At 31.9% G+C, this 144,179-nt stretch overlaps 6 protein-coding genes and 1 long non-coding RNA gene across 9 annotated transcripts in view; 5 read left to right on the top strand and 2 right to left on the bottom strand.

The window, feature by feature from the left end:
• Nucleotides 1-641, top strand: part of LOC141044334 (uncharacterized) — a 2,778-nt gene extending 2,137 nt beyond the window's left edge. The window contains exon 1 of the mRNA XM_073540679.2: nt 1-641. This exon is cut by the window's left edge and continues 2,137 nt beyond it. The gene's annotated coding sequence lies outside the window, so the exon portion shown is untranslated.
• A 10,582-nt stretch (nt 642-11,223) lies between these two features.
• On the bottom strand, nt 11,224-13,214 carry LOC112295517 (uncharacterized). Its single transcript, XR_002973663.3, has 3 exons — nt 12,887-13,214; nt 11,926-12,286; nt 11,224-11,682 (listed from the first exon to the last, which is right to left on the bottom strand). It is a non-coding gene; the product is annotated as an uncharacterized LOC112295517 (long non-coding RNA).
• Nucleotides 13,215-92,810: 79,596 nt separating this feature from the next.
• Nucleotides 92,811-95,363, top strand: LOC149987469 (uncharacterized). Its single transcript, XM_090244269.1, has 3 exons — nt 92,811-92,814; nt 93,509-93,790; nt 94,630-95,363. The coding sequence occupies exons 1-3, from the start codon at nt 92,811-92,813 to the stop codon at nt 94,923-94,925; spliced, it is 582 nt and encodes a 193-aa protein (XP_090100395.1). The 3' UTR covers nt 94,926-95,363.
• Nucleotides 95,364-97,228: 1,865 nt separating this feature from the next.
• LOC112295528 (uncharacterized) lies at nt 97,229-98,651 on the bottom strand. Its single transcript, XM_090244285.1, has 2 exons — nt 97,540-98,651; nt 97,229-97,368 (listed from the first exon to the last, which is right to left on the bottom strand). The coding sequence occupies exons 1-2, from the start codon at nt 97,938-97,940 to the stop codon at nt 97,281-97,283; spliced, it is 489 nt and encodes a 162-aa protein (XP_090100411.1). The 5' UTR covers nt 97,941-98,651; the 3' UTR covers nt 97,229-97,280.
• An 8,040-nt stretch (nt 98,652-106,691) lies between these two features.
• On the top strand, nt 106,692-110,835 carry LOC112295191 (uncharacterized). 2 transcript variants are annotated; one of them, XM_024546458.3, is made up of 5 exons: nt 106,692-107,458; nt 108,496-108,592; nt 108,735-108,901; nt 109,205-109,478; nt 110,063-110,835. In XM_024546458.3, the coding sequence occupies exons 1-4, from the start codon at nt 107,252-107,254 to the stop codon at nt 109,460-109,462; spliced, it is 729 nt and encodes a 242-aa protein (XP_024402226.1). In that variant the 5' UTR covers nt 106,692-107,251; the 3' UTR covers nt 109,463-109,478; nt 110,063-110,835. The 2 variants fall into 2 exon arrangements, with proteins under 2 accessions (XP_024402226.1, XP_024402225.1); XM_024546457.3 differs by lacking the exon at nt 110,063-110,835 and having other exon boundaries at nt 109,205-109,836.
• Nucleotides 110,836-113,017: 2,182 nt separating this feature from the next.
• Nucleotides 113,018-116,670, top strand: LOC112295190 (tryptophan aminotransferase-related protein 1). 2 transcript variants are annotated; one of them, XM_090244201.1, is made up of 7 exons: nt 113,018-113,270; nt 113,510-113,709; nt 114,068-114,681; nt 114,792-115,092; nt 115,194-115,483; nt 115,604-115,959; nt 116,057-116,670. In XM_090244201.1, the coding sequence occupies exons 3-7, from the start codon at nt 114,266-114,268 to the stop codon at nt 116,251-116,253; spliced, it is 1,560 nt and encodes a 519-aa protein (XP_090100327.1). In that variant the 5' UTR covers nt 113,018-113,270; nt 113,510-113,709; nt 114,068-114,265; the 3' UTR covers nt 116,254-116,670. The 2 variants fall into 2 exon arrangements, with proteins under 2 accessions (XP_090100327.1, XP_024402218.1); XM_024546450.3 differs by lacking the exon at nt 113,018-113,270 and having other exon boundaries at nt 114,057-114,681.
• A 20,683-nt stretch (nt 116,671-137,353) lies between these two features.
• LOC112295060 (polyphenol oxidase latent form, chloroplastic) lies at nt 137,354-139,748 on the top strand. The gene is made up of 2 exons (XM_024546196.2): nt 137,354-138,741; nt 138,885-139,748. The coding sequence occupies exons 1-2, from the start codon at nt 137,660-137,662 to the stop codon at nt 139,528-139,530; spliced, it is 1,728 nt and encodes a 575-aa protein (XP_024401964.1). The 5' UTR covers nt 137,354-137,659; the 3' UTR covers nt 139,531-139,748.
• The last annotated feature ends 4,431 nt before the right edge of the window (nt 139,749-144,179 follow it).

The following is a 144,179-nucleotide window of genomic DNA, read 5'->3' as shown; positions in this document are numbered from 1 at the left end:
TTAATGTAAGCAGAAGGTTTTGACCTTGGAAGCTAGTCCCAAGATTCGGTGTCGGAGTCCTCCACCAAATCGGAAGATTGAAAGTAGATTTTCACGAGGTCACCGTATTATTTTTAATTCTTTTTATTTTGAATAATCGCATTCGTTACTTCTATTCTCCAATGCTACTGCATCCAACACCTGGATTCGTATATTGGCGGCGTCGTGGCGGCGCTTGCGACGCAACGGGGCAGCAAAGCTGAGCCCCGAAAGACGAAGACGAAGGCTTGCGCCGGTTTGTGATGAAAATAATGTGGTCTGCGCCCAGAGTCACTCCCATCACGTTTATTGTATTATATTTATTGTATATATATGTATTGCAGTTGATAATCTTTGCCAAGGGATGGAGGTACACTTTCGTTGGTGCTTTGGATAGATGCTGAGTGGGTGAAACGCATCCGCTCTGCTTCACAGTGGCCGTTGACATCTTTTTGCTTGGATGTTGGAAGGCATTGTGGTTTGGGAAGTTTTTATAGCCTTGGATTGTTGCTCAGCACTCTATGAGCTCAATCGGAAAGCTGTACGCAGGTTGATTTGGATTGAATTTAAAAGGTATTCAGAATGTAGTGTAAAATGAAAACGAGTAAAACACACTTGTACGAGATGAGTAGAGTTTACCCAGAAACACTTGATGTTGGAGTTGAACGATTTCTATCAAGCACAACACCTCAACTGAGATTAGTATGTGAGGCAGTGATAAGAGACATCTAGAAGGCTGGACTGAAAGTATGTGCCCCCTCTTAGAGTCATCTGTGTGCTTCGATACTTTCGTCGTTTTGCCGTATTGCTTCACCTTGTGACCTTCCCTACCATCTTTTGGTGCAGGTTGCACCTTGCTATTTGTCCCAGAACGTGATCGCAAGGTCCTCCTACTTACCATCAGTTTCTTCTTCTCCTGTCTGAGCACTCGTAACATTCCGGGAGCCTGTACAGCTTCAGGATATGGGGCATCAGAATCTTGATGAACAGTTCGAGAGGGTAGGCCTTGTGAAGATCGCAGGAGATTCTCTTAAGATATCCTACCTGTCCGCGAAACTCTTCCTCGTCATAGGCGGAAGTCTGACCACAACCTCTATCGCACCCATAAAGCACGCAAAATTTTGCTGTACCCACAAAGCTCCGAATGCGTTTGTCATTCAATTTAAAGCATCAATTTCTCGAGCCACCCCTTTTCTGTTGCTGTTTCCAACACTCTCTTCCAACCAACTCATTGAAACGTGAGATGAAAGGAGCTAGAAGCACGCGATCTGAATGTCTAAGCCTTTGTGAAGATCCATAACACCGTCAAAGCATTGGTAAACGCACTTAACTTGTTCAAGCCAAAGATCATACAGCGTCAGACCCGAACATGAACAACACCACGAGCTGCACGTGAGTCTACAACCAAACCATGCATAAGATTGTGCAGAAAACAGAACATGACGAAGGCATCGTAAAGTAACCACACTATATCACTCATTGCGTGCGAAACACTCACCAACTCACCGCACCGCCTAGCCTAATCTGCGATCAACTTAAATCTCCACGGCCCAGATGGGATGCACATCATTCGCAAGAACGCAACTCCCCAGCGCAATTGCCACCCTGAGAAACGGTGACGAGTTAGATCCTTGGACATGCTGACAAGCCAGACCAACTACGTCGACGACTACTTCTTCAGCTCGTCTGGGAAAAGGTCAACAGGGTCAAACTTGTCGGCAGCTAAAAACAAATGTGGGCGTTGCTGCGAGGCGGGTAAAGTGAAGGACGCGTGCTGCTGTAGGAGCTCCATGTCCGGGGCTCAGCCATCGCCCCCTTTCCGCCATGGAATCCATCCCCATTCCGGGTTATTCACCCGTTCCTCTTGTCTGCATCCTCAGCTATGCGGAGGCATTTGTGTTATGAAAACAGGATGAAAGCATGAAAACAGGATGGACAGAATTCGTTGCTAACGAAAGGTGCCAGAAGCCAAGGAAAGGGCACTTCTGATGTCTTAGTTAGATAAGTCACAGCTTTCTGTTCATATAATATGAGGTATTCAACACTCCTCATCCAAAAGTGGGACTTAATTCTTTATTGAAATAAGACCTAACATATCCCTAAAAGCTAGAAACTTATTTCTAGGGAGAGGTTTTGTGAAGATATTTGCTGTCATTTGCTCCATAGGATAATATTCCAAACCACTGTGTCTTTTTTCAATATATTGCCTAATGAAATGATGTTCTATGTCGCAATGCTTTGTACGACCATGGTGTGTTGGATTCTTGGCAATAGCAATGGCATTCTAATTATCCTTATAAATGAAAATCTTTTTTGATTCTAAAATGTCATAATTCTTACGTACTTTGCAAAGCCACAAAGTCTCCCTAGCTGTAGCAGCCAAGGCTCCTTAGTCTGCTTTTGTTGATTTAATAGAGATTTATCTAAACTCTCATTCCATCTACGTCTAGATTATTTCAAACCATATAAAGTCTTTAGTAATTGGAACATCTTGCCTTTGGATTTTGATGGAACTTCTAAACCTTCTAGAATTTTCATATAAATGTCCACTTCATAAAGTTTACGATTTAGATAAGCTGAAACAATATTAAGTTGTAATATATTCCAATTAAAGGTAGCAGTAATTCCAAAAAATATACAAATTATTGCAAGGCAAGCAATTGGTGCAAAAGTTTCTTGGTAAAGAAGACCTTTCATTTGTATTAAATCTTTTACAACCAATCATGCTTTAAAATGTTCAATAGAGCCATTGCTAGGAAGTATTTTCTTAAAAATCTATTTTAAATCCACAGTCTTCGTATCATTGGATAAAAATAAAAATTTCCATGTACCATGATCTTCCAAAGAATCAAGTTCTTCTATCATGTCATAACTCCATTCTTTGCAAAAAAGTGGATTCATGGCTTGTTCAACAATCTTTGGTTTTGCATATTCATCAACATGATCCACATCTATTATTTCAATTAGTAAGTCATAATCTTCTCAAATAAAATTGTTGTCTTTTTTTTCAAGGAGTGCATCGCATCCTATTATGGTTTATAATATTTTTTGAGTCAATGCCACCTACATAAGGACGTCTTGATGGTAGAACTTGAGTGATTGCTTCTACTACTAGTTGATAGAATTCTACTACTTTTATTGATATGAGATTTTTTTTTTCTTCAATCATTTCTCCATTCAATCTATTGTGTACATATAATCTTGAGGCTTGAAGTTGGGATATTTTTAATTCATTTAGACATTGAAAATCTAGTATATGAAGATTATTTCTATCATCCATATCTTCTCCAATTTTTTCTTGAGGGATTAGTGGCTCACCAAGTAATTCACCCTTATTATCAAGAAAAATCACATCTCGACTAAAAATCACCTACTTCTCCTCAAGTATAGAAATTTCATATCCTTTTTTTTCTTTTGAATATCCAACAAAAATATCCTTTCTTGTCTTTGTATCATATTTTTGATGTTTTTTCTTTGATATTGACAGAAAAATCAAAGCAATGAGCATTTTGAAGAGAAGGTTTTTTACCATAAAAAACTTTATGTGGTATCTTACTATCGAGTCTTGTAAGTAGAAGGTAATTATAAATTCAAATAAATTTTTTTGCTACAAATGTCAAATACTAATGATCCAACTTAGAATTGTCCAAAAGTGTTCATACTCCTTCAAAAATAATCCTCATTATATAATCTATCTTGCTGACAATTTTACGTATATATGCAAATGTCATCATGTGTTGAATGCCTTCAATTTTGAAATAAGAACCAAATATACTCTTCAAGAATTCAATGCATAGATCAATGAAAATTTTTTTCACTTTTCTTTCAATTCGCTTTTGTACCTCTACTTTACAAGTCTTATTAGCAATATGTACTTGGTCTTTAGTTTGAAGAAATGTAAGGCTACAATAGTTAGAATATTCATCAATCCATAAAGTTAACTATTTGGTGCTACTAAAGCTAGCCATATCAAAATAACTAAGATCAGACACTATTACATCTAAAATATTATTGGTATGTTTATGCTTGTATAAAAAAAGTTACTTATGTACCTTTCCAATAATATATGACTTACATATAGATATTTTATTCTTTTCTTCCATGATCTTTAATCATTCAATATAATTTATGTGCTCTATCTCTCTTATTATATGCATTGAAGCATGTGCTAATATTTGATGCCATTCAATAAGTGTATGATTTGAAATAGATGAGCTAAAAATTGTAGCAATGTCTTTAATTTCATAAGACATGAGATAAGTTTTACTTGCTAGCATGCTTCATGTGAGTAACTTATCTAAAAGTATAATCCAATCAACTCCATTCACATCTAAGTTAAATTTACAAACTTTCTTATATAAAGTTGCAGCTGATAATAAAGTATCACGTGTTCTAAGAATCCAATGGACATCCTTCACAACCATAGGAATACATTTTTTTATAGGATCTAAAATTATGAGTTGCATTTTACCTAAGCCTTGTGATTTAGTAATGCCACCATTATAGCCTTGAAATTAAATAATCATATTTTCATTAAAATTGAGAAACTTACTCTTGTCTTCTTGGATGTCTACATCTGTTGCATTATCAATGTGTATATAATGTCGTAATTGAGACACTAAAGAAATTATTGTTTTTGAATCAAATGATGTCTCTTGAGTTGAAAGAACAACAATAATGAGAACATTTACTACACCATTGCCATTTATTTTAAGACATTCTACATGATCTTGCCAATGCCTTTTTTATCCACAAGTCCTAGAAGTATTTCTAAACTTATTAATCTTAGGCTTTTGTTTTTATTGTAGATGATACTTCTTTAAGACTTACTTTCTTCTTGCATGCACTATTAAAGCAGAAAATAAAGAACTAGACTTTTCTTTCTTTTTCATTTCTTACTCAAGATTTAAAGATCACATTTCCTCTTCTATGATCTGTTTTTTTTTTTTCAATGCAATGGATTGAATAAATAGATCTTAAGATTTTGATAATGGAGTAAGTATAAGAAATGTCATGCTTTATTTTTCTATTTCACCATCGGCTTCAATACATTGATCCCTAAGATCAAAAATCTCTCTAAGAAAAATCTCCATAGATTTTTTATCCACATATAAAAAATTATATAATTTCTTCGTTAAAAATATCTCAGTAATAATTCTTGAAGGCTTTTGGATCTTAGCCAATACATCCCACATCTCTTTTGTAATATTACAATTGTGTATATTATTTAATTGAGAAGGTTTAATTTTAAGTGCAATCAATGCTTGTATTTCTATTTTGATTGATTTTCATTTTAATTTTTCATTAGTATCTCTAGGATATTTTAATGTCCCATAAACATGCATGTAGAGCTTGCAAATGCATATCAAGTATTTTATAACAAATGTCCATGTGCCATAGTTTTTTTATTTAATTGATCAATGCAATAGTCTATTAAGGATGCCATTGCCAAATACAATAAATGCAATAACAACAAATAACTATAAGAGAACAATTAAAAAATAATCTACAAAATGTAATATATAGAGAATAGAAGTACTAAGCAATATTGGAGCAAAAAGACTTGTCCTCACCACTAGCAACAAATGATATTTAATTAAGTAAAAAATAACATCAATAGAGTTTAAATTCTAACTTTAATAGCTTCAAAAACTCCTTGGCTTTGATAGTAGTCCAATAGGAAGAAAACTTCAATAAGTAGTTCAATTAAAAATAAATAAATAAATAAATAAATAAATAAATAAATAATCTATAAAAAAAATCAAATTTCATCTAAATTAACATTCATCCATAGTATTGTTCATCCAATAAAATGTTCATTTGTGGTACTATTCATTATGACTAATATTCATCCATGATACTGTTCATCTAGACTAATATTCATCCATAATACTGTTCATCTAAACTAATATTCATCCATGGTACTATTTATTTAGACTATATTCATTCAACTCTGATATCATGTTATGAAAATAAGAAAAAAGCTTGAAACCATGATGGACAAAATTTGTTGCTAACAAAAAGTGTCGGAAACTAAAAAAAATAGGCACTTTTGATGTCTTAGTTAAGAGCTAGATAAATTATAACTTTTGGTTCATACAATATGAGATATTCAATAATTTGTCCATCAATCCAATGCATGTATTGTCCAAGTGGGATGTACCTAAATCATGGATATACATACATATTCTAGTAAATATCTATATGATTAGATAGAAGTATGTAAATAAAGATAAAAATAAAATAATTTTATAATACCTTCTAGAGAAGCTTTCTAAAAGTTTCATAGACATTATTTTGACTTTACATGTATTTTTAATTGATTGGTAGGTTAGAAACTTGGTTAATAAGTTAACCATGTATTAATAGCTTTTGGAACAAGCTAACTATATTGCGTCTATATAAAAAACTTGCCTTGTAAGTTAAGATATGTGTCTTACAAAGTCAATACATTTTGGAGGTCTCATAGGACATTGCCACGTAGCTCTTAGTTAAGAGTATATATAGAAGCAAAAATGAAGCCTTCTTCACTCTTATTAACCGCTTTGTAGTCTTTAGTCGTCTTTCAAGCCTTTCTAGTCTTCTTGTTTTTGAGAATATCCATTCTAGTTCAATATTATATGATCTTTGAGTAACTTTTTATTTCTTTTCAATGACACAAAAGTGTATTGATGGATTATCTTTCTATGTAGAAATTTTTATTTGATATTAGAGGTTATAGATTATTTTCTTCTAATTTAACTTTTTAAATTTATTTCAATTGTCTATAGAAGAAAAGATTATAGATGCTACTCTTAACAAAAGTCAAAATGGATTTACAACTATTGCAGATCTTCATGAGCTTGTCAATGTTCTAAGAGTAGAAATCTCATGTATTTCTAATATGAATGAGGGATATACTATTCCTATACCTATAAAAGAAGTTCAAAGTCTATAGCAAAAAATTATACAATTGAAGGAAGCAAGTAGATGAACCTCACAACCAAATCCAAGGAATTTTGCTTTTACAAATATGACAAGAACAAGGATTAGTATGCCCCAGAAGTTTCATGGAACAAGATCAAAATTTTGAGGATTTTGGCAACAAATCAAGCTCTATCTAAAGTTGCATTCCTTCCAATATCTTGATGGATTTACTCAAGTTGCATTCATAGGCGCACTTCTATTAGAAAGTGTTTTTATTTGGTTTGCATCTTAAATGGAAAAAGATTCATGACTCCTTTATGATTTAAATTCATTCTTAGAAGTGTTTATAGCCACATTGGAGATAGTGATAAAAAAAAGAGTAGAAAAGACCAAACTCTTATCTTTATAGCAAAGATCAAGGTCTGCCACCATATATGCTATTGAATTCTAAAACCTTGTTTGCGACATAGATTGAAATGAAAAAGCTCTTATCAATCAATTTTGATATGAATTGAAGGATGATATTAAAGATTTATTACTAACAATATCAAAGGTAAAATTTTTAGAAAAAATTATTGTTCAAGCCAATACATGTGACAATTGGTTATTTGAAAGTTGTCAAGAACAAAGACTTGGTTTAAGAAGAAGAAATCAAATAATGATGACAGCTCTCAAATTTTTAAAAACTCATTCATTAAGGCTAAAACCAATGCAAATTGATACAATACATTTTAAAGCCCTTACAAAGTAGAAAAAGACTCGACAATATTAAGAAGGCCTATACTTATATTATAGGTAAATTAAATGAACTACTCAACATTGTCAAAAAAAACAACGCGACTACAAAATGAAAAGCATAGTTGCCAAAGATAAGGATGTGTGAGTAAATGAATTTCTTCAGCTATAATAGTGACCGTGCAGCTAGAATCTTACATAATTCCTAATAAAGGTCATATTCTCTCCTCAAACCCCTCATCTTGTTTTACAATAGAAGTTTATTTAGGACCAAAAATTTACAAAGTCGTAGCTTTATTAGATTCAAGAATCTTAGCTTATTTTATAAATGAAGATTTTGTCAAAAAATGAGAGGTATTGTTAGTGAAAAAAAATAAACTTGTAAATGTAGAAGTTATAGATAATTGTTTGTTATCTTCTAGAGATATTATGCATAAAACTATTCCTTTAGATGTAGTAATTAAAAATCATAATAGCATAGTAATATTTAATGTAGTAAGATCTTTGTCAAATCTAATTATTTTAAAATTATTTTGATTAGAAAAGTATAATCTTCGTATAGATTGGATTTTTTATAACCTTAATTATTTTGATATTTTAATCCAAAATCCTACTAGTCAAGTAAAAATACATACTTAAGTCTAGTACATCCAAATCCTTATTGGTAGGTGCAAGAGTTTTTATGTCTACCGCAAAAGAAGGATTATCTTCTATTTTATATGCTATGCCCATTTTTAATGGTGAAAAGATATCAAATGGTATTTCTAGTTGATATTAAGATTTTTGAGACATTTTTAAAAAGAAGAATGCAAATATTCTTCTAGAACATTGTTCTTATGATTGTTCTATTGATATTCACAGAAGAGCTCAACCACCATTTAGGCCAATCTATAGCCTATTACAAAACGAATTGCTTGCATTCAATGAGTACATTGATGATAACTTAGCTAAAAATTTTATATGCCATTCTAAATCTCCAAGCAAGGCTCCTATCTTATTATGAAGAAAAAAGATGGATCTTTACAAATGTATGTAGACTATCAAGAATTCAAGAAGATCAATATAAAAAATAGGTATTCTTTATCTTTGATTTTAAGATTTTTAATCAACTAAATGAAGCAAAGATCTATACAAAAATAGATCTATAAAAAGCATCTAATCTAGTATACATTAAAGAAAGAGATGAATGGAAAATTACATTTTGAACCAAGTTTTTATATTTGAAATATAATATCATACCTTTTGGATTCATGAATGTACCAACTACTTTTTAACATCTAATGAATGATGTCTTTTGCAAGTTTCTTGATGATTTTATTATCTATTATTTAGATGACATCTTAATCTGTTCTAAAAACTTAGAAGAGCATGAAGTTGATGTTTGTTGTGTGTTATAAAAACTTAAAGATGTAGAATATAGATATAAATATAGATATATAAATCCATATTTATTCTACTCTACTCAAGTTGACTTCTTAGGATACATCATTTCTAATGAAGGGCTAATAATGGATCCAAAGAAGGTCTAGACTAAGATGGATTGAAATATTTTAAGAATAATAAGAGACATGCAATGTTTTTGGAACTTTGCCAATTACTATTGGATCTTCATCAAGATTTTTTTTCAAGTTGTAGCTTTATTTATACATTTGACTTGTAAAGACAAACTTAAGTGAAATAAAGAAGCTGAAATATTATTTGATGCTTTAAAAAAAAAATTTAATTCTGTGCCAATCTCATATTATGTTGATTTTTCAAAGGCATCTTTTATGGAAATAAATGCATCAAACTTTGTTTAGGTGAAGTATTATCACAAATTGGAGCAGATGACAAACTCCATTAAGTAGCTTTTTATTTTAGAATTTTTTTTGCAAATAAGATTAATTATAAAATCCACGATAAAAACCTTCTTGGAATTGGGGATTCATTTCAAGAATGACATCATTATTTAGAAGGCATCTTGAATCTAATTACCATATATACAAATCACAAGAACTTTGAATATTTCATTTCTACATGTATTTTTAATTGTTGCCAAATTCATTGGAATATGTCTTTATCAAGATTTGATTTCAAGCTTACTTATTGATCCAAAAAATAAGTTTTTTTGTACACCATATTTAAAACATTCATTTTTTATATCAAAAGAAAAAAAATATATCTTTTGATTAACAAAGAATAACTCTCTTAAAGTCAAAGCATTTCTATATTTGAGCAATATAATCAATATTGACTATTGATTCAATCTTTATCAAACAAATTCAATCAAGTATGTTTTTTGATCCTCTTGTTTATGATATCAAGAATAATTCTTTTGAATCTTTTGATATTTTCAAGTTCGAGTTCAAGAATAACCTACTTTATTTTGAAAGATGATTATACATTCAAAAAGGTGGAGCATAATTATATATTCTTCAAACTTATCATGACTTTTTAGCAGATGGATATTTTAGATACAATATGACTTAGGAGCTAATATTGAGAGATTTTTGGTTGCCTCAAATGTAGAAGGCAGTCAAAGACTTTGTACAATCATGTGATATTTGTTCAAGATCCAAAACTCCTTGCCATCAATCTTATGGACTTCTTTAGCCATTACCTACTCTAAAACAACTATGGTCTTTTGTTTCTATAGATTTTATCACAAATCTTTTACTCTCAGATTTATATGATTCTATATTCGTGATAGTAGATTATTTTACTAAGATAGCATTTTAAATAAGCTCACATGTTGAATTCTTATAAAGAGTAAATATTTTATATTGTCTTGCAACCTTTGTTAGACTAAAAAGATTTCTTCCAAAACTTAGAATATAAACAATTTGTTGTAGAAGATGGATTTCATTTAAATATGGTAATTGACTTAAAATCTTGATATCACCTATTTCCATCACAAAACATTTATGTCTTGTAGGTATTTTAATTGGCCATATTGCATTTGCTGATAGAGATTTATAATTGATGAATCAATGAAGCTTGTCAATCATATGTTCTATTGTGCAACTATCAACTTTCCATGCTTCTATAATTTTTAAGTATTATAATCTTGAGTAATATTAGAATTATAATTCTCAAGTATTATAAGCTCATATAATATTAAAATTGTAATTTAATCCATTTCGATCTGGTTTATAATATTGTTCTTGATATAAATCATTTGAATGATAATTTTTAGATTTTGAATAAGAAGCTTCTGAATATTTGAGAAGTGCTAGAATCTGAAGATTTTGCAGATGGAGCTTGTGTATTTTATCTTGATTGTAATCCAAATCGTTTGGGCATTCATTTCTAAGAAGTTTGAGTGATGTACCCTTTTGCTTGGAATAGATTCTTGATCTGCCACTTCCATATGTGAAATTTGGAACCATTGAAATGCTGAATTTTAATTAGATCTTTATTGATGGACATTGTGATAAAATTTCAATGTGGGATCAAATTGTAAGAAACTGAAAATGAGTGGAAAGTTGAAAAATGTAATGCGTGTAAAACAAGAAGTTCAAGAAAATGATCGAAAGAACAAGAATTTTTGAGTGGAAAAATAAGCACTGCGAATTTTCCAAAAACTGCAATTGAAAAACTTAAAAAATATATTGGTGCAGCCGCTCAATTGCTCTAATCGCTTGATCAATTGCTCTTAAAGAAGTCAATCACTCTGATATTATTTCTGAGGCAGTCAATTGCTCGAAAACAAAACAAAATAACTAAATCGGTTGTAAACCGCCGAATTAATCAAGATCTAGCACTCTGATCTAGCACTCTAAATAAAAAAAATAAAAAATAAAAATAAAAAAATTTACAGAACGACGAATCGTGGGCCATAACCTATTGGTTTCACAGAATACGCCAAGAATATCGGGAAAACAATGACACTTAATTACAAGTAAAATCTTATATATCAATAAGAAGTTCTTATTTCTTACTAGTAACACACTAGTTACTAAATTTTTCTTGTTTTAGAGCTAGAACCAGAATGCGCTTTCATTTTAATAATCCCAACGTCCTCCATAATCTCACACTCTCGATCTGCAAGGAAATTTGATCCATTAAGTTGCGAATGAAAAGTAATCACCTAAGCTACTGATGGGAACTTCACATGGAATTTCACATCCCCGAAAAGAAGGATAATCAGGACTGTTGACAGGTACGCACACAATTGAAACTGCATGAATCAAACTTTTTTGAATTATCCCCAACTGAAAAACATTTAGCATCTTGAACTTGCACAAGGATAAGAGACATGTAGAAGGCTGGATTGTAACCGAGTACCCATTCTTGGAGCCACCCGTTTGAATCGTTACTTTCTTTACTTTGCGGTATTGGTATTGCTCCACCTGCTGACCTTGCTTAACATCGTTTCGTGTAGATTGCACCTTGCTAGGTGTCGCCGGACCTGCCGGCTGATGGATGACCACATGAAGCCCTCAGGAAGAATGCTTCCTGGGAGCAGTCCCAGAAGTTGACCGCGGGGTCCCCTTACTTGACATGAGGCTCTCCTTCTGCGGTCTGAGCAGGCGTAACACTCCGGGAGCCTGTACAGCTTCAGGGCATGGAGCACCACAATCCTGACGAACAGTTTGAGAGGGCAGGCCTTGTGAAGATGGCAGCGGATTCTCCAAAATCATCCTACCTGTCAGCAAAACACACCCTTGTCATAGTCGGAAGTCTGATCATAACCTCTATTGTTGTTTCCCCCTCTCATCGTGGAAACCACTCTGCTTTACTTAATGCTAAACAGTAGCATGTTCTTAATGTAACGTTTCTTATTTTAACGATCTGACTGTTGACCTTTCAGAAGTATAGGAAGTGTCTAACACCTCTCCCGCTATTCTAGCTCTAAGCATACTGTTGAGAATTCTGAACGTCAACATCTGTCGCACCCAAAAAGCACGCAAAGTTTTGCTGTACCCACAAAGCTCCGAATGCGTTTATCATTCAACTTAAAGCATCAATTTCTCGTGCCACCCCTTTTCTGTTGCTGTTTCCAGCACTCTCCTCCAACCAACTCATTGAAACGTGAGATGAAGAACGCGATCTGAATGTCTAAGCCTTTGTGAAGATCCATGACACCGTCAAAACATTGGTAAACGCACTTAACTTGTTCAAGCCAAAGATCATACAGCGTCAGACCCGAACATGAACAACACCACGAGCTGCACGTGAGTCTACAACCAAACCATGCATGAGATTGTGCAGAAAACAGAACATGACTAAGGCATCGTAAAGTTACCTGTAAGGTTTCTTTAACATAAGAGGGTCACTTTTTTCGCATAGCAGAATTCAATATATACACTTCGAACAAGAGTTGTTCGATCAGTTCACCTTAAGTTTCAATTGTGAAAATCTGTTCGAACTACAGTATCGGCCTGGTAGTAGCCATGTATGAAGATGGAAACTCTCGGCGCACTTTTCGCAACATAACCACACTGTATCACCCATTGCGTGCGAAAATCAGCAACTTACTTTACGACCAGGTCTAGTCTGCGATCAACCCGAAGCTCTATTGACACAGATGGGTTGCACATCTCTCGCATGCACGTAACTTCCTGAGCTATTGCCAACCTGAGAAACGGTGTTGAGTCAGATCCTTGGCCATACTGATAAGCCAGAGCAACAACGTCGATGGTCACTGTTGCAGCTGCTACCGGAAAGCTAGACGCGGTCACACCTGTCGGCAGCTGGAACGAAGAAGGGTGTTGACAAATTGTTGATACAGTTCTAAGTGTTTGACCAGGTTCTAAAGTTTCAAACTTGCTCACCTGTTTTGGTTCTCTGACTGGAGAGCCACTAAAGCAACCAACTTCAAGGGTGGGACGAACATGTGTCTGAACAGTGTGAAATGGGAAAGTAACGGGAGGTTTACTTTCCCCACATTGTACCTGCTTCTTTTGAGCACATGACCTAGACGTTGGTAAAAACCCCCAACAATTACTCACATTCTTCTATATGTCCAGTTCTTTCTTAGAATGAGCATCCTTTATGAAATAAAAAATTCTATTCTTTAACCATTGCCTTCTTGACAGTTCACAATCAAGCAGACAACATTCTAAACACATAGCCATGTAGTTAGGAACTCAGCTTATAGAAGAAAGTCTATTAGGCAACAATCATCTTCAAGCCAAGTGGAGAGGTTTGTTTTGGAAAGCGCCAACAAATTGCATAAGGAGTGACAACCTTCTCTACTTTGTATCATCTTTTATCTATTCATAGGATATTTTGTCTTAGTTTTTAGACAACTATTATTTTTTTCAACTTTATTCAAGTTAAAGTTGTCTCTTTTAGATTTTTAAAAGCATACAACTAATATTTTGGAAGTATCTAAGATATATTTTTTTTGAATTGATTGTCAAAAAATCTTTTCTAGTAAAATGTTGATTAAGGTTTATTACTTAGTAACACACTTTGGTTATATGCAATATGTCCACGTATTCTTAAAGTTATGCCAATTGTAAGATAAAAGTTTTAACTACTTCTAACTATATTTTGGACATAACTTAATTACCATGTATTAAAACTTTTAAGCATTATATATATACGAAAAGGAGCCCATTTAGCAAGCTAAATGAAACAATTATTCATTTGATTATTTTTTGGTTCTATTATTTGTAATTTTATTTAATTATAAATTTATATTAATATATTTTTCTTTATATTTTTTATTGTATATATAGTATATATACTATATATAAAATTTATTGTTCCTTGAATATGAACATAGACTATGTTAAGTATGACGTTGTGGTGTGAAAGCAGTCCTTATGTGATCAGAGAAACTATATGAAGGGAGTTGTTTTGTCTAGCATGGAATTGTAGTGTAAATGGAGCCTAATAAAACCAATAAGTTCTAATAGAATTCCTTGTAGAAAATTTTATCAATCTAGCATGATGTTGTAGTATAAATAAAGGAATAGAGGAACAAAGGGAATAAGGAGGTTGGAAAATAGGAGGAATAGAGAAGTTGGAAGCTACGAATGAGGATGGGAGATGATAAGGTTGGAACATGGAACAAGGCTAGAAATGTGTTGGATGGCATATTGAAAAGCGGCAACCGCGTGACAAAGTCGTAGCAAGAGACTTCTTTTCTTGTATGTAGATATATTCTTCTCCATATAACTTACTTTATAACTAATTTTACACATCATTAAAATCAATTATTTTTTATAGATAAATAAATAGACAAATATATTTTGTATATATATATATATATATATATATATATAAAATTTTTATATGTTAAAATAAAAAATTTAAAATAATTAATTTATTTTATTTTATTTTATCAAAATTTAATCAATTAGATCAAGCAAAAAAAGAATAGAAATTAATTATATACATGAATAATACTATGGTAGAATAAATATCATTATTTAGAATTAGATTTGAAAGTATTTGAAAATAAATAGAGACAATATATAGAAAGAATATCAACAAAAGTATTTAAACAAAACAAAGTTGTAATTCAAAAAAAGAGTAGATAATCAAATAGATTTTAGCAAAATATACAATAACTATATATTGATATAAAGATGTATTATATTGTAATGATAAAAGAAAGATTAAAAATAATGGAATATATATAATAACTTAAAAGTCATCTTAATTTTTAATAGTTTTATAATTTAGTTCAAATAATTATATCATGAATACATTTTTATAAATTTTTATCATCAATTAAATATTCAAACCTAATATTAAATAGTAAAAATATATTTATTATTTTTTAAAAAATTAAAAATATATTATAAAATTATCAAAGATATAAATGAAATTAAAAATTTGATAAGAAAATATACTCTTATAACATAAAAAGAGATAAAATAAATAAATATAGAATAAATATAGAATAAAAAGAAACTAGTTTTTTTATAACTAATCAAATAAAAATTAGAAAGTTTTAAATCTAGATTAGAATAAAAAAAGAATATTATTAAGATTGAAGATGGTCTTAGTTTTATCTTTATATATGTTAGCTACCAAGAAGGTCTTATGGATGCTTTTAATAGACAAAAAAGCTTGTAGTATAAATATCAATTTATAGATTACTTCCAATGTAATTTTCTAAAAGTAAAAATTTATAGGATAAGATTTAGTAGCGACATGGCATATCTATAAAAGTTTGAATATATAAACTACACCTATTAAAATTTCTTGAAGCTTTTTAAAGAAGATATTATATGTTAAATATTGTTTCTACTTACTACTATTTACTTGTATTGACTTAAGTAATATAGGCATTTGTTGCAAGAAGAACAAGACTTTAAAAAAGTTAAAAAAGGTAAGAACTAACTTCAAAAGTATTAGTGTATAAGAAGATTAAAAATTACATATCATAAAATAAAGTTTTGAAAGTCTTATTATTTTCCAAGAAAATATGCAACATTAAATATAAATTGAAACATTTACATGTTCTAATAGATTTGATCATAATTTAAGACAATTTTCGATATAAAATACCTGAATTTTATATAAATAGTATTAATTCTAAGTAGAATAAAAGCACTATTTGTATAATATCATCATTATAAAAATAGTTTAATAAAAAATTATTTATTTTTTTAAGTCTAGTAATGAAGTTTAAATTTTAAAAAATATTCCTGAATAAAAAGTAAAATAAAGTCTAATATTTATAAAACATTTTAATGTATTATATCTTATGCAAAAATTTATATATATGCTTCTATAAAAAAGTAACTCAAAATTATTTAAATAAAATGAAATAAAATATAATATTTTATAAATAAATCTAAATATTAATAAATAAATAAATTTAAATAATAATTTAAAATTATTTCTATAATTCTAAAAAAATTAGAATATATATATATATTATAAATATAAATATAATTTAAAAATATATAAAAATAATATTTAACTATTTTAGGAAAAATTTCTTATATATAGATATATTTATATATATATATATACATAGTTTTCTTATATAATGAAAATATAAAATTTAAGACTACATGATTTCTATAAAATAATATTAATACAACATTCTTCGATTGTTGAATTGGCATCTATCAATAATCCTTCAACATCTTCTTCCCTCTTTTCTTTCTCCTCCATCTTAAAATTTGTGATGATGTTATAAATCTCTTCTATTTTTTGGGCCTCTACAAGTTGCATTTAAAATCTCACTTTTCTTCTTGTTTTTCTCTTATAATAAGTATAAACTTCTATCTTACATCATCGCTTCTTAAAACATATATATATGGTACTTGCAATAAACCTTTTTTTTAAGAAAATAATAGTAGGATCTTTGCAAATGCAGTAGATGGCAAGTTTTAACAAGGTATGAAGTCGAATGAAATTTTGTTTTTTCAAGAGTGATGAGTGGGATTTTTTGCAAGTACAACATGAGTGCATTCTTATGTTGTAATATGGCTATTGGATAAAAAAAATTAAAAATTAAAAAATATAATATTATAGAGATGCTTATTTAAAAATAGATAATAAAAAATTATTTTAAAACACTTTGATAAAATTTATGAAGGTAGTAAAGAATAATCATCATGGAGATAGTAAAAAATACATTATTATTTTGTGCATTGAAGTTTGGTTTTTAGCCTTGATTTAAAAATAGTCTTCTATAAGTATTAAACAAGTTTATTGCAAGTACCACACATATATGTATGAATAAAGTTTATGAATAAAGTACCACACATATATGTTGATATGAAAGCTATTCTTTCATATTTTAATTGATAGTTTTAGGTGATTGGAATATTTAAAAACTTTGCAAGAGTTTTGCAATGTCAAGGTTGTTTTGAATGACTCTAAGTTTGTGAAAAAAAATGATTTATATTTTAGAGAGTTTTATAAGTTTTAAAGCAAACTAATATGTGCAAATTTTTGGATTTTTAAAAAATATTATGTTGAATTTGTAGTATAAAAATAAACTAAATTAAATATTTAAGTCATAATTAAATAAAATTTAAGTAGTTTAGAATTTTAAAAATTGGATTTTAAAGATTAGTGATGATTTGTTTAATTTTAAGCAACCTATTAGTTTAATTATTTTATTTTATTTTATTTTATTTTTTGTATTTTTAAGTTTTTAGAGAAAAGGAAAAATACAAGAAAGAACTATCAATTCTAAAAAATTGACATTAATATTAGAAAAAGAAGATAGATAACTCATGCGTAGATTATGAGATTTTTCTTTCAATTTGTATATTGAATTTTCTTCAAGTCTTATGATCTAAGTTTTTAATTATAAGAATGAGATACATATAAATTTAATATTTAGATTATTAATTAAATTAATAAGTATTCGAGTTTTAAACTGATTAAAAGAACAGATTATGATTGATTAGGATTAATTTGAGAATTTTATTAGAGTTTCATTAAACCTTAATGAATCCTAATAAAACCTTAAAGAATGTCTTTAAAACTTAAATTAAGTAGTAAAATCATACGAAATTTTAAAATTTTAATATGTATGCCTAAAAAAGGTTTAAGTAAAAATAAATCATGTTTAAATAATTAGAAGTATTTAAAAAAGATTAAAAAAATAAATATATTTAAAAATTAAGAAGAGATTTTATAAAGATTGAAGTTGTGAAGAAAAATTAAAATTATAAAGTCACTACCAAAAAAAATAACCGTAAAGATTAAGAAAAATTAAAAAATATCTAAATACATATATTTATAATATAAAAAAATTAAAATTATTAAGACAATTTTTTAAAAAATCAGTAAAGAGAAATTAAATATTAAATAAATATAAAAAATAGAAGATAAATTAAAATAAGAAATTAAAGAAATCATTTCAAGGCACAAAAATTTAATTGCAGTATTAGATAAAGCATCTTTAACAATTGAAAAAAGATTCTAATAAATCTTTTATTAAATAAAATAATTTATTAGATCTGGTGTGTAAAAATAATAAATAAAAATTAAAAACATGAAAAAACCAAATTAAAATATTTAAGTGTATCTATATATATATATATATATATAGTTTTAAATGTGGTTCTTATATTTTTATTTTAACCAAACCTTATTTATTGTATAATATTTTTAAATTTTAAATTTTCCATTTTTTCTTGTTTCTAAAAAGTTTTATATTGAAATTTTTGTTAACTTGAATTTAGGTTCTACAATACCTACAAAAATCTTTGTATCAACGTTATTTCTTTTCTTGTAATATAAAAAAACTTATATTTTACAACGTTAATATACATAATTTCTAATTTAAATTATATATTTATATCTTTTATTTTTTATTTACAAAATTATAATTTTTTAAAAATAGTTTCATTTTTTTTTTTTTTTAAAAAAAACTTTAAAAATCAATATTAATACTTAAAAAAACAGAAGTATGTTTATTTAATATTATAGACAGAGATGAAGGAGATTTAATAGAAATTCATTCCCATTAGATTCTAATTTATTTATAAAAAATATTTACTATTAACAAAAAAATATTGAAATTTGATATTTAAAATAAGGGTTTTTATAAAATTTTAAGATTATAATTATAAAAGAATTATAAAAAAATACAATATATACATGTAAAAATTTAAATATTTATTTTTAAAAATAAAATATCAGAAGTATAATACCAAAAAAAAATTGTATGGAAACAAAAAGAAAATAGAATAGATATTGGTAAATACAAAGATACTACAATGTCTCAAACAAAGAATAAGATATACTTAAAGATGCCTTAATTTTATGTCTTTATTTACTTTTTACTAATAATATTATGTAGGATTAATATGATTGTTTTTAAAATAATTAAATATTATTAAATAATTTAAAGAAAATCCATTATAATATGAAAGACTTTGAAAGGATCTAAAAATATATGTTTGTAGTAATATTTAATTATGATTTTAAAATTTTGATTTTAAAATTTTAAAAAAATATATAAAAACTTATATCATATTTTAAGCAAATTATTATTATTTTTTTTATCATAAATAAATATATTTATTTCAATAATTACCTAGATATTATGAATAAATTAAAGTAGATTAATTTGATAATATCTTATAGAGAAACTTTTTAGAAGCTTCATACATGCAACATTACCTTTATACATGTGTGTAGATGATCAGTAGGTTAGAAACTTGGCCAATAAGTTAGCCACGTGTTGCACATATTGGTAGCTTGTAGAATAAGCTAATAATGTAGTGCATGTATAGAAAATTTGCCTTTCAAGTTAAAACATGTGACTTGCAAATTAAACATGTATTGGAGGTCCTATTGAACCTTGCCATTTAACTTCTAGTTAGTTAGTATATATCAAGGCAAAAGTGAAACCTTCTTCACTCTTATTAATGCCTTTCTAGTCCTTAGTCTTATTTCAAGATTTTCTAATCTTCTTATCTTTAACAATAGCTATTTTTAATTAATATCATACCATCTTTGAATAATTTTTTAGCCTTTTTAAATAATAATAGAGTGTAATAATCAATTAATTTTTTAAGATTCATGTCCTTGATAGTTTGATAAGAATTCTAATTCATTGTTCTTGTCTTGTTTTAAGAAGTGAGTAGACTACTCCACTTGTATTGTTACATTTTTAGGGTTGTAGACTACCAACCTTTTATTTAATATTTTAATTCCCTAATAATAATTTTTTATTTAAAAAAATTAAGTATCTCTCTTTGTAGAAATTTTCATTTGGTATTAGAAATTGTGGATTAACATCCTCTAATTTGACTTATAGATTTTTTTTTGAGTTGTCTATGGAAGGAAAAATTATGGATGCTACTCTCAATCAAAGTAAGAATAAATTTGCAACCATTGTAGATCTTCACAAGCTTATCAACACTCTTAAGATAGAAATTTCATATATCTCTAATGACAATTATAGAGGTATTATTCTATGCCTACAAAAAAAATCACCAGTAAAGTTTAAAGTCTAATCTAAGAAGTTATGCAATTGAGAAAAGCAAGTAGATCAAGTTCACATCTAAATTCAAAAAGACTTCTGACTACAAGTATAAAAGAAAGAATGTTAAGTATGCTGGAGAAATTTGATGGAGCAAGATCAAAGTTTTGATGATTTTTGATACAAATGAAGCTCTTTTTAAGATTAAATCCTTTTTCATACTCTGCTGGATTTACTCAAGTTGGATTCATAGGTGTACTTTTTTTTTGGATGTGCTTTCTCTTAATTTATATCTTTGATGAAAAAAGATCCATTACTATTCTATAATTTAAATTTATTCTTTGAATCTTTTATGGCTACATTTGAAAAAAGTGATGAAAAAAAGGTAATAGAATCTAAACTTATATCTTTATGATAAGAATCAAGTTCAACCATTATATATGCTATTAAATTTCAAAACCTCTCTTCCAATATAGATTGGAATGATAAGGCCCTTATTAATTAATTTTGGTATGGATTAAAGAATAAAATTAAAAATTTATTGTTAAAAATATCAAAAATAGGTTCATTGGAATAATTTATTCTTTAAGCCATTGCATGTGACAATTGATTCTTTAAAAGATGCCAAGAATAATGATTTGGTTGAAGAAGTACAAATCAAATCATGGCAACAACTTCTAAGTTCATAGGATCTTATTCATTCAGACTTGAATCTAAGCAAATTGAAACAATATGTTTCATACCTCTTATTAAGCAAAAAAAGACTCTATGTTGTCAAGAAAGGTTGTGCTTATATTGTCAAGAATCTAAGCATACTACTCAATGTTGTTCAAAGAAGCAATATAACTACAAAATGAGAAGCATGGTTGCCAAAGAAGATGATATATTGGAAATTAGTTTGTCTAGTTATAATAGGAACTTTGCAACCAAAATCTTATGTAATATCTAATAATGGTCTTATTTTCTCCTCAAATCCTTCACCTTGTTTTACAGTAGAAATTTGTTCAAGATCAAAAAATCACAAAGTCTTAGCCTTACTAGATTTAAGAACCTCAGCTTGTTTTATAAATAAAGACTTTGCTAAAAAATAAGAAATATCTTTAATTAAAATATTGAATTTAGGCATATAAAAGTAATAGATGGTCATTTTTTGTCTTTCTAAGATGTCATCTATAAAAATATTCTTTTAAATTTAGAAACTAATTGTCATAATAGCTTAATGATATTTAACGTAATTAGATCTCTTTTTAATTTAATTATTTTTAGAATTATTATTGCTAAAAAAATATAACCTCTAAATAGATTGGATTTTTTATAACCTAGATTTTTCTTTGAATTTAACATAGGATTTTTCTAGTTAAGTAGAAATTTATAAGTATAATACATCCAAACACTCATTAGTAGGTGCAAGAGCTTTTATGCTTGTTGCAAAAGAAAGGTCAGCTTTTGTTATATACGTCATTCTTATTTTTTTTAGAAAAAAGATTTCAAGTAGCATTCTAAGTTAATACTAAGATTATCAAGATGCTTTTGAAAAAAAAAATATAGATGTTCTTTTAGATTATCATCTCTATAATTTTTCCATCAATTTTGAAGAAAGAATTCAATCACTATTTAGACTAATCTATAGCTTATTATAGAATAAGTTGGCTGCATTCAAAAAATATATTGACAAGAACTTGATTAAGAACTTCATATGCTATTCTAAATCTCTAATGGAGGCTTCTATCTTATTTGTGAAAAAAAAGATGGATCTTTGCAGATGTATGTAAACTATTAAAGATTCAACAAGATCACCATCACAAATAAGTATCCTCTATCTTTGATTTTAAGACTTTTTGATCAATTCAATCAAGCAAAGATCCATATCAAAATAGATCTATAAAGAGTATGTAATCTAATACACATTAAAGAAAGAGATGAATATAAAACTATATTTTAAATCAAATATGGATATTATGAATATAATTTCATGCTATTTGGACTTATAAATACATCAATTGTTTTTCAACTTCTAATAAATAATGATTTTTATAAGTTTTTTTATGAATTTTTTATTTATTATTTAGAAAATATCTTAATCTATTTCAAGAATATTAAATAATATGATATTCATATTCATCATGTATTATAAAAATTAAAGAATATAATATTATACTTTAAGATAAAAAATAAATATTTTATATTACTTAAGTTAATTTGTTAAGATACATTATTTCAAATAGTAGTCTTGTGATGGATCTTAAAAAGATTTAGACTATCATAGATTAGAAGATCTCAAAAACAATCAAAGATGTGCAATGTTTATTATAATTTCTAAATTATTACTGGATCTTCATCAAGAATTTTTTTCAAGTTACAACTCTTTTTATATGTTTGATATATAAAAATAAACTTGAGTAAATCAAAAAAGCCATAGCATCTTTTGAAGCCTTAAAGAAATCATTTATTTTTGCACCAATCTTGTATCACATTGATTTTTTTAAGACATTATTTATAGAAACATATGCATCAATATTAATTATGGATGTGATTTTGCCACATATCAAAGTAGATGACAAACTCCATCTTATAGCTTTTTGTTCTAGAAAATTTTCAATACTCAAGATTAATTATGAGATTCATAATAAAGACATTCTTGTAATTATGGATTCATTTAAAAAATGGCAACATTATTTAGAACGTTGTCGGGAGACAGAGAACTTGTCTTGAGAAAGCGTTGGGCTTTTGGCTGACACTAAAACCTCAATTAATTATAAGATAAAAAATAATCCAAGATTATTTATAATTTTGTTTTTGATCCTTTCCATAATATTAAACATAGTAGCAATAAACATCAAATGCCAAGCCTCTATTAATAATAAAATTTGGAGCAATAAATAATAATTATCAGACTTCCAATAATAATAAAAATTATAGCAATAAATAATAATTACTAGACCTTCAATAATAGTAAAAGTTGTAGCAATAAATAATAATTATCAGAGCTTTGATAATAGTAAAAGTTATAGCAATAAATAATAATTATCGGACCTCCAATAATAATAAAAGTTGTTGTAGTAAATAATAATTATTGGACCTCCAATAATAGTAAAATCAATCATTAATTTCAAATCTCTTGTAATTTCCAAAACCCTTTTTGTAGTAGTAAAATCCTTGTAATACCAAAATTCCTTCAATATCGAATCCCTTTGATGCATTGAATTTTAAAATTTAGTAATTCTCAATTCAATTGTTAGATTGAGCTAAAATTATCTAAGAAGTAAGGCAGTACCCTTACCTCTTTTATATCTAAATTTCAACCATCGATTCTTTACAAAACTCTAGATAACACAATTTCAATAGCACAGCCTTTATATGTTGACTTACAAACACCTATGTACTGATTTTGCGATTTCTTACAAATCCAATGCTCAAATGATATGATTTTTTTTTGTGTGTAGCTTTTCAATATCATAACTACATCTTTGATAAGTTTGAGCCAAAATTCATTCAAAAATGCTCAAAAAAAATGGCTCAAAACATAACCATCAATAATTCGATTCACTTACTACCTTAATTTGCAAGCTCTGACTTCGACTAGCCATTTCTTCTTCATTCTAGTCTGATTTTATCAAATCTTGTACATTAGTTAAAGCCCTTTAAGTCAGCTTTCCAACTCCACCTTTCAATTGTTAAATGCCTTTCTACAACTCTTTGTATGCTTGAAAGAGTGATAGTAGGTACAAATTTCACATCTAGACTTTAAATAGCCATAACTCTCTCATTGCAGACTCAAAGTTAACAACCCTTGCATGAAAATTGTATTCTTTCAAACCAGCTTTGCAATGACACCTTTCATTTTCCAAAAAACCTTCTACAACTTTCTGTATGCTTAAAAGAGTGACAGTCGGTAAACAATTCACACCCTAACTTCAAACAACCTTAACTTCTTCATACAAAACTCAAATAACAAACTTTATACACCAAAATTATAGCCCAAAACACAAGCTTTCTGAATTTCCCCTCTAAACCCTCGAATGCCTCCGAAAAAGTGGCCTCCCCTTCGGTTTTCTCTCAGACAGCCCCTTGAAGTTCATTGGTCATGACCTATAGCCAATGAAAGTGAAGATTCTCTTATCCTTGCCTTATCTATCCACGTAGATGGCCTAAGGCCACAATACTATAATATCAATATCCATATCTTTCTACATCTTTCATATTAAATATCCTAATACTTTTATTTTTATTTATAAAACTTTCACAAGTTATTTAAGATTTCTATAAACCATGAAATTCTATAGAAAATAACTCATTATTTTCTAAAGTCATTACTAAATAACATCAATATAATAACCATTATTTTTACACTATGAATAAATTACAATATAACAATGTACTTTTAATCCAATCATAATGGATATAAATTATAGGAACCTCAAATATTTTATGTCAATATGTGTTTGGAATTGTTGCCAAGTTTGTTGGAGCATGTCTTTATAAAGATTTGATTTCAAGATCTCTTATCAATCTCAAAAACATCAAGGTTTTTTAGATGTTCTTTTTAGACATTCTTATCTTGTATCAAAAGAAGGAGATGTGGCTTTCAATTAATAAAATATAATTCTCTTGAAGTCAAAGCATTTCCATCTTCAAGTAATAAAATCAACATTAATTTTTGATTCAATCTTTTTCAAACAATTTTAATCACATATGTCTTCTAATCCTCTTATTCATGATATTAAGAATAATTCTCTTAAATCTCAAAATACTTCTAAGTTTTAATTCAAAATAGAAAATTTTTATAATCTATTCTATTTTAAAGGACAATTATATGTTTAAAAAGAAGAAGCACAATTATGCATTCTTTAAGCTTGTTTTGACTCCAACAACTAGACATTTAAGATACAATAAAACTTTGAAATTGATATCTAGAGATTTTTAGTAGCTTCTAATATGAAATGTAATTAAAGACTTTATATAATCACGTGAAGTTTATTGAAGATCAAAAAATCTTGGTCATCAATTTTATAGACGTTTTTAATTATTACTTATTTTAGAATAACTATGGTCTTTTGTTTCTATGGACTTTATTACCAATCTTTCAATTTTAAGTTTTTTTGACTCTATATTTATAATAGTAGATTAATTTTCCAAGATAGAATATTTTGTATTATATAAAAAATATATTTTAGCTAAAGTAACAATTAACCTTTTTTTTGATAATATCCATTACTATTATGGATTACCAAAGAATATTATATTAGATAGAGAGATACATTTTGTATCAAGATTTTTGAGAATTCTTTTCAAGATTTTAAAAGTAGACATAAAACTATCTTTGGTCTTCCATCCTTAAACTAATAATCAAATAGAACAAATAAATCAAGTCCTAGAATAATATTTGAGGTGTACCATGAATTTTCAATAAGATGATTAGATAATTCTTTTATTATTAATAAAATTTACTAATAATAATATAATATATATTTTTTTGCTAATTATGATTATCATCCATGATTTGATATTTTTGACTTTTTAAAAGTTGATAATACTATGATTAAAGATTTAGAAAATTATTTGTCATAGCTATATGTAATAATTTAGGTAGGATTAAAAGACACTCTAGAACAAAAAAAAATCAGTATAGATGCTTATTACAAGAAAAAATTTCAATTCCATATTAGCAATAAAGTATGATTACTTTGTTGTAATATTAAGACTATTTACCTTTGTGATAAGTTGGATTATTGTAGAATTTGATCATTTTCTATATGTGAATAAATTAATCTAATTGCTTATAGATTATATCTATTAGAGTCTATAAAAATCCATCTTATATTCCATGTATCTCTTTTTTAATCATATAAGATAATAAATATACCAAAAAGATAATAAATGATATCTTCTGTCATAGAAGTGAATAATAACTAAGAATTTTAGGTCAAAGAAGTCTTTCACATAAGGTGGTGTAGAAATAGGTTAAAATATTTTATTCATTAGTACAAATATGATATTAGTGAATATACATGGAATCCAATAAAGAATCTTATAAATGTAGCAAAGAAGGATGATATTTTGTATTGACAATATCTATTAAAACCAAGATAAAGAATAGCATATCTTTGCTATAAAAGAACTGCAATTCAAGAAAGTTTGCATTTGATCTTCCATCCTTATTTGTAATTTCTAAGTATTTGTGGCACCTAAGAGATGAAGAACCAATAGCCAAAAAATTCAAGTCAAGAGCCATTATTTATTGACTTATCAGATGAAACATTGTAATTATTACACCCTTCCAGATAACATAATTGAGTTGAAGACCTTCAAGAATGACATATTTTACTTTGAATAAATGGTAAGTTACAATGCATTTGATATTACAACCTTAAAAGAGATTGTTGATATTTGGTGATTTTATTGAAGATAGGAATGAGTCTTAATGGTGTTCCAAATTTGTTTCATTTGAATGAAGTTACAAAGCCCTCAAAAATGGTCAAATAACAAGGTAATTTTTCTATCTTAGAATAAGACATTATTAGTGGTTGAAAGGACCTATCAACTATCTTCAAAGGAAAAAAAGTTCAAAATATGTAGCAAATATAATTTGTTGGATCTTAAACTTCTTCAACATATAATTATCATTCTTTGTGGAACTTGTTTTCAAAAAAGTAGGTAATATCACAAAGATATATATTTACTTCAATAATTATCTAAATATCATGAATAAATAAAAGTAGATTAATTTGATAATATCTTATAGAAAAGCTTTTTAGAAGCTTCATAGACATAATTTTATCTTTAAACTTGATTATAGGTGATTAATAGATTAAAGTTTAGCCAACAAATTAGTCATGTGTTGTACATATTGGTAGCTTATGGTACAAGATAACAATGTGGCACACACGTAAGAAACTTATCTTGCAAGTTAAGACATGTGTCTTGGAAATTAAACATGTATTAGAGGTCTTATAAAATGTTGCTACATAGCTTTTAATTAGATAGTATAGTATCACGGACTTAGATATTTATATAGATAAAAAAATATTAAATAAAAGATAAATATATGTAGATTTAATGATATTTTATAGCAAGACTTTTTAGAAGTTTTATAGATACATATTTGACTTTAAACATGATTGTAGGTGATTGATAGGTTAAAAACTTGGCCAAGAAATTAGCGACATGACGAATATATTAATAGCTTGTCAAAAAAGTTAACTAGGTGGCACACACATAAGAAACTTGTCTTATAAGTTAGATATGTATCTTATAAATTGGACACATGTTGGAGGATTTATAAAATGTCACCACATAGCTTTTAGTTAGATAGTATATATGGAGGCAAGAGTGAAGCCTTTTTTATTCTTATCAATGTCTTTTTTGTTCTTAGTGTAGTTTCAAGTTTCTATATTCTTCTTATCTTTGGTTATAGTCATTTTAATCTTAATACTATAATATTTTTGAAGTCAATACTTATTCTTCTTTAATCATATAATAGTGTTTTAAGTTTCTTCTTATTTTGATTCATATACTTAATAGTTAAATAAGAGTGAAGAATGTATTCTTTTTGTTTTGTATTTTAGAAGTAAGTTGATTATCTCACTTTTATTGTTGTGTTTAAAGATTGTAGACTATCTAGCTTTAATCTATTTTTTTTTTAAACCTTTTTTTTTTCTTAAATAGATCATATCACTTTTTTTTGTAGAAATTTTTATTTAACATTAGAAATTATAGATTATCCTCCCCTAATTTGACTTATGGATTTATTAAGTTATTTGAAATAGAAGAAAAAATCATAGATGCTACACTTGGTGGAAGTGATAATAGATTTGTAATTATTATAGATCTTCACAAACTTGCCAATATTCTTAGGATAGAAATTTCATACATGACCAATGTCAACCATAGAAATACTATTCCTACACCTATGAAAGAAATCTAAAGTCTATACTACAAAGTTGTATAGTTGAAGGAAGCAAGTACATCAACCTTACAACCAAATCCAAAAAGTCTTGCTTCTAGAGGCAAAAGGGAGACAAAGATTAGTATATCCGAGAAGTTTGATGAAAGAAGATAAAAAATTTGAAGATTTTTACAACAAGTCAAGTTCTATTTAAGATTACATCTATTTCAATACTATAATGGAGTATAAATAAGATATTTTTATTGTTGACATATAAAGATAGATAATTGGAGTCATATTTGAGAAGCTTATAGAAGTTTCTAGAATTGGAGGTAGGTTAATGGTTTATGTAGGATCTACTATGGAACATTCTAAAAAAGCTTTGAGCAATTAGCTTGATAAGATCCACCATAGAACATTCTAAAAGAGTTTAAGGTGGTTATTTAGATAGGGCCTACAATAGAACATTCTAAAAAAGACTTAAGATAGTTATTTATATAAGATGTATCATTAAAAATATTCTAAAAAGTTTCAAGATGATTGGACAAAGTATAAATAGGATTGACTAAGGCTATTTGGACATTTGGTCAGATATGGATTTAATTCCTTTATTTTAGTAAATTTTGATTTTAATTTTTTGTTCTCTTTTATTTTATTTTCTTTAGCTTTATTTTATCTTTCATGTTCTATTTTTTTTATTTTTCCTTAATTTTATTCTAGTTCATTTTTTTCTACTTTGTGATGGAATTTATGTTGCTATAGACTAAAAGAATTTTAGATCTTTAAGAGAATTCAATCTCATTTCATTAATATTAGAATAAGTATTAGACTATTCTTTCATAGCATATTGATAGCCATCATCTAGTTTAAGATCAGTTGTTAAGATTACATTGATATTGTATTGAGGCTAATACAAGTTACTCTTAAGAAGTCCATTGGAAGGAGAGAAGGTATTACAATAATAGAGTCCAGCAAAGAATTTCAACTTGAGACATATGATAGAGAAATTTTGGATCAAGACTCAGATGTAATACTTCTTAGGCCAAATATCTATTATACAAGGACAAAAAGAAGCCTCTAGGATAAGGGAGTTGTTATCTGCTAGGGTAAAATTGAATAAGCTTAATACATACTTTAAAACTTTAAGGCAAGAAGATGTATGCAAATGGCTCTTTAGTATCCAACAATAACTCCAATCATTTGAAGTAAATACTATCAAAGGAATTATATATACAACCAACTATTTGAGAGATGTGGCAGTCATTTAGTAGCAACATTAAATTCAAAGCTATAAAACTCAAGGTAGATTTTGTAATTGGAAAGAGTTTAAGACTAAATATAAGAATCAATTTTGGCCCATCAATGTAGAGAAGATAGTACACAATCAGTTATCAAATCTTACACAATCTAGGTTAGTGCAAGATTATGTCTCTCGATTCAAGTTCTTATGCCTCTAAATTTGCAATATTTTTGAAGCAAAGATGATGGATTGGTTTCTATAAGGGTTGAAACCTGAGATCCAATGAGAAGTTGAAGTAATGGATCCACAAACATTTAAAGACCAAATATCAAGGATATACACTAGGAACTTGTAGAAGATTCTAGAGAAGCTTTGTAGTTTGTGAAAGCTACTTGAGAAGCTTCCTAATTCATAGAAGCGGCTTGAGAAGCTTCCTAGCTGGTAGTATATATAAGAGCTGAGATTGAGGGGATCCTCAGTCTCAACAATACACCTCTAAGAGCTCTAGCTCACCTCTCTAGTGTTGTTCTTGTATTCATTTGATTAATCTAGTTCTTATCGATTCTTCTTGAGCTTCTTGTTTTTAGTCAATATTCTAAATTCATGAAAATTTGTCAAGACTATACTCATCTTTCATATCAGAGCTAATTCCTTCTTATTAGAGTGGGAATTATTCCTCTGCTTGAAGGTATTGGCATTTTAAAGGTTGCGGATTATCCTCCTCTAAATTGATATTTCTTCTATTATATTATTAGAGTCTTATCTTTCTTGGAGAGAGTGGATTACCTCTCTTCTTGAAGGTTTTAAGATGTTTTAGAGGTTGCAAAGTACCCTCCTCTAAACCAATACTGCCTCTTTGTAGAGTCATTTCTTTCCATCTCTTAGAATGGCTGGATGTCAAGATATTAGTATGATTGAAAGTTCGAAGTCCAAGTTAGACGCCATTATGAATGCTCTTGCTATGTTATCACAGAGAACTACAGAGATTAAAGGAATCATTGTAAGACTTCATGATGATCGAGCATTTGAGATGGCACAATTGAAGATTCACCAGCCTCAAGCTTCAGCACTAAGAGAATCAGCTTTGCCTCTAGTTCAACAAGGACCGTTGGTCTTACAACGAAAGGAGCCCCAAATTAGCCTTCCAAACAAGTTCGATGGTACACGTTCCAAGTTTTGAGGTTTTGTCAATCAAATTAGATTGATAACAACTTTATAGCCACAATACTATCTAATGAAGGAGTCACATTCTCGTATAACATGTTGTTTTGCTTAGGAATGCACTGGGCACTTAGTTGTGGAAGGTGAGATTATGTTTCACAAGTAGCCAAAAAATTCTAATAGATTTCATCCATGCAAGAAGAATATAATCTGAATTTTAATTCAAAAATTTCTTAAAACACTCTTCTTAGTAGTCTTAACCATACATAAATCCCAATTACCTTGTTACTTTCATATTTGAGCGATTTAGATTTTTCTTGTAAATCCCAATTCTAATCAGTGAGCTTTAACAAGCTATAACATCCAATCTGACCATCCACTTGATGTAGAATTTTGCATGCAATTTTCAATGCAAGTCTTCTAAATGCTCAAGAAGTATATTGTGAAAAAGTCTTACATATTGTGAAAAAATCTCCAAACATTGCACCAATGTCACTCAGCCGCCAACTTGAAAAGTGAAGTAGAAATGCTAGCAATGATTTCTCCTTCTCCAACCGTTAATTTTGTCTCAAAATTGGTGTGTAGCTTGATCTTTAAGTCTTCCAACACCATGCCAATTTTCACCTTAATCTGACTGATAGATCTTTAGATATCATAGAAATCCTATCCAACCTCAAACTACCACCTTCTCAAATCTTCTTGTACTAAAAACTAGATATCTCTAAACCGTACAGTTAGATTATCACAAAATTTTTCATACACTTAGCACACCCAATAATACAAAAAGTATCAAATTTTCAACTGTAGATGTCATGCTAATTGTACGAACTAGCCAAAATTGCTAGCCCTAGTTATATTGTATAAAACCCAAATCACTGATACAAACCCTAACTTTGAACAAAAATTGCTAAGTCTTCAAAAACTCCCTCCAAAAAACTCTTATGTCTCTAGAAAGAACTTCAAGCTAGATCTCAAATCCTAATCTCCGATCTTTGAATGAAATCCTATTTTGCCCTAGGCCGTCGTTTTAGTGGCCAAAGGTTTGATTTCAACCCTGTCTCACAAACGGTCAATCCCCAGGTATCAATCTATCTTATCCTAAGGATTTTTTAGCCCAACCCTACTCTCAACTTAACCCTAGTACCAACTATACTAATTTTTTACCTCTTCTAACCTGATTTCATCAATTTATGGTCTTTCTAAGGTAGTAGAAGAGTCTCTACAACCTAGAAGGTAAAATTACTAAGTAACCTTCAACCTACTAATTATTAAGATAAGAAAATAACCTAAGAGGCTTTTATAAAAACCATGTTTAGATACCTCAAAGTATAATTAAACTAAGATAATTAGATATTAATTAGAAATTCAATTTTGATTATAATTTCACTATATAGTCGTATTAAATCACGACAACGTGTTGGACTGGTTGGAACTTTGCTCTTGGGGCAAGCTCTATCATAGTTTGCTCCTTTGTTTGAGAAAAGATCATCAATTTTGGACAACTTTGAAAAAATTTTGGAGGCGTTTTCGTGTTGTGGTTCGGCTACTATATGAAAATAATGTAATTATGTACTTAATATATAATTTATTAAGTAATTTGGTGAGAGCCATGTTAGTAGATTTTAGTTGGTTGTAGGATATAATTTGATTATTACTTTGAGAAGAGGTTGTTTAAAAAGATTACTATAAAATTTGTATAACTTTAATTTCCTTTTGATAGTGGCTTTTAAGATTGGTTTTGGTTGATAGTAACTTCTAAATATTTAGAGTCACCTTTGTTAGACATTGGTGACATTTGAAAACTTATTTTGATTCTTTTATTTGGTGTTTAGAGCATACATTATGTAAATCTTATAAGAAAAAAGATTGAAGAAGGATTTTGGTAGCAAAGGGAGTAATTAGGGCACCAATATAGATGAATGGAGATGAAAAATAAAAATCTCCATTCCTATTGGTCAAAAATCATGACCAATGGGCTTTGAGTAGGCTGCCCGAGGCCATAATAGGGATTAGGGTTAGTTTTTCGAGCCCATTCGAACTTTGAAGGCTAAGGTCAGAAGGTTTAGGTTTTTGGTTAAGGTTTTGGTGCAAGTTTTGTGTCATTTGGGGTTTTTATGAAGAAGTTATAGGCGCTCAAAGTTAAGGTGTTAGTTTTGGACCTACTGTCACTCTTTTAGGCATAACGCATGCGTACGGATGGCAATTGAGGATCGGCAACCGCGATTGAAGAGAGCACTTTTGCGGCAATACTTTTCACATACTGCTTACTGGATTCTAAGTTGGGATGAAGGAGTTATTGGATTTTGAAGTCAGCACATGCAATCTAAGGGTAGTAAGTAAACCGATTTACTAGTGTTTGTTTCTTGAGCTATATCTTGAGCAATTTGATAAAGTTTTGGCTCAAAATTTCAATGGATGTGTAATTTCATGTTAGTAAACTTTGTGCATAAGTTTTATGACATTTGGAGTTCGGATTTTTGAGATATAAGGAAAATAGTTTTTCAGATGCTTGTAAATTAGGGTTTGGAGTGTCTGCTAGGGTTTCTTAGATGCCAAAAGTTCGGGAGTAAATTTACAGTTGGTTTTTTTTGTGGTAAAAGTTAAGGGTAAATTCTACCTATCTTGTAAATTTGAAACAAACTGAACGGATAGATCAATAGTTATGATTTTTTAAAGTTCAAGGCGAGAAAACCTCTTCGCGGGAAAAATATGTTTTGAAGGGATTTTGTTATATTTGGAGTTTTATACATAAATAAAGGAGTTTTGGAAGCCAAGAAAAGAATCATATAAAGGTTTAAGGTACACTCTCTACAGCTAGATACCCAGTATATTTCCAGATAGCAAATCTTGCCATACGACAGTGTTTGCGGAAGCATTTGGCAAACATGACAAGGCGTGATGGGCTACAACAAAGATCTAATCACTATGACAAGGAGCACGCTCCGCATCAGTCTATGCATCAGATTTCAGATAATTAGCATGTGACATCAATTGGGACGAGGAAGCATTGATGAGTCAATATTATTGTGACTTGAGGAACAACGTGAAGGATTTGTTATTATCTCTTTCCGATCCGCGAACGCTCAACAAAGCCATTAGCGAAGCTAAGAAGTGCGATAATTGCATATTTCAATGTTATCAAGACTAATGCTCAAGACAACATACGGCTCACCATGCTCCAACTATGTCAGCAAGCATCCTGAGTTCACATTCAAAGGTGGAAGACATGAAAATTGACGCGATATGAATCAAATTCTTAACTCTAGAAGAAAAAAAATGGCGTATCGAGGAAGGACTATGCTTGTATTGCGGTGAAGAAGGCCACAGAGCTAGAAACTGCCCAAGAAGCAAAATCAATGCATTGTTAAGACTAGAGGTATATTTATTCAGGAAAATGAGGATACCCAGCCACAATAGAGACCATGCGGCTAGACAATTCAATACCACAACAATAATCAGGTTCCTCTCTTTCCACTTAGCCTGCCCATTGCTTTATCATTCTTCTATCTTTTGGCCCTCATAAACAAAAAATCTTAGTGTTATTAGATTTAAGAGCATCTGCTTGCTTTTTAGACGAAGAATTTGTTAAGCATCACAAGATTCTTCTAGTACAAAAATCTAAACCCGTTCACGTAGAAGTAATAGATGGATGACCTTTATTATCTAGTAGTGTCATCTATGAATCAGTACCTATAAAGGTGACGTTTAAAGATCATAATAGTTATATTATTTTCAATATTATTAGAACCCCATCAAATCCTATTATTCTTGGTCTTTCTTGGTTAGAAATGCATAACTCATCCATAGATTGTACGTTACAAAAGATGAAATTTCTTATAGAACAACCCGAGAATAAGCATGTTAGAAGATTCCAAATCAAAAAACCCTTATTTATTGAAGCAAGAGCGTTTGTAACATCATCCAAGGAAGGCACACTATTTGTCATTTATGTGACTCTAACTAGCGGAGAGAAGATTTTGACAGCAAGTATACCAGAGCAATATAAGGATTTTGAAGACGTGTATCAAAAAAAAAATGCCAACATGCTACTGGAGCATCAATCATACGATTGTGCCATAGACTTACAAGAAGGAGCACAACCACTTTTTGGCCCAATCTACAATTTTCTACAGATGGAGTTAGCGGAGTTGCAAAAATACATTGATGAGAATATAGCCAAGAACTTCATTCGTCATTCAAAGTTGCCAGTAGGGGCACCAATCTTATTTGTGAAGAAAAAAGATGGCTTGTTGTGGATGTGCGTAGATTATCGAGGTCTCAAGAAGGTGACAAAGAAGAATTGTTATCCATTAGACTTGATATTAGATCTTCTAAAACAACTTGGGCGTACAAAGATCTTTACAAAGATCTTTACAAAGATTGAACTAAGGGGAGCTTACAACCTCGTGTTAATCAAAGAAGGAGACGAATAGAAGATAGCTTTCCGTACAAGGTATGGCCATTTTGAATATAATGTCATGCCTTTTGATCTTACCAATGCTCTTGCGGTCTTTCAACACATGATGAATGAAATCTTTTGGGAGCACCTTGACGATTTTGTTATCATCTATCTAGATGATATTTTGATATTTTCCAAAAATATAGAAGAGAATGAGAAACATGTTCGTCTAGTCCTTGAAAAACTCCACAAGCGAGGACTTAATGCCAAATTGGAGAAGTGCTTGTTTAATCAAAATGAGATGGAATTTTTGGGATTCATTGCAACTACGAAAGGTTTGAAGATAGATCCTAAGAAGGTGGAAGCAATTGTATCATGGGAAGTCCCAAAGATGATTAGAGTTGTACAATACTTTCTTGGCTTTGCTAACTTCTATAGGATCTTCATCTAGAATTACTCTCAAATTACTACTCCACTATCAAGGACAAGAACTCGATGAAAAAATAATTCAAACAAGTGAACCTTCACTCAAAGAGAGGTAACAAAATATATATAAATAAGTATATATATTGAAAGAGAAATTGGAATGGCTATTGTCAAAAGACAAGAAAACTAGAGATCCTTGAAACTAGACTAGAAGTAAGAAAGGAGTTGACAAGAGTGAAGAAGCCTTCATTCTTGTCTCTATATATATTATCTAACTAGGGGCTACGTGGTGACATTCTATAGGACCTCCAATATGTATTGACTTTGTAGGACACATGCCTTGACTTATAAGGCAAGTTCTTCTACGTGTGGGCTACATAATTAGCTTGATCTTCAAGGTAACAATATGTGTGGCACATGGCCAACTTGTTGACCACGTTTCTAATCCAAAAGATCAATTAAAGATACCTATAAAGTCAAAGCTGCGTCTATAAAGCTTCTAAGAAGCTTCCATATTAAATACTATAGAATTAACTTACTTTTACCTACTTTTACTTATTTCTACCTACTTTTACTTACTTCTACCTATTTGTATATGTAATTATTAGCTTACATGATTATGTCCGTGACATTACCCCCTCTTCTAGGGATGAGTTTGACAAGGAGCGGTCATCATATGTTGAGGAAATCTATGATGTGACGAATTGTATTCACCACATACTTTGATCTTTGTTCTCTTTAAAGATGATTGATAAGGCCTCTCAACCATCGGTAGTGTCCTATACCAGGGCGGGAAGACCACCCAGTTATTTGATCATTATTGAGGCCTTCGTAACTTCCTTTGAATAGAATATTTGGAACACCATCAGGAGTTGTTCCTACCTCTAGCACAATTACCAAACATCGGGAGTCCCTTCCCAAATCGTGATACCAAACGCATTGTATCTCGCCATCTATTCGAGGAAGAACATGTCATTCTTGAAGATCTTCATCTCGATTGCATCATCTTGAAGGTTGTGACAATCGTAATGTCTCGTCCGGCAGGTTAGCAAATGAAGGCTCTTGAGTCGAATCCGCTAGTTGTTGGTTCTCCATCTCCTGAGCGTGACTACTACAAAGAAGCTACGAACAAGAATTGAAAGTAGAATGTTATCTTGCCTAGATGTTTCTTTTATAAAGAAGATTTTCATCTTGATTTTGATGGATGTCGTCGATGAAAAGCCTCCACCGCCTTTGTTGCATTTACAAGATTCTTTATTGGCTCCCATGTGCGTTCACTAATACCATATCCGTGCCAATGGACAAGATATTCTAATTTATTTCGGCGCTGTCGTATTGTAACACGAGTATACTGTGAAAATATAAAGGAAGAGGATTTTTATTAATGTTCAGTTACCTCGAATATTGGGAGCAACGATCAATTCCAGTGCAAATACTGAGAGGCTAGGTTCAGTCATCCCGTTACAGTCAGCCGAGGCATACTGAAATGTTCCATTCGATTCCAATAACGGGAGTCAACAGGAAGGAAAAGGACCAATTCACACGACGGATGAGCCTGGTTCGAAGAGCCAATTGGATCCAATTTCAAGAAGCCAATCCGGGTCCTCTTATCCAATATGAGACCTGAATTAGTCGGGCAACCCAATGTAGTCTAATTATGGGAAAATCTAGGTCTTACTACGTGCCTCAACCAATCTGACACGAAGGACCAAATTGATCCAATTTTGGGAACATCCGGGTCTTACTATTGGACTCTTATCCAATATGAGACCTGAATTGGTCGGGCGACTCAATGTAGTCCCGATTGCGGGGTTTCGATTCTGTTTCAGGCTGTCCTGTTCTCTATGTCGTTTCAAGAAACGTTGTTTTCGGTAAAAGGATCTCTTAAAGGTAAAACGGAGGAGAAAGCTCTGATGGCGAGAGCCAATTCTAGATCCAAGACGAAGGAGCCAATTCCGGATTAAAGACAGGGAGAGCCAATTCCGTATCCAAGACGAAAGATTAAAGAAATTCAGAGGGTAGGATTTGAAAGAGGGGAGAATTAGGGTTAAAGGGTAGGAAGGTTAAGAAATGAGGAGGGGGTTTTTTTCAGTGGGGTTTTTTTTTCAGATCGGGTTTTTGGATCGAAGAGCTAGCTTCAAGCTCTTTTCAAGGTCACTAGGTTGGTTTCATTAGAGGTTTTTTGGATCGAAGAGCTAACTTCAAGCTCTTTTCAAGGTCACTACGTTGGTTTCATTAGGATTTGTGAGGGGAGAGCAATCGCTGCTCAAAGTCAGTGTTTATTTTGGTGTTTCGGATTTTATATAAAACATTGATGGTTCGCATTCTCAATCGGTTTGTGCAATTCGTGTAGCATCTATGGATCAAAATTTGGTATTTTTTGGATAGTTGGGTGTGCTAAGTGTATACAAAAATTTGTGTTAATCTAACAATGCAATCAAGAGATATCTGGGTTTTAGTACAAAGGGTTGTCGAAAGTTGGCAGTCTAGGGTTGAATAGGATTTCTGTGATATCTGAAGATCTACTGGTTGGATCGACGTAAATTTTGGCTTGGTAATAGAAGATTTGGAGATCAAGCGGCTATTCAATTTTGAGCTGGAGTTAACGGTTGACAAAGGAGAAATCACTTCTGGAGTTTCTACATCAAAATTCAAGGTTGCGGCCGAGTGTCATCAGTGCGGTTTTTGGGCGTTTTCTTGCAATCTGTAAGTTGGATTGGACTGAAATTTTTTGAGCATATAGAAGGCTTATACTGGTATTTGGATGCAAAATTTCACACTAAGTGGACGGTTGGATCAAAAGTTACAGCTTGTCAAAGCTCACTGGCTAGTATTAGGGCTTGTTAAGAAAAACAAAAACAACTTAATTATAAAAGAAATAAAGCAATTGGAATATTGTATAGTTAAAATGACTATGAGGAGTGTTTTTAAATACTTGGAAATTGATATTTCAATTATATACTTCATACATGGATAAAATCTATTAAGGTTTCTTTGTTATTTGCAAAAAATAACTATACCTTCCACAGCCAGATATCCAATGTATTCCCGAACAAGACAACACGTAATACGACATAAGTGGTGAACCCGACGTGAAAGTTTGGGGTGGAAAGTATTGGATTTTGTATGTGGTTATTTGGATTGATGGTGCAAGATGACAAGGTTGATTTTAGAGTTTTTGGAAGACTTGGAGCTTTGGAGGATATTTTGAAAAGGAATGGTGATATTTGGATTATTATGGAGTATATTATGGCTTATAGACATCTTGGGGCATTTTGAGGTATCATAAGTTATTTATTGGAGCATTTCCAGGGATATTTTTTTAACATTGTGGAAGAAAATGGAAGATATTTCAATGAAGTCTTTGGATAGGTTGAATACTTTGGATGGACCAAATGTTAAAGAGTTTTTTGAGGCTTTTTGTATATTTATGGAAGAACAACAAAAGATACAAGCAATTGAAAGGGATATCACAAAGGCATTACAAGGAATTTTCAACAAATTTTGGAGGTTTAACGGATGCAACATCACTAAGTTTTTACAAGTTTATACATGTGAGATGGAGACATGCCAAATCATTGAGGCAAAGATGATTTCAAGCTTTTATTTGGCTACTGAACCTGGGATTCATAGAAAGGTGAAGAGATTACTTGAAAGGGGTGTGGAGACATGGTCAAAATTTCAAGAACTTTTGAAGAAAGAATTTATTGATGCAAATGAGGATAAGATTACTAAGCGACAGTTTTTGGATTGGATAGAATTACAATCAGGCATGCATATGGATCTTTATGAATTCTTGAATAATTTGAAAAGAGGTTTTATCAACTGTCATCCTCAGAGAGACAGTCATTGGGTGCTATAAAAATAGAATTATTTTTAAATGGTCTTGATGATGCCATGGGAGACAAACTTTTTATACTTCTTGCAGATGAGTCTACGGAGAGTGGTTGTACTAATAATTGGGAAGAGTTGAAAGAAGCAACGATTCTTTTAGCAAAGCAACAAAGAGCACAAGCTAAAGGAGTTGGAGTATGGTCTAAGAAATCTTCTACTTTGGCTTCTATATCATCTTTATCAATACAAGGGATTAATCTTGAAAAAAGAGAAATGGAACAGCAACTGGAGGACTTCGAAGGAGGAGCCAATTTTTTGCAAATGAAAGAAAGTGGATCTTTTATCAAGGATGGTGAAGGAAAGAACAAAGACTTTGATCAAATTATTACTATGGAAGGTCAGAATATCAAAAAAATTGAAAGCAATATGGAACTCAAGGATTTAGAAATTAATGACAATAAGGATGAAAATTATAGCTATTCTACATTGAATATGTTTATGCAAGTGGATGATGGCAATTTGGATGGAACATCTCATGGTGGTAAAAAAGATTATGGTGAAAGTTGCAAGATTTTTCAAGAACATGAGGTTTCACAAGGCTATGAAATTTTTCAATATTATGAAGTAATACAACATATTGAGATAACACAAGGTTATGATGTTTCACAAGGATGCATTCAAGAAGAAATGAATGATGTTTTATAAGGATACATTCAAGAAGAAATGATAGATATTTCACAAGATAATGTGGCAAAAGAAGATTATGGAATCAAAGGTAAAGGTACTAAATCAATGGCTTTAATCAAATCAATTGTGAGTACTAATCTTTTGGACCAAGATCAAGGTTATATGGATAATGCACATGTATTGGGGGCACAATTGGATTTTGATAAGAAAAAGATTCATCTTGAAGTGTGGAATTCAAAGGTTGAAAATCTAAAAATCTTCAAATATAAAGACATGGGCAATGGATTTAAAGATTATATGGACGTCTTAAATCAAGCATGGAATCAAAGGAACAAGAAAAAAAATGCAAGCAAGATGTATGTGGCCATATAGAAGAAGTTTCAATTAAATCTTTCCATTTCAAAATTTGTACCTCGCCAATGGTTTGGTCATGTACAAAGTTGGATGTTTCCAATTTACTTGTACAAGATCGATACATGGATTTTTGGTATTGGATAAAGAATAATGGTGTACTGAATTTGGCACATACCGGAGGATGTGCAGGTTCAGAGGGGATCGATGTCGTATTGTAACACGAGTATACTATGAAAATATAAAGGAAGAGGATTTTTATTAATGTTCAGTTATCTCGAATATTGGGAGCAACGACCAATTCCAGTGCAAATACTGAGAGACTAGGTTCAGTCACCCCGTTACAATCAGCCGAGGCATACTGAAATATTCTATTCGATTCCAATAATGGGAGTCAACAGGAAGGAAAAGGACCAATTCACACGACGGGTGAGCCTGGTTCGAAGAGCCAATTGGATCCAATTTCAAGAATCCAATCCGGGTCCTCTTACCCAATATGAGACCTGAATTAGTCGGGCAACCCAATATAGTCTAATTACGGGAAAATCCAGGTCTTACTACGTGCCTCAACCAATCTGACACGAAGGACCAAATTGATCCAATTTCGGGAACATCCGGGTCTTACTACTGGACTCTTATCCAATATGAGACCTGAATTGGTCGAGCGACTCAATGTAGTCCCGATTGCGGGATTTCGATTCTGTTTCAGGCTGTCCTGTTCTTTGTGCCATTTCAAGGAACGTTGTTTTCGGTAATAGGATCTCTTAAAGGTAAAACGGAGGAGAAAGCTCTGATGGCGAGAGCCAATTCCGGATCCAAGATGAAAGATTAAAGAAATTCAGAGGATAGGGTTTGAAAGAGGGGAGAATTAGGGTTAAAGGGGAGAAAGGTTAAGAAATGAAGGGGGGGGGGGGTTTTTTCAGTGGGGGTTTTTTTTCAGATCGGGTTTTTGGATCGAAGAGCTAGCTTCAAGCTCTTTTCAAGGTCACTAGGTTGGTTTCATTAGAGGTTTTTTGGATCGAAGAGCTAGCTTCAAGCTCTTTTCAAGGTCACTACGTTGGTTTCATTAGGATTTGTGAGGGGAGAGCAATCGCTGCTCAAAGTCAGTGTTTATTTTGGTGTTTCGGATTTTATATAAAACATTGATGGTTCGCATTCTCAATCGGTTTGTGCAAGTCGTGTAGCATCTATGGATCAAAATTTGGTATTTTTTGGATGGTTGGGTGTGCTAAGTGTATACAAAAATTTGTGTTAATCTAACAATGCAATCAAGAGATATCTGGGTTTTAGTACAAAGGGTTGTCGAAAGTTGGCAGTCTAGGGTTGAATAGGATTTCTGTGATATCTGAAGATCTACTGGTTGGATCGACGTAAATTTTGGCTTGGTAATAGAAGATTTGGAGATCAAGCGGCTATTCAATTTTGAGCTGGAATTAACGGTTGACAAAGGAGAAATCACTTCTGGAGTTTCTACATCAAAATTCAAGGTTGCGGCCGAGTGTCATCAGTGCGGTTTTTGGGCGTTTTCTTGCAATCTGTAAGTTGGATTGGACTGAAATTTTTTGAGCATGTAGAAGGCTTATACTGGTATTTAGATGCAAAATTTCACACTAAGTGGACGGTTGGATCAAAAGTTACAGCTTGTCAAAGCTCACTGGCTAGTATTAGGGCTTGTTAAGAAAAACAAAAACAACTTAATTATAAAAGAAATAAAGCAATTGGAATATTGTATGGTTAAAATGACTATGAGGAGTGTTTTTAAATACTTGGAAATTGATATTTCAATTATATACTTCATACATGGATAAAATCTATTAGGATTTCTTTGTTATTTGTAAAAACAACTATACCTTCCACAGCCAGATACCAGTGTATTCCCGAACAAGACAACACGTAATACGACAGTGCCGCCTTGAATCTAAGACTTCTTCTACTTCAAACTCTTTATTATTGTCTACTTCTATAGGAGGAGGAGGAGCTTGTCGTCTTCTTGGTATGTCCACTGTCTTGTATGGTTCAAGAAGAGACACATAGAATATTGGATGGATTTTCATTGACTCCGGTAGATGTAAACGATATGCAACTGGATTGATTTGTGCAGAAATAGAAAATGGTCCCAACCTTTGATAGTCCAATTTATCACAAGGACGAGTGGTCTTGATATTGTGACAAAGTAGCCATACCTTATCACCCAAGATGAATGATGGTTGTTCCTTTCGATAGACATCAGCATTGTCCTTTTGTTTTTCTTGAGCCTCTTTTAATTACGCCTTCATCGTTGCATGTAGCTTTGATAAATGAATTGCCAAATCTTTCACCGCAGGATTATCAACTTTTGAAAAGTCAAAAGTATCAAGTCGTGGATGATAACCATAATTAGCAAAGAAAGGTGTTTGTTTTGTAGAAGAATGTACCGTATTATTGTAAGCAAACTCTGCCAATAGCAAAAGAGTTGTCCAATCATCTTGTTGGTAATTAATGGTACATCTTAAATATTGTTCCAAAACTTGATTAACACGCTCCGTTTGTCGATCAGTTTGAGGATGGAATGTCGAAGATAGTTTTATATCCACTTTAAGAATCTTGAAAAGAGTCCGCCAAAATCTTGATACAAATTGAGTTCGTCTATCTGATATAATATCCTTGGGTAATCCATGATAGCGATAGATATTGTCAAGAAAGAGCTTAGCTGTTTCTTCACTTGTGATAGATTTTGTACATGGTACAAAATGTGCCATCTTAGTAAAACAATCTATTATCACGAATATAGAGTCATAAGAACCTGAGATTGGAAGATCCGTGATGAAGTCCATAGAAACAGAAGACCATGGTTGTTTTGGAATGGGTAATAGCTGAAGAAGTCCAAAAGATCGATGACGAGGAGTTTTTGATCTTGAGCAAACATCACATGATTGTACAAAATCTTTAACTGCCTTCCACATTTGAGGCCACCAAAAATCTCTAGATATCAGCTCTAAAGTCTTATTATATCCAAAATATCCTACTACTGGGAAGTCGTGATGAGCTTGAAGAACACGTAAACGTGCTTCTCCTTCTGGAACATATAGGCATCCTTCGAAATAGAATAGGTTGTTCTTGAATTCAAATTTAGAGGGATCATGAGATTTAGAAGAATTATTCTTGATATCATGAACAAGAGGGTCTGAAGACATACTCAACTCGACTTGCTTAAGAAAAGTTAAATCAACAGTCAATGTTGATTTTATTGCTCAAAGATGAAATTGCTCTGGCTTCAAGAGAACCATTCTTTGTTGCTCAAAAGCTGCATCTCCTTCTTTTGGTGCAAGATAAGAACGTCTAGACAAGGCATCGGACAAACCTTGTTGTTTTCCTGATCGATAAGTGATGATGAACTCAAATCTTGATAAAGACATGCTCCAACGAGCTTGGCAATGATTTAATACGTGTACTGACATAAAATATTCGAGGTTCTTGTGATCCATATACATGGTGACTGGACTGGAAGTGCCTTGTAGATAATGACGCCTTTCTTGAAAAGAATCCACAATTGTAAGAAGTTCTTTGTCGTGGATCTCATAATTGATTTCTGCTGCTGAGAATTTTCTTGAATGAAAGGCTACTGGATGAAGTTTGTCATCTATTCCCATTTGTGATAAAACCGCACCTAGAATAAAGTCCGATGCATTTGTTTCCATAAAGAATGCTTTGAAAAAATCAACACGATACAAGATTGGTACAGAAAGAAACGCTGTCTTCAAAGATTCAAAAGCAACTTCCGCTTCTTGATTCCATTGGAGTTTGTCTTTACAAGTCAAACGTGTAAGTGGAGCTGCAACTCGAGAGAAGTCTTTGATGAAGATCCAATAGTAGTTGGCAAATCCCAAAAAACATTGGACATCTCTTACCGTTTTTGGGATCTCCCAGTCTATAATAGTTTAAACTTTCTTAGGATCCATCATAAGTCCATCATTTGAAATGATGTAACCTAAGAAATCGACTTGAGTAGTGTAGAACATACACTTTTCTATCTTGGCATAGAGTCCTACATCTCTTAATTTTTGTAATACACGACGAACATGAAGTTCATGTTCTTCTGGATTCTTAGAATAGATCAAGATGTTGTCTAATTAACAAACCATGAAATCGTCCAAAAACTCTGGAAAAACATCATTCATTAGATGTTGAAAAGCTGCTGGTGCATTTGTAAGTCCAAAAGGCATGACGTTGTATTCAAAATGTCCATACCTAGTTCGAAACGCAGTCTTCCATTCATCTCTTTTTTTGATGAGTACTAGACTGTATGCTCTCTGAAGATCTATTTTTGTATAGATCTTAGCTTGATTGAGCTGATCAAGAAGTTCAGATATTAAAGGTATTGGATACCTGTTCTTGATGATAATCTTGTTGAGTCCTTGATAATCAACACACATCCGCAATGATCCATCTTTTTTCTTCACAAATAGAATTGGAGCTCCTGCCGGAGATTTAGAATGGCGTATGAAATTCTTGGCTAGATTTTCTTCAATATACTCTTTGAGTTCAGTCAACTCATTTTGTGATAAACTATAGATTGGTCCAAATGGCAGTTGTGCTCCTTCTTGAAGATCGATTGAACAATCATAGGGACAATGTTCTGATAGTGTATCCGCATTCTTTTTTTTGAATACATCTTGAAATTCTTGATATTGGCTTGGAATGCCACTTGAAGTCTTTCCACCAGTACAAACAGGTGTGGCATAAATAATATATGGTGATTCTTTCATAGCAGCATGCAAGAAAGCTTTTGCACCTATAAATACGGGTTTAATTGAACTGGACTTATGACTCTCTACTTGATTAACTACATTGTTAGTTATACTTTTAGAGAAAGTAAGAGTTTGGGAAGTCTAATCTATTTGAAGGTTGTATTTTTCTAACCACGATAAACCTAAAATGACTGGATTAGAGGGAGATCTAATGATATTAAATACTACAAAACTATTATGACCATTGATTATTACTTCTATAGGAAGGGTTTCGTGAGTAATATCTCCAAAAGACAATGGACGACCATCTATGACTTCTACATGAACAAGTTTAGTTTTCTTTACTAAAGATATGCTATGTCTTTTAGTAAATTCTTCATCTAAAAAATACGTTGAGGCTCCTGAATCTAATAAGGCACAGACTTTGTAATATTTAGGTCCTAAAATAACATTTAATGTAAAAGAAGAAGAGGGCTCTGAGGAGAGAATAGGACCTTTACTAGATGTTGTGCAAGGTTCCAGCCACACGGTCCCTATTGTAGCTGGACAAACTCGTTTTTTGACATATTGTCTTCTTTCATAGCCATACTCCTCATTTTGTGATTTCGTCGTTTCTTTGGACAATGTTGAGCAGTGTGCTTTGGTTCTCCACAATATAAACATAATCCTTCTTGACGACGACGAGTCTTTTCTTGCTCAGTAAGAGGTTTGAAACGTACTGCATCAATTTGCATATCCTCTACTTCCGAATGTATGTGTTGAAGAGATGTTGGTGTTGCCATTGAATTATAGTAACATTGAGATCCACTTGTACGGTTTTCAGATCGGAATTCAAAAAGGTGATTGTCGCACTTCACAGCAAAGTCAATTGCTTGACTCAATGTTTGAGGATCATGTAAGTTGAGCATTAATTTTTTTACCTCATATTGTAATCCATAGAGAAATTGGCTAATAAGTGCAACATCATCCTACTTGATATCAGTTGCAAGTTGTTGAAATTGTGAAGTATATAACATTACAGATCGATTGCCTTGTCATAAAATACGGATCTTATTGGTTGCAACACAAATTGCATCATGTTCTCCACACATGGATCGAAACTCCGCCAAAAAAGCCTCTAGATTATCCAATATTGGATCTCATCGTTCAAGAAAAGATGAAAACCACGATAGTGCTGAACCTGAAAGAAGTGTACCAATGAATCTAACTTGCGATCTTAGAGTTGGATAGCTTTGGGATTGAAGTTCAATCACAAGTTGCACTTGATTGATAAATCCTCGAAACTTGGATCTAGTACCATGAAACTTCTCGGGTAGGGCAATTCTTGGTTCTCTAACATTTGAAGGGCGTATTTCCATAGGAGAAAAGACATGGTTTGGTGCAGATGTTGAAGCAGCTCCAACCATTTCTATATCTTCACTTCCTGCCAATCTTGTTGCTCCTTGTGGTCATAAATTGAGTTGATGCATCACAGGCATTAACTCCCTCAATTGCTCTTGCATTTGTGCCATTGCACTCTTCAATTCAACAAGATCTACCATGATAATACTTAGAAGAGAAAAAATGTCTAATATCGCTCAAGACAAATAGAAGAGAGGACTTGAGAATAAAGAAAATACTAAGGACAATATCATTTTAGAAGAGGATAATCCGCAACTTCTAATATGCTTATATCTTATCAAAAAAAAGGGGTAATCTACTCTTAATCAAGATTAGACAAAGCTCTGATATTGTAGGTGCATTCTTGTCAATTTGTCAAGGACAAGAACTCGATGAAAAAACAATTCAAATAAGTGAACCTTCACTCAAAGAGAGGTAACAAAATATATATAAACAAGTATATATATTGAAAGAAAAACTGGAATGGCTATTGCCAAAAGACAAGAAAACTAGAGACCCTTGAAACTAGACTAGAAGTAAGAAAGGAGTTGACAAGAGTGAAGAAGCCTTCATTCTTGTCTCTATATATATTATCTAACTAAGGGCTACGTAGCGACATTCTATAGGACCTCCAATATGTATTGACTTTGTAGGACACATGCCTTGACTTACAAGGCAAGTTCTTCTACGTGTGGGCTACATAGTTAGCTTGATCTTCAAGCTAACAACATGTGTGGCACATGGCCAACTTGTTGACCATGTTTCTAATCCAAAAGGTCAATTAAAGACACCTATGAAGTCAAAGCAGTATCTATAAAGCTTCTAGGAAGCTTCCATATTAAATACTATAGAATTAACTTACTTTTACTTACTTTTACTTACTTCTACCTATTTGTATATGTAATTATTAGCTTACATGATTATGTCTGTGACATCCGCTCACTCGGTTAACACATAAAGACAAGCTTGATTGTGGACCTCTAGTCAAAAAAGCATTTTAAGATTTTAAGACGGCATTTGCTATAGTTCCAATCTTGGTACATCCGGACTTTGTAAAAGCCTTCTATTTGGGGACCAATGCTTCAGACTTTGCTATGGGAGCTATACTTTTGTAGATAGGCATAGACGAGAAGCTTCATTCGGTTGAGCTCTACTCTCAAAAGTTTTCTGTTGTCGAGATCAACTATGGAATCCATTATAAAGAACTTCTTGCGATAGCGGATTCTTTCAAAGAGTGGCGTCACTTTCTCAAAAGAGCTGCGCATCCAGTGACCATTGTCCTATTGTAACACAACTATATGGTAAAAATATAAACGAAAAAGATTTTATTAATATTTAGACATCTTAGTTGATAAGAGCTCAAGACAATTTAGAAAGGCTTTATAAAAGCTTTTAGAGTATTTTCTTGTCTTGATAGCTAGTAGATAAAAGCTTATCATTAAATTTTCTTTCTAGATTGTAGAAACTATTTTACCACTTTAGAAAGGCCATAAATTAGTAAAAATAAGGTAGATGAAGTAAAAAAATAATATAGTAGATAATAAGGTGAAGTTGAGGATAGGGAAGTGCTGAAAAACCTCTAGGATAAGTAGGATTGATATCTGGAAGATGACCGTTTGTGGGTCATGGTAGAAATCAGACCTCTAGCCATTAAAACAGCTGCTTAGGACAAAGAAGGGGAGCATTTGAAGATCAAGATTTGGAATCAAAAAGCTAGCTTTAAGCTCCTTCCAAAAGTATGAGACTTAGTTTCATAGGGTTTGAGAGGACTTTGCAATCATTGTTCAAAGTCAATGTTTGTATTGGTAATTTGGATTTTTTGCAATAAAGTTAGGGCTAATACTCTTGACTGTTTTGTGAAATTGAAGAAACATCTATACTTGAAATTTTAGAGGTATCTAGATGGTTGACTATTCCAAGTGCATACAAAAATTTGTGTTAATCTAACGGTACGGGTAGAGGATACTTGATCATTAGTGTTAAGATGTATCAGAAGTTGGTAGATTGGGGTTGTTTAAGGTTTTTACGATATCTGGAGATCTAGTAGCTGGAATAAGGTGAATTTTGGCGTAATAAGTCGAAGACTTATAGGTGGAGCTACATACAAAGTTTGAATGAGATTTAATAATTGAAGAAAGAAAAATTGTAATTCAAAGTTCATCATCAACTTTCTAAGCAGCAGTCAAGGGACATCAATGTAGATTTACGACGTTTTCTTGCAATCTGAAAGTTGAATTGGATTGAAACTTCTTAAGCATTTAGAAGATTTGCAAAGACACTAGTGGTAGAAGTTTTACAACAATCGGATGGTTAGATTGAGAATTACAACTTGCCAAAGCTCGTTGTCTAGGATTAGGGTTTTAAAATTAAAAAATTAAAAATTAAAAATTAAAAAAAAAAAGAATAATACTAATAAAAAAATAAAATAAAACTAACAAATAACAAAAAAATTTGTGCTTATAATATCTTAAAGTTATTAAAAATAGTATTTCTAAGCACTTTGTATTGGGATTAAGTTTTTACATTGAAATCCAAAATAGTTTGTATTTAGAAGGTTGAAACCCACCAGACTACTTGGATATTTATAAAACATTATTTTATCTTCTACAGCTAGACGCTCAATGCGTTCTCAAATAAGATAGCATGTATACGACATCATATACACAGATTACAAGAATTTGGAATACTTCATGTCGGCTCGGGTTCTGAATCGTTGTCAAGCTCAATGGAATATGTTGCTTTCTAAGTTTGATTTTGTTATTACTTATCAGCCTCAGAAGTAACAAGGACTATCCAATGCATTATCAAGAAGATTGTATCTAGTGCCACAAGTTAAAAAAGTAGAGTTTGATCAACAATGTACAACATTGTTGAAGTCAGAACAATTCAGGCTTTGCTTTGCTATAGTATCAATTGATGCTGACTTCCTCAACCAGGTACCTATTGCAACTATTAGAGATTTTGTAGCCCTCGATATCATGCAATGTATAAATAATGACAAGTTCAAGGCAGAAGGAGATCTTTTATACTTTGAAGAGCGGTTGTATATTCCAAAGAGACCAGCACGACTCTGAGTTTTCCAATCTCGACACGACTTTTCAGCTGCGAGACATTTTGGATTCAATAAGACCTTGAAACTTATTTCTCAAGATTTTTGGTGGCCCTAAATATGGAAGGATGTAAAGGATTTTGACTTCTTTTGTAACATTTGTTCAAGATCCAAGAATCCTTGGCATCGTCCTTATGGTCTTCTTCAGCCATTACCTATTCGACATCAGCCATGGTCTTCAGTTTCTATGAACTTTATTATGGACTTGTCACCATTAAATTCATTTGACAACATCTTTGTTGTGGTAGATTGGCTTACAAAGATGGCACACTTTGACTTTTGCAAGAAAACATCGTCAAGCAAAGACACAGCAAGGCTCTTCTTTGATAGTGTGTATCAATATCATGGTTTACTAGATGATATCATGTCGGATCGAGGAACCTAATTCGTATCAAAGTTTTGGAGATCACTCTTTGAAATATTGAAGGTGGATATCAAGCTTTCTTTGGCTTTCCATCCTCAAATTGATGGCCAAATAGAACGGATGAATCAAACTTTAGAGCAGTATTTATGATACAGCATCAACTATCAATAAGATGATTGGATTGTATATCTATCGTTAGCTGAGTTTGCATATAACAACACCTTTTATGCATCGACTCAACAAAAATCATTCTTTTCTAACTATGGGTATCATCCAAAGCTTGATTTATTGAGTCTGTCAACCAATAACAACCCAACACTTGAAGGATTTGTGAAACAACTATCGAAGCTTCAAACTACATTGAAACTTTAATTACAAACTGTCCAAGAAGCTTACAAGGTATCCGTAGACAAATTTTGGAATCAGGCACCTACTTTCAAAATTGGAAATAAAGTATGGCTGCTTTGATGGAATATCAAAATCAAGTGGCCATGTGATAAGTTTGACTACCAAAGATTGGGACCATTTATCATCCAAAAGTAAATCAATCCAGTAGCATATCGTTTGGAATTATCGGCTGCTATGAAGGTACACCTAGTCTTTCATGTTTCTTTGTTGGAACCTTATTGAGAATCATCTTTTCCTAGAAGAATGCAATATCCGCCACCTAATATTGAAATTGAGAACCACGAGAAATATGAGGTAGAAAAGGTACTAGATTTGTGGTGTAAGTGGAGGAAATTGGAGTACCTAGTACATTGGAGCGGCTATGATATCAATGAACACACATGGGAACTAGCAAAAAATCTTATCAATGCATCGCAAAAGATTCAGGAGTTTCATCGATGCTATCCTCAGAAACCTAAGCCCTTTCGATGAAAGTTTTTCTGTGAAGTTCCTTCTTCTTGAAGCCTCTTAATCCTTGATTTTATAAAGAAGGGGGAGAAGGAACCTCTAAAAGATATAGTTAGAGACTATAAATCTGTAACCTGAGCCCATTCTTTCATGTTTAGTGCTTATATTTTTTGATGTGATATGGATAGCCAAGAGATAGATACCATATCTATTATGTCTTTTCAATCAAGTATCTCACAAAGACGACCCCGAGATGAAGAATTGCCTATACCATAAAGACAATGGAAGATACCTAGTAACAGGTTGCTAGTGATTGTATTTGAGATAGAACCTGCCTACTGTGATCTTCCCGAAGGAGTGTTTGCAGGACATTTTCACAATGAAGACATGGAAGTTCATGCTTGGTCAAAAATCGAAGGCATAGGACACTATCATTGGTTACAAGGACCAATGAATTATTTGCAGCGTGAACAATAATTGGAGTATATTACAGATACTATGCGACAAATTTTCAACTTCTCACGTTGGTACTGACTCGCAATAGGAGTGCTTCTCAGAGACCTCGAAGCTGAGGAGGGGAGTGATGTCAAGGACATACACTAGGAAGTTGTAGAAGATTCTAGATGGTTCTAGAGAAGCTTTGTGGTTTGTGAAAGTTGCTTGAAAAGCTTCATAGATTGTGGAAGTTATTTGAGAAGCTTCCTAATTCATAGAAGCCGCTTGAGAAGCTTCCTAGTTTGTGGAGGCTACTTGAGAAGCTTCCTAACTGGTAGTATATATAAGAGCTGAGATTGAGGAGATCCTCAGTCTCAACAACTTACTTCTTAGAGCTCTAGCTCACCTCTCTAGTGTTGTTCTTATATTCATCTAATTAATCTAATTCTTGCCGATTCTTCTTGAGTTTCTTATTTCGAGTGAGTATTCTAAATTTGTGACACCAAAATAATAAGATAGAATAGAAAAATGAAGCTTCGTAATAAAGATATCAATGGCCAATATTAGAAATAGCTATTGTCTTTTAGAGACAAATGGCATGGCCTTGAATAACTATAAAAAGGATTGATTAGCGTATATAATAGGATAATTAAGAGGACATCCATATTGAGTGTTTGTAAATTATAGTTCCACAAAAAAATTTATTTTGACTAAAATTATTAATTGACTTAAAATTAAAATTAAGAAAATCAAAAGAGGAAGTATATACCTTATAGAGAAACAAAAGAATGTGTTGAATGAGACATGTGAAGAAGAAATCTTAAGGTTGAGTAATACTTACATCTTAAGAAAGAAATTTAAGATAATAAAGCTTTATGTTGGTACATTATGTTGGTACATAATGTTGTTATCTTTGATATACCATGGCTAGAGGTAGATAATAAGAAATTTGATTAGCTAGCAAGGACAATTTTCTTTAAAGATGGTCAATGCAAAATGACTCTTTTTACCTCCACATTGAGTGAAGAGAAAAAATAATTTATGACTAAAGACTTACTTGTGGAGATGACTTTTATGAAGAAGCAAATATAATCTAAGCAATTAATATATATGATAGTTTCATTGGTGGAAAAGACAACCAAAGGAATAGGATGGACAAAACAATTCATATGAAAATATCAAGATATCTTTCTAACTCACCTACCTAATAGCATGTCTCCTAATCGAAGTACCTTCTTTCAAATAGAACTATTACCTAGGGCCAAATTAACAAGTTGGTCAATTTATCACCTAACATCAAAGAACTTGAAGAGTTACAAAAGATATTGGATGAACTCTTGAAGAAGCATCTTATTTAAGAAAACACATTACTGTAGAGAGCACTTATACTCTTTGCACCCAAGAAGGATGGTGAACTTTGGCTTTGCATTGATTATCAAAGCTTGTATAAGCAAACTATTAAGAATACATATCTACTTTTATGTATAGAAAATATTCTAAATAAACTTCAAAATATAATAATCTTTAGTAAGTTGAACTTTTTGAGTGGTTATTGGCAAAAATCTATCGCAAGAGAGGATATAAAAAAGATGACATTTTGTATGTACTATGGGCATTTTGAATGGCTTATTTTATCTTTTGGCCTTATCAATGCTCCAGCTTCTTTTATAAATCACATGAATAGATTATTTTGTGACTTTTTAGACAAGTATGTAATTTTCTTCATTGATGATATCTTAGTATATAATAAAATCCTTGAATAACATAAGCAATATCTATGAGATGTATTGTATTAGTTGCAAGATAACTGTTTCTATTACAAGCAATGAAAATATGAACTTTAGAAGTCAAAGATCACCTTTTTGAAGCATGTTGTGTCCTCCAAAGGCATGCATATGGAGTAGGATAAGATAAAAGCAATAGAAGATTGACTAACCTCCATGGATGTTTTTGAAGTTTTCTCTTTTTTAGGCCTTGTTGGATATTATTGCTATTTTATTTGGCAATTTATACACATTGTTGCTTCAATGACAAGTCTATTAGAGAAAGGTGTCTTAATTGAATAGAAATTAAAACAACAAAGTATCTTTGATAGGTTGAAGGATACACTTATTATTGCTCCAATATTGGAACCATATAATTTCAATCTTCTATGTATACTTGACAGTGATGCTTCCAACTTTGCTATTGGAGCAGTTTTTCAACAAGACTTTAGTAAGAGCCTTCAACTTATGGCATAAGAATCACGAAAGCTTAGAAAAAAAAAGTATAATTATTCTATACTTAATTGAGAGCAATTATTAATTATATATATTACTAAGGTGTCGTGACACTCTTTGATGGAAAAATCAATGATTGTTCAAACTGATCATTGATCCCTACTATACAATTTATATCTAAAAAATATGAAATCACAACATCATCATTTGAAAGAATAGTTGCAATTTTTTAATATTTAGCTTGAATATAAGTGAAGGCAATAATATATTATGCTAAAAAGCTTATTGTAGAGACTGGAATTGAAGGCTAAATCAAGAAACAAGGCATAATTTGCTACTATTAATTGTGTCATTTCAAACCTAACCAAAGAGAGAGAATAGAAAGAAGCTATGGATTAGGATCTTAATTTCAAAATAGCTAGTAATCGGTTCAAAATGGAAAATATATAGTATTAAGATTATAGTCTTAGTGATGGCTTATTCTATTTCAAGAAGCAAATTTATGTACTTGACAATGTTACACTCTAAATATGCATACTTCAAGAAAGACATGATATCTAAGGCATGAAAAGATTTTAGAATGGATCTTAAGAACATGATTTTGGATCATGATGTTTAAGCTTTTGTGTACTTCTAAAAATCCAAAATATGATTAAAAAAACTCTAAATCCTTATATATCCTCATGAGGTATTATTTCCAAACTTCAAAAACTCATATCTTTTAATTGGACCGTTCAAACACACTCAAATTTTACATGAAGTACTGATGTACTTTTAACAACTATCACAAAAAATTTCAACTATAAATTCATTGCAGATCTTAAGATATCACCAAAATCCTAACAATAGCTTCAAACCTTAGTTTTTATGCACCTACATGTAATTTTCTTCATATCTCACAAAATAAGCACTCAAATGCCACAAAATTTATATGCATAGCTTCTTCATATAATAAGCAATTTTTTTCCAAAAATTTTGAGCCAAAAATTCATCTAAAAATTCAAAATATGGCTCCAACTATTACTATAAACAAAATCATTTACTTACTACCTTTGATTTAGATGCACTGACTTCAACTCTCTATAATTTCTTCATCCAAACTCTAAATTCATCAAAAAAAAATATGAAAAGTGTAGTCAAAAAATTTTTCTCTTTAATCCTAATCGTCGATCTTTTGTTGCTCTGTATAAACATATGTTATGCTCCAAAGAGTGATAGTAGGTACAAAATAGACACCTTAACTTTGAGCACAAATATCTCTTTCATAAAAACTCCAAATCATACAAAATTTACATCCAATTCATATCAAAAAACCTAAAATTGCTGACTCTATCCTCTAAAGCTCAAATGACTTCGAAAGAAAAATCCTAATCCCTAATAAGGCCTCGAGCAGCCTCCTATTAGTTAAGATTTTTTTTTTTAGGCTCTAATCTCCTCTCAAGGCTTCATACTAAACAATTAGATCTTGTTTTTTTTTTACTTTTTTTTTTGAAATACTATAATAATAATAATAATAATAATAAATTAAAAAAATTAAAATAAAATTTCTTAAATCCACTCTCTTTAAATTAAGCTATTAACTATTCTAACATATATCTAGATTTATTATTATATAATATATTTTAACTAATTTTTATATAATATAAGCTTTTATAGTATAAAAATGACATGATGGGAGTATATGATTATGGATCTCCTTACGTGTTTGCCACAGATAGTTCACAATTTTACTGAGATTGTTGACTTTGTAGATTAACTCTTGAAACAACTTCACTTGGCCATAATATGCTGTCATGTTGTAATACGACTATATAGTAAAAGATGATAATATGGATCTTATTATATAAGAATCTAATTAAAAGATAAAGTAAAAAATTATGGAAAAAAGATATGAAGGTAGTAAAAATTTTAGTAGTAGTATTACCTTTTTACAAAAGTGACCTCTATTTATTTTATAGGACCATAAATAAGATAAAATAAGATAGATTAGAAAAATAAATTTTATAGACATCTTTAGAAGGAAGTTAAGAGTAAATTCTAGCAAAAATAATCTAGAAAATCTAGATATTGATATCCAAGGAGGGCCGATTATCAACCTAGCTCGAAATTAGACCCTGAGGTACAAAACTGAGCACCTACAGCAACTTAGAGATTCTTTTGCAAATCAAAGAAAGGAATTTGATAGCAGATTGGATAAGGTTTTTATATGCATTAGTTTTGGACGACTTAAAGTTGTTATGACTTTGTAAGAACTTTACAAAGTCAAGATTGTTTTCAAATGACTTGGATTTTATGAAATAAAGTAGGGTTGATGTTTCTAATGATTTCAAGAGTTTTGTAATAGATCTATAAGTAAAATTTTTTGGATTAATGGTCAAAATTGTGCCTAATATGTATTGTAAATATTAGCTTGATCTAACAGTTGAATTAAAGGTTATTGAGGTTTAAGTGAGTCAAGGTCTCAAAAAGTAGAATTTTAGGTCTAATGAGGATTTTTAAGATTTCTTGCAATCTACTAATTGGATTGGATTGAAATTTATGTGAGAGGATATAAGACTTGTTTTTCTATGTATATGAGAATTTTTGGGATCAATCGAATGGTGAACTGGAGAGATATTGGCTTTGGGAGATTGACATCAAAGTTGGAGAAGGAGGCCGACCAATACTCGAGCACATTTTTGAAGTTATTGTCTATTTAATAATTTCGATCTTTTTCAAATTTTTTGTGCTTGTTTTCAACTTAGTTTTTAAGAAGTATGCAAATTTTTTATTAAGATCAATGGTTCATTCATTAGTCATAGAGGTTTAAATTTGTTGTAGAAATTACTAAGATTTGATTAGGATTTGATTTAGGGTTAGGATTTGGTCAAGGTTTGATTTAGGATTTAAGATTAGGATTAGAATATGATTAGAATTTGATTTAGGGTTAGGATTTGATTAAGATTTGATTAAGATTTGATTTAGGATTTAGGATTTAATTAGGATTTGATTTAAGATTAAGGTTTGATTTAGGGTTTAGGATTTAGTCAGGGTTTGATTTAGGATTAGGATTTAGTTAAGATTTGGTTTATGATTTAGGATTTGATTAGGATTTGATTTAGGATTAAGATTTAATTAGGATTTGATTTAGGATTTAGGATTTGGTTTAAAGTTGATTAAGATTTGATTTAGGATTAGAATTTGATTAGGGTTTGATTTAGGATTTAGAATTAGGATTAGAGTTTGGTTAGGATTTAATTTAGAATTAGAATTTGATTAGAATTTGGTTAAGATTTGATTTATGATTAAGATTTGATTTAGGATTTAGAATTTAGTTAGGATTTGATTTAGGATTAGGATTTGATTTAGGATTTAGAGTTTGATTAGGATTAAATTTAGGGTTTAGGATTTAGTTAGGATTTGATTTAGAATTTGGAGTTTGGTTTAGGATTTAAGGTTTGGTTAGGATTTGATCAAGATTTGATTTAGGGTTTAGGATTTTATTTGATTTTGTTTAGATTTAAGATTTAGTTAATTTTTGGCCTAAAGTTTGAATGAAGTCCAATAAGATTTCAACTAGGATTAAATTAAAATTGAATTGAGATGTATTTGACATATGTTTGTAATCATTCTAATATTTTTTTAAGATTTCTTATTATTTCTTTGGAATTCTTTTGAATTTTCTCTGAATTTGATTAAAGCTTATTTAGCATTGTTAGTATTCTATTAGAATTAAGATTTTGTTGTAACAATTTCCATTCTACCTTCTATAGCTAGGTACTCAAAGTATTCTGAAGTAAGACTTCATATATTACGACAATGCTTAGATATTGATGCTTCAACACTTGCATAGATCTTCTTTATCACTCTTTTTTGTCACCATAGATAACCTCGTGTCATCATTTAAGATTAAGTTCCACATTTCATAGGAATTTTGTAGAAAGCCTTATTGAAGCTACTAAGCACACAACTTGCCATATTTATAGTCTTTTATCTTCAAATAGATGGACAAATAGAATGTACAAAATGAACCTTAAAAGACATGCTATGGACATTTGTGGGAGTTCATCATAATAACTTGAATGAATATTTGACACCCTTAGATTTTGCTTACAATGATAGTATTCAAGTAAGTACCAGTTATTCACTATTCTTCTTTAACACAGTGTCGTAATATGTGGCATTTGGCTTGAGAATGCACCAGGCACTTGGGTGTGGAACATAAAAAGAAAATTGCAACAATAAATCCTAATAATTCTAATAGATTCTTAAATAAATTATAATTAAAGATTAACAAGTATAATCAAACATCAATCAAATTCAATCAAAATTACAAAGAAATTATGTAAGAAATACAAAGTATTCTTAAAGACCTTTTAAAGAAATTATAAATAAATAACATAGAAATTCAAAAATATACTATGATAGAAAAAATAATAAAATATTAAAATAGATACCTTAATTAAATCCTAGTCAAATCTTAACCAAATTCTAAATAAATCCTTGTCAAATTCTAAACAAATCTTAAAGAAATCCTAAATAAACCTAAACCAAATTCTAATCAAATCCTAAACAAATCTTATTCAAATCCTAAATAAATCCTAACTAAATTCTAAATAAGTCCTAGTCAAATCCTAACAAATCCTAACTAAATTCTAAATAAGTTCTAATCAAATCTTAACTAAATTCTAATCAAACTCTAAATAAATCCTAATCAAATCCTAAATAAATCCTAACCAAATTCTAACCAAATTCTAATCAAATCCTAAACAAATCTTGTTCAAATCCTAAATAAATCCTAACTAAATTTTAAATAAGTCCTAGTCAAATCCTAACAAATCTTAACTAAATTCTAAATAAGTCATAGTCAAATCCTAACAAATCCTAACTAAATTCTAATAAAACTCTAAATAAATCCTAATCAAATCCTAAATAAATCCTAACCAAATTCTAATCAAATCCTAAACAAATGCTAATCAAATCCTAATTAAATCCTAAAAAAAAATCTAACCAAATCCTAGTCAAATCCTAACCAAATCCTAACCAAACTCTAAAAAAATCTAAACAAACCTTAACCAAATCCTAATCAAACCTTAAATATATCCTAACCAAATCTTAAATAATCCAAATAATTCCTACAATAGATTTAAATCTCAATAATTAATGAATGAATCATTGATTTTAACTGGCAATCTGAATGTTAAATTTTTAGTGCCAATATCTCCTTATAAAACTATTCAATTGATTTCAAATTTCTTACATATGTAGAAAAACAAGTCTACTATCCATGCATCTAATTTTTACTCCAATTCAACTAATAGATTGCAAAAACTCTAAGAAATCTTTTGTAGATCTAAAATTCTATTTTTTGAGACTCTAATCCACTTAAACCTCAATAATCCTTGATTCAACACTTCGATCTAGCTCAAACTTAGAGCATATGTTTAATACATATAAATCCACAAACCTTCAAAATTTCATCTATAGATCTTTTGCCAAACTTACAAAATTCTCCAAAAAGTATTAGCCTCTTTATTTTATAAATCTAGACTCACCTAAAACAAATCCCAACTTTGTAAAGCTCTAACAAAATCAATACAAATTCAAAGCACCCAAAATTAATAGTCATCAAAATCTTATTAAGTTTATTCTTTAATTTCTATTCTTTGATCTTCCAAGGAATTCCAAAATCGTCGTCGAAGCTTGGTTTTATACCTTAGGGTCTGATTTCAACCCTAGTTCATAACTGGCCCTCTTTAGGTACCAATATTTAATTTTTTTAGAAAATTTTTATTAGGATTTACTCTTAACTTCTTCTTAAAGATTCCTATATCATTTATTTTTCTAATCTATTTTATTTTGCCTTATTTATAGCCCTACAAAGTAAGTAGAAGCCTATTTTGTAAAAAAATAGTACTAGCATCTTTAATTTTTCTACCCTTTGACTATTATTTATTTTTCTAAGATAATTTGTTACAATATATTTGAAATAAGATCTTCAAAAATATAATGTTTTTTTCATACTTTCACCTATTAGCCATTTTATATCATGACACCAGTCAATATTCAATTACATTTGCAACTCTCCTTCGTCCCATTGATACTAACAACTTGACAATAGAAGAGTTTATACAACAACTTACAACAACCTTATAGGAAGTATGGCACTGCTATTTTATTGCACAAAATTGAAAAAAGCACCATGAAAATAAATATTAACAACACAAGACCTTTCAAGAAGGTCATTATGTATTATTCTCTAATGCCAACTTACTACTTATTACATCAACTCAAATTTGTAAACTGGTATTTCAATGGCTTCAATCTTTTTGTATTTCTATAACAATTTCTTATGTTGTATACCGCCTTGAGCTTCTACCATATGTTCAAATCCATTTGGTCTTTTATATTTTATAATTCAAGGAATTTTATATTAAATCAAGGCACTTCTTGGACTGACACCAACCACCACTTCCACTTGTTGTAATTGATGACCAAGAAGAGTATGAAACGGATAGTATTTTGAAGCATTGCTACCTTTGCCATGGCATGGATGTCTACAATTTCAACATAAAGTCCTCTAAAAAAGTTATTTCATCTACAATATAATATGAGAACTTGTACGTAACCTCATGTATTACTAAGAAATAATTTGGAGATATTATCGAGAGTAAAATGAAGACATTCCATATTAGTAGAGAAGAATTAATTGTAATGGGATATAGCTAAGCTATTTGTATTATTAATATATAGGAATAGATGGTTGATGTCATATTTGAGAAGTTTATAGAAGTTTTTAGAATTGAAGCAAGGTTAATGGATTATATAGGATCTACCATAAGACATTCTACAAAGAGCTTAGGGTGGTTATCTATATAAGATCTACCATTAAAATCATTCTAGAAAGTTTTAAGATGGTTGGATAAAGTATAAATAAGACTAATTAGGGCCATTTAGACACTTAATCAAGTATGGCTTTAATTCCTTTGTCTCAATAAAGTTTGGTTTGCATTTTTTATTTTATTTTGTTCTATTTTTTTGCTTTGTTTTGTCTTTTATATTCTATTCTATTTAATTTTTCTCAATTTTTTTTGGTTTATTTTTTCCTACTTTGTGATGGAATTTATGTTGCTATAGACTAAAAATATTTTAGATCTTTAAGAAAATTTAGTCTCGTTCCAAATACCTTATAATTTAGTCCAGTTGAATTTATAAATATACATCTACCTTAAAGTATTTTTTTTTTTAATTTTCATCTTTGATGGAAAAAGATATATGACTCCTTCATAATTTTAATTCATTTTTAGAAGTGTTTAAAGCCACATTTGAAGAAAGTAATCAAGAATAAATATTTAATTAAAGAAAAATAAGTCAAGTAATATTAGCATCTCCTAAGTTTTTAAAATTTTATTTATCAAAGCCAAAATCAATGTAAATTAATACAATATGTTTTAAATCTCTCACTAAGTAGAAAAAATCTTAATTTTGTTAAAAATATTTGTACTTATATTGTGGAAAAACTAAGCATAGTGGTCAACTTTGTCCAAAGAAGCAATGCAATTGCAAAATGAAAAGTACAATTGCTAGAAGAGATAATTTATCAAAAAACATTTTTTTCCAATTATAATAAAAACCATGCAACTAGAATCTTATATAATATCTAATAAAGATCATATTTATTTTTAGATATTTTATATTTTTTTATAATAGATGTATATTTAGGACCTAAAAATCACAAATCAAAGTCTTTGCTTCATTAAATTTAAAAGCTTTGACTTATTTTACAAACAATGACTTTGTAAAAAAATAAGAAATATCTTTAATCAAAAAAGCTAAATCCGTATGTATAGAAGTTATAAATAATTTTTTATTATCTTTTAAAGATGTTACCAATGAGATTTTTTTTTTAGATGTAGGCATCAAAGATCATAATGGTATATTAATATTTAATGTGATTAGATCTTCTTATAACACAATTATTTTAGGATTATTGTAGTTAAAAAAGTATAATCCTTAGATAGACGAGATTGCTTGTAACCTTGACTATTTTTGTAGTTTAATTTAAAATTCTATTAGTCAACTAAAAATACACAAGTCTAATAAATCCAAATCCTTACAAGTATGTGCAAGAGCTTTTATACATGCAACAAAAAAAGATTATTTTTTGCTATATATGCTATGCTTATTTTTAATAGTAGATAGAAATTAAGTAGTATTTTTAATTAGTATCAAGATTTTTAGGACGTTTTTAAAAAGAAGAATGTAGATATTCTTTTAGAGCATCAATCTTATGATTGATCAATCAATCTTTGAGAAAAATCTCCATCACCATTTAGACCAATCTATAACTTATTGTAGAATGAGTTAACTACACTAAAAGAGTACATTAGTGAAAACTTGGCTAAAAACTTCATATACCATTCAAAATTTCTAGCAAAAGCTTTTGTCTTATTTATCAAGAAAAATAATGGATTTCTACAAATATACATAAATTATTGAGGACTTAACAAGAAGACCATTAAAAATAGATATTCCTTACCTATAACTTTAAGACTTCTTAACTAAGTCAATCAAATAAAAATCTATATAAAAATAGATCTACAAGGAGCATATAGCTTGATCCGCATCAAAGAAAGAGATGAATAGAAGACTATTTTTCAAACTATGTATGGATATTTTGAATATAATGTCTAGCTTTTTAGATTCACAAATGCACTAGTCTCTTTTCAACATCTTATAAATGATGTTTTTTATGAGTTTCTTAATGGATTTGTCATCTACTATTTAGATGATATTTTAATCTAATCTAAAAATATAAAAGAATATAAACTTTATATTTGTTATATATTACAAAAACTTAGAAATATAGGATTATATATCAAGATGGAAAATTATGTATTCTACACTACTTAAGTTAACTTCCTAACAAAGATCCTAAAAAAGATCTTATGATAGATTCTAAGAAAATCTAGATTATCATTGATTAGAAGATTTTAAAAATAATAAGAGATATATAATACTTTTTGAGCTTTGCTAATTATTATAAAATCTTTATTAAGAACTTTTCTCAAGTTGCATCTCTACTTATATATTTGACTTGTAAAGACAAACTTAAGAAGAATAAAGAAGCTAAAGGATTATTTGATTTTTTAAAGAAAGAATTTATTTTTGTACCAATCTTATATTGCATTGACTTCTTGTAGGAATTTTTCATAGAAACAAATGCATCAAACTTTGTCTTCTATACAATAATGTCAAAAATGGGAGAAAATGGTAAATTCCATCCAATAGATTTCTATTCTAAGAAATTTTTAATATTAAAGATCAACTACAAAATCTATAATAAAGAACTTCTTGCAATTGTAGATTCTTTTTAATAATGATATTACTATTTAGAAAGTACTTTCAATCTAGTCACTATATATATAAATGACAAGAATCTCAAGTACTTCATATTAGTACTTATCTTGAATTATGGCCAAATTCATTAAAACATGTCATTATTAAGATTTTATTTTAAGATTGAATATTGACTTTAAAAATAATAAGATTTTTCATATTCACTTTTTAGATGTTCTTATCTAACACCAAAAGAAGAAGATGAAGCTTTTAATCAATAAAAAATAGTCGTCTCAAAGCTTAAGTAATTTTATCTTTGAGCAATAAAATCAAAATTGATTGCTGATTCAACCTTTGTAAAGTAAATTCAAACAAATATGTCCTTTGATCCTTTTGTTTATGATATTAAGAATACTTCTTTTAAGTTTTATGATACTCCTAAGTTCAAATTTAAGAACAATCTATTTTATTTTGAAGGTTGCTTATATATTCTAAAAAAAAAAATACATTTACTTGTTGTTTAAGCTCGTTGTGACTTTCTAGTAGTATAATATTTTGGATACTACAAGACTTTGAAGCTAATATTTAGAGATTTTTAGTGGCTACAAATATTAAAGGCTTTGAAAGACTTTATATAGTTATATGATATTTGCTCAAGGTCAAAAACTCCTTGTCATCAACCTTATAGACTTCTCCAATTATTACTTATATCAGAATAATTATGGTCTTTTATTTTTATAGATTTTATTATGGATCTTTCAAATTCAAGTTCATATGATTTTATATTTTTTACTTAAGATAATTTCATCAAAATAGCATATTTTTTATCAAATAAAAAATCTATTTTAGGTAAAAAAATATGTAAGATTTTTCTTGACAACATCTATTCCTATCATGAATTATCAAAGGATATTACATTAGATAAAAAGATACAATTTGTATTAAAATTTTTGAGAATCCTTTTTAAGATATTAAAGATAGATATAAAATTATCTTTCATCTTTCATCTTCAAATTGATGAACAAACAAAATAGATGAATCAAGTTTTGGAGCAATATTTAAGATGTACTATTAATCACCATTAAGATAATTAGATAATTTTTTTCCATTAATAGAATTTATATACAATAATTTGATATATTCTTCTATTCAAAAAACATCTTTTTTTGCTAATTATGATTATCATCCATGACTTAATACTTTTAACTTTTTAAAAATTAATAAACTTATAGCAAAAGATTTGATTAATTGTATGTTAGAGCTATATATAACAATAAAGGTGTAATTAAAGGAAGCTCAAGAACAACAAAAGATGAATGTAGATGCTTATTGTAAGGAACAACTAAAATTCAATGTGGATAATAAGGTATGATTACTTCATTGCAATATCAAGACTATTTGTCCTTATAACAAGTTGGATTATTATAGGCTTGAATCTTTTTTTATTTATAAATAAATCAATCGAATTGCTTATTGATTATAACTACCAAAGTCAATTAAGATCCATCTTATATTTTATGTATGTCTTCTTAAACCATACAAAATAATGAATATTCCAAGAAGAAGATAAATGCTACTTCTTTCTTTAAAAATAGACAATAATAAAGAGTTTGAGATTGAAGAAGTCTTAGATTTAAGGTAATTATTGAAATAGATTGAAATATCTTATGTATTAGCCTAGATATAATATTATTGAATGTACATAGGAAACACCTAAGAATCTTATAAATACAATTAAAAAGATTGATGCTTTTCATCAATGCCATTCATCAAAATGAAGATAAAGAGAAAATTAATTTTTTAGTATAAAAAAAAATAAAAGTTGATAAGAATTACATTCTACCTTCTATTATAGTTTATAATTTTTGTATAACTTTGATGTTAAAGATGGAGAATCAACAACTGGAAAATTCAATTCAAGAACTATTGTTTGAGGATTTATCGAACAAGATATTGCAATTGTCACAACCTCCTAGACAATAAAACAAAATAAAGTTTATAAAGAATAATATGTTCTTTTTCAAATAGATGGCAAGATATAACGTTTTTATATCATAATGTTACAAATATACATATGTATTCTAATAAATATTTATATGATTAGATAGAAGTACATAAAATTAGATGAAAATAAGTTAATTTCATAATATCTTCTAGAAAAGCTTCTTAGAAGCTTTATAGATGTTGCTTTAATTTTACATGTATTTATAGTTGATTAGTAGGCTAGAAACTTGGTCAATAAGTTAAACACATATTGATAGCTTGCAAAATAAGATAATTATATGAAGCATAAATAGAGAACTTACCTTACAAGTTAAGATACTTGTCTTATAAAGTCAATACGTTTTTGAGGTCCTATAAGACATCACTACATAGCTTTTAGTTAAGAGTATATATAGAGGCAAGAGTGAAGCCTTCTTTACTCTTATTAATGTCTTTTTAGTCCTTAGTCTTATTTCAAGACTCTATAGTCTACTTATTTTTGGCATTAGCTATTCTGCTTCAATAATATATCATCTTTGAGTCACTTTGTAATTCTTTTCAATGTCACAAGAGTATATTGAAGATTTCTTTCTTCAAAATTTATGTCATTGATACTTTGACAAGAGTTCTAACTTACTATTTTTATCTTATTTTAGAAGTGAATGAATTATCTCACTTCTATTGTTGTATTTTGAAGGTTGCAAACTATCCACCTTTGTACAAATACTCGTATTTTTTAACAATGATCTTTTTCTTAAAGAATTATTTTTTTTGTAGAAATTTTTATTTAATATTAAAAATTATAGATTATCTTCTTTTAATTTAATTTTTTGAATTTATTTGAATTTTTTATAGAAGAAAATATTATAGGTGCTACTCTCAATGGAAGTCAAAATAGATTTACAACTAATATAGATCTTCATGAGTTTGTCAACATTTTAAGAGTAGAAATCTAACATATTTTCAACATGAATTATAGAGATACTATTTCTATGCCTATGAAAGAAGTTCAAAGTCTTCAATAAGAAATTATGCAATTGAATGAAGCAAGTAGATCTATCTCACAATCAAATCTAGGTAATTTTATTTCTTTAAGTATGACAAGCACAAAGATTAGTATGCCTCAAAAGTTTGATAGAACAAGATCAAAATTTCAAGGATTTATATAATAGATCAAGCTCTATCTAAGGTTGCATTCCTTCTAATATCCTAATGGATTTACTCAAGTCAAATATTTAGGTATATTTCTATCTCAAAGTTTTCTCTCTTAATTTACACCTTTAACAAAAAAAGATTTATGATTCTTTTATGATTTGAATTCATTCCTAGAAGTATTTACAACCACATTCAAAGAAAATGATCAAGAAAGAGTAGCAAAGATCAAGCTTTTATCTTTATGGCAAAGATCATGATTAGCCACTATATATGCTACTCAATTCCAAAACCTCACTTGCAATGTGGACTCGAATGAAAAAGTCTTTACCCATCAATTTCAATATATATTAAAAAATAATATCAAAGATTTGTTATTGAAAATATGAAAGGAAGAATTTTTAGAATAATTTATTGCTTAAGCCATTCCATGTGACAACCAATTATTTGAAAGACATCAAGAATAAAGACTTGATTGGAGAGGAATAAGTCAAATAATCATTGCAGTTTCTATGGTTTTATAAACTCATTCATCAAAGCCAAAATAAATGTAAATTGATATGGTATATTTTAAATCCTTCATAAAGCAAGAAAAGACTCAACGACATGAAGAGGATTTATGCTTATATTATAGAAAAGCTAAATACATTAATTAATATTATCCAAAGAAAAAATACAACTACAAAATGAAGAACATGGTTGCCAAAGAAGATAATATATTGAAAAACAAGTTTTTTCAACTATAATAGGGACCATGTGGCTAGAATCTTGTATAATTCTTTGTAAAGGTCATATTCTCTCTTCAAATTTTTCACCTTGTTTCATAATAGAAGTTTATTTAGGACCAAAAAATTACAAAGTCTTAGCTTTATTAGATTCAATAGCCTCAACCTATTTTATAGATGAAGGTTTTGTCAAAAAAAACAAGAGATATTGTTATCAAAAAAAATTAAACCTGTACATGTAGAACTCATAGATGGTTTTTTGCTATCTTTTAGAGATGATATGCATGAAACAGTTTCTTTAGATGTAGCAATTAAAAAGCATAATATTGTAGTAATATTTAATTAATAAGATCTCTGTCCAATTTGATTATTTTAAGATTAAGTTGGTTAAAAAAGTATAATCTTCATATAGATTAGATTTCTTATAACCTTAATTTTTTTGGTAGTTTAATCTAAAATCCCATTAGTAAAAAAAATATATATAAATTTAGTACATCCAAATCCTTATTGGGAGGTGCAAGAGCTTTCATGCATGTTCCAAAAGAAGGGTTATCTTTTGTTTTATATGCCATATCCATTTCTAATGGTAAGAAGATTTCAAGTGATATTTTTAGCCAATATCAAGATTTTTAAGATGTTTTTGAAAAAAAATACAAATATTCTTTTAGAGCATTGTCTTTATGATTGTTCCATTGATCTTTACAAAGAAGCTCAACCACCATTTGGACCAATCTATAGCCTATCAAAAAACGATTTTTTTGCACTCAAGGAATATATTGATGAAAACTTAGCTAAAAATTTCACATATCATTCTAAATCTCCAATCGGGGTTCCTATCTTATTTGTGAAGAAAAAAAATGGATCTCTGTAGATGTGTGTAGACTAGTGAAGAATAATAAGATAATCATCAAAAATAGGTATCTTCTATCTTTGATTTCAAGACTTCTTGATCAATTAAATCAAGCAAAAATCTATACAAAAATACATCTTTAAGGAGCATATAATTTGGTATACAATAAAAAAAAAGATGAATAAAAAATTATGTTTCAAAAAAAGTATAGACATTTTGAATATACTATCATGCCTTTTTGGACTCACAAATATACCAAATATTTTTTATCATTTAATAAATGATGTCTTTTGTGAGTTTTTTGATAATTTTATCATCTATTATTTAAAAAATATCTTAATTTATTCTAAAAACACAAAAGAATATGAAATTCATGTTTGTTATATATTACAAAAACTTAAAGATATAGGATTGATTGTTTTATGCTTTAAAAAAGAAATTTATTTCTGTACCAATATTATATCATGTTGAATTTTTCAAGGATTTTTTCATGGAAATAGATGCATCAGAGTTTGCCTTGGGTGTAATATTATTATAAATATGAACAGATGACAAATTCCATCCAATAGTTTTTATTCTAAAAAACTTTTAATAGCCAAGATTAATTATGAGATCTACAATAAAGACTTGCTTGTAAATGCGGATTCATTTCAAGAATGGCATCATTATTTAGAAGGCGCCTTGAGTCCAATCACCATATATATAAATTACAAGAACCTGAAGTATCTTATGTTAGCACATGTTTTGAATTATTGTCAAGCTTGTTAGAATATGATTTTATCAAGATTTGATTTCAAGATCACTTATTGACCTGAAAATAATAAGGTTTATTAGATGTCTTTTTTAGATGTTCTTATCTTGCATCAAAACAAAGAGATGAAACTTTAAATCAATAAAGAATGATCTCTTAAAGCCAAAGTATTTTCACCTTTAAGCAATAAAATCAACATTAACTATCGATTCATCTTTTATCAACCAAATTTAATTAAGTATATTCTTTAATCTTCTTGTCCGTGATATCAAGAATAAATCTTTTAAATCTTATGATACTTTTAAATTTGATTTCAAAAATAATCTATTAAATTTTGAAGAACAATTATACATTCTAAAAGGTGGAGCATAATTATATGTTTTTCAAACTTGTCATGACTTTCAAACAATTGAACATTTTGGATACAACAAGACTTTGGAGCTAATATCAAGAGATTTTTGGTAGCCTCAAATGTGGAAGGCAGTCAAAGACTTTATACAATCATGTGATATTTATTTAAGATCCAAAACTCCTTGCCATCAATCTTATAGACTTCTTTAGCCATTACTTATTCGAAAACAAGCACGGTCTAATCTTTCTATAGATTTTATCATGGATCTTTTAGTCTCAGATTTGTATGATTTTATATTTTTAGTAGTAGATTATTTTACTAAAATGGTATATTTTATACTATATATAAAATATATCATAAATAAAGAAATTATTAAATCTTTTTTTAATAACATTTATTATTACCATGGATTGTTAAACGATATTATATCATATAAAGACATTCAATTTATATCAAGATTTTGAAGAATCTTTTTTAAGATTATAAATGTGAATATAAAGCTCTCTTTGACTTTTCATCTTCAAACTGATCAATAAATAGAATAGGTGAATGAAGTTTTGAAACAATACTTCAGGTATACTATTAACTATTATTAAGATGATTGGACAATTCTTTTATCATTAATAGATTTTGGGTACAATAATTTGGTACATTCTTCCATTCAAAAAACATCTTTTTTTGCCAATTATGATTATCATCTATAATTTGATACATTTGACTTTTCAAAAATTGATAATCCTATGGCGGAAGATTGACAAATCATTTATTATAACTATATGTAACAATGAAGGAGCTGTTAAAGGGAGCTCAAAAATGACAAAACATTAATACACATGCTTATTAAAAGGAACAACCACAATTCAATGTATGTGATAAGGTATGATTACTTTGCCGTAATATCAAGATTACTTATCTTTGTAACAAATTGGCTTTGATCATTTTTATAAGTAAATAAGTCAATCCTATTACTTATCAATTATACCTATTAAAGTCTATGGAGATCCATTTCATATTTCACGTATCTCTTCTTGAACCATATAAAGCAATAAACATCTCTAGAAAAAGACAAATACCACCTCTTATCACAGACATACGCATGTAAGCCAATAATTACATATATAAATAAGTAGAAGTAAATAAAAGTATCTAAAAATAAGTTAATTCTATAATATTTGCTATGGAAGCTTTTTAGAAGTTCTATAGATGCTACTTAGACTTTATAGGTGTCTTTAATTGACTTTTTGGATTAAAAACGTGGTCAACAAGTTGGCCATGTGCCACACATGTTGTTAGCTTGAAGACCAAGCTAATTATGTGGTCCACACATAGAAAAACTTGCCTTGTAAGTCAATGCATGTGTCCTACAAAGTCAACACATATTAGAGGTCCTATAGAACATTGCCATGTAGCTCCTAGTTAGATAGTATATATAGAGACAAGAGTGAAGCCTTCTTCACTCTTGTCAACTCCTTTCTTGCTTCTAGTCTCGTTTCAAGGATCTCTAGTTTTTATGGCTTTAGGCAATAGCCATTCCAATTTCTTTTTTAATATTCATATCAAGTTATTTCTATTTTATCATCGTTCTTTGAGAGAAGTCTCACTTATTTATTTATTTTTATTATATTCTTGTCCTTGAAAGATTAATAAGAGTACACTTACAATATCAAAGCTTTATTTAATCTTGATTAAGAATGGATTATCTTTTTTTCTTGATAAGACATAAACATATTAAAAGTTTAAATTACCTTCTTCTAAACTGATATTGTTGTTAGTATTTTTTTTATTCTCAAGTCTTCTCTTCTATTTGTCTTGACTAATGTAAGACATCTTCTCTTTTCTAAGTATTATCATAGCAGAACTTATTGAAATGAAGAGTGCAATCGCACAAATACAAGAGCAATTGAAGGAATTAATGCTTGTAATGCATCAACTCAATTTACCACCACAAGGAGCAACAAGACTGGCAAGAAGTGAAGATATAGAAATGATTGGAGTTGCTTCAACATTTGTACCAAATCATGTCCCTTTTTCTATGGTAGAATGCTCTTCCAGTGTTAAAGAACCAAGAATTGTCCTACTTGAGAAGTTTGATGGCACCAAAACAAAGTTAAAAGATCTATCAATCAAGTAAAACTTGTGATTGAACTTCAAATCCAAAACTATCCAACTCCAGGAGCGCAAGTGAGATTCATTGGTATGCTTCTTTCAAGTTCAGCATTATCATAGTTTTCATCTTTTCTTGAACGACGAGATCCAATATTGGATAATTTAGAGGCTTTTTTGATAGAATTTTGATCTATATGTAGAAAACATGATGCAATTTGTGTTGCAACCAATAAGATCCGTATTTTGTCATAAGACAATCGATAAGTAACATTGTATGCTTCACAATTTTGACAACTTGCAACTGATATCAAGTGGGATGATGCTGCACTTATTAGCCAATTTCTCTACGGATTACAATATGAGGTAAAAAAAATTAATATTCAACTTATCTGATTCTCAAACATTGAGTCAAGCAATTGACTTTGCTGTGAAGTGCGACAATCATCTTTTTGAATTTTGATCTGAGAACCGTATACGTGGACTTCAACATTACTATAATTCAATGGCAACACTAACATCTCTTCAACACATACGTTTGGAAGTAGAGGATATGCAAATTGATGCGGTACGCTTCAAACTTCTTACTGAGCAAAAAAACATTCATCATTGTCAGGAAGGATTAAGCTTATATTATGGAGAACCTAAGCACACTGCTCAACATTGCTCAAACAAGCAACGCAACCATAAAATGAGCACTACGGCGATCAAAGAAGATAGTATGTCAAAAAACGAATTTGTCTAGCTACAGTAGGGATCATGCGGCTGGAACCTTGTACAACGCCTAGTGAAGGTCTTATCTTCTCCTTAGAATCCTCTCTATGTTTTACGATAAATATTATTCTAGGACCTAAACATCACAAAGCCTCTGCCTTACTAGATTTAGGAGCCTCAACATATTTCTTAGATGAAGAATTTATTAAAACACATAGCATATCTTTAGTAAAGAAAACTAAACTTGTTTAAGTAGAAGTCATAGATAGTCGTCTGTTGTCTTTAAGAGATATTACTCATAAAATTCTTCCTATAAAAATAGCAACTAATGGTCATAGTAGCTTTGTAATATTTAATATCATCAGATCTCTTTCTGATCCAATCATTTTAGTTTATCATCGCTAGAAAAATATAATCCTAAAATAGATTGGACTTCTCGTAGACTTGACTTTTTTAAAAGTATAACTAAGAGTATAGTTAATCAAAAAAAAAGTCATAATTCTAGTATAATTAAACCTATATTTGTAGGTACAATAACTTTCTTGCATGTTGCAAAAAAAAGATCACCTTGTGTCATTTATGCCACACATGTTTCTACTGATAGAAAGACTTCAAGTAGTATTTTAAGCCAATATCAAGATTTTTAAGATATATTTGAGAAGAAGAATACAAATACTCTTCCTTAACATCATTCCTATGACTGCTCAATTGACCTTCAAGAAGAAGCACAACCACCATTTAGACCAATCTACAATTTATGTCAAAATGAGTTGGCTGAACTCAAGGAGTATATTGAAGAAAATTTGGCCAAGAACTTCATATCCCATTCCGAATCTTTAGCAAGAGCTCCAATTTTATTTGTGATGAAAAAAGACGGATCATTGCAGATGTGTGTCAATTATCAAAGACTCAACAAAATCACTATAAAAAATAAGTATCCACTATCTTTGATATATGGACTTCTTGATTAGTTGAATCAAGCTAAGATCTATACAAAAATAGATCTACAAGGAATATACAATCTGGTACACATCAAAGAAGGAGATGAATGGAAGACTGCATTTCATATAAGGTATAGACATTTTGAATACAACGTTGTCATACTATAAATGCTTACAGTATGTAAAAAGTAGTTAGAACATATTATATGTTAATAAATCTAGATGTGTGTTAGAGTGGCTAGTAGATTAAATTAAAAGGAGTTGGTATAAGAAACTTTACTTTGTTTCTTTACTTGTTTTGATTTTGAAATTAAAAAATATATATATATATATATATATATATAAGACCTAAATATTTAGTATGAAGCCTTGGGAGAAGGTGGAAGCCTAAGGATGAAAATTTAAACTAATAGGAGGCTAATTGGGAGGGATAAAAGCAAAGCATGGTTGGATGAAGGCAAGGAATGGGGAACTTCATCCCTAATGGTCGAATATCATGCCCAATGGGCTTCAAGGAGGCTACCCGAGGCCTTATTAGGGATTAGGGTTCCTCTTTCGAGGGCATTCGGAAATTACAAGCTAGAGTTGTAAAGTTTAGGATTTGAAATATAATTTGTGTACAAAAATTAGAGGATTTGGAGTTAAGGTGAAAAAGTTATAGCCGTTTGAAGTTAAGGTGTTTATTTAAGATATAATGTTACTTTTTTGAGAGTACGAGGAGTTTTACAGCAACTTTTGAAGATCGGAAGGTGCGACTGGAACGGCGATTTTAAGGCCTACATTTTTTATGAAAGAATTATTGCTTTTGGAGTTTATATGAAGGAGTTATAAGGAGTTGAAGGTGGCGCTTCCAAATCAAAGGTAGTAAGTAAGCGGTTTTGTTTGTAGTGATGGTTGGAGCCATAACTTGAGTATGCGGATGAATTTTTGGCTCAAACTTTTGGAAAACGTAAATTTTTGTGTCAAAAAGTTATACATACAAATTTTGTGGCATTTGAGCTTATATTTTGTGGGATATGAAGAAAATTTCACGCAGATGTATAAAGACAAGGGTTTGAAGCGACTGTTAGGGTTTTCAAGATATCTCAAGATCTGCAACGAATTTGCAGTTGAAATTTGTTGTAGAAGTTAATAAGAATACATCAGTGTCTCATGTAAAATTTGAGTTTGTTTGGACGGTCGGATTAAGAGATATAAGGTGTTGAAGTTTGGAAAAATCTCTACATAAGAATGAACAAGGATTTAGAAGATTTTATCATATTTTGGAAGTTGTGGGTTACTTGAGGATTGTGCATTAGGTGTAATTAATCAAAAGGGAAAAATTATATATAAACTTAGGGCTTCTCTTATTTTCAAGCTTGATTGAATAATTAGTGATAGCCATAAGCCTAGCGTTTGCTTGAGGCAAACTCTCTCTACCGCGACATATTAGTGCTTCCACTGAGAGAGCCTTAAGGCATTGATTTTTCAACAAGTTGAAATGGGGGATCAAATCAAGGGTTTTTATTATCAAGAGAAGTGGGTGCCCATGATTTATTCAGGGCATTTGCTCAATTTATGGAAGAAAGACAATAGGTATATGGACAGGATAGAAACACTACTAAGGCCTTACAAGTAGTAGTGGACAAAGTTGGGAGGTTTGATGGAAGGAATATCACCAAGATCTTAAGAATTTACACATGTGAAATGGAGTTGCATCAAGTTTTAGAGATGAAGATGATTACCACCTTTGATTTGGCAGTGGTACCAGAAATCAAAGAAAGTGTGCAAGAGTTACATTCTGAGACATATCATGGAAGAAATTTGAAGAACTCTTGAAAGATGAATTTTTTGAAGAAGATTCAGAAAGAATGACAAGACAGACTTTTTCAGAGTAGATTGAGCAAAGGTCAAGAAATCAATTTGCTCTAAATGAATTAATTAGGGAATTTGAGACCAAGTTTGGGTAATTACCACGGCAAGAGAGGCAGCTCTTGGAAACAAAAAAAAATGAATTATTTTTACAAGCAACTGATGAATATTTGGAAGATAAGCTTCTCTTTTATCTAGCAGAGAAGACATCTAAGAGTGGTTTTACAAATAATTGGAAGCTAGTAAAAGAGACTGTGGGACTTTTGGCTAAACAACAGAAGATTAAGACTCATGGTTTAATATCGAGATTGGAACCAGTGCCTACATCTCAGAATCAAAGACCACCTTAAAGGATGATCAAGACTGTTAATGATGGTACTCTTGAAGAATTGATCAAGGGTATACAAGATTTGAAGGTAGAAATGACTAAGTTGAAGAAATCTCAAATAGAAAATTCATCAAAGACAATTGAAGGCTCAAAGGGATTTGTAGAAAGATGTATGTGGTGTGACAATCCAAACCACAAGCGTGGTGAATGTGGCAACTATAAAGGTGCAATAAAGGATGGTATTGTATACTTCAAAGAGGGCAAGATAAGACTCACAGGATCAGATGAGCCTTTAAAGACAAATTTTGGGAAGGGTGGCATGAAAAAATTGGTAGAAGAGCAAATATCAAGAAATAATGCCATACAAGGAAAAAGAGCTGAGTTTTACTCTGTTACAATTGAACATAAAGTACTTAAGGCTATTTTTCTACCAACTACAAAAATCATGATCAGGGAAGCTGAAGTTATCAGAAAGATAACTGGGTGGAATGATCCAGTTGATGCTATTAATATTAAAGCATATTTATATGGAAAAAAATATGATGATGATATGCATAATGCCATGGTTGAAGAAAAAAGAGATAGAGCTATTCATGAGAAGGATGTTAAACTTGGAAGCAAGAAGAGGTCTCCAAGTAATAAAGAAGCTTATGAAGAGCCAAAAGCTAGTGAAGGTGCCTTCTTCTGCTCATCCTAAAGATATACCAATACCAAAATAATGGTGAGAGAAAGACAAAGAGAAGGAGAAATATGACACATAGAAATCCAAAGTTGAAGCTATTATAGTGGAGGCATTGGATACTCACACAATAGAAGAAGAAAAAGAAGAAGAAGAAGAAGAAGAAGAAGAAGAAGAAGAAGAAATTGGCCAAGTATTTACTCTCATGTGTGACCCTATGATTAATGATAGCTACAAAAAAGAGCAAAAAATTGACTCTAGTGAAGTTCACATAGAGAAAGTTGAAGAAATAGAAGAATTTTTTAATGAAAAAATAGAAAATGAGGTTTTATAAATATTTATTAGAACAAATATGAGTAATACAAGGGTTATTATGGATATAATATGTATCCAAAATCAAGATGAATTTGAATATGGAAAAGTGCAAGGCTTAACAAAAGGAGCCCAGACCATCCAGATTCAAGAATTAATGGTTGAAGAAATATTAAATGAAAAGATGGTTCACAAGGATACAAAGATACTTATTTATGCTCATAACTACAACTTTGAGTGTAGTAAAGAAGGGAAGGTGGATTATTATCATTTTTTTTGGATAAAGGTAAAATTTGGAGAGCTTGAAGATATGATTTTAGCTTTAATTGTTCATGATTTTGAGAAAAAAATCATATCTAGGAGACTTTTTGATAGAAAAAAATGGTCTATTGATATCAGCCAAAAATGGATATTGAGAGTTTCAAATAATATGGAAGATATGTGAATAGAGGTTTTTAATGGTACTTAAAAATACCAATATAACACATAGAAGAAATTTGCTTAATGGAAGTTTGAGTTATATAGAGTTGCAACAATGCAACACAATGAAACACATATATTTTGAAAGTTAGATGGTACAATGTTGAAGATACCTATAGTGGGAAAGTGAATCAAGGCATTTAAGAGAAGAGATGGCAAATTTATTTCAAGTGATCTTCCAAATTTTAAAACATTGGGTTTAGATCAGGTAGAAGATGGAAAAGAAATGGGAATAATGAAGCAAACAGAGATGGTGAGATTGGCACATGCCGGAGGATGTGCAGGTTTGGAAGGGGTGGATGTTGTACTGTAAATGCTTACAGTATGTAAAAAGTAGTTAGAACATATTATATATTAATAAATCTAGATGTGTGTTAGAATAGCTAGTAGATTAAATTAAAAGGAGTTGGTATAAGAAACTTTATTTTGTTTCTTTACTTGTTTTGATTTTGACATTAAATATATATATATATATATATATATATATATATATAAGACATAAATATTTAGTATGAAGCCTTGGAAGAAGGTGGAAGCCTAAGGATGAAAATCTAAATTAATAGGAGGCTAATTGGGAGGAATAAAAGCAAAGCATGGTTGGATGAAGGCAAGGAATGGAGAAAATTTGAGTTTGTTTGGACGGTCGGATTAGGAGATATGAAATGTTGAAGTTTGGAAAAATCTCCATATAAGAATAAACAAGGTTTTAGAAGATTTTATCATATTTTGGAAGTTGTGGGTTACTTGAAGATTGTGTATTGAGTGTAATTATTCAAAAGAAAAAAATTATATATAAAATTAGGGCTTCCCTTATTTTTAAGCTTGATTGAATAATTAGTGATAGCCAAAAGCCTAGCGTTTTCTTGACGCAAACTCTCTCTATTCCGATAACGTCATGCCTTTTGGACTTACAAATGCACCAGTAATATTTCAACATCTAATGAATGATGTCTTTCGGGAGTTTTTAGATGATTTTGTTGTCTGTTACCTAGACGACATCTTAATCTATTCTAAGAACTCAAAAGAACATGAACTTCATGTTTTCCAAGTATTACAAAAACTAAGAGATGTGGGACTCTATGCCAAGATAGAAAAGTATATATTTTACACTACTCAAGTCGACTTCTTACGATACATCATTTCAAATGATGGCCTTATGATGGATTCTAAAAAAATTCAAACTATTATAGATTAGAAGATCCCAAAATTGATAAGAGATGTCTAATGCTTTTTGGGATTTGCCAACTACTATCAGATCTTCATCAAAGACTTCTCTCAAGTTGCAGCTCCACTTATACATTTGACTTGTAAAAACAAACTTCAATAGAATTAAGAAGCACAAGTAGTATTTGAAGCTTTGAAGAGAGCCTTTATTTCTGCACCAATCTTCTATTGTGTTGATTTTTTTAAGCCATTTTTTATGGAAATAGACACATAAGACTTTGCTTTGGGTGCCGTATTATCACAAATGGGAAGAAATGATAAACTTCATCCAATAGCTTTTCATTCCAAAAAATTTTTATTAATCGAGATCAATTACGAGATCGACAACAAAGAACTTCTTGTAATTATGGATTTGTTTCAAGAATGATGCCATTATCTAGAAGGTGCTTCTAGTCCAATCATAGTGTATATGGATCACAAGGACCTTCAATATTTTATGTCAACATACGTTTTGAATTATCGCCAAGGTCATTAGAGTATGTCTTTGTTAAGATTCAAATTCAAGATCATTTATCGACTAGGGAAACAAGAAGGTTTGTTAGATGCACTGTCTAAACGATCTTATCTTGCACCAAAGGAAGGAGATGCTGCTTTCGAATAACAACAAATAATTCTCTTGAAGCTAGAGCATCTTCATCTTCAAGCAATGAAATCAACACTAATTGTTGATTCAACTTTCATTAAGCAAGTTAAGTCAAGTATGTCTCTTGATCCTCTTATTTGTGATATTAAGGAAAATCCTTGAAAGTCTCATGATACTTCTAAGTTTGAATTCAAGAAGAATCTACTATATTTTGAGGGATGTCTAAATATTCAAGAAGGTAAAGCTCAATTACATGCTCTTCAAGCTCATCATGACTTTCCAATAGCATGACATTTTGGGTACAATAACACTTTGGAACTAATATCCAGGGACTTTTGGTGGCCTCAAATAAGGAAAGCATTCAAAGATTTTGTACAATCTTGTGATGTTTGCTTGAGATCAAAAACTCCTCGTCATCAATCTTACAAACTTCTTCAGCCATTATCCATTCCAAAACAACCATGGTCTTTTGTTTCTATGAATTTCATCACGGATCTTTCAATTTCAGATTCTTATGACTCTATATTCGTGATAGTAGATCGTTTTACCAAGATGGCACATTTTGTAACATGTACAAAATTTATCACAGGTGAAGAAACAGCTTAGCTCTTTTTGATAATATCTATCGCTATTATGGATTATCCAAGGATATTATATCAGATAGGAGAACTCAATTTGTATCAAGATTTTGGCGAACTCTTTTCAAGATTCTAATAGTGGATATAAAACTATCTTTGGCATTTCATCCTCAAACTAATGGACAAACAGAGCGTATTAATCAAGTTTTGGAGCAATATTTAAGATGTATCATTAACTACCAACAAGATGATTGGACAACTCTTTTGCCATTGGTAGAGTTTGCTTACAATAATACGGTACATTCTTCTATGAAGCAAACATCTTTCTTTGCCAATTATGGTCATCATATTTTTAACTTTTCAAAAGTTCATAATCTTGCTGCAAAAGATTTGGCAATTCATTTGTCAGAGCTACATACAACAATGAAGACGTAGTTAAAAGAAGCTCATGAACAACAAAAGGTCAATGCAGATATCTATCGAAAGGAACAACCACTATTCTACATAGGTGATAAGATATGGTTACTTGGTCACAATATCAAGACCACTTGTCCTTGTAACAAGTTGGACTATTGAAAGCTTGGACCATTTTCTATTTCTGTACAAATCAATCCAGTTGCATATTGTTTACAACTATCGGAGTCAATGAAAATCTATTCAATATTCCACGTATCTCTTCTTGAACCATATAAGACAGTGGACATATCAAGAAGAAGACAAGCTCTACTTCTTTCTATAGAAGTAGACAATAATGAAGAGTTTGAAGTAGAAGAAGTCTTAGATTCAAGGCGATGCCGAAATAAATTAGAATATCTTGTCCATTGGCACGGATATGATATTAGTGAATGCACATGGAAGCCAATAAAGAATCTTACAAATGGAGCAAAGGTAATAAAGGCTTTTCATTGATTACATCCATCAAAATCAAGATAAAAACCTTTCTTATAAAAGAAACAAGATCTAAGCAAGATAACATTCTACTTTCAATCCTTGTTTGTAGCTTCTTTGTAGCTGTGACACTAAGGAGATGGAGAACCAAAAACTAGTAGATTTGACTCAAGAGCCTTCATTTGCTAATATGTCGGATGAGATATTACAATTATTATAACCTTCAAGATGATACAATCGAGATGAAGATCTTTAAGAACGACATGTTCTTCCTCGAATAGATGGCGAGATACAATGCGTTTGGTATCACGACCTTGGAAGGAACTTTCAATGTTTGGTGATTTTATTAGAGGTAGGAACAACTCCTGACGGTGTTCCAAATGTTTTATTCAAAGGAAGTTATGAAGGCCTCAACAATGATCAAATAACTGAGTGGTCATCTCACCCTAGTATGGGACACTACTGATGGTTGAGAGGTCCTATCAATCATCTTCGAAGAGAACAAAGATCAAAGTATGTGGCAAATATAATTCGTCACATCATAGATTTTTTTAACATATGATGATCGCTCTTTATGAAACTTGTCTCTAGAAGGGAGGATAATATCACAGACATACGCATGTAAGCCAATAATTACATGTATAAATAAGTAGAAGTAAGTAAAAGTGCTAAAAGTAAGTTAATTCTATAATATTTGCTATAAAATCTTTCTAGAAGCTTTATAGACACTACTTTGACTTTATAGGTGTCTTTAATTGACTTTTTGGATTAAAAACGTGGTCAATAAGTTAGCCATGTGCCACACACATTGTTAGTTTAAAGACCAAGCTAACTATGTGGCCCATATATAGAAAAACTTGCCTTGTAAATCAAGGCATGTATCCTACAAAGTCAATACATATTGGAGGTCCTATAGAACATCACCATGTAGTCCGTAGTTAGATAGTATATATAGAGACAAGAGTGAAGCCTTCTTTACTCTTGTCAACTCCTTTCTTGCTTCCAATTTAGTTTCAAGGGTCTCTATTTTTCTTGGCTTTTGGCAATAGCCATTCTAGTTTCTTTCTTAATATACATATCTAGTTATTTCTATTTTGTCAACTTTCATTGAGAGAAATCTCACTTGTTTATTTGTTTTTATCATGTTCTTATCTTTGGCACCTCTTCTTGTAGAAGTAAATAATAATTAAGAATTTGAGGTGGAAGAAGTTTTGGATTCAAGGCGACTCCAAAATAGGTTGAAATATCTTGTTCATTGGCATAGATATGATATTAGTGAATGCACATGGAAGCTAATGAATTATCTTACAAATACAACAAAGAGAGTTGAAGCTTTTTATTAATGACATCCATTAAAACCAAGATGAAGAATAACAAATCTTTGCTATAAAAGAAACAAGATTAAAAGAAAATAACACTCTATCTTCTATCCTTTTTTGTAGCTTTTGTATAGTTGTGATGCTAAGAAGATAGAGAACCAATAACGAGGAGATTCAATTTAAAAACTTTCATTTGTTGACTTATCAAATAAGACATTATGATTGTTATAACCTTCAAGATAATGTAACGGATGTCATATTATGTGGCATTTGGCTTGAGAATGCACCAGATACCTAGCTTTGGAAGATAAAAAAAAAATACAATAACAAGTCCTAACAACTCTAATAGATTTTTAAATAGATTATAATTAAAGATTAGCAAATATAATCAAACATCAATCAAATTCAATTAAAATTTTAAAAGAATTATATAAGAAATACAAAGAATTTTCAAAGATCTTTTAAAGAAATTATAAAAGAATAACATAGAAATTCAAAAAAATATATACTAAAATAAAAATCTTAATAAAATATTAAAATAAAAATCTTAATTAAATCCCAGTCAAAAATAAGTCAAACTTTAATCAAATCTTAGTCAAATCTTGATCAAATATTTATCAAATTGTAGTCAACTTCTAAATAAGTCTTAAACAAATTCTAAAGAAAGTTTAATCAAATCTTAGTCAAATCCTAATCAAATCCTAATCAAATCCTAAATAAACTCTAACCAAATCCTAATCAAATCCTAAATAAATCCTACTCAAATCCTAGACAATTCTTAAATAAGTCCTAACCAAACTCTAAACAAATTCTAATCAAACTTTAATCAAATTCTAATCAAATCCTAATCATATCTTAAGCAAATCTTAACCAAATCCTAAATAAATCTTAATCAAATTCTAGACAAATCCTAAATAAATCCTAATCAAATCCTAGATAAATCTTAACCAAATCCTAACCTAAAGCAAATCCTAATCCTAACCAATCCTTTAATCAAATCTAAAATCCTAATCCTAATCTTAATCAAACCTTAAATCAATCCAAAACCCTAATTCTAACCCTAAACCAAATCCTAATTAATCCCAAGTAATTCTTTTAGCAGATTTAAACCTCAATAATTATGGAACAAACTATTGATTTTAACTCAGATTTTTCACATCTCTTAACAATTAAGTTGACAATAAGTACAAAAAAAATTAAAAAAGATTGGAATTACCAAATAGACAATAACCTTAAAAATGTCCTTGGATGTCGGTTGGCCTTCTTCTGCAATCTTAATACCAATCTCTCCGAGCCAATTACTCTAGATTGAACTGTTACTTTGCTTCCAAACATTACATACTTATTAAAAATCAAGTTGACTACCTCTGTGAAAAAAAAATTGCGTCAATCTAATTAGCGGATTAATAAATAGCACTCAAAACCGTAAATTTTGAGTCCATAATCCACAAAAAACTTCATGCCTTTCAATCTAACTATTTGATCAAATCCAAATTTACAGCACATTAAGCACAACTTGTCACGGCCATAATCATATAAGCTAATAATTACATATAGAAATAGGTAGAAGTAAGTAAAAGTAGATAAAAGTAAGTTAATTATATAATATTTAATATAGAAGCTTCCTAGAAACTTCCTAGATGCTGCTTTGACTTCATAGGTGTCTTTAATTGACTTTTTGGATTAGAAACGTGGTCAACAAGTTGGCCATGTACCACACATGTTGTTAGCTTGAAGATCAAGCTAACTATGTGGCCCACACGTAGAAAAACTTGCCTTGTAAGTCAAGGCATGTGTCCTACAAAGTCAACACATATTGGAGGTCCTATAGAACGTCGCCACGTAGCCCCTAGTTAGATAGTATATATAGAGACAAGAGTGAAGGCTTCTTCACTCTTGTCAACTCCTTTCTTGCTTCTAGTCCAGGTTCAAGAGTCTTTAGTTTCTTGTCTTGTGGCAATAGCCATTCCAGTTTCTTTTTAATATACCTACTTGTTTATATTTTGACTTATTATATCGAGATAGCCTTTTGGTGTATATTTTTCCTCATCGAGTCTTTGTCCTTTGACAGATTGACAAGAGTACACTTACAATATCAGAGCTTTGTTTTTTCTTGAGTAAGAGTAGATTACCCCTTTCTCTTGACAAGACATAAGCGTATTAGAAGTTTGCGGATTACCCACTTCTAAACTGATATTGTTCTTAGTATCTTCTTTGTTATCAAGTCTTTCTTTTCTTTTGTCTTGAGCAATATCAAACAAATTTTTCTTCTTAGTGTCATTATGGCAGAACTTGTTGAAATGAAGAGTGCAATGGCACAAATGCAAGAGCAAATGAGGGAGTTAATGCTTGCGATGCATCAACTCAATTCACCAACACATGAAAGAACAAGAATAGCAGAAAGTGGAGATATAGAGATGATCGGAGCTGCTTCAACATCTACAACAAATCACGTTCCTTCTCCAATTGTACAACACCCTATAAGCACTAGAGAACCAAGAATTGCCTTACCTGAGAAATTTGATGGTACGAGATCAAAGTTTCGAGGGTTCATCAATCAAGTACAATTGGCAATTGAACTTCAACCGCAAAGCTATCCAACTCCAGGATCACAAGTCAGGTTTATTGGCACTCTACTTTCTGGTTCTGCATTATCGTGGTTTTCGTCTTTTTTTGAACAACGAAATCCAATATTGGACAATTTGGAAGCTTTTTTGGCAGAGTTTTGATCTATGTATGGTGAACACGATGCAACTCGTGTTGCAACAAATAAGATCCGAATTCTGCGACAAGAAAATCGCTCAGTAACAGTATATGCTTCACAATTTCGACAACTTGCAATTGACATCAAGTGGGATGATGCTGCACTCATCAGTCAATTTCTTTATGGATTGCAATACGAAGTAAAGAAATTGATGCTCAACTTACCTGATCCTCAAACTTTGAGTCAAGCAATCGATTTTGCGATAAAATGTGATAATCGACTTTTTGAATTTCGATCTGAGAATCATTCACGGGAACCTCAACGTTATTACTCAATGGCAACATCAACATCTTTGCCAAACGTACATTCGGAAGTAGAAGACATGCAAATTGACGCGGTACGTTTTAAACCCCTAACTGAGCAAGAAAAGATTCGTCGTCGTCAAGAAGGATTATGTTTATATTGCGGAGAACCTAAGCACACTGCTCAACATTGTCCAAAGAAACGACGCAACTATAAAATGAGGGATACGACGGTCAAAGAAGACAACATGTCGGAAAACGGATTCGTCCAGCTACAATAGGGACCGTGCAGCTGGAACCTTATACAATTCCTAATGAAGGTCCTATCCTCTCCTCAAAACCCTCTCCTTGTTTTATAATAGACTTATATTTAGGACCTAAGAATTACAAAGCCTCTGCTTTATTAGATTCGGGAGCCTCAGCATGTTTTTTAGATGAACAATTTGTTAAAAGTCGTAAAATACCCTTTGTACAGAAACCTAAACCAGTACATGTAGAAGTCATAGGTGGTCGTCCCTTGTCTTCTGGAGATGTCACTCATGAAACTCATCCTATAAAAGTAACAATAGACGGTCATGATAGCTACATAGCTTTTAACATAATTAAATCCCCGTCTAATCCAGTTATTTTAGGTTTATCCTGGCTAGAAAAATATAACCCTCGAATAGATTGGAATTCGCGTAAACTTGACTTTTCCAAAAGCGTTATTAATAGTTCTACGAACCAAGTAAAAAATTATAAGTCTAGTACAGTAAAACCCGTACTGATAGGTGCAAAAGCATTTATACACGCAGCAAAAGAAGGATCAACTTTTGCTATTTATGTTGTACCTATTTCTGAAAACGTAAAGACTTCAAGTGGCATTCCAAGTCAATATCAGGAGTATCAAGACGTTTTTGAGAAAAAGAATGCAGATATTCTTCCTGAGCATCGCCCATATGATTGTTCAATCGACCTCAAGGAAGGAACTCAGCCACCATTTGGACCAATTTACAGTTTATCGCAAGATGAGATGGCTGAACTCAAGACATATATTGACGAGAATTTAGCGAAGAATTTCATACGCCATTCAAAATCTCCAACAGGAGCTCCAATTCTATTCGTAAAGAAAAAAGATGGATCTTTACGAATGTGTGTTGATTATCGAGGACTCAACAAGATCACAATCAAGAACAGGTATCCATTACCTTTGATATCAGGACTCCTTGACCAGTTGAATCAAGCTAAGATCTATACAAAAATAGATCTAAGAGGAGCATATAATCTAGTACGGATCAAAGAAGGAGATGAATGGAAGACTGCGTTTCGAACCAGGTATGGACATTTCGAATATAATGTCATGCCCTTTGGACTCACGAATGCACCAGCTGCTTTTCAACATCTCATGAATGATATATTTCGTGAATTCTTAGACAATTTTGTCGTCTGCTATCTAGATGATATCCTGATCTATTCCAAGAACGTCGAAGAACATGAAATACATGTTCGTCAAGTATTACAAAAACTTAGAGATGCAGGATTGTACGCCAAGATGGAAAAGTGTATATTTCACACTTCTCAAGTTGACTTTTTAGAATACATCATTTCAAATGATGGTCTCATGATGGATTCTAAGAAAGTCCAAACAATCGTGGATTGGAAGATTCCAAGGACGGTAAGAGATGTCCAATGTTTCTTGAGATTTACCAATTACTATCGGATCTTCATCAACGATTTCTCACGAGTTGCAGCTCCACTTACACGCTTGACTAGTAAAGCTAAATTTCAATGGAATCAAGAAGCGGAAGCAGCATTTGAAGCCTTGAAGACATCGTTTGTCTCTACACCAGTCTTATATCGTGTTGACTTTTCCAAGGCATTTTTTATGGAAACAGATGCATCAGATTTTGCCTTGGGTGCAGTTTTATCACAAATGGGAACAGATGACAAACTCCATCCGATAGCTTTTCATTCAAGAAAATTCTCAGCAGCCGAGATCAATTATGAGATCCACGATAAAGAACTTCTTGCGATCGTGGATTCCTTTCAAGAATGGCGTCATTATCTAGAAGGCGCTTCTAGTCCAGTCACTGTGTATACAGATCACAAGAACCTCGAGTATTTCATGTCAGCACGCGTGTTGAATCGTCGTCAAGCTCGTTGGAGTATATCTTTGTCAAGATTCGAGTTCATTATCACTTATCGGCCAGGAAAACAACAAGGTTTATCCGATGCCCTATCTAGACGTTCTTATTTTGCACCAAAAGAAGGAGATGCAGCTTTTGAGCAACAAAGAACGGTCCTCTTGAAACCGGAGCAATTTCATCTCCGAGCAATGAAATCAACATTGACTGTTGATTCAACTTTTCTCAAGCAAATCCAGTCCAGTATATCCTCAGACCCTCTTGTTTATGATATCGAGAATAATTCTTCCAAGTCTCATGATCCTTCTAAGTTTGAGTTCAAGAATAATCTATTATATTTTGAAGGACGCCTATATGTTCCAGAAGGAGAAGCACGTTTACGTGTTCTTCAAGTACGTCATGACTTTCCAGCAGCAGGGCACTTTGGATATAATAAGACTTTGGAACTCATATCAAGAGATTTTTGGTGGCCACAAATGTGGAAGTCAGTCAAAGACTTTGTACAATCATGTAATATTTGTTCAAGATCAAAAATTCCTCGTCATCGACCTTACGGACTTTTTCAGCCATTACCTATACCAGAACAACCATGGTCTTCTGTTTCTATGGATTTCATCACAGATCTTCCAAGCTCAAGATCTTATGATTCTATATTTGTGATAGTAGATCGTTTCACCAAGATGGCACATTTTGTGCCATGTACAAAATCTATCACAGGTGAAGAAACAGCTAAGCTTTTCATTGATAATATCTATCGCTATCATGGATTACCTAAAGATATCATATCGGATAGGGGAACTCAATTTGTGTCAAGATTTTGGAGGACCCTTTTCAAGATTTTAAAAGTGGACATAAAGCTATCTTCGGCTTTCCATCCTCAAACTGATGGACAAACAGAGCGCGTAAACCAAGTCTTGGAGCAATATTTAAGGTGTACTATCAACTACCAACAAGATGATTGGACAACCCTTTTGCCATTGGCAGAGTTTGCTTATAATAATACGGTACATTCTTCTACGCAACAAACACCTTTCTTTGCCAATTATGGCTATCATCCACGACTTGATACTTTTGATTTTTTAAAAGTTGATAATCCTGCAGCAGAAGATATGGCAAATCGGTTGTCAGAGTTACATGCAATAATGAAGACACAATTGAAGGAAGCTCAAGAACGACAAAAAATAAACGCAGATCTATATCGTAAGGAGCAACCACAAATCAATGTGGGTGATAAGGTATGGCTACTTCGTTGCAATATCAAGACTACTCGACCTTGTGACAAGTTGGACTATCGTAGGCTTGGCCCCTTTTCTGTTTCTGAACAGATCAACCTAGTTGCATATCGGTTACATCTATCGGAGTCAATGAAGATCCATCCTGTATTCCACGTATCTCTTCTTGAACCATATAAGACAGTGGATATACAAGGAAGAAGACAAATGCCATCGCCTCCTATAGAAGTAGATAATAATGAAGAATTTGAGGTGGAAGAGATATTAGACTCAAGGCGGCGCCGAAATAAGCTGGAATATCTTGTTCATTGGCGCGGATATGATATTAGTGAACGCACATGGGAGCCATCCAGGAATCTAGCAAATGCATCAGCTAAAGTCAAAGTTTTTCATCAACGACATCCATCAAAACCAAGATGAAAATCTCTCTTATAAAAGAGACAAGATTGAGGCAAGATAACATTCAATTTCCTATCCTTGTTTGTAACTTCTTTACATTTGTGATGCTAATTAGATGGAGAGCCAACAACCAGCGGATTCAACTCAAGAACCTTCGTTTGCTGACCTGCCGGACGAGACATTACGATTGTCACAACCTTCAAGACGACGCAATCGAGATGAAGATCTTCAAGAATGACATGTTCTTCCTCGAACAGATGGTGAGATACAACGCGTTTGGTATCATGATTTGGGAAGGGACTCCCGATGTTTGGTGATTTTGCTAGAGGTAGGAACAACTCCTGATGGTGTTCCGAATATTCTATTCGAAGGAAGTTATGAAGGCCTCAATAATGATCAAATAACTGGGTGGTCTTCCCGCCCTGGTATGGGACACTACCGATGGTTGAGAGGCCCTATCAATCATCTTCGAAGAGAACAGAGATCAGAGTATGTGGCGAATACAATTTGTCGCATCATAAATTTCCTCAACATATGATGACCGCTCCTCGTGGAACTCGTCTCTAGAAGGGGGGTAATGTCACGGCCATAATCATGTAAGCTAATAATTACATATAGAAATAGGTAGAAGTAAGTAAAAGTAGATAAAAGTAAGTTAATTATATAATATTTAATATAGAAGCTTCCTAGAAACTTCCTAGATGCTGCTTTGACTTCATAGGTGTCTTTAATTGACTTTTTGGATTAGAAACGTGGTCAACAAGTTGGCCATGTACCACACATGTTGTTAGCTTGAAGATCAAGCTAACTATGTGGCCCACACGTAGAAAAACTTGCCTTGTAAGTCAAGGCATGTGTCCTACAAAGTCAACACATATTGAAGGTCCTATAGAACGTCGCCACGTAGCCCCTAGTTAGATAGTATATATAGAGACAAGAGTGAAGGCTTCTTCACTCTTGTCAACTCCTTTCTTGCTTCTAGTCCAGGTTCAAGAGTCTTTAGTTTCTTGTCTTGTGGCAATAGCCATTCCAGTTTCCTTTTAATATACCTACTTGTTTATATTTTGACTTATTATATCGAGATAGCCTTTTGGTGTATATTTTTCCTCATCGAGTCTTTGTCCTTTGACACAACTACAACAACAAATCCAAAAAATTTCACCTATAGATCTACTAACAAACTTATAAAATTCTCCAAAAAGTATCACTCATTTTATTTTACAAATCTCGAGTCATCCAAAACAAATGTTAACTTTACAAAGCTCTTCCAAAAACAGTACACACTCAAATCACTCCAAATTAATACATAAAGTAATCCCATCAAGTCAACTCTTAGAATCTATTCTTTGATCTCCAAAAGAACCTTAGAATTGTCATTAAGGCTTGGTTTTGTACCTCAGGGTCTGATTTCAACCCTAGTTGATAACTAGTCTTCTCCAAGTATTAATTCTTGGATTTTTAAGATAATTTTTATTACAAATTACTCTTAACTTCTTTTCAAAGGTGTTTATATTGTTTATTTTTCTAATCTACTTTATTTTACTCTATTTGTGGTCCTACAAAGTCAATAGAAGCCTATTTTGTAAAAAACTATATTAGCACCTTTAATTTTTCTACCCCTTGACTATTATCTATTTTTCTAAGATAATTTGTAATAATATATTTGAAATAAGATCTTTAAAAATATTTTATTTTTTTCACCTTTTTATCTATAATTTATTTTCATCACGACACCAACATGAAGATCTTCAAAAATGACATGTCCTTCTTCAAATAGATGCTAAAATATAACATGTTTGATATTACAACCTTGAAAGAGACTCCTAATATTTGGTGATTTTATTAGAAGTAAAAAAAATTCTTGAGAATATTTCAAATAGTTTATTTGAAGGAAGTTATGAAGGCCTTAACAATGATCAAATAACAAGGTGGTCTTCTTGTTCTAATATGGGGAGACTATTAATGGCTGAGAAGATCTATCAACCATCTTCAAAGAGAATAAAGATCAAAGTATGTGGCAAATATAATTCGTAGCATCTTCGATTTTCTCAACATATAAAAACCACTCTTTATAAAATTTGTCCCTAAAAGAGAGGATAATGTCACAGATATATATATATTGTCGTATTGTGGTTTGGCTACTATGTAAAAATAATGTATTTATATATTTAATATATAATATACTAGACAACATAGTAAAAGCCATGTTAGTGGATTTTTGTTGGTTATAGGATGTGAATAGATTACTACCCTAAAAAGAAGTTGTTTAAAAGGACTTTTATTAGAATTAATATAACTTTATTTTCTTTTGATAGTGACTTTTGAAGTAGATCTTATTAGTAATAACTTTTAAATATTTAGAATCACCCTTGTTAGACATTGGTGATCCTTGAAGTTTTATTTTGGTTCTTTTATTTGATATTTAGAACATATATTATGTAGAACTTATAAGAAAAAAGATTGGAGAAGGATTTTGGTAGCAAAAAGAGAAGTTAAGACATCCATATGGATGAATGGAGATGGATGATGAAAATCTCTATTCTTATTGGCTAAAAATCATGCACAATGGGCTTCAAGGGGGCTATCTGAGGTCTTATTAAAGTTTAGGGTTACTCTTTTGAGGCCATTTGAGCTTTAGAGGTTACAATTAGCAAATTTAGATTTTTTGGCTATGGTTTTGGTTCAAATTTTGTATGATTTGGAGTTTATATAAAAGAGATATGGGCACTCAAAGTTAAGGTATTGATTTTGTACCTACTATCACACTTTTGGGCATAATGCACGCATATATAAAGCAATAAAAAATCAGTGACTAGATTTGAAGAGAACATTTATTTTGCTACAATTTTAATATACTATTTGATGGATTTTGAGTTGGAATAAAGGAGATATTGAAAGTTGAAGTCAGCACTTCAAAATTAAAGGTAGTAAGTCATCCAATTTACTAGTGGTTGTATTTTGAACTATATCTTGAGTAATTTGATAAAATTTTGGTTCAAAATTTTTAAAGTATGTATAATTATATTAGTAAATTTTATACACAAATTTTGTAGCATTTGGATTTTGGATTTTTGAGATATGGAAAATAGTTTTTGGATGCTTATAGATTAGGGTTTAAAGCACCTTCTAGGGTTTCTAAGATACTAGAAGATTGATAATAGATTTATGGTTTTTTTTTTTTTTTTTTTATAATAAAGCTTAAGGATAATAGGTACATTATCTAAGAATTTGAAAGAAACTAAATGGTTGGATCAAGAGATATGAATTTATAAAATACAAGGTAAAAATATCCTTTGGGAGAAGAAAATATTTTGAAAGATTTTATTATAATTTGAGCTTTCATGCAAAATAAAAGAATTTTTGGAGATAAGACATTATATATAAGCCAAAGCTAAACTCTCTATAGCTAGGTACCTAATGTATTCGTAGATTGCAAATCATCCTCTACAATAACATACACTAATAAATATCTATATGATTAGGTAGAAATAAGTAAATATAGATAAAAATAGGTTAAATTTGTAATACCTTCTAGAGAAGCTTTTTAGAAATTTTATATATAGATGACTTAATATATATTTATAGTTGATTGGTAGGCTAGAAACTTGGTCAATAAATTAATCACGTCTTGATAGCTTGTAAAACAAGCTAATTATATGGCACACATATAGAAAACTTACTTTGCAAATTAAAATACGTGTCTTGCAAAGTCAACATATTTTGCAGGTCCTATAGGACATGGCCACATAGCTCCTAATTAAGAATATATATAGAGGTAAGAATGAAGCCTTCTTTAGTCTTGTCAATGCCTTTCTAGTCTTTAGTCTTATTTCAAGACTTTTTAGTCTCCTTGTTTTTGATAATAGCTATTTTATTTCAATAATGTATCATCTTTAAGTGATTTTTTAGTCTTTTTCAATATCATAAGAGTATATTGAGGATTTCTTTCTTCAAAATTCATGTCCTTGATACATGACCTCACAAAAAACTCAAGATGTTTGGTGATATTACTAGAGATTAAAACCACCCTTGATGGTATTTCAAATGTTTTAATTAAAGGAAGCTATGATGGCCTCAACAATGATCAAATATTAGGCTAGTTTTCTTGCTATAATATAGGACATTAATGATGGTTGAAAAGACCTATCAACCACCTTTGAAGGGAAGAAATATTGGAGTATGTGGCAAATATAATTTGTTGCATCTTGAATGTTTTTAACATTTGATTACTACTCCTTATGAAACTTGTTCCTAATAGGGGGAGGTTATGTCACAAACATAGATATTTATATAAATAAGAAGTGTTAGGTAAAAGATAAATGTACATAGATTTGATGATATTTTAAGGCAAAGCTTTTTAAAAGCTTTATAGATGCTTATTTGACTTTACACATATTTATAGTTGATTAGTACGTTAAAAGCTTGGCAAACAAATTAGTCACATCTTGCATATGATAGTAGCTTGTAGAACAAGCTTACTAGGTAGCATATATATATGAAATTTATCTTGTATGTTAGATACATATTAGAGGACCTATAGAATGTCGCTATGTAATTCTTAATTACATAGTATATATGGAAGCAAGAGTGAAGAAGGCTTCATTCTTATCAATGTTTTCTTATTCTTACTTTAGTCTTAAGATTCTATAGTCTTCTTATCTTTGGCAATAGCCATTCTTATCTTAACACTATAATACTTTTGAAATAATACATTATTCTTTTTAAATTATATAAGAGTGTTTTGAGATTCTTCTTGTTTTAATTCATGTCTTTGATATATATATATATATATATATATATATATATATATAAGAATGAAACCTTCTTCATTTTTATCAATAACTTTCTAGTTTTTAGTCTTGTTTCAAGATTTTTTAATCTTCTTGGCTTTGGCAATAGCCATTCTAATTTAATATCATACTATCTTTGAATAATTTTTTAATCTTATTGAGTGAGACAAGAGTATATTGATCTTTTAGTTTTTTAAAGTTCATATCCTTAACAAATAAAGACTTTTAAAGTTGAAGTATAAATACAAAGAAGAAAATGAAAAAATAATAAAAATAATAAAAATAATATCTTTTATGAGATTATTATTTTTTAAATATCATTATTTAATAAATATTATTAAGTTTATTTTTGAAACATATAAGTAGATAATAGTCTATTTCTAAATTCTAAATTCTAAATCTCAAAGTATAAATTATATATATAATACAAAAAAATATATAAATACATATATAAATACATAAATTATAAATATATTTATCTATATATATTATTTTTTTTAATTTTAAAAAATAAGATGGATACCTACAACTCCAACCACCATCAAAAGCCTATGATGGGTAAACATCTTAAATGATACAAATATGAAAGAAGATATCTATCTTAAGTTATAAAATTTATATAAGATGTTTTATAATAAGAGAAAATTAAACATTTGAAAGATATAATATCTTAACTCTTATTTGACAAGTTCAAACTTAGTACTTTCATAAAACCACATAACTGGGATTCAACACCTGAAATTTCCAAGATCACTCAAAATATCATAGTTCAAACTTTATTACCCCTTAATATTATTTATTGGTTCAAACTTTATTACCTCCTAGGTATAAAGTCAAAGAGAGAAGAGAGTATAGGCCAGCTGGTTTTTGATATTTAATGTGTCCCTCTTTTGATATTTGGTTTTCAAAATCACCTACCTCACGAAGTAGGTGATTTGGTGAAGTATCAAATAATATTTTGAAATATCACAAGATACATTGAGATGTCATTGCAGGTGAAATATCATCCAAAAAGGCCATGTTTGAACCCCCCCCCCCATTATGTTCTTTATCAAACATCAAGCCTTTCACTATTCTTATTGGTCACAACCATTTGAACGAATTGAGCTTTTTCATGATTTTCTGAGGATGCGAGACCATTCCTAACAACGCATCCATTCACGCGCACATTTCATTCATCCACAACGTTCATCCATACATTATATATTCATCCATCCTTCAGTGCCGCTCTCCCTCTCGCTCTCCTCGTAAGCTTTGAAATGGCATTGGTTGCTACGCCACTGGCGACGCGCGAGGCGAGAACGGCTGCATCCGCGGCGCGCAGATGCGGATGGATATACCCAATTCGATACCCCTTTCTTCCTGATTAGCAGCAGCATTACGAAAATCGATTCCCTCGCCACAACCCACAACTGCACTATTTGTCTGACTGCTTCCTTCCTGCATCCTAATCCCATCGCACGACCTGGTGTTGTGTTTTGCCGATTCCGGTTCGCCTTTTCCGTTGCGTGTGTGTGTTTTTTTTCTTCTTGGGGTGCGTGCCGGTGTCTGATACGTAGCACGATGCGATGCGACTGTCATGAAATTTTCTGGGTCGCTTGGAATTTCTATGTTCAGGCTCCCTACTTGTACTCAACAATTTTGTGAACATGAGTTAGAATTCGTTGTGGTGGAACTAGCTTCCTTCTCGGTCTGTTCTGAAGTCGTGGAATTTAGTTGTAGTTGTGGAGGCTTGTAGGGTTTTGTGTGCGATCCCAGCCGCCTATGAATGTATGTGAAGGCTTAGGGATTTGATTGTGCTTGCGAATTTTGTAGGTTTAGGATCTCGCGAAGATTGTTTTGAGATTCGAGACGAGTCGATCCTGCGGCTATTTTTCATTTAAGTGGGTTTTTTCCAGCAAGGCAGTAGTTGGCAAGCACAGGTAGGGCTTCTGTAATGTCAGATGGTCGTGACGATGCCGCACTTATTTGCTTCTTGTTTTATACAAACTGTGCCAATCTACGCTTTCTCTATACTCAGCTGGTTGCTGTCGCTAGTGGAAATGTCCGAAAGATGTTTTGACTCACTTAGTTGGATGCTCTATCTTGGTGTGAACATGTAACCGGTTCAGTGGATTCGATCGGTTGTGTTCAAGCTTTCCTCCTCAATCTGGATGGTTGAGGTCTTAATGGATTTGAATTGTCTTCAAATCAGAGAGTTGGGAGGTTCTTCACCGCGACCTATTACGGTAGTGAAGGCATAGTAGGGGTACATTTGAGGCCTGAATAGAATCGTTTGTTTCGGCAGAGTCTTGAAAATATTTGTATGGTCTACTGTTGAGTTTTTATGTTTTGACGGATGCACTGTTTCTGATCATACTGGTTTAATTGTAGGCTATTCAGGGGAACTACGAGGGATGATGGAGGATAATTTTATTGATCACGTGCGTCATGATGGTCATTTCAATGATATGGAATGGGGGAGCTGGAAGGAGGTCGCTTTCTGGACAATTGCGCTCTTGGCCAATGTTGGCTTCATTATGTACGCAGCTTGGAGATTGGCAGTGAAGCACACGGATGCCACTGGAAGCTCTATTTTGGTGCCTATGAAAGTCGATGACTCTTCAGGTCAATCTTCAGCTGTGCAGAACGCTCGGAGACGTGGTGGCAAGCCAGAACTTCCGCAGTAGACGATCCCAGTTTCATACATGATAAGATGCTCCGCACCCATGTCTCATATTTACAATCGACGGGCCTGATGAATCTGCGTCAAACCTCGCCCGTCTCGTTTTATTGTGGAGCATTCTTGAGTATGCACTATCCAAATCTTGTTGGAAAACAATGGGGTGCAACGATGCTGCACGGTGATCTGCTCGTGACATACCTATTTCACCGAAACCTGTCCAGAAGTATTTGCTTTTGAGGTTGCGTTCAAGGATTTGATTAATCTGATGCGCTAAATCGGACGAAACGAATTATTGTTGCTTGGTTAGTAGCATCAGCTGGATTTGAGTTTGTGGCACTCTGATGAAATTGAAAACAACACTGCAACTGCAGATTGTTGTAGAAATGTTTTGTGTTAAAAATCACTTTCCAGGCCATGAGGAGATTACACATTTTATTTAAGATACAGTTTGTATTTGTTGGCCTGAATTGATTTTGAGACTGATAGTTAACTGGCACGTGTGGCTACCGAATGATACAACTTACACCTCTATTAATCCTGTAATGTGCATAAAATACTCCCCAATTATTTCAGCTTGTCTTTCGACGAAACCCAATTAATCTTGAAGTCCAGTTTCTTCCGAGAACGTCTGTGCCAGGGTGTGGGCCGATTAGGGAGAGTTCTTTGTATTCCCATTTTCCATGAATCTTTGAAGTAACTAGAAAAAAATCTCAAGACAAATCGTACTAATAGTTATAATCTGACCGAGTTCCATGGTCAAATAAAAATGTATTTTTTTTCCAACCAGTGAGAAAATGACATTTGTAAAACAATGTCCAGTGAACATGCTAATTTATTTATTTATTTTGTGATTGTATGTAAAAACATGAGATTATTGTAGGAGGTAATCGTCAACAACACAGATAAGGATTAAGAGATGTTAAAAAATAAATAAAAAAATAAAAAAATACATATACTATAAATATTTTTCAACTCTGTAATAAAGATTAGTATAGGCTTTTTATTAAATTTTTTACAATTCATAACTAAATTTTATTCAAAAAAATTTAATGAATTTCAAACCGAAATTTTATTTAGGCAGTTTATGAATACAAGTAGTTTCAAAGATTGGTTTCGACACACACACACACACACACACATATATATATATATATATATATATATACGTATTGTCGCTCTTTCATAAGAAGTTTATTACACTTAACAATTATCACACAATTCTTTATGAAGCAAGAACTTCTGTACAAAACATTGTAACAATGTTTCATCCTGAAATCCTGAGCCAACCTTGGTTATTCAAAATGCACATTTATGCACCGTATCCCACTCATGATGACTCATGTTTGGAGAATTGATACTAGCACAATGTCTATCACCATACCAGTCCCAATATCACACAACTTAGTTCAAGATCTAGTAATTATTACACATGAAATCTCTAAAAGCCATGCTTCATGTCTACAAAAGATGGGGGCAGAAGCATAGCCTACTGATGGACATTGCCGTGCAATATGTATATATATGTACATATCAAAGAGTTCAGGGATGGTAATATTCAAGATAGCTTTATCTTTACCTCAGCCTCGCATATAACTATCATGAGCATTTCTAAACCATTTTTGCCGCTATCAACCTGCTCCAAGCCTGCATCTAGAATTATTTCAAAACTAAGCTGTAATCCATGCCGTTTATAGCCTGGAAAGAAAGCACTGATGCTCTTGGAAGATGCTGTGGAGACGCTCTGAGCAGACGCCAAAAGATCACCTTACGAACTCGTGAGAAATCAGCACAGACAGAATCGTATGATTCAAAATGTTGAGGATCAGCAAAAATTAAAGTATATTTAGTTCCGATGAGAACACCTCGTAACGCATGTGCTTTCCCCTCGTGAAGGTGGTGGAAAAATGATCAAGACCGGCGATTATCAATCTTAACACATACCCTGAGACACCGCATCCAGAAGATTCATGACGGAAGCGGCAAAAGCCTTCATTTGTGCTCTAGAATACACTTGGGTGGGGTACATGAGCGATATGGAAATGTCGTTACCGTCCAGCATGGTGTCGCAGACTGCGAAACAAGGGCCGATTCTATGCATCGATGGGAAAGGTCCACATACAGCAGCCACCTGCAGCTTGTCAGTGTTGGTCCACTGGTTGAATGGCGTCTCGTCTACAAACAAGGAGAACAACGCGGTTCGCAAGGATGACTGGGGTGTCACACCGGGATGTTTCAGAACCTGGGAGAAGAGCATGTTGAGAACGGGAATCTCGGAGAATTGTTTGCTTTTCGCCAGCTCTTTCTCAGTGGTTGTTGACACGCTGCGCGCAAGTTCCCAAAAGGAGACGCCCTCCTTCACCTATTGGCTTTGTGGGATACCGGAGACGTAATTTCCTACGGTGTCGGCGGGGAGAATGGGCTCGAAGTACTTTCGGCAGTCCACTAGACTGTAGAGAAATCCATGTCGCACTTGTCAATCAAAATATACAGAGATAGACGTTGACATTCCTGAACAATAGATACACATGATGCACAAATATTCCACGTTGGGGGAAAGCGTTTGATGGAGTTTTGCGGTGCAGCAAGGACTGAGCAGATCCAGCTGTCAATGCGCTTACCTTGTGAAGCTGAAATCGTCCTTCTTCTTTTCTTTCAGTTCCTTACAGCCAGCTGCTGTTTTCAAGAATGCTGCTGCAGCGATATCACCTACGCTGCAGCGGCTGGTGTTGTCATCCTTTGGCCATGGGCAGCTCACAACAGTAGGCACGACAGAGTCGCTCTTGACTACGAATGCATATCTCCCCTTTGAATTCTCCACTATTTGGGACCTAAGGATGGCGTGCTGGTTCATGACCTCTCGGCATGCTTGCGCAACCTGGGTTGATTCCACCTGCCGCCGCAACGTGATTGAAAAGACAGACAACCCTGTCCCGAGAGCCATGGCCTTCGACCAGTTCTCCTCTGACGATCCCATGGCCCTAGCAAGTGCTCCATTCTCCACTGCTTGAGCTGGCGCCATGGCGCTCCGATGAGTTCAAAACCCACGTTCTTCTTGATAAAAAAAACTACACTAACACAGCGGAGAGTGAGAATAATAAAAATTGGCTGAAACTTTCAAACATTCTAGTTTGCCACTTATCCCTCACTTCGACAGGCAACGAATCACAATTCACAAGCGTTATCATTATCATTTCCAGCTTCACAACAACAAACCTCAGTAGAAGACTCCACAGCAACAACACCAATGGGATTCAGCAACCTTTGATACGAACAACTTCGAGTCTTCACAACAATATCTGACACGAAAGGATTGCGAGGGAATTCATGAACAATACGTCCATCTTGTCCCTTGAATTCCTAAAAAAAGCTTTGAGCAATCACTCAACTTTGGACGTAGAGCTAAAGCAGCATCGTCAGTGCTTCGAATTCTTCACTACAATCACCCAGTTCCAATGATCGCCGCCTGGGTTGGTTGCTATATAACTAGGTTGCAAACAAATTGTATATCAGATGTGGAATGCTTACCGTCCACCGCATAAATGGTACAGCAGCCACTGATTCTCCACCCGCTATCGGCACACCATTTCACCTCAGCATCACTGCTCTTGAATGAGCCTCTCACATACACAAAAAAAACTTAAAGGGATGGATGACAATAAGTGAGGTATCCACTCACCAAACACTGCAAGGAAGAATTCACTCTCCACTACAGCGATCGATTGGCCGTTCACTAGCTCTCATACCATTTTATCAGCTCCAAGATTTTTGCTATAGAATCAGCTATTGCAATTACTTTTGCAAGCTGGGGTCCTCTTCTAATCATCCGCATGTACACTAACTCATATGCTGAGCATGTTGTTGTAGAAGTAAAGCTTCTGGTTGGTATCACCATCGCAACGCCATCTTTGTCACTAAATCATTCTTTTTTTATCAATGTCAAACATGTTAACAACATGCTCCTATCAAATGTACAAGTTCAAATCGGAGGCTACACCTTTGAGAATTGTAGAAGTAGCAGTAGAAGCACATTGTACTTTGAAAGCTCCTCTTGCACATGGAATGAGAGGGGTTGGTTTGTTAACATGGTGTTGGGAGTTTGACATATTCACACCTCATTGAAAGCTTTTTGCTTTTAAGATTGTATTAATTTTATGGTGTAGTTGTTGAAAACGAATTTGGTCTTGTAAGTTTTAGAAGTTTTCTCTTAAAAAGAAATATAAATTTAATTAGAATATTAAAAATTGTATGAAAAAGTCAAAATGTTTGAATAGAGTATGTAATTCAACCACCCAAGTGATATCCAAGTACAAAGTAAAATTTATTGTTGATGTTTCAACAACCTTGGGAATAATCATCATCATTACAAATAAAGAGATCAAAATTATTTCTATTCAAAGTTGACACTTTTATAAATTCAACTTTAAATATATATATATATATATATATATATATATTTATATTGATATTTATGAATTTATATTGGCTTAAATCTTTGGCTTAAATCTTTTATTTTCTAATAAGATAATATTTATTAATCTTATTAAATACTTTTAAAATCTAGCTTAGTTATTTATAAATCTTTAATTTACTTTTGAAATATTTCAGTTTTTCAGATCTAAGATTTGCATCAATTTTTTTAATCTTTCTTCTTATACATCTATTTCTTTTGATACGAAAAAGAAATTATAATTAAAACTAAATTACTATAAAAATCCATTGAAACTAATTTATATAAATTTATAAAAATTAATTGAGTGTATATCATTTTAATAATTTATATCAAATGGTTTATATCTATGACATAATATGCACAAATAAAAGTAATATTTCTTACTCTATTTTTTATACACATAAATAAGAATTATTTTTTTCAAATTAACTAATTAAAATTTTAATAAATTAAATTAAAAGTATTTTAAAATTAATTAATTAATTTTTTAAAAGTAAATATTAGTCAAGTTACAACATACTTTATTTATAATTTCTTTAGTTAAATCAAAAGATAATTTGAATTCACTTCGTATATATAAATTTTTTTATGATGCTATTTAATTTATATTTTGAAAATTCTACAACTAAAAAAAAGTTCAATATCCTTAGAATTTTGTAAAAGTTTCTTGATACTAATTTTTTATGAGAATTAAATGTTCCCAAATTATTATTTTTTTTGGTTTTATGTATTTGGAAATGCATTCTTGCTATCGAATAAAAGATCTTTTAAATCATATACATAAGTTTTATTTATTTATTTCTATTTTATTTGTGCATACATATTAATAGTATTATCTTATATCCTTCTATTTTCTTTGTAATATATCAATTAATCTGAAATCAAAATTAAAATTTTGAATATAGATAGTAGCCTATTTTATTTTTTATTTTTATTTATTTATTTATTTATCTTGCTACCAATAAAGCTCAATTCATACGTAATATTGTCATAGGAAATAGTTATTGCCAATAAGAATATCAGGTGGCAAAGATTGCATCTTCTTGGCAAAAGACACCAAAACAATTCTACTAATGATTTTAATAGCATTATAATTAAAATCATATAGTTGAGATTTATGCATAGACATAGGTGTAGAATCAAAAAAATAAAATTGCATTGATTACCAATTTTTTTACCCATTTGTAATAAATAAATATAAGTTTAAATCTTCACCTACTTTACTTGAGTATATTAAAAAACTTTAGAATGTCCAATTCCATTAATCTCACTTCTTCAAATACTATTATATTTTGTATTTCTTGGTTTTGACTACTAACTAATACATATGAAAACAGAAAGGTTTTCAAATATCATTATAAATTAAAATTAATTGCATTATTGACACCTAGTCATAAAGATGCATTCAAAGAAAATATCATTTAATATGCAATATTATCTTCTTTTATCTATACAATAAAAGATAAGTTACATGTCATGAAATAATGATAAATTTCTAAGGGTATTTTTAGACATTTAAAAATTACTTAACATACCTTTAAATTTATATACAATGATACATAAAAAAATTAATCAAATTTTGTAAATAAAATTTTAGAGGAATATCTAAAATTTACTATCATCTACTTTCAAAACAATTTTGTAAGTTTCTTATCATTAAATTTGTTTTAAATAAGAATTTTATTCAAAGATTTTTATTTTTTTTTCAAAAAATGATTTAATTATTTTTTACATTATATTATTTTATTAATTTTTTTAGAATATTGAAATAAGTTAAAACTTTAAAATCTTAGTTTTAATTTATAAAATTATGTAATGAATCAAATTAATCTCTATAAATTTCATGTCAAGTTATATATATATATATATATATATATATATATTCATATCAAATTACTTAAACTTAAAATTATATACAAAAAATCTATGCATAGATACCATTAGCACTATGTACCAATAAAGTATTTAGAATTAGTCTTTTTATTCTTTTACCAAATCAAAAATTATGTTCTTTTAAATTTATAACATAATTTATTGACTTTTATTCTGATTTGATTTTTTATTATTATTTTTTACGTACTTTTGGAATTTTTTAAAACCTAAATAAAATATTCGACTAAATATATTACTAATTTTTTTTTTAATAAAAATTTCACTTTAAAAAAATAAAAAAAATAAAGAAAAATGATTATTCTTTTTTTAAACGAATCTATTCATATTCACATGCACTTGTAATACAAGTATTGCAAAGTAAAATGGTAGAGTATAATTGTTAAATTTTTGAAGATATAAAAATAATATTGTTATAAAAGAGATGGATTAAAATAAATAAATAAATAAGCATTAACAGTATCATAATTTTATACTAGTATTATGAAATAATCATGATCTTATTAAATAAAACATGTGAATTAAAATTTTAGGTCTCTTTGGAGTATATGGAATATACATAATTTCTTTTTAGGATTTTATTGTGAGGTTTATTTATGAAATGTGATTTTTTTATGTCAATGTGTTTTCATGATTTATTGCATCAAATAAAGATGATGTATAGATATATATACATATATATATATATATATATATACACACACATACAAACATGTATACAAATATTAAAATTAAGTAATTAATTGCCATCAATTAAAAATCATTGATATACTATTCACACAAGACATGTAGAAATAGAAGGATTATCAAGTGTTTTGAATATTGATTTACAATGTGTAAATGCCAAATTTTGCTTTCCTTATTCATAGGATTCACGTACAAGCCATGGCTGTTTTCAGCATCTATTTAGATATATGTTTGTCTCAGTTGTTGGCGTTGGAATTTTGTCGTTCATGGAGGACTTGGACCTAGTGTGCGTGGTCAGGCTGAACGTGACGGACGATATAGGAAAGTTAGGGTTGTTGGAGCAACTGTACATCTGGGTAAGTGCAACATTTAGTCACTTCTGCACTGGTTATTTTTTTAATGGTGTACAAAATACTTAGATTCGGATTAGATTACCATTAAGAAGTCCTTGTAGCCAATTTCTCCAACATCTATATGTTGACATCCAGTTGAGCCGTGGACTCCTTAGCGTCTCTATTGGTTATTCAATGTCGTAATTGCAAGCTTGGAACTTCTGAGCTAATGTACAGTGCTCTAAATAAAGTCCCTGGTACTTCCTACTGCTTGTTAAAAAAACGGAACGTTTCCTAGAAACCCTGAATTCACGGCAATTTTTTCAGTAAGGTGGATCCCACTGAAGTTGGTGCCTGTAGTGTTCGCATGTGTAACGGTAGAAGCCTTGTACATAAAAATTCCGCATTCACCTCATCTGGTAGATCTAGTGAGGTGGGTTATTGATTGCAATGATGTGCATACAGTATGTGTGCCTTGTGTATGTCAAAGACAGCAGAAAGTTTTTTTTAATCAAGAGCCAGAATTTATATGCACCCAATGTTGGCGATGGTGGATTCAAAGCAACAAATATCGAATCCTGAATCTATGAAAATGTCGAAGGCAATGCGCACTTGGATGACGACATCCCTGCATCGAATCATACCACTTATTTGCTCTTTCTTTTCTTAAGTGCGGAGGTCTAGCTTCTGGTGTATATGTGTCATTATTATATCGTTCTTTTAGTTTATGTTTCGTTTCCTGCTAAGAACTGCATCTTCAGCGGGTGGTTCAGGCTAGAAGCCAGTGTAAACAAATCTAGATAGTTACTTGGAGACCATCCGAAGCTAACCAAATACTTGAAGCAGATGAAGAGAAAGGTGCTGCAACAGAAGCACAAAAGAGAGGATCTTGTTCACGGATAGAGAACTGCATGTGCGCATGACTTCGAGCTGAAGAGGTGTTTAATTCTCTGTGTCAGAGCAAGCTTCGAAAGGCAGTGTATACTTGAAGCAATTGTCTTTTGTTGATCGTTATGGCATTCGAGGACACTTAACATGGATTTTCCACACATGTGCATTACGTTCGTTTTCTGTTCAACATGATGACTTCTCAATGATGTGACGATCGATTGCTTGGTCATGGCAAAGCTGGACAGCACTGTGTAGAGAAATACCAAGGCCCCATTCGTAAGATAAAACATGAGGGAAGCGTGCTAAGGTAGGTCATCGCAGTGAAGACGAGTTTGCGCCGTCTACCAGGCGGACAAGTTTGTCAGTGCAATACCGACCACTCACACTGTGAATGTGAGAAAGCAGATACAGACACTCTTGAAAGAACTTAAGTGTTTAAATCAGGTTTAAATATCTTACGATTTCAAAAGCAAACCTTCGATGAATATTGATGGTGGAATTCTTCCTACGAACATCTTCTGTAATTTTAAGAAAGAAAAGCTCATAGACTGGTTTAGGACAAGCACCAATTATTTGATCCCACAACATTGACTGTTTCTGTACCATTTGCACGCCTTGATTACAAAGTAAGAAAAGTCTTCAGGGCTCAAACTTTAGTTTACATCCTTATAATTACATCTTGTGATAGATTTCCTTGTAAAATGATCTTCGGTGAATATTTGAAAATCAATTCGGATCATTATTTACAGGTATTAAAATCTACAGGTATGGAAATCCAAACAGCGTGACGCTTTAGGTTTGATTATAATAAATTAGATACCGGTGGGCCCCATTCTGTTTTTCCATAATGGAACGATCTGCAAAATGTACACTTCAATTTTTGATCTGGATTCACTTGAGCAGAGCGTATTCATCAAGAAAATAATTCCTTTCAACTACAGCGCAGATCTACCCCATCAGCACAGATCAACTAAGAATTTGATCGGTGTGCTCTTGTGCCAATTGACTATCTTTCCACTCACAATCTTTATTTCTTTATTTCTTTTTTTGTGCTACTTTTGTGTGTCTGTGTGTGTGTTTAACTCACCATTGTCGTATTTATATTTTCTTGCAATCACTCAGATATATGCATTCCCAGTTGTAATTCCTCTAAGATGTGGATCACTAATAAGCCCTTCTAAATCTCTACATAACTGCATCCGATTATTGAAGTGCAGTGATAGTAATAAAACTACTTACCACATGTCCCTGAGTTGTGAGAAAAATCTATACGAAATCCAGAAAAGGACCCAACCAAGTCTGCAAAGCCTTCAACGCATAACAGGAGAATGCACAAACTATAAAATCGTTGAAGCGCCAGCGTTTGTTCGCAAAATTTGGGTTTCGTTAGTTGATCAAAGTGCGTCGCTGTCAATAGCAGCCCTTTCAGACTAGCTGTGGCAGTTCTCACCCACACTTGTCTGCTCCTGCACAGTAACAAACATAAGAAAGGGACCACCCACGGAAATGTCTCCAATGATGTTTGGAAATTCTAGGCTTTCTCCGCTGGCATTAGGGATGCCAAACACACTTAAACTTGCGTCGAAGCAATATCCTCCGGGAAGAGCTTCAGGATCCTGCTTGTTGACCACGAGCTGCGTCCACTGAAGTCAAAGTTCACTGTTGTGAGGCATTACTGTACACATCTAATCGCATGTGTTGACGGGGAGGGGCCAGTCCAACAACAGGACAAGGTAAAATTGGTCCTGATCAAGACAAGTCTGCGCTCCTCAGCAGACGCATCTCTACAGCAGCATGAACAATACCATACGCTTGTGATGCAAGATATACAAAGGAAGTTACATCAACTATCACCCCACCGACATCTCCTGACGTGACCGCAATTTTCAGTCCCTCGCCTCTGCATCCGATTCTGCGAAAATATAATTGGTAGCCTTCCATCAAAAACCTTCCGATCGTTGGGGTCCATGTTATGCCCAAAGTAGGCACCAATGCATCCCCGAAGCAAAGAGAACCCCCCATGATGCAGAGCCATTAGCTAGGCAATGAGCTGTAACGTTCTTCACCATGCTCTTGTTTGCTAGCTGAGAGGGTAGGGAGATATTGGAGCTGCTCAGACCCGCTCCACCACCTGTGCCTGTTGATGTCCCTTCCTAATCATTTCCTTACCAAATGATTGTCTTGGTTCGAGAACGAGTAACGTTGGTGCGTAGAAGGGCGGTGGCATCTTCTACCAAGTTTCCAATCTTAGAGCTCCCATTGGCATGCTCCATCTCTCAAGCGAATTGCCAGACGTTTCCAGAGCAAGAACGTCCAATGGTTTGTTACAGCATGGCTCATCCAAGGCACTGCTAGCAACGCTGACAAACATGATTGCCCCAAAACTTAACAAGAAATTGAATAGGTCTTCAAACTAGGTAAGCAACAAGCAAGGACTGGACGCATACATTTGTTAAGGACGGTCTTTCTCACAGACGAACCTGAGAGCAGAGGCACAGTTGCGAACAACCATCCACATGTCCCACAAAAGCACTAGATGCCTGTACAATGTTGCACGCTTTTGCAAATCTACAGCAATTTGAAGGTACAATACTCAAGGACCAAGAAATTCTCCCGGGAAATCTACATCTGCAATAGCAACATCCTCCGTGAAAAGGATACTTGCAGAATTAAACTCGATCTTCGCACCTGAAATTCGAAATTCAACACAGAGATCTTCTAAGATGTGCACGTCACAAATCAGCGTTAGTGGCAGTTGCATAATAGACACGGAACCCAAGAACCTGATGTACCGTGCCCAAGAGGGCTGAGCTTGAATTTCACTCTCGCTTTCCTGAACAACTTCCCAAAATCTCAAAACCTCAAAGCTCGGAAGCCTTCCAACCCACTGAACAACAAGCTATTGCCAAATCCTTCTAATTCGAGTAACTTCCTCCGTTCTATTTTTACTTCCAGTTGCCTCAGTTGCAGTACCTCCACTGCGGACTTATCTCATACACAATCCTTGACTGATATCTTATTTCCTTTCAGGAATCTTGCTATAAAAAGGAACTACGTCTGTATTTTATTAGCTGGATGGGATCAAAAGGAACTAGCAAAGCAGCCGAGCTTCCCATCAGAGCACAAAACTTGTTGAGTTAAAAAAAAAAAAAAAAAAAAAAAAAAAAAAAGCCCACAAACTTTTTATGTCTTGTTTATTAGAAGAAGATACAAAAGAAAATCGGCAGCCGAGACAATGATCACAAAGCCTTGAATATTCAATTTCCCAAGGCGTCCTTACCACCAGTTTGCCCTGGAGACTGACACAAGAACAGTGCTACGAGAGTAAACGCATGTGCGTAAACTGTAAACAAAAGAGCAGAACTCCAAAAGGTCCAACCGTGCAACGTGGTCTACGACCTTTATGTGCTTCGTTGGGAAAGAAGCTACGTGTTGTGCGAAAACAGAGGGAGGGTGGATGGATGACGTTTTCGGTCTACAAAACTGGGTCCTGACGTGTTCAGAAGCATTTTGTTGCGGCCATCCAAGCTCATCCGGTGAGGATGAAGACCATCCTGGACTCGGCCTCCTCCTCCTTCCTTTCCTCCTTGCCACCTTGCCGCATACTATCTGGAATACGTAGCCAGATTGACGATGATACAAAGCCATCACATCACAATCACAGAAGGCTATGTCACAAGCGCACAAGCCTGGTTGAATTTCGGTGAATTGTGTGCGGTATATGATGGCTTTTGGTATAAGATGGTTGCTTGTATGATTGCGATCCAGAGTGCCACCTTGGGGCAATTCTAGAGCTCCGTTTTGTCGTATTTGAGGAGAACCTTGTCATTCTTGGGGATTTACGGCGAATACCAAGAATCGGTGGAGAATTACTGGCCGAGTAGGGAGGAATTTGGGCTGTCGGAACGTGGATTTGGCAGTTCGTTGTGAGGTTGTGGGCGCTGAGGGATCGCTCCGGGGTGCGTGAGCGCAGAGAGGGTTTGTGGTGGAGGGATTAAGTGCTTTTCGTTGTGGGTTGGTGTTTTAGGTATTGGAGCGGTGAGAGTGGGTGGGGAGAGGGAAGAGAAGTGGGTAGCAGCCATGATTGTTAGCGGGGAGTCGAAGACGGGACAGACACATGGTCGTGTTCGCAACCCACGGCGTCTTGGGGAATCAGACGCACGTTCTCGTGAATCAGTGGTGCAGAGCGCCATGACCAGCAGAGTTAGGGGTATGACGTCCTCGCCTATTATGGTTGACGACGAAGACGATGATGTTGTTGTGTCTTCCCCAAGAGCTTTTGCACAGGTGCGTCATCTATTTCCGTGGGTGTTGAGGTTTTTGTGGCTTTGATCATTTTCATGTTTCGAGGTGATCTACATCCTCATTAAGTTGGAAGTTGTGGATCGATCTGTTGTTGCTTTGTAATTGTCCAATTGAAGTCCCATTTTGGTTGCCTTTTCGCCTCTGTGCTAACTTCGATTGTATATTTCTAGAGGGCAATTTCAGTTTCATCCCCCTCCTCAAGATGAAATTCTTGGTCACCCTTTTACCATAAATCCCTACTCAAGCATGGGTTTTCTGTGATACTGCGGCGGAAGCATTTTCTTCATACATATGTTTCATCACGTCAGGAGACTGTATTGTTTTCTTATATTTATGTGGAATTTTAGGTCATGGGCTTGATTCCAGCCGTTTCCGTTGGATCATGTCATGATAAGTGTGTATTTTGTGCCCTTTGCGCTTTGTTCATGTGATTAGTTTCGAAGAGTTGTCTGGTGCTGCTGTACCCTAATAATAGGAACTGGATTACAAGCATTGTTAAAGCAGTCAACTTCTGTATTGTAATCTATGTGCTTGATTCTTTAATTCTGGGACCTGAGTACCAGGAGGGTCTTATCTCAGCAGACTATCATCAGATGAATGAGTAGCAGTACGTCGAGATAGGTTGGAGTTCAGATATGCTTTAGGCGACGAATGTTATGTGTGTAATTCTTACAACTGGCTCACATGGGGGTTGCACGTTTTTAGGTCGCGGTTGCCTACGGCCAGTTACATGCTAGGTCTTGAGTTTTCGTTGTTCTTCTCGTTTTGATTGCTTTTATTTGGACATTATTTTTTATTCAACTTCACGTTACTTGGGAAGAAGTTTTACGAAGCTGGAAGACAATTACTTGTCCTATGACATGGTGATATTAGCATTGTATTCTCATAAATACGAGACTTTTACTGGATATCAACAATGTGGGTCACCAGACTTGTGTAGTGTAGGCATACACAGCATAATCTGCATTTCTTCACATTGCACTTGTATTGAATAAATGATGAATTTCTCATATCTGCAGGCCAAATTGGTTGCGAGCGTGGAATCTCGCCGCTCTACACGACATCGAGTGGTTGTGGAAGACGATCTCGAATTGCGTCTTGGTCCTGGACCTGCAGGTTAGTGTACACTGTTTTCGTTTGGCGGTTATTTGCTTGCTGGTGCTAAGTCCATGTACCTACACACTGATTGTACCATGTCTGATCTGTCATTTCTGGTTTAATGAATCGGAGTATTTGATTAGTTGAATATATTGTCCAGGAGGATCGCAATATAGTGTTAGGACACAGTCAAGTATCACTCAGCCTCCCCGTGGTCGCCGAGGGCGACCAGCCAGGGCAACAATAGACCTCACGACTCCGTCCAGGCCATCTCCAGCAATCCCGGTGCTTGAGGATTGTGTTCTTCTTAACGACGATTTTCTTAAGGTACGATTGCTTGTTTCTCTTAGTTTAGAGTATTATCATAACTCATTTCTGAATTATTTTCTCGCAAAATCTACTCTGCGAATCTTCTTGTGATCGATCGTCTTGTCACCTCTTGATCAAGTTTGATGTGTTACATCTGGAATAGAAATGCCATGTTTCTGTTTGGTGACCCTGGCATTTGGATTTGATTATAGGATGCTTTTTCCATGTAATACTTGGCATGCTGCTGTAACTAGTTGTTCACACTGCTCATCTTCCATAGGTCAGATATTTTGATCTGACACTGATTTTTTTATTTTGCAGAGTAGAAAACGGAAAAGTTCTTCAATTGAACAATCATTAATGCATGAACTTGCTCTAAGCACGCCAGCCAACGAGCCAGAAGAGGGGTGTAAACTCAAGTGTGCTATTTGCATGGATACGATGAAAGAAGAGACCTCCACTATCTGTGGCCATATCTTTTGCCAAGCTTGTATTCAAGGGGCGATCAGTGTTCAGAAGAGATGCCCTACTTGTCGAAGGAAGCTGACTATGAAGAACGTACATCGGATATATCTTTAGATTTCACGCTGAATGGGTACGTTTTACACATCACCAGAACTCAGCATCACTACTACAACTAAGCGTTGTACAGGTTTAAGACGGATGTTTCTCAGGTGAACATTAGGCATACCATGAGCGATTTTCCCAGAATTGAGCAGATTCAATTCATTAGATGCAAGTCCAAATATTTTGGGTCTTATTAGAGCTGTTGAAAGTATGTAGAAAGACTCATGCCGCGACGATTACTTTTGCTTGTGTCTAATCTTTCTCGCTTTGCTCGCATTGGGAACATCAAGAGTGGAATCACTCATTGTACATTTGACATCCGCTTTGCGTTCAAAGTTCATGTTTCCCTGATCTAATTGAATCATTTATGAGTCTTTCTATTCCTATTTTCTTTGTGAGGAAAGTCACTCTTGTGGACATTCTCCCAGAACAACATACTCTTGGTACTTTGAGGCAGTCTAGATTCTGTTTTTCAAAACTGGCTGCTAATCGGCGATACTGTTTTGATAAATTCATGAAAAGAGCAACTTTAGGTGACACTAAAATTTTGCATCAACTGATGTAGACTGTTTCTACTATTAATATTCCTGCAACTATCTTTCTCGAATTCAGGCCTGTCATTGCGGTCAGAGAATAATTATCCTCAGGGAAGTAGCGAATCGCAAGTTCATGGAATGTTGGATATACTATATCTATGGAGTTCACTTCGGCTTTCTGTCTTGCAAAGTAGGCTAGTAAGCCATACTTTGGAACTACAACGTTACCTGATTGTAAAGCAGTGTGGAAAAAGCCCTCTTCCAATTATTATTGAAGCAACGGCAACATTGACTAGTCATCAGTGTGGTAATATCTGAAAATATAAAAGATCCAGCTTCTTTTCAGTATCCACCTTTTCCAAGAATTCAACCATTTAACCGACTCTATCTCTTCATAAATGTTGGTGGAGGAGGGAGGAGAAACGCTTGAGGGAATACAAGAACAAAAGAAAAAAGTATTCAAAGAACAGAAGAATGTTCTGTATTGCAAGTTTCTTTTAGGCAATCCACTTCTTGGAATCTTTTTTTGTCCAACTTGAAGTAATCGCGTCAAGTCTTCAAATGTATATACGTATACATATACACATATACACACTCAGAAACTGACGTTTAGCTGAACAGGCAAGTCTTTAAAAACACTTGCTAAAAATTGCACGTGAGAGAAACTCTGTGACGTTAATAATAGCTCTTAGCACTTGACAGAGACAGAGCACCAATGGGCGTCTCCGAAATAATTGAGAAATTAGCGTCATTTCAGTTGGGTAAAAACAACTGAGGAATCTATTCTATCGTATCACTTCCTCAATCGTCACTCTGAAGGTAAACTCAAAAAGTAATGATGCCCAGTTATATACTCGACTAGTGAATAGTTGTAAAATGAAAAGACCACGAGTTTTAAGTCTATTGCTACGTAACTAAAATACCCCACTTTGAATTGAACTCAGAAACAGCCCATAGCAGAGTAAAAGTAAACATCCTTCCTGTCCGCTTATAGACGTCCTTCTGAACAAAGTGCCAAAATGTCCTCAAGCCGACCTCAAAGACGATTGACGTAGATTGGTATTTGACTGGAAAATATTTGAAACATTTCCGCAGTCAACAACTGATTTTCTTCCGTGAAATCGTAGACACTTTCATAAAATCGGAGTGGTACTTACGTAAACAAGTGGAGGTGAAAAGAGAATGCTTTCGAAGACTTAGTAACCTGAGATTAAGTTTGCCTGCAGAATTTTGATAAGGAATAAGCTGGTTCTCTGGATCATTTGTGTGGAAATTTGAAATACTGCCAGGTTGCATTCGGCATAATATTCCTGCAAATTTAAACGTAATTTCTTTTCAGAATCATCCTCAACTTACTTCAATGCTGTAAAGAGCATCTTCGTTTGTAGAATGGGTGGAGCCTTGCAAACATACACAATCTCATATCAGTGATATGGCGCTTGGCAATATGAACAATCATTCATCATTGTTCAAATTAAAACAAATAGACCAACCATTTGAGAAGAGCTGCATCGAAGCCGCACTACACTACTTCCCCAGGAGAACCGAGCCTAACTCGTCGGTAGCAAGTTAAAGTGCAGGAGGAGGCATGTCAATGCTGTTCATGTGTGAAGTACCAAGTGATTTACACCAGATGACTGAAACAGACACAATGGTCACGAAGGTTGGAATGCCCTTTCTCAGAATTATCGTTCGCCAAGCAGTACAAATCAAACAGATCGTGATAAGATATTTAGCATATCACCAGAAGCTAGTTGATACTACAAACTCGGATTAATTTGATATGGTTTTCTAAGGATTCACAAGGTTAAACTCTAATTTAGTAACCCGATTGGCTTCTGAGCTATTCCTTTTTCCATCGTTACCTGCGCGTTGTGCGCATCGAGCTACTTTGCCGACAACTCCAGTCATGTGGTCGTCGAATCAGTGCAAGCACTCTCAAGGGAGAGAATTTTGGCTTGTTCACCTTCAGAAGTTGGTTTTCTTCTTGTAATGCTCTCATGGCAGTTTTTTTGAAGAGAAGCAACACAGCGATTTCCATTAGCAACCTAAGAGATGGCATCTCCAGAGCGGGCCTCCCAGCAATGACCAGCGCTTTCTCTAAATGTGCACTGAAACATAACCTTCACCAATTGCAGCAGCTCGAAGGCTCAACTGAGTTTCGTTCTCGACATCAGACGCCTCAAAACGTAGCAAGTCGACAAGAACCTCTCCACAAGTTGATGCAAGCCGCAACTCTACATCATCTCAAGCCTCTATCAATATCGCTTGGACGATATCATCAGCAGTGTGGTCGGATCCGATGACTCTGAAGACTCGTGCTTCGCAACTGCGAAGTTGGCCACCAGCGGGTCCGCAGTCAGTGAGACTTGACCATGTGGAGGGACTTCTTTGCAACTTGCATACCTTCCCGCGCACATTCAATGCGTACTAACTGAGTAAATGGGATTTTTGAAGATCTCTGATCATGCCGGTGTCTGCCGCTGTTTTAGCATAGTTTGATGCAGCGCCGGAAATTGGAGGAAAGTATTGAATCGTGCACATTCGCAAGGTCGTCAATGCATCTAGGAACTGCAGTGCGCTCCTATTCCGTTCGATCTAGTCGACACAGAAAGAAATAGCTCAAAATCAACGAAGGAAATGCGAAAGTGGGTAGCTAAGTTCGGCGGAAGGATAAAGTGCGGTCACAAAGGTAATCTGTAGAGAAGGCGCCGCGTTTCTTCTCGGTAGGAGAGAAGCAGCCGCACTACCACCGGCGGATGAGCGATATCAGGGGTACAATACCTGATAAATAGAGGCTAATAAAAGAGGCCAGACAATGAATGGAACAATCACGAGTACGAAAACATCAGTTGAATTGGGCATGATGAGGACTCGGAGGGCCAGTTCCAGGAGAATAGGGTCCGGATTGCTTCACACAGCAATGGAACGCCACACAAATCTGGGTGTGCTCTATCATCACTCTTCGATGGAGATGACGTGGGGCGACTCTTTAATCCAGGTCCACCGGGAAGCAGGCGGCGGAGCGGGCGGAGAGGATGGCTGGCTGCTCTCCGAATAGACCTGAGCTTCTTGTAGCTGTTTGCGCAGCCACTACTCCCATGGCCCTTTCTGGCATATCTTCGTAGCTTGATTGGCGTCGGATGATTAGAATGTCGGCGCAGAGAGAGAGAGAGAGAGAGAGAGAGAGAGAGAGAATTCCTCCTTTTCCTGTTCTAGTCCATCCGGAGTTGAGCTTGAGTAGTCGATTTGATATTTTGGCAGGTTGGGGACGTGGGTTCAGTGTAAGCTTGACTGTTTTTTTTTATTTGTCATTTTTGTAGTTGTTTCTCCCCTCTCAAGTTGTACTTAGATATGGTCGAGAGTAATTGCAAGGCACGGCGTTGTGTACTCTTTCCATGTACGATCGGGACATCATTGATGTAGGGGCTGCCAGCTTTTTAAGTGGAAATTTCAGCTTCTGCCAGGAATGGATGATTGAATGTGATCGCAGGTTTGCTTCTGTTGTTTTTTTGCGAAACAGGTGATGATTTTTGTCGTACCAAGGCTTGGTTGACGATCGAGTTGGAGTGCCGCATGGGTGCTGATATGTTTGCCTTACTCTCTTTCCGTCGTGGGGTGTGACAACCAGCCGCCTAAAGAGTAGATATTGCCTACTGCGCCGCCTGCCCTGCGGGACTCTGCGTTTGAAGGCTACTTACCTTCACTGCCCGTGATGAGTAGGTAATGATGATGTAATATCAGCTGAGCTGCTGAAATGTTGGAAAAGCTTGAAAACTGTTGAGGCATCGAAAAACCGCGTGTAGATTAGTGGCCTTTTTGCATACTGCTGTGAGTTTTGGATGTTTAGGCTGCCGCGGTAGGGTGATGACTTCTTTAGTAAATTGTTATGGACTGGAGTGCTTCATTTGGTTGTAAGGTTGTCGATGAGCAGAATTGGCGTCAGAGTCTTTGTCTGACAAGCGAAGACGAATACTTCATTTTGTGGATTGCAGCGTCAATTGGAGAGCATTAAAGCGTATTAGAATTTTTCTACTCCGACTGCTATGGTTGGACCAATCAATTTGTAGTTCTTGTGCAGCTTTGAATAGAGCAAGGACGCTTTGGGAATTTGCCATGGTGGTAGTGCTTCGATCTAACTGGTGCCTGGAATGGAAGCCTTTGACGGAGAGCTCAACATACACATCAATGATATGAAGGGCTGAAGTTGAATCTCAAGCGCGTAGGTCCGAGAAGACACAAGTGACGCTTCTCATTTTCTCACTTCGTCGATGCCAATATGGGTCTCGAAGCGGAGAGGATAGTGACATATGGGCAGTCTCAGAGGAAGAAACAGCTGATGGCCGCCGCTTTGGCCAACTCAACTTTATCTACCAATTGCGATCCTCCAGGAAATGCCCAATCCGGTCACTGGAGTTTTAAATCCACGGCTCTGGCTATCTTCCTTCTGTCTACATGTTTTTTCCAGATCAACAAAGCTTCCAACCGGGACACCGTTAATGTCAACGACACATCTGCGATGCTAATTCAATTGGCGACGCAAATTGCCGCGACCACCACCCTACCCTGCTCAGGTCACGGCTACCTGGAATTCGGTGGGACGAAGCAATGCGTCGGCACTTGTAAGTGCTACGAGTGTTTTGGAGGTGTGGACTGTTCCCAAGTGATACACTCTTGCGTCATTGACCTGGACCAGTAAGTCAACATTACCAGACCAACCAGCCCTCCACTCATCTGTTCGCGTTCTTCAAGCATGGCTTTTGCTGTACTAAGCACTGGATCTCGAACACTTTACTTCTGTGCAGCGGGGACCCGACCATGTTTGAGGAGTTCTGGTTCCGACATGAAGTTAGCAGCATCACTGTCATTCTTGGTTATCAGCGAATGAGTTACTTCGCACAAAGCAAGCACGTGTGGTTCATGGAGAACGAGCTGGAGCTTCAGATCAGGGCGTTGCATGAGGTGGTGGGAAACGCGGTCACCGAGGGTCGTCACATTGTGGTTGGTACAGGCTCCACCCAGCTCTTCCAAGCTACCCTTTACGCTCTCACATCTCCAGACCAACCCAAGCCAACGAATATTGTCTCTGCCGCTCCGTTCTACTCCGTATGTACCCGACCCAACTCTCCCGTTGAATGTGTTTTTGGCTTCCTTGAGAATCCATCTTAATTCAACTGGATGCGAGGGTGACAAATGGTGATCGGCAGTCTTACCCTGCAGTGACCGACTACTTGCGTTCGGCGTTGTTCAAGTGGGTCGGTGACGCTGCGAAGTTCAGCCTTGGTGTTGAACGGGAGGAGCCATACATAGAGATGGTCTGCTCTCCAAACAATCCAGACGGAAGGATTCAGCACGCCATTGTGAATGGGACGGGGCATGTTGTGCACGATCTGGCTTACTACTGGCCGCATTACACGCCCATCACAGAGGCAGCCGACCATGATATCATGCTTTTTACACTCTCGAAGAGCACCGGGCATGCAGGAACACGCATTGGGTAAGGGTCGCCTCCTCCGTCTTATCGGTGCTGCCCGGGATCTTGTGATTTCTCTAGCAGGAGATCTAAATATTGCCCACCAAAACCTTAGTAGCCTTAGTTGTGGATACCGGTGTGCAGGTGGGCTATCCTGAAAGACGAGAAAGTGGCGAAGAAGATGATGAAGTTCGTAGAACTTAACACGATCGGCGTTTCACATGATTCTCAAGTGCGAGCAACGCAGATTGTGAAGAGTGTAGTCCAGGGATATGCATACTCATCTGCGAGTAACCTTGGAATCGAGACACAAACGTTAAGTTCACGGAGTCTCTCAGAACACGTAGACAACAACAAACTGTTCCATTTTGGTGCTTCTGTTATGCATTACCGTTGGAGACGTCTACGGGACTCTCTAAGTGGTTCTTCCGAGTTCTCAATCCCGGAATTTCAACCCTCGTACTGCAACTTCTTCCAGAAACAAGTTAATCACGCTCCTGGTATGCACTCTCACCTCTTGGTCACTTCATCAATGGATTACTTGCACAAAAATGCGCCTTCAGGTGGTTTAATCCTGGTTGGTTGGAATGTGCACAGCATTTGCGTGGCTGAGATGCAGAAAAGTGGTAGACTGTGAAGCTTTTCTGAAAGAGAACCGGATCATTTCCCGTAGTGGTCGGCACTTCGGTGTTGGCACAGAGTACGTGCGCTTAAGCATGCTTGAGCGGAATCAAAAGTTTGAAATGCTACTGAGTCGGCTGGCAAGGATTGACTCCTCCAGAACACCTGATTAAGCAGCAAGTACCAGTATTCTCCCAAGCATTCAATTTTGCTCTTGTGCTCTGCCTGAGGGCCCTCGCGTAGTTCTTCATGCCTCAAGTCCTCCTGAGCTCCATCTACCGATTGAGAATGTTTTCTGTTGCTCCGTAAAGACAGAGTGCCCTTGTAAAAGTTCCAAGACGATTTGCAAGTGTTTTGATACGGAGAGCATTGAAGATTCTTGAAGTTGTTTTCTTTTTCGACGCGGAGGAGGCGTGGGAGTTATGACCTTTTGTGCTTGAGTGGTAGTCACAAGCCTTTTTTATTTTGAGTAATTGCTCCCGAAATGGAGATTTCCAGTGTTTTTTGAGCTTGGCAGCAGAGGTAGAATACAACTTCTAGATTTAACCAAGCAAGCAAACGCCAAAAATTAATCTAATGTTTATTCTTTAGCTCCGCTCTTCATGACATCTCTGAGATTTATCGAAACTTTGCTTCATTCCTGGGTTCTCGTCATTATGCATTTTAAGTCGAGCCTCATCTCACAACCAAAACTTGCGAAGTAGGGGATATTTACACATAGTCGATCTACGAAACGCACGTTGAAGAGATCACACCACCCAACAGTTACGTCACCCTTCTGTTACACTTTCCATGCTCCTAACTCTCACGACGCCGCAAAATGACAACGGAAAACGCCGGAGAGCAAATCCCCATTCCACGTTCCAACAGTGCGACAAGTCTCGGAACGGTCACAGCATGGTAAAGAGAAGCCCCACTGAGAAATCACCCTCTGAACCACCCCAACTGGCGCAATCATCAGCCACGATGTGACTCCAGTGCTTCAACGCCGTGTTCAGTGGCCCCCCCTGCAGATGCTCCCAGTACTACTACTGCTACTCCTCACACGTCAAGCTCCTGGTACACTACCCACATATGATACACAGACACATATTGATAACCACTATGATCACCGTCCTGGCACCCCACCTACGCCTTCGTGGTAGCAAGACCTACTCCCCAACTACACACACGCACACTCGTCCTCACTCCGTAACGAAACCCGTCACCGAGTGAGTCTAAGCTCGCAATCACTAGAGCTGTGAGTGAAGAAGCAGGAGCTAGTGACTAGGAGATGGATCTGAGCGGCACCTGAGACTAGAAATAGGGTGCAAGGATTTTGTAGTGTTGAGGTCAGTGGTAGTGAGATCATTGATCGGGCTCTCCTGCTGCTGCTGTCTGATGGGCACCTTGGATTGTGGCCATCTCAGGCACGCTCATGACGCTGCGCAAGTGGTCAGGCCCTGGAAAATCATTGCCGCTTGCATCTCAGTACCCTTTGCTATGATAAACTCTATCATGAGGATGAATGAATGTACACTCTCTCTGTGTCTCTCTGGTCCACTTGTACACCCCTCCTTCCACGCCTGCCAAATCAGCCCTAAAATGATTGCATTCACCTTCTTCTTCCTTCTTCGTCTTCTTTCTCCGATTGATGTGGTTGAATTGAACAAGTGGGTTTTTTTCACAGTGTTGTGGTTTCAGTTGAAGGGTGGTGGTGAGTACGTTTGTGTGTGTTTTTTGTGCGATGAAAAGGAATGTGATAGCAGTGGTGGTGGTGGTGAGTATGTTTGTGTGTGTTTTTTGTGTGATGAAAAGGAATGTGGTGGCATGGTGGTGGTGGTGTTATTGGTACCGGTGGTGGGGATTTGGATATTTTGTTTGATGATGATGATGTTGAATGTAAAATGTATCTGATGTTGTTGAAAGTGCATTTATTGTGGTTTGTTGCAGTTTGTACTTTTATCCTTTCTTGTTTGCAAATGTATTGTAAAAAAATGGAAAATCGTGTTTGAATATTCATATACTTCACAAGTACTAGACATGCTAGTTTAATGTATCTTTTGTATGGAATGTAATTTATTTAGTAAATTTTGGGACGAAGTGTATGTTGAAAGAGTGAATTCGTGGATTAAATTTATCGTGTAAATATTTGCATACAAAATTACATGTAGAGAGAAAGAGAGATCTCATGTAAATGTTAGGATTAAAATATGTATGTTTTAAGTTTGTACGGAGTCTAAAATAAAGTAAAAGCATGAAGCACTATCATTTGCTTTGTGCCACATAATTTGGTTTTCGATTTAATTTAGATTAGATTTTGTGGTTCAAATTTTCAGATTAGATTTTTGAAATCACAATTTTGTTCGTAAAGTTTTGAAAAAAGTTATAGCAAAAAAAGATATCATTTGTTTGTTGATTATATAGTTGTTGTAGATTGTAACATAATACACAAATTCAAATAAATATTTTAATACAAGATTGGAATATATTCAAATCCTTTTTATACAATTTGAATATACTTATGTCTCTATGCCACGCTTATCTTATATTGAACAAATATTTATCATTTATTTTATTATAATTTAACACATTAAGTATTTCATAACATAGAATATCAAAGTTGATGCCTTCATACATCACAGTACAAAAAAATCAAAAAATAGATTTTCCAGTAAAAAAAACATGGTCACCCATTCATTTATGTTCACATGTACTTAAAGTGAACCTGAACAACGACATATGTTTCCCATAGGCAATAAACATGATTCTACGTTTCATGCTAACACAAATTAAATCTTTCAAAATAGGCAAATGTGTCATCGATTTATACTACTGCACACAATTTACTGCAACGGTTTTTTTCCAGACGGCAATCGACTCTCCATGAAGACCCGTCCCTGAACCGAATTATGGTGATCAGAAAGCTTCACATCCACCCGAGGCAGTGCGGTCAGCGAGGTTGACAAGCAATCAGTGGATTCCGTTACTGCTTCAGCGATCAGTGGAAACCGATCGATTGTGTACCACTGGTCTCGAAATCATATTAAACAACCTAGAAACACTACCCACTCTTCTTTCAGCATCAAAGTCTTTAGGATAATCACACTAGTACTGTAATGAAGGTCCATCACGACACAGGTCACAATCCCGTAGACTTATGCGAGAGAATCATGCAGACACTTCATCCTTTGCTCAGCATCATGGCAGTGTCAACTTGTTGTCGAATTCTTCGCTGTGTGTGTGGGTGTATGTTGTATAAACTCCAGACTGTGCGAGTAAATGTTCGACTGACTGCAGCGTTTCTCATTCAGTTGTTTTCTAGGGACGTGCTTTCTTTGGCAGAAGCTTTGCGGATCGAAGGCTGAGTCTTTGGACTGCATCACATTAAACTCGGCTTCTCATTTCAACAGTATGATTCTCGTTCACCTGAGCTCTAACACGGATAGTCTTTGGCTCAAAGTAGAGGTAGTCATTTTGTGCTGTTCCATTGCATTGGCGGAGGAGAAAGAGGATCGAGAAAGCTGTTCTCGCGGGATCAGTAAGCGACATGTATCAGCAACTTATCCCCATATATAACTTGCATATATCAGTAACTTCTACATGTACAATGTGTGTCGATAATCCACATATATCGATAACTTTTATATGTGTGCGTGTATGTATGTGTATGAATGAAAAGCTTGTATTAGTAATCGACATGTGGGTGGGTGAGGAAAGCTGGAGAACAAACCTGGTGTGATGAAGCTGTTTCAATTAAAGAAAGAGAGCATTTATTTAATGCCTGTAATGAATAGCGTTGGACTCAAGGTAGGCCCCATTCCAGTTGCACTCGGCGATGTATTCCTTGTTGTTCATTATGGAGCATTGCAAGGAATAAATGAATCAGACTTGTTTCATCTCTATTCACACCCAGTCTTTCTTGGTCACTCCCTCTCAATATAAAAATTCATCCCAGTTTTCACTGTGGTGTTGGTGTTTTTGGCCATAATTTTGACCACTTCATTAAGCATAAGCAAGCTTAATTTCAATATATATATATATATATATATATTCATATACACACACTTTAATGATTATTAATGGATTTTTTTGCTCATAAGATTTATTTTATATTTATAAGTAATAATATATATATATATATATATATATATATAATGGTTTCTATATGTAATTGTTAATTTATATATTAATATTTCATAATTTAATAATTCCTATATTAAGCATGCAAACTAAATTGGGCCAAAAAGTATGTACTTAAGCTTTGTGCATACTTAGGATGAATTTGATTCTAGAACATCCTAGAGACCATCTTAAAGTGTGAATAAATTTGGGAAAAGCATTTGTGATTTGTAATTTTTGCTTGACTATTTTTGTATTCTTAAGTCTCTTAATGTCAACTATTCTAAAGAGAATCCACAAAATAGAGATGATCATTGCCTTATAGAATCTAAAGTATCTTCATATGTAATTGCTTGCAAGATTAAATAGAATAATTGAAAAGACTATTTGTGATACTTAGAAGAAAGAAGATGAGATAAAACTATGTATTTTGTCTAATTCTTACCAAACTTAGGATATAATACAAAGAATTTTTAAGCTCAAATATAAAAGTCTTAAAGAATAACTTTGTTATTAAATTAAAGCAATTCAACAATCAAAAAAATAGTTTCCAATCTTTTTTTATTTTTTTCAATTCATTGATTGGGGCTACTAAAATAAAATTGTACAATTTTACAAGAGTTTAGAGATAGTTTACAAGATTTAAGAATCAAAGAGGTCTTGATTCAATGCTTCTTTATAGTATAGGTACTTAAGTTGATAAAGATAGTTCATATTTATCGGATGCTTTGGACAATCTATATAATATTATTAGATAATGCAAACCAAAGATTTTTTATATTATGGATAAGTTTTGATAGAATTTTAGACTTATTTATAAGTATCATACTCTACTTTTTACATAAGATAAATTAACAACTTGTAGTAAAACAAAATTTGAATAAAAAGTTACTTTGATTGTTTGCTCTTTTGTAAGGTGCCATGCATAATTATTGGAAAGGCAACATATATTGTAAGATGTTATTGGCTAATTTCTTATTAAAAAAGAAAAAAGAAAAAATAAATAGATAAAAACTTAGGATGGATAGATCTATATTTTATTCATAATTTGAAATTTTCTTTGCACTTGAATTTATAAAAAAGATCTGCAAAAAAGTCATCTTATATTTGGATAATGCTATTGGATACAATATGGCATTTAAGAAATATGAAATCACAGTGGTTTTTTCTTTTTCTTTTTCTTTTTTTTTCTTTTTCTTATCTCCAAATGTGACATTGTAGAAGCATCCAATAGATATTACAACCATTACAATGCTAAAAAAAATGCTACAAGTATAATTTATAAATAAACAAATAAATAAATAAAAATGGACTTTTATGACCTACATGAAAAAATCCAATGAATACTCAAATTTCTAACATAAAAAATGAGATAGGGTAGTGCTAGCATTGTACAAAGACAACTTGTTAATGTGTTAGGTGTTGCAAAATATTTTATAAGAGCCTAGAATAAAACCTTACTAGAATTTATTATAAATTATTTCAAAAAAACAAATATTTTCAAAGCATAGAAATTATTCAATGTGAAATCATCTAATAGATCTCAAAGTTAATATAATAATTAACAACATATTAAATTTTTTCAAAAGAATAAATTCAAGAATCATAAATCAAGAAATAAATGGATATTTTGTAATAGATGATAAAATCAACAAAAAGTAGCAAGCTGATCTACTCAATGATATTGAAGGAGAATGAGCAAATCTTAATATGACCTAAGAGAATGAAACAATTGAATAAGATAAGACTGATGCTTTAAGAAATAATGATGTTTAGCAACATGAGAAACAATATGAATTTGTCAATATAGAAAAACTATTAAAAAATTTTATGAATTAGAACCACGACTGAGATTTGATGAATTGATTGAAGTTATTGAGGATGCTTTATTAGATGATTTTGTCTTAAAATTTAGAGATTTTTAACAATGCTTAAGAAGATCATTAAAAGACATAAGAAAAACTAAATTGTAAACAACTAACATTGTTTCAAATGATTAGAAGAAAAAAAATCAACATCACTTTGAGTTGCATTTCTATTCATTAATTTTTCATACCTGATCTAGATTCATATTTAGTAGAGTCTGCACTTAAGGCAGAAGTTACTGTGTAATATATGTTTTTTGCAAAATTCCATTTGAAGCCCCTCTTGTAACATTATTATTAATATTTAACAACAAATCAAAATTTATATCTATTTTTATGTTACATTTATTATTATTTATAGACCACATGTTATATATTTAAAAAATATTATGATAAAAATAATCAAATTGTATAGTTTCATTTGTATTTACTGTATTTTATAAACTAGTTTATTGAATTATGATTTTTAAACATTTTTAAAATAATTAATAATCATTGTGTAGTTGAATAAAAAATACCTAAACATTTTTCCATCATTAAGTTGAAAAAATTGAACCTTAATTGTTTACAATGTAAAAACAATAACCAGATTAAATAAAAATGAAATTATACTAAAAGCAATACATTTTGAGTAAAATGTTTTATGATGATATTTTGTCTCAATCTACACTGTAACATAGTTTGAAGTTACTAAAATGAATTTAAATCTAATGTATTGACTCTCACATTAAAAAAACTACTAATTCCAATCTCTATTTAAGGAATAGGTTTAAAGGAGTACCATCAAAATTTTGATAACATCTAATTTTGAGATACTTATTGTATGTTAGTTCGAGTTACAAGATTAAAAAATTAAGAAATATTAAAATCATTTTTGGATTCTAATATTTTAAACCTTCTACCTTGTATAGTGTGATTTAAAAAAAAATTATAAATTATTTTTCTTTTTTATTTAATTTTTCTTTTTTCATTGTAAGAATCTACATGGTCATATTACAAACAATGATAAAGACATAAATTTAGTCAAAATCATATATATATATATATATATATATATATATAATTAAAAATATACATGTGGATATAATATAAAAAAGAAAAAAAATCACTAGTTTTAATTTAAAAAGAATAGATTCTTAAATAAAAAGTAAAATATTAAAAAAATCATATCAAATTAAATCAAATTAAATGACATAACAAAGAATGCTTATGTTTTTTTCTCTTTAGATACTCCCTACTAAAAAGGTTATGTAGAAGCTTTGTTAAAACTACAAAACTTATAATTCAAGCATATATATAATAAGTTGATTTTATAGCAACTTCCTAAAAGTATAAAACTTTTATAAGTATTTTTTAATAGCTATGTGGCATATCTATAAAAATATAAAGATCCAATCAATGGCTACAAAGCATTATTAATATTTCTTGAATATTACACTATTTACTAAATATTTCTATTTTTAATTTTTCTTTTTTTATTTAATCAATTTACTTAAATAATTTGAGCATCTACTACATTAATCCTACCTCAAAAGATTAATTTTACACAAAAAACATTCAAGTTACATCATAGGTTTACATAATTCTAAATGTATCGAAGAATGTTTGTTAACAAAAATTAAATTTACTCTACATACAAAAGTAATTTATATGTCTTTGTAGTTATCTATAGCATTTTATATTTTAAAAAAAACACCACCCAATTATTTTGTCATTGTTGAAGCCTTTACAACTATCTTCAAATAATAAATTTTAGATGTCATTATATAGAGTATCATCTCTACTACTATTACCAAGCATCAAGTCTTTTTTTCAAGGTTGTGGTATTATATATGTTGTACTCAATACATCTATTTAATAAAATAATACTTTTTAAAGATATTGATCTAAATTTCAATCCATGAAGATTGAAATAATCTAAATAATTTATTTAAAAACATTACAAATGACCATACTTAAGATAAAACCATTGGATATTTTTTCTCTATTTTTCAAAGAAATTCTAATTTATATACATATATATATTTATATGTATATATATATATATATATATATATATTTATATACATATTAATACCATCTCAATTTTATTTGGTGGTTTTTGATTTTAATAAATATATTTGGAAAATAAAAGTAAATAAATAATACTATTTCTAATACATTGATAAGATTCTTCAATAGTCTTTGTGTACATTTATTAATACTATATCTATACTAATGTATAAAATTTTCTAAAATATTTTTGATTTTTTTCTATTTATATAAATACTTAATATTACGTAAGCATCAAATAGTTCTTTATTTTTATTTTTTTATAGAAATAATCTTACTTGAATAAATAAAAAAATTATTTTTCTAGATATAAGATTGTTTGTGACATCTTTATAGAAAAATTAAGAAGAAATGTAGAACTAAATTTAATGTATTTAAGAAACATATTTTTTAACCACAATAAATCCAAAATAGAAGGATTGATTAGAAATATAATAGTATTTTTATAAAAATATTGAACTTTTATAATATTTGATAATTACTTCTAATAGTAGATTTTGTAGGTGATATTTTTAAATGATAAAAAAAATCTATCTATGAATTTTACATTGTGAAATTATTTTTTTGTAGCAATAATATGATATGATATTTGTCAAAACATTCATCAAATAAAATTAGACTAAAAAATCAAAACTTAACAACATGTAAGAAGAAAATAAAGGATCTTTTAACATTAATAAATCTTATATTTAAATAATAATAATAATAATAATAAGACAATACAAGAATTTTTTAAGATCATGTTGTAGAAGAATCTAGTTGTATTGTCCTCATTATGGCAAAATAAGTTCATTTTTTATTTCTTTTTATAGAAATCATACTCTTTGATATTTAGTTATTTAATATATTTAGCCAAATAACATGCAATATTTTTTGTTTATCTAGAAAATAGAGATAATTCTACTTTATGATGTTGCCATTTTTTTGTTATAAGAAATTTAAATGATATATATGATTAATTAAATATAAAATTTAGGAAAAATATCATTTATACCCCTGAAATATGTTGAAATACCAAGAATACCCCTCAGTTTTGCGATAATTACAAATTTGCCCTCGAACATGAGAAGTTATAAGAATTATCCTGATTTAGGTGGAACTGAAGTCCCAAACCAGATGCCTTTCAACCTGGTTTTCAACATAGTGCGCGGCACTTTTCAACCTAGTCCAATTCGGCACCGCATGGATCGGACGCCTTGGCTCCGGCGCTGTGGTTCGAGCTGCCTCCCTCCGAGGCCAAGGGCAGAGTGCAGAGAGGCGACCGACTGTGGCAGATTGCCTTCCTCTCGGGATTCAAATTGAGCAATGAAATGAAATGGCCTTTGACACGCATCACACCACATGGATTTCACGAAATGTTCATCGAAATAATAACGGCAGACTCAAGAAAGTCGATTAAGTTCAATCGATGGTGGTGAAAGAGCGCATACCTTAACAATGATGTTACAAACGAATCTTTTGAGAGTCCTATTTGATACTGCAGCGAACTACTTCCAGACCGAGGGATTCCATGGACTTCAGTAGAAGGCTTTCGAAGTTCGGAATCTGCTCTTAAATCATCTCAATGACAACGTTATCTGAGGCACTGCATTATGGCCGCTTGGCTGTACTTCGAGGGGTCTAATCGTCCCAGCCGTCTTGAGACCGCCAGATGGGGCCATAGAGGAGGACGAAGGAGAGCCAGATTCGAGTGCTTGCAAGTTGTATACTGGAATAATTGCTAGCGAGCCGATTTACTGAATGATCTTATTGAGCTTGACACCGGGGGTATTGGGCAGGCCACCTGAAGCCACGGCCGATCGAAGCTCGTGACGCCGTTTCAAGGTCTCTTCCTTTCTATGTTGTGAACTCTTCACCAGCTTTATGCTGTCTTCGACTATTGTGGATCTGTCACGCTGCCATGCCCAGTGCAAGTTCAATTCCTGAGGCCCAAGTTTACAAGAAAACAAGCCTAATTGAAAATCTAGTTATTGAAAATGTGCGCCATGCAACACTTGTTTTGTGTTGCATGTGTTACAGATGAATGTCACGACGGGGAATGAGTTCGATGATTGCATCTCAAGGAGTGGCCAATTAACTTGACACCTAAACCAGTGCTTGTGACATTCAATAATATGCATGGTTGGAATAATGCAGCCAACGATGAGAGGTTTAGCTGCAGGAGCTCAAAACTCAGTTCCCATTTGTAGGCTTCACACGAAGAGTCGAGACAAAACTTTTAAAACCTTCCGCCAGTGGATTCCTTATACATTCACATGTACACAAAGCAAAAACTCTAATTAACCTTAAGGATAACAAAATACACCGTTTCTCCTTCGCCAACTCTGAAACTTTGGGGCATCCTCGTGGATTTGCTAAAGTCCATTCTCTTGGCCTCGATCCTCGGTTGGAATTCAAATTTGCTACACCTTGATTTTCAATGTAAAACGAGCCTCATCAATGGGTGAAATGATTTCTGACTCACAAATCCTTCTTGGCCTCTTTTCTCATGTTGACCGGCCGACCAAATCAAAATAGTTAATTAAAACAAAGTTTAGTAAACCTACAGATTGGTCACTTATATTAAAACGGTAGATCTGCCTTCAGTTTCCGCAAGCGTGAACATGTGCGAATATGGTTGAAGGAAAACAAGCCTAATTAAAAATCCAAAATGTAGGGGCTTGGAGCATGGGACTGGAATGGTAATGCTTGTCTATTGCCTGCATCGTTTCACCGGTTGTATACTTCTCTTCGGTTTGGACTTGCATCGATGATGCAACAACAATAACCAGAGTCTATAAAAATTTACGCCGCAAGAACGCAAAGAAAACAATTTGCAATGGTACAGGTATTTGAATTTGCTATTCAGGATGGTAGCATTCGCAATCCACAAGTTTCACCGTCACTATCATATCCTTACTCCGGCAGATATATATATATATACACACACACATATATATATATATATATATATCCCGGGGAATCACAAGCTTTTGGTTTCGGTACAGGCCCTTGGTGTGGACAGCAGTGGCAAAAAGTTCAGAGTGACGAGCTCTGATAAAGAAAAAGATCTACTTCCGTGATGCATGAATGACGACGATAGCAAGTCGTTTGAATCTGCGAAGTCGGTTGCTAGACTCTTACTCTGCGAAGTAGCTTCAGATTCGTGATCATCCTTCGATGAGCCGGTGTCGATGAATTGGAAAGTTGTGGGTGGCTCCAGTTCTAGAAACTCTTCCTGTTAACCTGCGGTTGACCTGGTCGCATAGCCCTCCACACAGAGCTTCGTTGCATTTGAATATAACACTAATTTTTGATCATCAGTTATGTAATACATACACAAATAAAAACAGATTTTATATTGTAGAGATCAAATTTTGTACGTTAAATAAAAATTACATCATATTTTTTAAGCATGGATTAAAATTTGTAAAAAACACATTCAAATTATTAAATATGATATCTTTTGGTTTAAAAAATAATAAGAATTAAAAATAAGAAAATCTATTGAATAGGGTATTAATAAATCTAACTTGCAATATATAGATTAAAAAGCTGAGATGTTTAGAATTGATGAAAAAGTTTACTCAGTTGATGAACTTTTTTTTAACTTAGATCTAATACCATTAAAATTCACTAAAAGAGCCAGAATTAGTTTCTTAGTTGACACAACTGTATTCTATGAGTCAAATAAATTCATGAAAGTGTTGAAGAAAATCATATTATCTTTGTGTTATTTAAATTATTCACTCCCAATATTAATCATAGAAATAAATAAAAAAAAAAATAACACATAACAAGTAAAAATACATATATTATTTATACATATAGTATTTATTTAATGCATTAAAATTCTTATTTTAATGATAAAATATTAACTTTTAAACAAACAAAAGAGCAATTTGATTTATATATAAAAAAATAGTAACATATTTTAATGTATTAAAAAAAAAACTCACATGTTGTTACAAAGAAGTACTCAAGATCTTTGCAAATGTAGTGCATAGCTAATGTTGTAAATGTTGTATAATTATAAATAGAATATTATTATAATAAGTTTTGAAAAAGTTAAGCATATATCTTTGTATCACATGTAAATACCCACTACTATATTAAATAAAAAAATATTTTTGAAGACATCTCATCTTGCAATTCTATACTTTATTGTTGAAACAAAATAATAAATATTAATTAGAAGACATAAAAGTATGTTTCTTATAGGGTTTGAGATTTTTTATTCAATTTTTTTTATTAATGATGTGGCAATGATGTGTATATAAGCAAACCATATGTGCAATAAGGTGTGATCAATATACACATTTTGAATTTTATTATAAAGTCGGAGTAGTGCAAGTAATAGAAAATATTTGTCACATTGTCATCAAACTATGAAAAATATATATATATATATATATATATATATATATACATATTCTACAATCAAAAGAAGAAATTATGCAAAGGAAATTTTGATAAAGAAATTAAAAATTTATAAGATAAGATAAAAGGCTTTATTTTCCAATATAAAAATTTAAAAAGATCTAATTGGATATTATAAATTTTAATGTGAATAAAAGAAATAAAAGGAAAAAATATTTTAATAGGAAAAATCTAAGAAGGTGAAAAAAAAAACTAATTTGAAAATCCAAATTTTTAAAAATTATATACTTAGAAAATAATAATTAATAATATAAATAGAGATTGCAATAAATCACAACAAAGTAAATTCTAATGAATTTTCAAAAAACAAATAGTACCATTATGATGGAGTTGCTATAGAAATTTAATGATTAGAAGGTTTTGCAATTTAGAAGGATATTCAAAGTATAAAAAAAAATAATTCTAAGAATATATACTAAACATAATACATAAAAAGAAATATAATCAAGTATTTACTTATTTTTTTAATAAAAAAGCCCCTTTTGATTTAAAAAGGTTAAAACAATTTATTTTAGAAAATATGTACGGGATGTATATATATATATATATATATATATATAACTTTTACTCAGTAACAAAGTAGAAAATCATATGTTATAAAAATAATTTTCTAATAAATTTTAGTTTTTATAAATGAATATTTTATTTTTTCAAGTAGATTTTAATTTTGATTTTATTAATTCCACTTGTTTTCTAAAACAGTTAAATTATGATCATTTACTCAGCATTATTCAAATAAATTTCCTTCGAAATAGTGTTTATATGTCCTTTAAGGTTAAATACAATAACATATGCTTTAAGTACAAAATAACTTCACAAAAGTATAAAATTTTAAATACAAAAAACTTTGGAACTTGTTTTAAGTTAATCTTAATAGACTCAAATTTTAAATAAATAATAAATAAATAAATTTTCAAAGATTGTTTTTAATCTTTTTACACTTGATTTCAAGCAAAAATTATATGCCATTTATCTTATAGATTTCTTCAACTTTTGCCAAGTTTGAAACAATTTTAGTTATTTACCTAAATGGCTTTTATACAATTATTTTTATATTAGATTTTAATTATTTCATTTTTAAGATAGTGGATCATGTACTCATGAAAATAGAAATAAATAGGAGTAGATAGAATTAAATAGGAATAATTAGAAACTTATTAGGTAGATAAATATTTTCTTTAAGAAATATCAAAGCAACTTCATAGATAGGAATTAGTTCTTTATGTTCTTTTAGATATGCTATGTTGTCATAAAAAAATTCTCTTATAAGTTTTATGACTTTAAATAGTAGCTATAAAAGAAATCTACAACTTAAATACTTGGATACTTGGAGTACAAGCCTTGTGATTCTTAAGAAGCTTCTACATGACCTTTTTGATAGCAAGTATATATAGAAATAAGACTAAACTTGTCTTCAATCTTATAATTATGTTTATTGTATTTATATTTTAATTTAAGAGTTTATAATCTCTTTTATATAATAAAGTAGTTGTTTTAGTTTATTTCTATTCTATGAGTAATTTATTTTTATTTTTATTTTTTAATAAAATGTGAGACTTTTTTTTAAATCTATTTAAAATGTGGATTTAAAATATTTATTGAATTTACGAGGGCAAATAGTTGCTTCAGCAAATAGACTCAAATTAATTTTACTATTTCTATAAATTTACTTTTGATCTATACAACCATTGACTTCTACAGCTATTGATTTTTTTTTAAATTTCAACTCTATCGATAATTAACTTTTCCTCTCATTAAATGTTATATTCAATTGAAGATTTTTTTTTTTTTTTTTTTTTTTTTTTTTTTTTGTTTAACATCCAATTGACTATACATCTTACAAATTTTTTTTAATATATTTTATTTTATATTACCTAATTCATATCTTTAACTTAAATATTTCTATATAACTTTCTAGCATTTAAAATGTATTCTAAACCTACAGAATGACAATCACAATGTTATCTTAAATATAATTCCATGCTATTCAAGTGCATTTTAAATAAAAATATATAAAAAAATTGTTTTAGGCTAATTTGAAGCTTTATATATTTTGACAATATGTGATAAAAATACAAAATTTGATATTTTATAGTTGTTGTAAATTTTGTGTTATAAAAAAATTAGAATATAATGTCTATTATTGTTTAGATATTAATTTGAATTATTTTTATCAGAAAAAGACTTGAATTCTATTATAGACTTCTTTTAATTTGATAATGAACAAATTTTTTGGTAATAATTAAAATGTTATGATGTTCTCGATAAATTATCTTCTTTAATATGATATTATTTATATAAAATCATAATAAAGAAATATATAATTTTAAATTTTGAAAATTAAAATTAGAATAATCATTCAGATTTTGAAATTAAAATTAAAGGTAAAAAATATTCATAAAAATTAAAAATTAAACAATTCAATGTGGGTATTCTTTCTGAAACAAAAATAAGTTATAAAATCCAGTTCATATGCTGAAATGAAACCCCTCACAAACATGAATTAACTTGAAGCACCAAAAGAACCAACGCAGAAATGACACGGAATTTACAACGTCAAAGTTGGAGCCTCTTTAAAATACACCTGTTCCGACCAAATTTCATAACATGCCATGTTGTTTATCAACCACATAAACCTCACAATTGGATGGCAAAGTTGTCAGCCAAGTTGGGAATTAGTCAGAAAAAGTTTAATTAACTACATTGAGTCATAACAACTCATTGATTACAAGTAATTACAAGTCTTGGGTCCACAATGCAGTCCTGCAGATCTAAGGAAATGACAAACACACATGTTCCGCTGTGGAATGGTCATGTCCTCCAGTTTCCCTTGGAAACGTGGTTGTGAAGTCATGGGAACATGGCCTCAATTGTGTTATGTAAAGAACCCACTTGGGCACATCATGTGAAGAACATGGACCCTGTTGAGTGAATTGTGTACATTGGGAGCAAGTTTATTGAAAAAGCCACCTTATGTGTCTCAAGCTATTGGTTCTAGAGTAATGGTTTCAAATGTTACCCATGCTTGGGAACATTTTGGGAACATGGACCAAGTGGTGTGCTCAAGGGGGGGTAGGGTTAGATTTAGATAGCCAACTATCTTTTGCCACAGATTTTGGACACCAAAAGGCCTTTCTTCAATAGATGAATAAACAATAGAAATGATAAGAATGTAGTACAATAGTTACTTGAAATAATGGAGACCGGACCCCTTTGTTCAAGGTTTGAAGTCAACCACCGCACAAGGATTAAACATGAGCATCACATAAAAATTAAAGGTAAAAAAAAACTTTTATATTTTGAAAAATTAAATGGAAGAAAAACACATTAAATATGTATTGATGTACAAAGAAAATATGCCATTTTTCTTATTTATGAATATATATATTATTTCTTTTACTCATTCATGGTTTTAAATAATTAAGAGAACAAAATGAACCACTTATTTAATTATTTGTTTATAATAATTTTTTTTTTTTTTTATACAACTCCATTTTATTTTTTACCCCACATTGTAAAAATGTTGCCACCAGTTTTGACTATGAAGTTTTGACTATGTGACATTGCATACAATATTGGTAGTTTTGTTTACCAATAAATGATGTATTTAAAAAACAAATAAAACAAAAAGAAAAAAATCAAAACAATTCCAATCCAATGTTTATTCTTCAAGATGTCTGTAAGTCTTAGATTGAAGATTTAAGCTTCTGGATCTAGATCCGAAACTAATCACAACATGCATGCAAAAGCATCTTCAAATACAAATATTGGATTTGGGATTATTATAAATGTAAATTTTTATTTTTAAAGAATAAAATTATAAATCTTTCTATTAATAGTAAACTAGGTTTGCCTTATAAATCATTATTTGTTAATTCAAAACTTACAATATTTGAGCCTTTACATGTAAATCTATATTATTATTTTGGATAAGACATTACATTGATATTGTAAACATTGGTCATGTCCTTCACTTTTTTGGCCAATAAACCAAATTAAAACTTTTCTTAATTATATGGATATTACATGTACAAAAGAAAAGTTTATTCTATAAACTATGTGATTTTTGATTATTTTGAAATTTGAAATTTTATTTATGATTTAATTTTTAATTTTTTAATTTTAATTTTTATATATTATTATTCTATAAATATTTAAAACTTTGACATATTATTCTAAAATATATTTATAATATTAATTTTAATTTTAACTAACCTATAAAATTATAAACAATAACTTCAAATCTAAATATATGTATTATTCAAGTTATCATTATGGTTTAATCTATAATTATAATAATTGAACTAAAAATTTATTGCTACTAAAAATACCCTAGATATTATATAATTTAACATTATAAATTTTTAGAAATATTAATGTTATAATCACAAAGAGTATTCTTAAAGAATTAACATACTTTAACATCAATTATTCGATAGATGACAAAAAATAATTCTAAAATTAAACAAAAATATTTATAAGATTAAATGGCTATAGATAATTTTTGGTTTTTTAATTATAGATAATTTCTCAATAAATGGATAAAATAAAAAATTAAATTCAATTAAATTTCATGCATTTCTATATTATATATTAATACTAAGCCACAACATAAACAATCTAAAATAAAGAATGAGAGATATTAAAATTTAACAAAAAATTCTTCATTTTTATTATTTATTTTTTATTTGAAGATTATATATATATATATATATATATATATATATGTATATTACTAAAAATAAACTAAAGTATAGTAAAATAAACTAGTATAGATCCTTGAATATATGGTATAAGTATGGAATAAGAATAAAAATCTATTAGAATTTGTGTAAATTATAATTAAAATATAATAATATTTTTTTGATTTAAAAAATACTAATAAAATAAAAATTTAATATATATTAAATTTTATTCAAAGTAGATGTTAATATTCTTAAAAAAATAGTAAAAAATTAAAAAAGTAAAAAAATAAAATATCTAGAAATTTAGCATTATAAAAAAAATAATACTAAATTCTATAGCAAATAGCATAGAAAATATTATATAATATTTCTTTAGGTCTTTAGAGCTTCAAATATATTTTATAAATACTCATAAAAAATAACAATAATAAAGTAAAGCTAAAAAGCTTTACTAATAAGATTTTATTAGTATTTTTAATAAGATTTTTTTCTTATTTATAAGATTTTATACTATAGTACATGATTCTAAATCCTTTTTTCTATCTAAAAATATTTTAAAATAAAATTTTGATTCTTTACATATACTCAAAAAAATTGGAATTTTAAGATTAAATAAATTAAAACAAGAAGAAAGATATCAAAAGAATTATATAATTAATGAAACCTACTATTTTTTCTTTCTAAGGATTATTTGATACTATTTAGAGAATAATTTTAGGTTCTTGAAAATATTATTTTAATTGATATAGAGCTTTTTAAGATTTAATGAAGATTATAATAATAAAATTAAACTATATATATATATATATATATATATATATAAATTATTATAAAAATGATATAAATATAAACTAAGAAGAGGTAACTTAAATATATTATATTATATTTAAGGAAAAGAATTTATTTTAGATGATTGAAACAAAATCAATACAATTTCATTTTAATCTCAGAATTTTATAGAAAAAATATTTACTTCATTAAAATTAAAAAATATATTTAACAATAAAAAAGAGTAAAAAAATATTTTTAATCTAATTAAAATTTATAGATGTTGATATATAGATGGGAGTGAAATATATATTAATATATTTTAAGATTATTAAAAGAAATACAAATTATTTTTAATAAAATATATAAATACTATTAATATTATTAAAAATTAATTAATTAATTTTATATTAAATATTAAATAATAATAATAACGTAAAAAAATTAAATTTATCATTAAAAATTACTTTATTAATTTTTTATTATATATCAAATTTTTATTTAAATTTATATATATATATATATATTTATATTTATATTTATATAGAAAAATATTAAAGTCACTCAAGTTTTTGTTATATCAAACTCATCTATTTTTGTGTCTTTTATTTATAATTCTCCATTTTTCGTTCAAACCTCTTGACCTAGTTTTTTTAAACCTCTTTTTCAATAAGAAGGTGCTTTGATAGGTCAACAATGCTTTGCAATGAAATCAAACAATAAAAGAAAAAGAAAAACAAAAAAAAAAAAAAAAAAAAAAAACAAAAACAAAAACAAACAAAACAAGTGATTTGTATTGCCTTAAAACATGATTTGATAAAGATTTGTGAAAATCAATTACTTATGTTTATAAACTCCTTTAAGCCTATTATGTTATGTTTTGGAAGTGCTTAGACCTGCATGTCTTATGCATGAGTTTCTTTGTAGTAAAAGGTTAGAGATACTTTGAGAAGAAAATTTAAGATACTTTATACTATTTGAATCTTTTGCAGATGCGAGTCCTGAAGACAATAGATTTCTACAACTTTCTCAACAAACTCATCAATTTATTGGGTTCATGTTTGAAATTATGTTGAGAATAGATTTGAATCTCTTCCTCCTCCATGAAGACCATTGGAGTCCAATGGAAGCAATGTCATCAACTCTTGTCATTGCCATGCTTCTACATGGGGTCCAATGCTCTCTACTACTTCCACCCCTTTCTTTAACTTTTTTCTACTCATAATACCACTTTCCTGCTCCATATTATGTTGCAAGCATTAAGCATCATCATCAAGTTAGATAATTGTCTTTTGAAATTCCATTCTTAAATTGTGATTGTCATTGTGATTGAAGCTATTTCAAAGTTTTCATCTGCACTTATTTCTATGGATAGCCTAATCAGAACATTGTCAAGTGATTTGCAAAGATGGTAGCCTCAAGCTTGTTGAGCATGAGTTGTGTCTAGACATTGGCTAAATTCTTGTCCTTGGAATATCCAAGATTAAAGAGTAGGGTGTGTGGTTCATTGTTCTAAGTCCCAAGGTTTAATTCTTAGCTCAAGTGACAAAGCTTGGTTGTGCATGCGAAAAAAGAGACTCTTTTGGTGAGCATTATATTAACATCATGTAATGTTTGAAGTCTTAGTTGTAGGTGGATAAATGTTGAATTATTAAAAGAAAGGCTATTATAGATTAAATTCATAAGATATGTCGTTATATAAGACAATTGATGTAGGTCAAATAGCTATGACCTTATTTGTTGAACATGTTGTTCAAAACAAATGGATTGATTTTAGGTTTCTATGCAAACAACTGAGTGTTGTGGCAATAAATTGTATTGTGCAATTTAGAATAAAGCATGAGCAAGAGAAGAAAGAGTTGCATATAGAGCCTCTTATTCATACAAAGTTTGTTTCAAACTTAAAGTCCCATGCAATGCTATGCAATTAGTTGACTTAAATAGAAGGAATAGGAACAAGTAAAAATAGAAAGAATAGGGACGGTGTTGGAGTAGAAAGAATTTGCTTTAAAAAAGCATTCGAATTTTGGCTGTCATTAATTACTCAATCAAGCCTTAAGATTAAAAAAATACCCAATTTATACATAAAATTGTCCGTATAGAGGCAATTACATCAATACATAAGCTCTAAGTACCAAAGATCACCAAAAATGTGATAAAAATATTACAAAACCTTATATATCCTTAAGGTGAATTTTTTCCAAACTTCAACAGCTCATATCTCACAATCAAATTGTCAAAAAATACCAAAAATTTAAATGAAGAACTTTTCCTTCATCCATTTATATCTTGCTTTCATTCCTCTAAATAAATTTCCTAGAGGTTTGAATCTTCATCTTTCAGCCCCAATATTCTCCTTAAATTTATACTAAATATCTAAATCCTATATAATTTAAACACTTTAATTAACTTATGTAAACTTCAAAATAAATTTTCTTACATCAATTCTCTTTAAATTAACCTACTAACTATTCTAATATACATCAATACTTATAAATATATTATATGTTTTAATTAATTTTTACATATTATAAGCAACTACAATATTATAATGGATAGAGTCGATTTAACAAAAACTTAGATCATTTTAACAATTAATAGTTGTAAGGGTCTACATTATAAGGATTATTTTGTTATGTTATTTAAAACTAAGTAAAATAATTTTTTTTATATTTTAGAATTATAACACAATTCTATCATTGTTAAATTCATAATATTTTAATTTAATTTATTCATTTATTTTTTATATTTCAAAGTAATTCTATAACTATGTTCAATATCTTAAAACAAAATCATAAAGAAAAATTCAAGAAATAAATACAAGCTTTTTATTGATTTCAATTATTAATGATTAAGTCATTTAAAAATAATTTATTGATAACAATTATAGTAGCTTATAGATTTTATAGCAATTAATATTATTTTAGGATATTAAAGAATAATTTAACCATGTTCGTTCTTATTGAAGTCTACCTATACTTGTCTTAGAGGTCTTCTAGATTTTTTCAAAGTTATACCTTGTATCTTTTAACTAAAAATTGTACAACCAGTTACAAAACGGTTATTTTTATTTGGAAGCTAGATTTGCCATATTTTCAAAAAAGAATCCTAATTTTATTTTGAATATACTTCTAAGAGAATTTCCACAGTACCCAGAAGTGATTAGTATGCTAGAATGTGGAGAGTGCAATAGTTTCTGCAAGAGAGTCATGAAGCTGATAAAGTAGCTGGGGTGCTGGGAAGTGCTAGAGTTCCATCACTGATTCTATCCAGCATTAAACAGTTCCAGTGAGGAGGCATCAACAATGTGACTAATGAGGCATTTTTCTGAGCAGCCCACTTTGCTTTAAAAGCGTCCGTGCGCATCGACATATAGCACTAAGATGAGGTCCAACATTGGTGTTGTGTAAGGAGTCTGTTAAGTGCGTCGCAGGTCAAGCCTCTCTGGTTGAAAAGGAGGAGTAGGAGGAGGAGATTGCAGCTTGGCTACACTGTTTTGAGTGAAGAAAAACGGGGTTGACATGTTTCTCATGATCTAGTGGTGGTGGTGATGGTGGTGCTACCATGCTAGATGTGGCGTAGAATGATTGAGTTGCAGTAACTCATGCTTGGAAGGCAGAGTTCGTTTCCACTGGAAACGGCTTTCGGGAATTGGAGTGTTGTTGTCTGTGCGCACGCACTCGGCAAGTATGAAGCTGATTTGTGTACTACTTGAACTGTTGGTGGTGGTGGTGTTGTTGATGTGCGCCCAAGTGTATGGTGCACCTTTCCCTGCGCCGCAGATTAGATACTGTTCCAACACGACAGGTTGCTGTCCTCCGCCGGATGCTAGGGTACCAGTAGATTTCTTTTTTCAGCCTGGCTTGCCTATGAGAGTGCGAAGTGCCGCGCAATTCGTCGACGGCAAATATATTGCAAAGTATCGAAAAGCGTATGCGGCGATGAGAGCTCTCCCCCGATCGGACCCTCGGTCGCTGTACGCGCAAGCACAGTTGCACTGCGCTTACTGTGGTGGTGCATTCAAATACAAGGGTAGTGCATGGGGGCTGGAGATACACGGTGGGTGGTTTTTCTTTGCCTGGCATCGCGCATTCCTTTACTTCCACGAGCGGATCCTTGCAAGTCTCATTAGGGATCATACATTCGCTCTGCCATTCTGGAACTGGGATAACCAGTTGCCGATTGAACCCCTTGGGAATATCATTCCCTGTTACTTCGACGAAGTAGATAACAACCCCCTGTACTCTCCAAACCGAGCACAGTGCGCTCGTCCTCCAAACATCGTAGACCTCGCATACACTGGCGCAGGTTTGAACGGCGAGTGCCCTGATATGGAGGGACTGCAGGATTCGAACGGTGAGATCATGCGGCTTCAGATGTCGGCTGAAACGGCGAGGCTCTTCCACGGGAATCCATACAGATACAATACACGAGGAGGCAGGAGTCCAGGAAACATGGAACGCACTCCACACGGCAATGTGCACGTCTTCGCAGGAGATCCTTTGGCAGACCTTCGCCTTAACCCTGACACGCAGCAGAAATACGCTGCCTACGACGATATGGGGAACCTGAACAGGGCCGCCTATGACCCATTGTTCTACGCGCACCACACGAACTTGGATCGCCTGTGGGATTTCTGGATTAAGCAAGGCGGTGCACACACGGACTTTAGCGATCCCGATTATCTAAACTCGAAGTTCATTTTCTACGACGAGAAGCAGAATCTAGTTTCTATCCAGGTTAGCCAAGTCCTGGACTTGGACAAATTGAGGTATGCAACGCATTGTGTTTAAACCTCTTGTTTTGTGTAGTGTGTGGTTCCAAATGCCATACTTATTCTGGGAACAGCACTTCCATTGTTATTCTGTCTTTCTATCTCGTCTCGTTGGCTTACTACCCTGAATGTGACTCTAGATACAAATACGACGATATGATCAACCCCTGGCTAATGGAGCCGCCCCTCGATCCTCCTGACGAGATTGCACCGTCTCCCTCCATGTATGTTCCACCTCCGGCACCTCCGGCACCTCCGCCCGAGATGGGTATGATGAGAACCATAGCGGAAGCTTTCGCAACGGAACCGTCTCCCGGGCCAACGGCGGATCCAACCACCTGCTCACCAACTTTCGGCCCAGACGTGAGCAGAATCATCAGATACGCCCCACCACTGAGAAAGAACGGAACACAATTCTCCACAACGCCACTGACGTTTCGAGTTCGCAGACTGGACACCACGGGGAAGGGGTTCGAAGTACTGACGTTCTCCGACTTGGTGATGGACTGGACCGAGCCTGCACAGATCCACGCCTTCCTGTTCCTGCCGAATGCCACTGCAGCCTCGATCAGCTGCCCGGAGTTCTTCGGCACGTTCTCTCACATCCCTGAAGCAGCCCGCACCCGACCTAAGGATTTCAGCATGACATGGACGCTGGGACTGACAACCAGGCTGCGTGAGATCGGCAAGCTGCACGTCCGCCATGTCGTCGTCACGCTTGTCCAGATCGGTTCTGAGCAGCTCATCCGCTTCCAGGACGCCATTATAGAGATTGATAGTAGCTAACGAATCGGCGTGGGTCTAGCTATCGACAGCAAGCACACCCACTTCCCTTTCCCTTCTTTTTTGTACAAACGAATTGTCAGGCTTTACAATAAAAAACTAACATACAAACAAACAATCAAACAAAGGAGTTGATCACCATTCTAGAGCCTGGAATGAAGCTTGGGTTTTCCGCTCCGTGGATCTCGTACCCTTTGTTCTGATTTTGTTTTTTGTTTTCATGTGGTGCCACTCACACTCTGCTTCAGCCCTGAGAGCTTTAATTTTCAGTAAGATTTGGTGTAATGTGTCATAGATTCTCAGACTGGATGTTGAACAATGAGTTTTGAGTTGTTGAATAGCATAACAATAACGTCCACCTTTTTGTATTTATTGTCTCATATGTGTGTGCCTGTGTGTTACTCAGAATTGAATGATAAGAACAATACCTGAAAAGTGTCAAATATGATATACGAAGTTATGTTATATATATATATATATGTGTGTGTGTGTGTGTGTGTGTGTGTGTGTGTGCCACGAATGCATTCTTTACAACACTTTTTCTTCAGTGAAAGTTTGGGGTGTTGCTCTTTTGTAACCATGTCCTTGCTTGTGCTTTACTTTCTCCTCTTGTGTTTAGTTATTTGATTGTTTTAGAAGGCAAATTTCTTTTTGCTATTGTACAAGGGATCTCAACTTGAACGTTTCTTATAATCTATGATTTTAAATATGATATTAACCTCCAAGATTGTATAAGAATTTATGTAGTACTTTTATCAATTAATTAAAAATATTCATAAATTTATAAGACGTATCAGGAAAATGCAAAAAGGATGACCGATCCATTTACACAGACAATGTGAACATAAGAAATTTCTGTAACAAATGAGGTGAAGACAGAAATTTTAAAAACAAGAATCAAAGACTGATACGTAATTTTTATCTTCCATGTTATTGAACACAATTATCTAATAATTTGAATTAGTTTTTGTTATTGAATCTAATTTATGCAGGTCAAAAGTGTATCGAGCACATCTAGAATTGATCCAAAATCGGTTTCAAAATAATTATTTCCTGAAGTATCACAAACTGTGCAATTATTTATGTTTACTTTTTTTTAAACTGTTGGATCATGTTTCAAAGATAAAAAATAAAAATAAATTAATAAATTAAAAAATAAAAAGAGAAAAATAAAAAAAGAAAAAATATATAATATTTTTTACAAAACATTGTTGAGATTTTAAAATCGTGTTTCTTTGTTTTGATCACTTGACATCAAAATTTCTTCCTTATATTTATAAAAGTAATCAGAATTTAATTAAAAAAACAAAATATGGTAAAAGATCTTCCATGCCATTATATGTAAAATAAAGTCTTCAAATATGAAATAACTATGGTTTCTGTTTATTTACTATGAAAACCATTATTTAATAGTTAAAAATCTAAATATCATGATTTCTTTCTTGTGATTATTTTTCCTTTCAGGAAAACAAGCATTAAAATATTTAGTATTTAGTATGTATATATCAAATGTATATTATTTTGTGGTAGTGTTACTTTTAATTGTGATATTTTGATGGACTCAGAAAATCTCGTCTTGTGATTATCCTTGAGTTCTTACATACAATTTCATATTTTAAAAAAGATGTGAAAAAACGTGTTTTTGTATTTAAGCCAGTCTCCAGAAATTTTTGGTTTAAACCACTCATGTTCAATCGATACAACTGTATTTGATTATTCAACTGTAATTGAAATAATTTTTATTTCATATAATTTTCTCAAAAACTTTTAATATACTAATAAGATATTTCAGAAACTTCATGATTTTCTCCCTTGTATAATTTTTAATAACTTAGGTAAACATATTTTGTAATTACGGCTTAGTTTCATTACAAAAGCATCAATGTGTAATTGCTCGAAAGAATTCAATTGTTTAGATTTTATTGACAAATCATCCTTTATAGTATATATTTTGCAAATATAATTTTTCATTGACAGATTGATATTTTCAAGAGTTTCCATATATCATACAACGTATTTGTAATAAATAATTTGATCAATCAATTGACAATAAAAATAAATCTTATGTTTTTAAAACAACAAGAATTAACTATTTCAGATTTTTTTTTAAGAAATTTAAAAATAACATGTACATTATTTTTATATATAGATATATTAAATAATTACATATAGATTTTTTTATAAAAAATTACTCTGATAAAATTACTATAAATAAAGTATTTTGATCAAAGAATTAAATATTTATTATAAAAATAATTAAGTACTTCAATAGATTATATAAGTACTTAGTATATAAGATTTCTTAATAAAAAAATACTAAGAAACTTATGATCAAACAATTAAGTACTTATTGAAGTACTTAATAAATTACATAATAGTAAAAATCAAAAAATTAAGTATTTTAATAAATTATAATTTTTTTATAATAATTACTTCAATCAAAGAATAATATATATAAAAATATAAAAAAAAATTATATAAAAAACTATAATATAATTAAATACAAAGAATTGTTAAAGCCACGCCTTAATGTTATTAAAACCAAACCTTTGCTTGCCATCTCATGATTGATTCTTTTTCTATTCTCCATGTTCTCATTTCCAATTTCAGACAGATCCTTCTTTATATTCCTTTTCTCTCTCTTCTTCTATTTGCAAAACACCATTGTTCTTGTCATCGTTCCTTATTCCTAACAATCCTCTTCTCTCCTCCTCTCTCATTCTTATTCTTGGTCTAAAACAAGCCTTGCTTCACACTCTCTTTTTTTCTCCTGCTTCATCCACAAAATACCTCTATTCTTGTTGTTGTCTTTTGTTCTTATTTCTTGTTTTCAATTCTCCTATTTAGTATATAATTGTTACCTTTCTCCTTCAAGCATCTTGATTTAGCTCTAAAAAACTTGTACTTGTATTTCTAATATATTTTATCTTTCATTGAGGTGGTCAATATACATAAGATTCTTATCAATACATAGGAACATATTACAAATCTAGTAGAGCTTGATTGAAACCTTCTTTTCTAATGAATTAACTAGCTTGTAATAATTAAATAGAGATGGGAATGGAAACAAGGGATAAGGATAAGAATAAAAGGGCTATGAACAAGGAATAGAAATAAGGAACTAAGATGGAAACCATGGTATTTTACATATGGAAAAGAGAGGAGGTAGTAAGAAGCTATGCTTGTCCAAAGCAAAGAATGGAAATACGGAGGCTAGAAACAAAGAATGGAGTCTTGAATGGAAAAATAAAAAAAAAATCAATCATGAGATGGTGTTAAAGACATGAATTGGAAAAAGATGCATAAATCTAAAAAATTTGTGTTAAAAGAAAAGTGACAAAATAGCAATAAAGTAGTATGTATAATAAAACGAAATTAAAATGGCTATTGCCAAAAGACAAGGAAACTAGAGACTCTTAAATCTAGATTAGAAGCAAGAAAGGAGTTGACAAGAGTGAAGAGGGCTTTACTTTCACTTTTATATATATTATCTAATTAGGAGCTACGTGGCAATGTTCTATAAGATCTCTAATATGTGTTGACTTTGCAAGATACATGCTTTAGCTTACAAGGCAAGTTTTCTATGTGTCCACCACATAGTTAGCTTGTTCTTCAAGCAACCAATTTGTTGATCATGTTTCTAACTTAAAAAGTCAATTATGGGCACTTTAAAATCAAAGCAGCATCTATGAAGCTTCTAGGAAGCCCCTATAGAAGATATTATGGAATTAATTTATTTTTATCTACTTTTATTTAATCACATAGATAATTATTGGTTTATATGTGTATGTCTATGACATTACCATCCCTTCAAGAAACAAGTTCCATGAAGAGCGGTCATCATATGTTGAGGAAATCCAAGATGTGGCAAATTATATTTGCCACATACTCTGATCTTTGTTTTTTTCAAAGATGGTTGATAGGATCTCTCAACTATTGATAGTGTCCCATATGAGAGCGACACAACCACCTAGTTATTTGGTCATTGTTGAGGCCTTCATAACTTCTTTAAAATAAAATATTTGGAATACCATCAAGAGATGTTTCTATTTCTAATAAAATCACCAAACATCAAAAGTCCCTTCCAAAGTCATAATATCAAATGTATTATATCTCGCCATCTATTCGAAGAAGAATATGTCATTCTTGAGGATCTTCATCTTAATTGTGTCGTCTTCAAGGTTGTGAAAATTACAATGTTTCATCCAACAAGTCAACAAACAAAGGCTCTTGAGTTGAATGTGCTAATTGTTGGTTTTTCATTTCTTTAATATCACAAATATATAAAAATCACAAACAAAGATAGAAAGTAAAATACAATCTTTCTTCAATCTTGTTTTTTTTATAATAAAGACTTATTATTCTTTATCTTGATTTTGATGGATGTCATCAATAAAAAGCCTTCATTGCCTTTGTTACATTTATAAGATTTTTTACTAGCTTCCACGTACATTTATTAATATCATATCCACACCAATAAAAAAAGATATTCCAATTAATTTTGGTACCGCCTTGAATCTAGAACTTATTCTACTTCAAACTCTTCATTATTATCTAATTTTATAAGAAGAGGTGGAGCTAGTCTTTTTCTTAAAATATTCACAGTCTTGCATGGTTCAAAAAGAGACATGTAAAAGACAAGAAGGATCTTC

The sequence above is a fragment of the Physcomitrium patens genome, chromosome 18, assembly GCF_059467195.1.
Source record: "Physcomitrium patens ecotype Gransden chromosome 18, ASM5946719v1, whole genome shotgun sequence".
NCBI lineage: Eukaryota > Viridiplantae > Streptophyta > Bryopsida > Funariales > Funariaceae > Physcomitrium > Physcomitrium patens.
Note: the sequence above shows the minus strand (reverse complement) of the source record. Positions and strands in the feature narration are given on the sequence as shown.

Bases quoted from the DNA above. Each gene is read 5' to 3' on its own strand.
- LOC112295060 (XM_024546196.2), top strand. From the start codon at position 137,660: ATGAAGCTGATTTGTGTACTACTTGAACTGTTGGTGGTGGTGGTGTTG. The intron at 138,742-138,884 runs GTATGCAACGCA...ATGTGACTCTAG, and splicing joins CTGGACTTGGACAAATTGAG to ATACAAATACGACGATATGA.
- LOC112295528 (XM_090244285.1), bottom strand. From the start codon at position 97,940: ATGGCGCCAGCTCAAGCAGTGGAGAATGGAGCACTTGCTAGGGCCATG. The intron at 97,369-97,539 runs GTAAGCGCATTG...ATTTCTCTACAG, and splicing joins GACGATTTCAGCTTCACAAG to TCTAGTGGACTGCCGAAAGT.
- LOC112295191 (XM_024546458.3), top strand. From the start codon at position 107,252: ATGATTGTTAGCGGGGAGTCGAAGACGGGACAGACACATGGTCGTGTT. The intron at 108,593-108,734 runs GTTAGTGTACAC...TATATTGTCCAG, and splicing joins TCTTGGTCCTGGACCTGCAG to GAGGATCGCAATATAGTGTT. The intron at 108,902-109,204 runs GTACGATTGCTT...TTTATTTTGCAG, and splicing joins TTAACGACGATTTTCTTAAG to AGTAGAAAACGGAAAAGTTC.
- LOC112295190 (XM_090244201.1), top strand. From the start codon at position 114,266: ATGGGTCTCGAAGCGGAGAGGATAGTGACATATGGGCAGTCTCAGAGG. The intron at 114,682-114,791 runs GTAAGTCAACAT...ACTTCTGTGCAG, and splicing joins TGCGTCATTGACCTGGACCA to CGGGGACCCGACCATGTTTG. The intron at 115,484-115,603 runs GTAAGGGTCGCC...ACCGGTGTGCAG, and splicing joins CATGCAGGAACACGCATTGG to GTGGGCTATCCTGAAAGACG.
- LOC149987469 (XM_090244269.1), top strand. The intron at 93,791-94,629 runs GTGCGTGCCGGT...GTTTAATTGTAG, and splicing joins GTGTTTTTTTTCTTCTTGGG to GCTATTCAGGGGAACTACGA.